Here is a 126,235-nt window from a genome sequence, read left to right on the forward strand (position 1 = left end):
TGCAGAATCAAAAATTATTTCTCACCTTAAACATTGCAAGATAGGGCTCTTTTATCTATGGGCTCTCTATCGGCTTTGGTACTGGATGAGGCTCGACTGATTTAAGGGGCACTGATGGGAGTAGGCAGAGGTGTGCGCTCTACTATGTTGACTCAAATGATAGACCCTCCTAGAGAGCTGCACCTATTAGCTGCTTAATCAATTAATCTATTGCATGAAACATTTGCTGGTTCCAGCCTCTTAAATGTGAGTATTTGCTGCTTTTTGTTCTCGTTTATGGCAGTAAATGAAGAATCATTGGGTTTTCGACTGTTGGTTGAACAAAAGAGGCAAACTGAAGATAACAATTTGAGCCCTGGGAAATTATTTGGACATATTACGCTGATGAATCATAATGAAAATAAACGGGTCGCAGCCCTGCCCCCTCTGACTCCCGGCGGTGTGCACCTACTCGGTCTTGTTGCGGGTCCTGTCCTCGCTGAGCTGCAGCAGGTTGATGACAGCCTGTCCCAGCAGCTTGTCTGGACCCACCAGGGCCCGGTGCAGGACTTGGACATGGAGCGTGGATCGCTCCGTGCCTCCTCCTCCACCTCGCTGCTGCTGCGGCAGGTCGAAAGTGGCCTCCTCCTTCCAGACCGGGGCCACGCTCTTCTCCGCCACCGAGGTCTGGTACTTCTCCTTGCCCACCTGCATGACCGCGTACGCATCGTTGGTGCCGCCTTTCCCCTTTATCCTGAGGCCTCTGGCTTGGAGCACCGTTACCTGGGCGCTCGCGGGACACCACAGCTGATCCGACAGGGACATGCTGACGCCACTTGTTGCTGGATTAACCCCGCGCACAAACTGAAAATCCAAAAGACAAACACAGCGGCGGTGCCTACCACCATGGGTCCACCGTGACACTGACCGGAGGGAGGGAAAAAGTTTTCCCGTGAGCTCGGTTCAAGTTGAGGAAACAGCTGATTGGGCGTGGTCACACCGACAGGGGGGGCCTCGGTGAGGACAAGACACTCCCCCAGATTACAAGAACGCTGGAACACGCTTGACACTCAGTTTGGCAGTCGCATTCACACCCCAACAGTTGTTAAGTGGAGACAAAAGGCCACACCTGACGCTTGTTGACACCTGTCAGAGCGCATCAAGTCAGCAGCATTCAAGTTCGGACAAGCCTGACTGATTTTTACTGAAGATGACAGTTTTCAATCATCTGACCCCTTGATTTAGTCTGTGTAGATGCAAATGTCACTGTGTCCTATTATAATTTATCGTCCCTGTGACAGCCTCCTCCTTCCTTTGTCTACTATCTGTCTGATCTAGGTCTGCAAACATGAGAGCAACGCTGTAATGATTGTCTTGGAGGGAGGACAGGAAACCTGACAGGCCCAGATAAGGTTCATATGGTTGGATTTAGTTTCAAGTGTAGCTCCAGTTCGAATCTTAATCAGGCTGCATGGATCAGGTGGACTGAATGAACCTCGGATGCGTTTTATTTGTCTATTTTAGACAATTCGTGTACTGTGAAATAGCTGAATCCCTGTGTTTGCCTCAATGTAAACTGAGAAAAACCCTCAAGTCCCATGAACCTGACTAGATTTAGGTGCTTATGGTGTTGATTTGTATGTGTATAGTAGAGTAAAATGTCCTGAGTGGTTCCTGATTGAACACTGACTCCTGCTGTTAAAGAAAGGGAATGAAATTAACACAATCTCTGTTCCTTTGCATCGCTCTAAATCTCAAATGTTTAAAAGACTTTCCTAACAACCTGAGATAAACAAACATCTTCCATAGGCAGCGTGAAAGATTTGATCTCAATTGCTCTTCTCCCCTTGTGCCCAGCAAAGATTAAAGGTGGAGACGTATATAGCGCTTTGAGCCAATTAGCTCGGTGACGCACAAGTGTTGGCACTGTCAGACTGTCTGACTGTGATGTAACCGTTGTAGTAGTAGGGCCTTAAAATAGTCTGTGAAGGTAAATGGCAGTGTTTTTTGAAAGACACTTTTAATCAGACATACAACAGGCTCACATGGCAATAAGGAAGAGGCAGACAAAAAAAGATCACAGAGGGACTTTTGTATATAAACTGTTCATTTGGTCTACGAAGTTTGTTTTCAGAAGACTGAGATTGTCACGATTTCAATTATACACTGAAACTCGGTTAAAATGAGCATTCAGTTGCAATCAAAAGCACGATTGCGGATTCTTCCGTGATTGTTTTTTCACCTGCTTGTGTCTGAAGAAAAACAAAAACAACACTTTCAGCTACAAGAATCAGACATTTTTGCAGGTAAGGAAATAGAAGAATCATTCTGCCCTCTACAGACTCTTCTTGTCATCTTGTGAGTTTGTTTCAATAGACCGGTTTAACAGAGTTAAAACAGAGTGTTTCAGACAGAGGGGGGATACAGAGCCGCAGCTCTGGACAATATGAGGAAACTGATGTGTTTTTTGTGCATTGAAGCATGTTAACATATTCTATTAGTAACCCCAAATAAAGTTATGAACCTAAAAATGAGCATAATGTGGCTCCTTTAAATAAATGATTGAAATGTGATCAATCATACAGCCTTAGTGTGGTACATTTACATAATTTGGCAGTTATGTCACACCACAGCCTACTTTTTTAAAGAGGAATTAAAAAATCTAAATGACAGTTATCAGGGCATGAATCCAATGATCTGCTGATCTTTACAAACTCAATAGTCAAACGATGGCACAGCCATTTTTGACATTTTTTTCTAATTTCACATTATACAAACAATGTTAATACATGTAGATTTTACAGTACAAAAACATAAATATCACAACATAAAATGCAAATGACATAGTTACAGTAATTATCAACATCCCATCTATGAAGATTCACATTCATCGTTATGTTAGCTGTCGCTGCATGAGATGTAAACACCGCACATTCACCGTGTTGTCATTGTCCATTTGCTGAACCATGATAGCTTTTATCCTCCTCTGGATTTTCCTCTGAACTTTTGTTGTCCCCCTGTTCCTGCTCACCTACAAGAACTTTACTGTAAAGTTTCTGCTGCTCTTCCTTAAAGGCATCTTTCACTTTTGCTCGTTTCAGCCCTCCATCCCTGAGAGCACACAGGCAAGAAAATAGTGTTAAAAACTGACTCAACACAGTGTTACACAGAGCTACTTCTTACACAAAAATAAACAGGAAATATCCACAATTGCATCTCCGGGGTGTAATACTGTACAGTTTTTGTCAAAGATACTTTCGCTGAGGAGGGAAACTTGATGATCGATTGAAGAAAAATGGGATAAAGTGTAAAGGAAACAGAATAAAAATGGCAGCGTACAAAATCATGAGATCTGTGCGGAGGATATTGTAACTTTCCTCAAATTACCCACATGAAACAAACATATATGCAATATTTTCATCTCAAATTTCTTGCCTCTATTTGAGGTTTGAATAGTGCTCTTTTAGCTCTGGTATGTTGTGCTTGTTGTGCCCACTTCTTCTGCAATAATGGAGCCTAACTGCAGAATTATAACACCTACTGTTTATCTCGATGAACCAACTATAATTATTTGTACAACAGATGGAAACATGGATAAATTTGCATTCTCTAACAAATTTTTTTGCACTTCATTTGGATAGAAACCTACTACTGACTCACCAGATGAGATCCACTAATCCTCCTTGTGCAGCTATGGCTGCTTTTACTCTGTTGGCAAACTGCACTGCATCCTCTCCTTCCTACACACGGACAATAAAAGAGAACAGGCTGAGAAAAGGCGGAAAAACTACTCCAGTAGATATAATAAACAACCTGAAAATGTGATTGCTTTGATAAGACACTGAACATTTCTTTGTCTGGATTTGAGTTTCACCTCTCTGTTCATTGGCGGCAGGTACCAAACGCTGCAGACGATAGCCCAGCTGCTCATCATCCTCAGCAGATAATTCACCATGCCAAACTTGCTGCTGTTCCAGAAAGCATCGCCAAACAGAGGATCATACTGCAAGACAGAATTACTGACTTATCAGGCGTAGGTAGGAGCAAAATGAGCAGAACGGGGAAAATAAAGACAGAGTGAAGTTCACACCTTAATGGCAACTGGATAGACGGTGCAACCAATTTCAAAGCTGCCCTTTTTGAACATCATCACTGATGTGTTGTTGATGCAAGTACCTGTAGGAGACACAGTGGGAAGCTTTCATCAGCACTAAACAAATGGGCTCTACATCTGTGTTTTGAGGAATTGTAGCATCATACACACCCTCAGGGAAGATCAGGATTGGCTGCTTGGTCTTGTCAGCAACATGATCACTGAGCCTAAAAATTACAAAGCAGAAGTGATCAAATTATATAAAATCACTTCACTTCACGAGATTAAGTCCAATGACATTCAGACCCAGTCAGGATAGCGGCTATTATAGAAACACTGATTATGATTGTGATTATATACTCACATTCACGGTCTATGGTTAAGTTCACTATAGTGCTTATACATGAAAAGAAATGTAGTATATACTGCTTTCTTAAATGCCTTTAAACACCACACTGCCAAGGTTGACAGAAGTATGCAAGCTGCTTCATGCTTTCTTGTTCTACATTTTGTTATGAAAATGCTCACGGTAAAGTTCATTGTTTAATGGAAGACAGACTGAATGCTGTTGTGTTAAATATTTAGAAAACATTGTTGTAACACATTCTTAGAGCAAGGATACAAAATGTGCCGTATAAAGCAACAGTGGTGCTCATGGCAAATGCAGAGAAGTTGCAGTGTTACCTTTTTGCCACTAGATGTCTGTCTTTGACTTCTGATCTATCAAACCAGATGTGAGGAGAGGACTTGACCATGGCTCGCTGGACCATTCCCAGCAACCCTCGATGAGCCTGGCCTATCTGAGAGACAGGTTCAACTCAACTTCAGCTGAAAGACACAATCTCTACTCATCTCTAATACTCGAAAAGCCGAGTGATTAATCATTCATAGAGAAACACAATCTTTTGTACCAGAGAGTAGCAGCCATCGTTGGCCAAGATGATGACATCAATGGGTGTTGTGTGATTGGCCACGCAGATACCGCCATTCTTCGGTTTGTTCTCTCTGAAATCAAAACAAGTTTGTTTAAAACACACATACAACTTTGTGACAGGCTAACAAATATCCAATCCTGAATGAGGCATCTTTACATCACAAGGTTCCGTGCTTGTCTTTATATTTAATGAAATAGAGACATTTAGGAAACTGTCAAAGTGTGAATATCACCCTTCTGGTATTCATAACGTATTCAATAAATATGTCACAGAGGAAGCTGCAGAATATTAAATATGTTGTACCTGTTATGATAGGTGATCATTGCTGTGAGAGATCTGACACAGATGCGGTAACACATCACATGAACCTTCTCAGTCAGGAAGAACCTTAACCTGTAGACATACAGCATAACGCAGATAGACTGAAAGAAAATTGGTTTCTATGATAGTATTAACTTTGATATCACATAATTATTTCAGTCATTTTTAAAGTTCATTCCATTTTCAAAACATTTGCTGGTTCCAACTTCTTAAATGAAATAATCTCTCGTACGGACTGTCAATCAACTACTTCATGTTTCAAAGAATAAGAACAATCCCTTAAAATAAAAACAAAAGCAAAAAATAAAAGCACAAAATAAAAACATGGTTGCTTGTAGCTTTTGATCATCTGTCTATTCTTGTTACAGGGACCTAACGTGAACTGCTTGAACTGTGATGAAAATCAGGGGAAACTTACTCTCTACTTGGTAGAAAGCCCACCAGAGTAGTCAGGACTAGAATCAGACTAATGCCAGTGGCTGCCAGAGTAACCCTGCAGAAAAAAGGACATATGGTTGACACAACATTAACCAGTTTTTCACCCAATCACAGCTTTTGCAGTATGAGATGAATAGCACATAAACCTGCCTGTGTGCTGCTCTGACCTGAGTGGCAGCAGGATACCGTAGCGGATGAGGACTCCCAGGCCCCAGAGGACAGTGAGCCTCAGACTTATATGACGGAAGTTGTAGTGGCTTCGAGTCAGTAAGTTCCAGGTCTCCAGTTCCTGGGCAGAAAAGCGCTTAGTCACCTCATCATCCACGATGCTCTCCACACCTCTGCGGCAGAAGTAGAAGATGTCAGCCATCTCAAACTCGGGCTCTGAGTGCAGACAGCTGGCAGATCCCCGGAGCTCCTGGATCCCCTGCTGCAGAGAGAGAGGTGGTTCTTTGACTATGATTCCTACAATGAGAACACAAGGAAGAAAGACAAGTTAATGGTAAGAATAATACAGGAATAATGAGCATTAATGACTGATAACATTTTAACATATTACCACTGCTATATGGTTTATAGAGTTGCTGATTCTTTTCCTTTGCTTCCATCTCCATCCGTAACGTTGCCCACTAGTATAAGAGAAGAAACATTGAGTCAACTACATTAGAAAACAAACTTTAAAGTTGGACAAGCAACAATAAGCTACACAGTCTCTGGAAACTCGACTTAAAACACCAGTGTGGATGCCAGAAAAACTATTCACTATTTGTGCACACGCACACGCACACACACACACACACACACACACACACACACAGCCTGCCGCTTCTCCTGCCCTCCTTGTAAAAGCCAGCAGAAAGGCAGTCTTCAGATTCGGATTGACCAGTTCCAAGGGCTCAAACAGGCCTCATCCAGGGCCCAAAGAACACAATTTAAAGGGACTTCATCCCAGGAGTGTAAGTTCTCCCTGCAGTATCTTCACCACTTCAGATGTTAGTCCCATGGCTAAAAGTCTGATCTCCCAGGGGCTTGTCCCAAAATCCAGTTCTCTGAGGAAAGGGAGGCATCAAATTGCCCTAACAGTCCCTCTGAGATGGGAGAGCCCAGGGGTCCCATCCAACGGGGAATGCATTTTGTTCTAAAATCAGTGAGATTAACACTGCAACAAAACTATTTTGGGCTAATCTCAAAAGGCTTCATATTACTGCAGTAGTTTTGAGGTAAGATGTTTCTCTCATGTTGTACAATATGTAATCAAGACAGTGCATTTTCACTTTACCGACAACATACAGCATGAATACAAAGGACCTTGATTTTGTACCGTTCTTTTAATATTGCACATTAAACAGACACAAAGCTCACCTCAAATATCTTGAGAAGTGTCGTCAAGTAGAGTCTGCGAATACCAATAGACACTCCAAGTACAGCCGGCACAATTGTGAAGACGAACAGAAGGGTCAACCACACAGTGATGGAGACGCTAAGAAAATGTAACCAAGTCATGCTGCTCAGCAGAGGAAGAGACGGCAAAGAGACTGCACGCCACAACGAAACCAGTAGTCTTCTGATCCGTCTGAAGTCGCCGTCTCTGAAGCTGACGGTGAAATTTACATCAGGAGAGACTCATTGTCTGTGCCTGAAAAAGACAGCACAAAATATCAGGATCAGTCAAGAAAAGTACAAAGTCCCTGTGCTCACTTTCAGGTGCTGTGTATTGTGACTGACTTTTAATAACCCTTCAAGCAACATCATACTTTGCTGATGGTCTACATACAAGGTTGGTTTTTGGACACACAGTCTCATGTATGAATTATTATTATTTGATTGAAATAGTAGTGAGATATTCAAGCACCCCCGGCCACAGTTTAATAATAATATTACAGTATAATTTCCATGGTATCAGAGCTGAGTGGTCTACTGTTGAGGGAGACATCTGCTATTGAAAGAGACAGTGATAGTAAGGCACTTCCCCATAGTACAAGTGCATGTTTTGAAAGACTCAAAATTACTCAGATATGTGAATCCTTTCTGAAATCCCCCTAGTTTTTTCTGACAGCATACTTAAGAGCGACTCCAGCCTGAAGTAATAGCTGTTGCTCACAGTTGTAAATTCACAGCCATTCGGAGTAGCCTAACTCTTGTGTGAAATCATAGCTGGTAAATGCATAGAGGAGATGCCTTCAGTTCACCTGTTAGCTGGCTAGTGTTTAATGTAGAATTTTCTGAGTTACCAATTAAGTAATTGATTGAAAAAAAAAAGCTGAGTAATGCTAAAAATGCAGCTGTTACTCAAAATGTTCAACAATGTTGGCTTGTTCTGGAATAATGACGAATTCAAAGTAGTACCTTCGTTTACTGGGATATAACATGTCCACAATTAAATTACAGTAGTTATAACTGAAGGCAAAGGGACACCAATATATAACACAGGATTATAGCTAATGTGCAGTTGGAGGTCGTTATGTAGTTTCACTTAACGTTGACTATATTTAAACCTAACTTGAGAACAACGCAGGTAAGCTAGTTTATTTCTATTTAAATGAATTGAATTAACAGCAAAGACTTATACATGCATTTAAATAGTCGTCTACTTACCTCAAATGAATTATTGTTTATTGGGAAGTTTAGCTAGGCATTGAATAAGTTTATTTCCTAACATGCTAGCTTAGAAGAAGTGAGCTGCTAGGTCAGAAATATGCTCCCGCTGACCCCCGGCTAACGGCTAATAACGTGTTAGCTGCTCTTACCGTCCTACTCCTGTGTCGGAGGAGGATTGAGGTGACAGGCGGTGAGGGAGTTCCTCCATCTGGACGGTCCGGGACGAAGCACGGGGATCTCTGACTCTGTGCTGCTGGATTTACAGGGTTTTAGCAGCGTGCTAAGGCCACAGACAGAGTTGTTAGGAGTCGTCATGGCAACAGGTGGCCAATGAGGGCCGTCACTGCACTGTTGGCTGGACGAGAGCAGTAATCTGATTACAGTGGGGTGGTCCAATCAGAAAGTAGGTGAAGTCAATCTGTTGTATGAAGTGTAAAATAGGCACAAATAATAGTGTAGCCTATTATGAGGAATCATACTAAGTATGCCATTATTAGACTCTAGTGTCAATACCAATGGTTGAAATTCTACTACAGATGCTACTTGCACAGATTTTTTTTGTAAATGTCAGAAATGCATTTGTTGTCTTCCAAATGTGTTCATATGAGACTCAGTATGATACATTATTCATTGTCAATAAACCACACTGAAATGTTTGATGATGCTCACACTGCCTTTTGGCAGAACATCACAGACTTGAATCTGTCTTGTCTGCAGATCTAGCTGGATTTGAGGCTCTTAATTTTCTCCATCAATCCAAATAATGTCATAGCAAGTTCCAAGTTTTGCTCAAAATGCCTCCTGTGATAAGTCCATATAGTCTAATTGTCATAACTTCTAATTTATTTACAATCTTATTTTTAAAGATATGTCAACACCTTCTCCTTTGAGTGTTTTGTTTGTTTATTATGTATGCATTATTAATCATGAAAATACATAAAAGTATACAAAAAACCCTATATACTGTATGGGTACTGTATGCACGTTCGACTCTCAAGAAATGATAAAGATCTAAATCATGAAAGTCACGTGCAATGGCTATTGCAGTCACCGTCTTAATGCAATTGAACAGCTATAGGCGAAGTTGTGCAGATGTTAATTTAGGCCAGCAGATAGTGACTAGCCTCTGGGAAGGAGGAGTAATGTGGAGTAACTCTATAATATTCTCAATTACTGTACATACTGTATCTTCTTAGGGAGCTGAGTGCAGTCACTGGCTCAAATGTAGCTATCGGTCAGTAAATACCACCAGACTATAGCCTGACTGGTTGTTAAACCACAACACCTTGTTGTGTCTCTTTCTTTTCCTACATGTGTTGAAGGCAGAAGAAGCAGGATGTGAGTGTTAAAGCGTTGGCATTGTTGGAGGCGAGGCCCCTTTGATGGAGCTCGGTTGACTAATAGAAAATACTTTCAGGGAGTAATGTAATTAATCACTCTTTTGTTGAGTGATTAGTAATGAAATTAAATTTAAAGGTAGTTTCATAAAATATACAGGAGCAGCATATCAGCAGAGAAATGAACCACTGCTGCTGGATACTCTGAGTTAAGTGGCTCACATGGCTCTGTGACCCTAGACTTTGTCTGGACCAGAATCACAGGGGGAGATACCACAGGGGACCTGAGAGTGAACGCGGCTGGACACTGAGCTGGGACTGAATACAGCCTCCAGGTCAGTTTGAACACAGAAGATACAGCACGGAGGTGATAGAGCGGCTTTGGCCAAGACTATGTCTTCAGGGACGACAAGGCACGGCAGGCGGGGATGGGAGAGGCAACAAAGAGTCAGACATCAGTAGAGGGTGAAAATTGAGTGTAGAGCTGGAATATTTTCATATCTTACTCAATAAATTGAGGATTTTTTTAAACAATCCAAAGATTATTGTGCAGGGGAAACTTACTCTCGTGAGTTTTATTGAGTGTAAGTGGAGTTTGATTTGTTTTCTGTATGATAGATTTACAAGGCAATTAAGTAATTAAGTAACTTGCCTAATACTGCTCATCACTAGATACTAATGTACACCTGTCATCCAATCAGAGTTTAGAATTCTGTGGCGTTTGGTTTTCATTGTGGGGGACCAGGTTTTTTTCACCTAAGTCCGCATAATGTGGCTGTCAAACTCATGTCCTCATGAGTTACCTCAAACAAGAGGTCACACTCCCAACACACATATGCTAGAGATATCACTTCTGTGCTCAAGTTCAGATAAAAACCTTTATTTTTATATATTCTGCTACAAATTTAAGTTGTTTCTTGCATGCATAGTTTCACACAGTTAAGACAAGTAAAATGACAAAGTAAGATTTCCCTTTAGAAGAACATCTTGACTTTAAAGCATGCATACTGAATACCCCCATGTCCATTTTGAAACAGTCAACCTATTGATTTAGCTGCCCCGGGAACCAACCAGCATTTCAAAGCAGCCATTTTGAAAATATAACCCTACGGATCGTATTTTCAAAAACATACCGCGTACACTTACGACACTGAAGACTGAAGACTCAAATAAATTTTTGTAAACTTTCTTTGGCTTTTTGCATAAAGAAGCTAATTCTACTTCTTTACAAATATAGATCATGAAGGTAAGAGGGTAAAGAAATTGGTCTTAGAGATTTATACTATAGGGGCAGTTTGTGGATGAGGTTGATTGTTCAATTCATTTTGAGGTATTAAAGTTAAAAGTGTAAATGTTGTACCAAAGTGAAAATCACTTCAGGACTGTTCAGTAGACTCAGTAGACTCACAAAAGCCCGTTAGACAAGAACATTTATCAAAGCTCTCCGATAGAAATTAAAGCATGAACAGAACCTCTCTTTCATGTATAGTTCTGATGCTCCGTCGATCATCTACCTAAGGATGATCCGTCAAACTCTGCCTGTATTTGTGCAGAGCAATGTTCAGATTTAAGTAAAACACACATGTAATTTAAAAAAAGGCCGATCACAGTAGTCAACTCACTGTACCTAGAGAGGATTTCCTTCAAGTATTGTTGCAGTTGAAGGAGTCTTATGCACACTGAAAATTACATATATGTATATATATCACAGTAAGATAGGCATAATGTTATTAAAGTCAGAAGAACGGCATCAGTGCTACATTACACATAATTACAAAACAAATATTGGCTTGCTTTAACCATTGTCGGACAGTAGCTTTGAGAGACATAATAAATCTACAGTGTACGGTTGAGAGAAACGACAGTGTGCACGAAACACAAACACACAGCTTTGACAAGATCACATGAAAAAACATCTCCATATTGCCATTTTGGATTTGTGCTTAATATGTCCTCTGCGTTATAAAAACAAATGTTCTGTATTGGTTCGGTTGTTTGCTGGCATACTGCTGTAGTCGAAAATATGTCTGCTTTGTTGCTACATTTATTAACATGATATAGGCTTTGTGCTAAATACCCATTTCCCAGTGAGACAACAGCCATACCAGCATTAGAAATGTTGTTATTACTTAAGGAAAATATGCTTCTCAAAATATACTTTGTAAAAGTCAGAAATGCAGCTGTTGGTTTTGTTTATGCTCTAAGAAACAGCAGCAGCATATAATCAACAGTGTTGCTCCCGGCTGGAATCGTCAGCCTTTGTGCTTCAGCGTGGCAGTTTCAGGGCAGGGTTGATATGTTTTTGTTTTCTCGTTCACTGACAGTTCAGAAGTTCAAGAGCCATCAGTAGTCCATGCTGGTCCTTCTCCTCGTCCTCCCACACCGACAAAGAGTCCACGTCGCGTTTTAATACGTCAGCTCTGATACTCTGAACTCACCGAGACATCATCCGCACAAATTCTGTTAGGTAAATAAAAAAGGACAGACAGATGTTGTACAGAGCTTTAGTTTAACGAAATTTTCTACAAAATGATACGATGCTGCAAAAAAATGGGCAGAACTGCTCTGAGATATAAATGCAAGGATATACGTTGTGGTAGTTGAGAGTTTGTGACTCTGCTTTTAGGTTTCTGATGGGTGGAAAGCTGTTGGTTTGAGAACTGAACAGCAGCAATTTGTCAAAACAGGAGTTGCCAATTTACTTGCCAAGTGCAAAATACTGGCTGAGCATGACTTCAGTTCATTCAACTGAAGATCTATATAAGAATTCTGCATTTAAATGTCACATCAGATGGGTGGTTGCAAAATGGTGTGCTCCCCAATGGCGACGCAAGTTTGACCACAGGATCATTTTTGTTCATTACCAATGCCTGTTGCATTGTTTATGGGCCCAATAGGGCCCGCTGACTTTACTGTGCATTAGCTGTAAGTTAGCTAGCAGCAGAATGCACCAATGCTGTCTGTGTGACTGTGTTTTTAATTCAGGTAAAGCTCTCACTGAAGTCAGCGCTTACCAGAGTCTCTGGTTCTCTCTGTTCCTACCAATCTTCTTCTCCTCTTTCTACATTTTCTCTCCAGCTCCAGTCAGCAGTCAACATTACAGTACATGCACACCCGACAATGACGGTCACCTTTGTGAATCACTGCTGCAGTCAGGTTGATAAACGGGAGTGAAGATAAATCCACTTTTTAATCTCAAATGTTAGAAAGTAAATTCTGAACTTCCCTTCGGTCGCACTCATAGTAACTGGCACAGATAGACACAGTTAGCGACTAGCTGGGGAAGATAGTGGAGCATGTAGCAGCTTAAGAGTCAGATATTCCCTTCAGGTGTTGGTAGGGACCAAAAACAGAGCAAAAAGAAAGTGAATGTTGGATTTACAGTTCAGATGGACACAAATTAATGTTAATTTGTTTCTAATGAAAGAATTAAATGAGCAGACCTTCATTGTATTATATACAGTACATGAAATATCCTGTATACTAAGTTTACTTCATGTAAATTTTGTGATTGCAGCTTGTTGCCTCTAAGATGCCAAAATATCAACTGATGCAAGATTAATGTTATTTAATGATAATTATTGTAGTATGCTGCACTGCTGTCACATTTTGTCACTAGCACAGATCAGTCCTCAAGTGTTTATTAATGTTTATTAATCACATGTGATATTTGCTCTTTGGTTTGCAGCACTGTGTTTCAACACACAGTGGGACTTTTAAAAACTTAAAACACACTGATTGGTAGGTTTTGATGAAAGAAATTAAACAACTGATTAATTTCAAACTTCCATTTAGAATGGAGCGAAAAATGAAAATTATTGTGCCGCTGAAAACAGCAGTACTTTCTGATATTTTTTTCCCTGACAGCATGTATGCATCTTTTTCTCTGTGGGTAATCTATGAGGTGCCATAATCCCTTGGTATAGAGATAATCTGACAGACAGACCTACTGCCTTCATCCCCTCACCTCACTATCAGCAGGGTGGGGATATCAGACACACACATGTTGGGATTTTGCTTATACTTGAAAATGTGTGTGCAAGTATGTGCGTGTTTAAGAGAGAGGGAGCGAGAGAAGGTTGAAAATAAATACCCACCAACAGAGAAAGGTATTAGTTAGGCATGGCTGATTTCCAGGCTCTGCATGCAGTGAAAAATTCTGTTATGACGTTTGAAAACGCAAAGTATTCTGTCACATTCTTTACCTTCAAAGTCCACATGCCCGTCTCCGTTTAGGTCAATGTCTCGTAGGATGTCCTCCAGATCTCTGTGTCCGACCTGAAAAAGTCAGGATGTGGGGAGAGGTGTGAATGTCCGTGGCACAAATTCTGGCAGATTACACGAGTAAAGGAGTAAACAGACAAGATTCAGACTGACACCGAGATTGATGGAGAGCTACAAAGAGTGGGACAGACTCTCCCGTCAGCTCTGTACCTGTTGTCCTAAAAGTTTTTTCATTGCTTCTCTGAGTTCTGCTGTGCTGATCTGGCCGTCACCGTTTGTGTCAAACTGAGGAGAGAAAGCATATATCTTACCACTGTTGGCATTCTTTAGTTATTAAAATAGGGGAGAGAAGCCTTAAAGAGACAGGCACTAACTAAACTAACTAACACTAATAATAATGAACAATTGAACTCTATCAACATTTTCTAGTAGACAACCAAAATAAAAGTATTTTCAGTTCCTGTAATCCCCTCTGAAGACTCTCTTTCAGCCCACTGAGAAATTTGTTTGACCATACAGCTGTTGTACAACGCTCGATTTGCTATTTCTCGCGCGTCTGTCTTTCCTCACCTCCTTGAACGCATCCCTCAGCTCTTTCACCCCAATCATGTCGGCAGTTTCAGCCAAAAGTTTGGGCCCCATGAGTTCAACGAAGTCCTCAAAGTCAACATGTCCTCCCACTGTTGGACAAATTGAGAAGCGAAGGCCGGGTCAACCTTCAGGGTATTCTCCGAGACAGAGAGACTTAGCTATATTTAAACCCTGTCTGATGAATAGTGACGGTGAAGCCTAAACAGTTTTTTAAAAATGGCTGTAAAAGTATTGAAATCATGAATACATTTTTTTGAAATAATTCACAGACATGTACTAACAGCACAGTTTTACTTACGATTCATGTTGATCTGCTGGCTCAGCTCGATCAGCTCCATCTCTGTTGGCATGTAGCCCATTGTTCTCATGCAGTTCCCCAAGTCTTTACAGCCGATGAACCCGTCTTTGTCTTTGTCAAACTCCTTGAATGCTTCACGAAGCTCTGAGAGAGAGAGAGAGAGAGAGAGAGAGAGAGAGAGAGAGAGAGAGACAGGTATAAATGTGAGAGAGATGAGAAAATGTCTTGACAGTTTTGTCAACAATTATGTTTGTATGTATTTACCATCCATTTCTTCGGGCCTCAACTCTCGGTCCTGTGAAGGATCAGAGTGTATGGTTAGAAAGCAAAAAACTGTGGATGTTTTCAAATCATGCCAAAACGCAGCATTCCTTGCGCAATACGATGCCGTGAAATAAATAAATAGGCGACTGCAGGCGCGTGCTGCAGACTGCCAAGGGTCTGCAGGTTTCCTTCCATGCAGGGAGGAAGAGCTCATCGGTGAGGTCACCTGCTGAGGAAAACATGCAGCCTCTTGGCAGTCTGTCGAAAGATGACACAGTAGGTGCTGGGATAGAAGTAGCAGAAATGAGACAAAGTATAAGATCTTGTAGTTGTGTGTGGATGCAGAGACAATGGAAAGTATGCAACAGTTCCCTTATTTGCAAGTCCACTGAATTTTAAATAGCTCAATCTCAAGCCCTGCATCCTCTACGAACAGTCGTGTGAGCCCGTCATCAGAGGCATCAGTCACACATCGTTCCTCTACTCTGAGGATTTCAGCGTCTCTGTTTTCTTCATTGTGTCGCTGCTGGAAATACAATGAACAATAACCGTCGTGTAAGGCGCATTTCTGCCATCAGCATAACCCCACTCTAATAATCCTCCAACCTCCAGCCTCATGCATAAACATACACACAGACACACACACTCTCTCTTGCATTCAGCATTCTAGCTTTCAAGGAGACTTCATCCTTATAATGATTTAACATTCTAAAAATACCATCTACCCAGTTCCACCACGCTCGTTCACATGCTGTAAGTGCAGATGTTACAGTGAGAGGCGACACGCATTCACCACACGTTCCTGTTATTGTGCTTGTTTTTGTGTCGTGTGCTAATCGCTCGGCATGCATGCACATGACATTGTCTGGACTTACGTACAGCCTGCCGGCTCTCAGCGAAGCCCTTGCGTAGAAAGATGCATGCAGGCCCCAGTACGTTGTGCATGTTGGCTCCGTTCTGGGCCAGGGCCACTAGCGGCTCAAGATAGGCCCCCCCAGAGCCCCCCTCCTCACAGGACTGCACTGCTTTGTAGTTCTTCTTCTGGTCCTGGAGCAGCATCCAGGGCAGGGGGGCCAGACATGGGAGCATGGGGCAAAGACAGGGGTAGAGACCGTGACTCAGATTTGTGGCGGCATGGAGTCAACAGGGAGGAGGGAGGTGGGATGGTGGTAACAGACATATGCCTGTCAGTCACAGAGAGGTGTGGAGTCAGGTCAGTCATGACGGAGGAAAAGCACCTCAGTCAGAGGTAGGAGGTTGTAATTTGTTTTGACAAGAGCAACTGATGCCATCCATGAATGTGTCCTGCACAACAGAACACTAACCAAGCCTTCATTTCATGTGTTATAGACACAGCTTTTTTACATTTGAAGCTTCTACTGAGGTTTTATAAATGAAGCTTCAAATGTCTGTCTTCATTCGTTATGACGTCATCACCCTAAAAAAATACAAAAAACATAAAAAGCCAAGAAGAAAAAAAAACCTTAATTTGAATAAAGTGACTCATCGTAGGAAATGAGATTGTCTTATTTTATTAAATCAGCCTTCCTTAATAGAGGTGCATGCCTCCGTTTGCGTGCAGATAGCTGGAGAGCAAAATTTTAATGACCAAAAGAAAATAGCAACAAACATGGACTGAACATGTGGTGAATTTTAGAAAAGGTTAACATCTATCTCTTGTCTATAAATTTGGATGTTTCCATAGTTATGTGAGATGTTTGGATCACGTGAGTTGGAAACATTCCCATGTGCAACCACCAAAATAAATTTCTAGAAACAGGATAATACTAGCTGTTGATTCCATTCAAGTTCACTTTTAGCACTGACAGCTGTGCTATTGTTCAACTGAGTCTTTTATCTCCTAACCACTGTCATTTCTTTAAAAGATTGTGGTATTTTTCAACAACAGCTTTACTTTATCCTGGTCGTCGATACTGCATACAAATTCAGTTGTTGAAATGTAATGCTCATTTTGATCAGTTAGATATCTTAATCATGACTACCCTACATAATACTAATAATATTAGAGGAATCTGATCTGTATCGCCAATTGTGCTGTAATACCAGAACAGAATAAATAGAAATGCAAAAGAGAGAAAAAGCTTTGCAGAATTCAAATGTCAAATTAGAGTGTGAACGTCAACCTAATGGGGAAGCTTCACAGCTTTAAACTATTTGGTAGAGCCCTGTTATAGATAAGGTCAGTTGGCCAAAGAGTCATTGGTCACAAATTAGAGACCAACTTAACAGTTCAAATTTAATGTTGTTTCTATATTAATGCGTACAGTTTTCCTAGCTGCCAAGATATAATGATAACATTTAACGTTTCTGCAGACGGCAGATGTTGACGTCCAAAGTTGACATTTGTAGCAAATGCTATTAGTCAACAAGGCTGCCAAACAGCCGAGAACAGTTTGGGTACCACCAGTGGATACATGTAAGGACACCTGTATGTGTTTTATTTCAAGCCATCTCGATCTGTGACTGTTCTCCTAAGCCTAAACTAGTGTTCTTTGTGCCCAAACCAGAGCAGATCACGAGCATTGCATTTCAACAAAAGAGACATTTAAACTCAATGAACATTAAGCAGCGACATAAAGAAAAGCCCAGTTTCAACTCATCTGTGGCATAAACTTACTTAGCTAATATTTATTCTGATGATTGGGTTGATTATTTCAACATTTCGGTCTGGTTTCTAAATAAAGTGGTCAATTCAATTAAATATATATATTTCATGGCCAGAACTGCAAAAACAAGACACAGGTTGAAATATACAGGAATGATCCTCTAATACCCAATTTGTTGTCAGTGAGGAACAACAGGCTCCACATGAGTAAACTTTTAACTGACAGCTTCGTGACTCGAACTAATGATTCAATCTGTACATGTTAGTAGTATTAGTGTACACACAGGATGCATGCTCCTATAGTATCTTGCATTTCTGCGACAATTTTTTCTTTGGTGCACATTGCAAAATAATTGTCCAGAGGATGAGGGTAAAGTTCAGCCAGGCATTTAATTATAATCACCAATTAGCCAATCAACCAGGGGGCAGAAGTTGCTTTCACAGCCAGTGATCCCAATTAGGCAGAGAGCTACAGGTTAATTAAAAACGGGGCGATCACTGCCAGTCAGTATTTAGAGCTCCCTCTAAATAAAGGCAGATAAGGTCCAACCATTGCGCCGACTGATATCTCGCAGAATACAAGAGATGGAAATGGACTTGTGCGACTATCTATTGCACATTTTTTAACATCTCTTCATGCTTACAAAAAGTGAAAGCGTCGGTCAAGTCTTCAATTACCGCGGTGTGACATCCAACTCAGTGGAGGAAAATCCAGCAAAAAGCGGGTGGACTCGACTGTCACAGCGAATTACCAAGGGACTGTTTTGCTTTAAATCTCTCAGACAGCAGCTATTTCCTGTCCTTGGATGCTTTTTTTTTACATGCAAACATAATGAAAAATTAATATGCCTACATACACTACATTAAAATGCACATGGTGTTATATGCTCTACGCATGACCTTCACACTCCATCTGTTAGCACGCCAGCCCTAATGCCAGTTCATGCATTCCTACAGTCCCCACCACAGGAACGGATGCCCACTGGGTAATCTGACCAAGTGATGCATGGAGCAGGGCTGTCTGTGGGTATATCGTGCCAGAAAAGTACTATGAAGCCACGCGCTGGCAGTTATATAACCAACAAGAACAAAAAAACAACAGCGTTGGAGAAAAAGCTGAAGTGAAGAAAGAACTTCTCCAACCCAGTTTTTTTTTTTTTTTTTTGCACAGATGGCATCAACAGTTGCTTGTCATATTGTGCTTCCTCAAGGATGTGCAGCTGCTGATATGGAGGAAAAAGTCTATTTGTGGGAATGTCTGCGAGTCAGTTCAAGCGCGCGGTTACACGATGGGGACAGCAGATGTAAGAGACGGAGGTTGTCTTCTTGAGCCTTTTCATAAATGCTTCTGAGCGTTCCTCCTTTGCGTTCCTCGATTGTGCACTTACTGCGGGTCGTCGCGTTCCTCTCAACGCGAGTGGTACGTTTGAGCTGATGGAGTGAGACAGCACACCTGTTCGCCACATTTCCACTGACTGATCGCGTCCAGCAGGTGCAGGTGCAACAGCTGGCTCGTAAGCGAGATTTTACAGACTCTAAAGTTTGGTGCCATGATCCAAATTCACGGGTCAGGAAGCAGCAGCGACAACCAACTCCCCTGTCCTCGGTCTAAAGGCTGAAATGGTTTTTTTTTAGGGAGAGCGAACATGCACTATGAGCACAGAAGGAACTCGTACCTACAAAGACATACATTATGATGCAAGTGTCATATAAGTGCTGCGCTCCGCTTAGCGCGTTTCATAAATTTCATGCAGAATGAGTTTGAGAGGAGATCACAAAAGTCCCAAACAGTAATCAAGACTGTAAGCTGCAGCGTTGGCGAACACCGGCTGAAACTGCAACAAGAGACACGAGCTTTATCTCCAAATCCCCTCCCATGTCAGTGCCACACAGAACACACAAGGCAACAGTTCAAGACAGCTTGTTAGTGAACACCCAGTCGGTACAGACGGCGCACAGGGTTCAGTCAGCACAGGTCCAGTCAAGAAGCTCTCGGTCAGGTCGGGGAGACAAACATGCAGCAACATTCAGGGGATTCAAAGAGTGAAAAGCCTCCGAGCGGACCTTACCTTCTTGGTGAAAATTTTAAGCGACTTTACAGAGTTGCCCATTGCAAAAAAAATAAAAAATAAAAATCCTCCTTGTTTTATGTTTTCTCTCTAACTGTGTCAGTGTTGGTGTGGCTGTTTGTAGGTGTACACGTGTGCATGTGTGTTGGCATGTGTTTCCGGGCATGCATGGGAATAGGAGTGATTAGAAAAGGGAGAGGGGGTTCAGTGGGTCACTGGCTAACGTGAGAGGACATTTGGGAAAAGGCAGGGAGAGGAGCAGGGATACCACGGGAGGTTAGAGGAGGGAGAGGACGAAGAAGTGTTACGGGGGGAGGACCTGGAGGCAAGGACGCCGGAGGAGGGGGGGGGGAGGCACAAGGCGAGGGGGAGGGACAGTGAGACAAAGGAGGAAATATGTAAACAAGAACAAAAAGGACAGATTGGAACGACACGGAGATAAGCAAGGGAGAAAGGAAGGAAGCATGCATGTGATCTGAGCGAGATGCAAGCGCCAGGAGTAGAAAAGGCAAGATTGCTTATTCATTCCATCCTCTCTCCTACAGTGTCTCTCCTCCCTCCCTCCCTCCCCTCTACTCTCTCTCTCTCTCTCTCTCTCACCCTCTCTCTCTCTCTCTGTCCGTCCGTCTGTCTCTTGCTCTTTTTCCCTCACTCTCGCTCGCTCCACAGTTTCAAAACATCCATGCCAATGTGACAGAAGAAGCCCGTTCGGACAAGCACATTACCTTCCCCTGAGCGAGACGCTGGAGACACTAATCCAAACGTGCCAGCGCGTGCACACACACACACACACACACACACACACACACACACTTGATTAAACACACACGGATGTGGGGCTGTGTAGCTAAAAATATAACACACGCTCTCTCTATTTTACCCCCGATTCTACCACATCTCTCCCCCCACTCTTCCCCACAGCATCCATGCATCCATCCCCCTCTCTCTCACGCTCTCTCACGCACACACACACACACGTACACAACACACATGTAGAGATGCACAAAGTCATGGTAAGCTTGAAGGGCATGGATTCAGATCAAAGGCGAAATGTGCAAGAAATGACAGCACGTGCGAGTGCAAACACACTCAGCGGGCATGTAAATGCTCGTTCTCAGCCTCTCTCGTCCACACACACACACTCACATACACACACTTATTGTAAAGCGTTCTGACTGAAAAAGTGAGAAACAGGCAGTGAAAAGTAACAATGTACAGATACTTCCAGGTGATTGTGCTCTACTGGAGTATTTGCATTTTATGCTTCTTCACATTTCTGCTCCACTACATCTGAGAACTGTTTTTATAGGGATATATTTAAAAGCAAACTGGGATTTTACAGACATAGAATATGATACATTGTAATATCTCAATGTGCCAAATGGTGTATATATGTGTATTTTCTTGGTGTTTATATGGTTTTAATCATCTGTTCTTTTTAGGGTTTTTTTTTCTTTATTTCCTACGCCATCAAAATAGGGGTGTCGTAATATACTGATATCGATGAATGAATTACTGGCATCATGTTAATAATAGACATGTGATAATATAGTATAGGTATCTCTTCTATTAAATAATTTCCGTTTCTTTCCATTCTTGCTTTGTCATCGTCGATGATAGTTATGCATCTTATCGCTGGTTGCCGTGAAAATGGATAGTTAACAAGTTGTGGTTACAGACTCTTCTCTACCTGCTTTGACTCATATTTTGAGTGTCATTAATTTGCCAAAAAGGAGACAAAACACATGATAAACAAAGTTAAAGTTTAATTTGACTTTGATTTCTTTGGAGGTCGCGATGTATCGTTATCGTGAATTCTTGTTCATTTGCTTTCGTTGTAAAGCACCTTTCACGCTGGCCTCTAATAAGCACTGCACAAACAAACGAATTATTGTTATAATTCAAATGTTGTCCATGAAGTAAATAACAATACAACTCAATTCAAATGTAATCTACTATCTTAATTATGCTACTTCTAATGTGTATGCATCTAGTTAATCTAAAGTGCATGTTTGACGCCGTCATATCTTATCAATAACAAAACTTTCACAAATGTTACGTTAGCAATTTAGTCTACGTGTCAGGTCACAGATGAAAGAACATGAACAGCTTCACCCCAAACTAGTGAAATGATCCAGAAATAAACAAGCTTGCTGATTTCATGTTTGAAATGGAAACTGCAGGTTTTCCCTGAAAGTAACTGTCATGGTGAATCAGTCATACTTGTGCATTCCATGCATGTGATGAAGTACTTTACTTTACACATTACAACTTTTACATAAGCTAAAGATCCCCTGCAGACATAAAAGTGTAAATTCTGGTCCTTCTCCCTCATTAACATAGATATACGTATATAGTTATTTTTATATACTGGACGCAGTGAAAAGTCGTTAATTAGTCTATGTGCGTTGGATGTTTCAAGTTCCCACATCACGCTTGTGTATGATGTGTATTGAACCATAGCTGACTTCCAAACTCTTGTACGTGCATGTTTTAAGGTTTGAGGTGAGCCCTTCAGTGGCTGAATTCAAAAACAGCCCTCTGGTGTCAAACTCTGCCAACATCATTCTGCACAGTGAAGGTCAAACATCCAAGTGAAGCAACAATAAGCACAACACACACAAACACGGCCATTTCAGGTCTCCACTCCAGCAGCCGAGGTAACTTCAGCGGCGGCAATTGCAGCGCTAATGCACATCCCTCAATTGTCTCTCCTGTTCGACCTTGTCTATTCTCTGCTATTTTAATAAACACATTCACGCCGGAGTCGTTTCGCATCTCGCTCCCATTCAACATCTCTGCGGCTCCTCTGTGTGTTGCTCTGCGGATGATTCACCCAGCCTCTCACCGGAGGCTCATTGTGAACTTCAGAACACATCAGACGTCAGACACAGGAGCCGTCAGCTCTCATAATGTCAGACCGGAGTGTGCACGGGCATGAGATCCATTCCTCCCCACCCTACTCTCTCTCTCTCTCTCTTTTGCTCTCTCACTCACTCACACACAGAACACACACACTTTACCAACGAGGAGAAGATTCGTCTGAAAATCCTCTGAATCCTAGGCTGCCACTTTTCAGGTGGTCACACACAGATTTACCGGTGTAACTTCAAATGATGTGAAATTGGCAAAATATTCATTGGAAATAAATCTGCATGCATCAACAAGTCATTCAAAGAGAAAATATTAATAACTGCTTCCTTTTTAATGAAGATATTGAGGCCACAGCCATCCAGTGTGTTGAAGGAGAGGTGTAGGTGGTGGGGGAAGGAGGGCATCTGAGTGTTGTTCTTTTGCAGCTATGGGGCGACGCTCTGTATCTTTTCTTTTCACTGCGAATGGAGTGAAATGTGATCACGTCGTGGTGAAGATTGCTCTGAAAATGCAGCGTTTACATCACGGTGTGCTCAAAGGGAACAAAGAGGATTTTTTTGCGCATACATTTTCTGTCGTCATCAGAGCACTACCAGGCTGTGTAAGAAAAAAAAACACACAGCGCACACTTGCGTCATCTTCTTGTGCTCGCGCTCAGACGTCACAGTTACATTAATTCAGTCAAATCAGAAGACGCTCGTGGAGATTATTCTGGTGTGTCGGTGTTATTTCAGATACATGTTAGTTTGGTTAAGCCCCATGCAGGCGGGGGGTGGGACTATTGGCATGTCTCATTTCAGTCAATTTAACCTCTGCTGTCTTTCCTCTGACTCATTTATCTTCTGTCCTCTGTCTCACAGTGTCTCTTACTGATTTCCCCTCTCAGCCTCAGGTCCCCATGAATATTTAGCATCGTCACACGCACGCAGTGCGCGCTACGCCCTTACATTTCGCTGCCTAATCCTCGTTTCAAAAAAGGGATTTAACCAAAAAGTGAATTTTCTACCTCCTTCTTCGCCGCGCACGGGTACAAAAATATCCATCGTAGTCTAAAAATAGCCCTGTTCTACTCTAGACACACTGGAGGCATATGCTGTGGCGAGGATGCTGCTCTCTTTCCCTCTCTTTTCCAGCCGGATCTCTCTCCCTGCTTTACTCTTTTTCTTTTTTTTTTTTCCTCTTTCTCTCCTCTCTCTTTTCACCCACTCAAGGTCAGCGTGACCCCGGCAGAGGAGGAGAGATTTTGTGAGAGAAAGAGAGACGGGGAGAAAAAAAAGGAAAAAGACAGACAGGAAGCGTCAGTGGGTGCGAGTGCCGAGATGAGTAACAGGAAAAACCAGGCGAGGAAGTGATGGGCTAATCTGTGTTTCAAGACCTTTCCTCACATTGTCTCCAGAGCTGTCAGGTGGGAGCAGGGAAGTGAGAGTTGATGAGCATTTTTTTTTTTTTATCTTACATAACAATCATCAGGTCCGCCAGCAGACTCACTCTCTTCCTATTTTCTCCTTTTGTCCTCTTCCCGATTTATCCAATTGCCTCGCTTCCATCACTTTCTTCCCCTGCCCTTTCACTTCTCCTGTCTCACTGATGTGACACAGACACTCGACCGTTAATCTTTTCCTCTCTGTCACACACACACACACACACACAAACACACACGCACACACTCTCACTCTCTTTGAGTTCAGACCTATTAGTGCGAACGGTACTTGCTCCCTCTGCTGGTTAGCGCACATATCCTTTCATCTAAATTTAATTTGAAGGGAAAATTGTCATCGCCGCAGTAGATATCAGACATCTTTAAATAACAGGCCAGTGCCGATATCTCCGGATTTTCTAGTGGAGAGTTTGCAGAAGGTCAGTGAAGCTGTCGAAAAACCTAAGGATGTGCTGATTGTTCAGAATCTCTTAAAATAGAATCTAAATTTGTTCTGGGACAAAAAAAACTGCCCGTGCTCCGTCCTTGATCAAGGTCTAACCCGGATAGTTTCAAGGCCTGAATGTGCAGAAATAGTGAGAGTTTCTTTATCTTTATCTAATGAATCATTACATCACAATCAGTCTCTATCCAGCCACAGTCAGAAAGCCAACCACCTTTCACATCTGTCCTTATTCTAACCCCCACACTAGCCTTCATGGTAACCACGATTCATCTTATGAATATGAGAGCGTAGCTTCAAGAAACATGTCACCACACGCTGGAAACCAGCTCTTTTATTTCACAAATCTGTTCTGTCAGGTAACATGTTTTCCAAAAGACTGGAGTATTTTTTTTCCAAGACAATAAAACCCCACTCTACTCTTCCCTCCTCCAGTCTCTCATAATCAGGTCTTGATGGGCTGGGACTATTTATAGCTTGTTCCACTGGCAGTGAACGAGTCCTGTTGGGATTGTATGCAGATCTTGATGTTACGTAAGAAAAAAAAAACGAAATGAAAGAATTTGGAGTGTGTTATATCTCGCCCTGCATTCGGCTGCCACGTTTATTCACGGAGCATTAAAAGGCATCTTATTGTGACTGCGTGGTCACTAAAAGGAAACCGCTTGGTTAAAGATGCTGAGCAGGTGCGAAACACATGCATGCACGAAAATCACTCAAACGTCAGTCGGCCTTTCTTGCTCTCTCAGAAGTCTTTTGACTATTAACATCTGCGTCTGATGTGACTTAACTTCCCAGAAAACCTTCGAATAGCCAAACTTTTGATTAGATGTTTTGATAACTGAGAAATCCTGTTATTTGTTCATATTCCTCTTCGTGAAAAAACACTAAAAACTGCCGTAAAATGTGCCGACGTGGCCATTCAAATACACAGCAAACACAACACTTCCCTCACTGGAGAATATCATAATATATAGATCTGATGGAGCTGCCAAAATATCTGCTATTTCCACACACGTCAGCAGCAGCCGCCGCAGCAGCAGCTCCACAGACTTTATATAGCACACCGCTGCATGGATTTCTGCCGTGCTGGAACCCCTAAGACTGATTGAAGCTCTGGCCTGGATTGAGAGGAGTTATTTCTGGAACACATTAGCGTTCGGGGAGGTAATTGTCTCCTCTTGAGCTTTTTATCACCGAGAGAAGGATTTCAACGAAACAAGAAAAGAAAAAAAGATGGGAGGGAGCAGACGTCCTACTGTACCGTGCAGGTACACCGAGTCACAGGAGCACAGACGTGCGGTACCTCGCAGAAACACCGATGCGTTAGTGGGTGAACAGGTGATGCAGGGAAGACGTGATGAAGACACCCTTGACTTGCCGCTCATTACAGTATTAGTACAAGTTTAGATTTCACCTCAAAGTGTGTCTATATAAAAATGGTTACTTACCTGTGTATATGTGTGTGTGCAGTGTGTGTGTGTGTGTGTGTGTGTGTGTGTGTGTGTGTGTGTGTGTGTGTGTGTGTGTGTGTGCGTGCGTGCTTGTTTCTGTCTGAGTGACAGGCTCTCATCACTGAAAAGTTTTCCACGCAGCGGGAAAGTCGATCCCCCTGCCGTCGCTCAGGTGACAGCCACAATGAAAGCGGCTGTATTTATATCGGGACACATGACAGACTGCAGCCCCTCCGTCATGAAGCTGATGGATACAGGAGCCAGATTTGGACTGAATGCACGCATCCATTTTTAATCTGCTCAACCGGGGTCACACACACACACACACACAGAGCACGGCCTTAACAGGTTCCAGCTTCACCTGCGTCTCACCTGTGAACCTCCACCAGCTACAAAACACTTTATACACACATCGGCTGGTGTGGTGACTCTGTGGTGCCCTTTGTTTACCCTTGCCCCTCAAACATCCTGAGGTCCACACCTGGACATAATGTGAGCTGGGAGTGAGACACTCCTCCTATTCTGGGATTGATGCGATTGATGCTTTTCCTCACCATTGGCTCCGATTGCATCCCGAGCTGTCTATAGCGGGGGATCTGTCTTCGATTTCCACTCGTGTTTAAGGAGTTTTGTCAAGGCCCCCTTGAGACGGTGTATGGGAAGTAAAATGCAACTGGACTAAAACATATTGATGACTGCATTTGTGTATAAAAAAATTCAAAATCTTAACAAGTATATTCGGAACTTCAGATAATTTTTTTACACTGCTTGCACTGGTGCACCTAAAAGTTAGGGGGCACCAGCACAAAATGTAGGCACACCGATAATATATTTTTTAATTTAGTGAATATTTTAAACGTGAATGAATTGGCTCACATGCACCCAGCCGGTGCTTGTTAAAAATATTTTTACAAGCTAAATTTTTTTAAGCCAACCTGCTGAATTTCAGGCGCACTGGTGCCACCGATGAAAATAGTGGCACCCTGGAGCCCTGAAATGTGTCTAATTTCTAGTCAAAACATCTTATTAGTCTTAATATAAGAGACAAACATAGGAAAAGTAACATTTCAGCGAGATATATGACTTCTTTTTTTACCATTTTCACTTGTTCCATTGGTAGATAGTTGTTTTAAAATGGTATTTTTCCCAGTGCATTAGCATCATTTTGCTGAAACATGTTTTATCATCATAGGCTCTTATGTGTAAACTTTTGTTTTCTTCAATAAATGAGCCTCTGTGTAATATAAAACGTGTTCTTGTTTGTATTCCTGAACAACAAAACAATTAAAGTCAGCTTAAATCAAGCCATACTGACATCTGGATAGTCTGGATACATGATGCTTCTCTCATGAAAAAACACCCACTTTTAACAGCAAACAATAAGCAATAAACACTGTTCAGATCTACTTCTATGTTTCACTTAATTGCAAAGGTGTGAGGAAACGGCTCTGATGCTTTAATTTGGTGAACTAAAAGCTTATGAAACAATCTTACAGCGTGCTCTTGTGCTTTTTGCAAAGTTCAATGTGCAGACTTACGTGCCCGAAGACTGACTTCACTATGGGATGGAGACTAGAGTCGTACTCGGACGCGGTTGCGCTCAGCCTCTTGGATTTGTGGCTGGCTGCGGGCTGCGCCGGGGCGCTGGTCGCGGGCGGGTCGGAGCTGAGGCTGGAGAACGACCCGCTGATGACTCTCTCCCTGGGCTCGAAGAAGAAATCCGCGTCGTCCGCCTGTTTGGGATAAGATGGGGTTGGAGAGGTCCTCCTGTCCTGCCGGGAGCCGCCCTGGTGATGCGCTGCAGGAGGCGGCTCACCTCGAGAGGAGTCGTGGTGGTGATGGGAGTGCTTGGTCCTGGTGGGCTTGCTGCGCTCCTTCTGATGCCGGCTTGTCCTGTGCCTCACGTCCTCCTGGGCGTCATCCAGGTGACTCGCCTGCCGGTGAGAGTGGTGGCTCCTCTGCGCGCGGTGCTCACCTTGATTCCGAGAGTCCGCGTGTCTCGGCTGGCAGAGGGGTCTCCGCGCGCTCGTCTCGCACTCCTCCGTCCAGCCTGCATCCTCGCTGCCTCCAGCTCCGGCGGGCTGATGCTGAGGAAGCTGAGTGCGGTGGCTCCGGTGGTCTCGTGGAGCGCTATTGGAGTGTGCGGACCTGCGGTTGAGCCCCGATGATCTCAGCAGAGAGGTGGTGGACTCGCTTTTGGGCAGAGAGGAGCTCATCGTCCTCCTTCTCTCGCTTGACGGGCGAAGTGATGAAGCTGCTGGAGGCTGGAGGTCGAGTAGAGGAAAAGGAGGCAGTCCTCCGCCACATGCAGGTGTTGAGCATCAGTGGGACCCCGCGCTCTTTAATCCACGCGCGCACACTCCAGCATCACCGTGATGGAGCAGCAGCCACCTGACTGATGTGAGGTGCAGCCTGATGTGGCAGCCGGGCGGTAACTTTGGATGGCGGCACTGTGTTGCGCTGCAGCGTGCCACGCGCAGTACACGCGCAAAGTTCAATGAGACCCACGTCACGGATCCATCTGTGGCGTAATGAGCCGCCTTGATTAATCTTCCCTCTCTGTGTTACCACTGCAGAGCTCCTGCTTGAGCGTCTCTGCTATATGTTTACACCTTTAAAGGAACACTTCGCACAAATATGAACATCCAGTCATCATCTACCCTAAACATGGGGACTTGTTTTAAAATGTAAAACACAAAAACATGAAAATGGCTCCATATAGCTAGCTTGGTGTATTGAAAGTCTCTGGAAGCGCAGAGATCCCAAAATGATTTTGAAATTAGTTATTTACACCCAGGACACACAGTTGACCTTATGCACTGACTTCAGATGGGGTGCATGCTAACAGTTTTAGCTTAGCAGCTGCAGTGAAGAATTCAGAGTATAAAAGGTTGTAATAACGTCTCTTCAAATCATTTCAGGTCTTTGGGGTCTTCTGGGTCTCAGATTACGCCAAACAAGCTGTATGAAGCCATTTAATATATTGTGTTGGTTCTCTTTCCCCTCCTAAGTCTTTATCTACTTCAGTTGTTTAGGAACACGCTGTTTTGCTGTGAAGCCCTGGAAATGTTTTGTGGGCTACGAAACATCACCCCACTTTCAACTGGCATCAGAATGAGTAGATACCTTTAATTTTTGGGTGAACTCATCCTTTAACGTCTGTGGACGGAGTCCTCTTCGAACACGTCAGAGAGTAGCCCGTCTGTCTCCAACAGATTTGAAGCACAACTGTACGTTTTCTTAAACTAGACACAATTTGAAGGCTCAGAATCAATGCGGGATACACACACAATAACGTAAGATTCATGCAAATGTGACAATATAAGAGCCCCCAAAAATGTTCAAGGATGACACAAAAAGGATGACAGAGTGAAACCACGCCACACTCACTAGGCCATTTGAGCTATGAATAGTAACATAACCTTGTTGTTGTTAACAGTGAGGCGTTTGTTCATTAGTCAGCTGCAGAATAAACAAACGGGGGGAATGGGATTCACAGAATAGAGAGTAAAATCTTCAAGATTGAAATAAAACAACAAGATTAATTCATTCTAGACGCCAAGCTGCTGAAGGACAGTTGAAATCATAAAGAAAGCAACTAGGTAATTTCTCTTATAACCAGAAATTCATCTGATGTTGGTCAAAGAGGTCTTTTTTGTTGTTCATATTTACATCTTCCCCCTGGCTTTTGTTTTATTTGGATTTGTTAAACTTCAAAAATGCTGTAAATATTCCAGGTAATGTACAGGCAATTATCTGTCTCCCTGCTTATATAAGTTTATTTTATTTTATTGGCGCAAACACAGGAATTCACACTCTGTCAGTGTTCTAACTTTTGCCTGCATGAGTCAAGAACATTTTAACCTACCCGTATAAACAACACAGTTGCATAATCTGGGTATAGCAACGGTGCCAAGGCATGAACGTAATGGAGCATTTGACTGTGATTTTATTCAAAATAATAACAGCAAAGGTTGGAAGGAAAAGGAAAAAGAAAACGAAAAAAACCCAGCTGAAAATAAAAGTGTGCCAGTCTTTCAGTCTCATCCCATCTGCACACCCTGGGTCATAATTCTCACAGCAGATGTCCGGGGATGCAGGGCAAAAAAAGTATGTAATGATGTTAATATACGAGGCCAATTAGACACTCGGGCTCTCACGAACTGTGTTTCGCAGTGCAAAGCTGAGATATGAGCAGATTTTTGCCCTCCTCTCTCTGGGGAATTTTTGTTCTCTGACATCTGTGTCTCTGCCTCCTCTGCTCCAGGGAGAGGCAAAGTATCTTCACTCCACCGCTCCCGAACCCCTCCCACGTCAACATCAGCCTGCTGTAACTCCTCTGCTACCTTTGCCACCAATGCTGAGCCAGTGCTAGTCTGAAAGTCATTATCAGGTGTGACATTACTGACCTCATCGTCCTGGAAACATCCTCTTTTTTCCTGATGTTTTTCAGTTCTACTTTGTGTCATTATATGATGCTCCTCAGAAGCCCCTCCCTCTCTATTTTGCTCTCCCCCTCTGTAGACACTGGGCTGCAGCAGGGGATCACGAGCCTCAGGGTGCAATATGGCCTATTTAATGTCCACAGAGACAGAGAGAGTAAAAAAACAACAGGGGATGTGGTGTGTAAGAATAAACAATATTTAAAAACAGAATCAGAGCAACAACAACAACAAAAAAAACAACACTGGAAATGTTGTTTCCTTCCCTCTCTTTGGGGCCACGTCTCTTTCTATTTTTCTATCCATCCCCCTGATCCCCACCGCCCCGACGTCACCCAGTCCAACACTCAGCGGGGTCAGATGGTCAAACTAACTTTCATGACAAGAGCCGCGGCGCTCACAGCTGCTGCTCCGCGCTCGCAAAACAGCACAGTCGTTGGGAATGAATGTAAAACAGTATTTCTGGATACAGTTCGTGCCCCGAAGGATGGATTAAAAAATCCATGTGCTCACTTATTCTGGAGCACTGTGGAGAAAGAACGCGTCATGCGGAATAAACGTTCTGGGTCCAGCAGAGACAAGGACCCAGACTGCCAACAACAAAATAGATAGATAGATGCAAATGCAGGGGCTGCCATTCAAAGCCAATCACAGCACAGGAGGGAGGAAAGAGTCAAAACAGTCTTTTGGAGGAAAAAAGCTTCCGATGTCCTCCATCCTCATTTTTAATTGTGGTGCATTTAATGGAATAACTATCTAATCTATGTACAAAGTCATTTCATTATTTTTAAATTTTGGCAGATTCAGCCCTCCATGGTAATTGGTTATCACATCAAACAGTGTAATATGGTTATATTTGCTGCTACAAAAGATGATGCCTGCCAGCCTTAGGCTCACCATTAGTCTCACTTTCACTCCCGTTGTTGCCAGTAAATATCAGGATTCTGATGAAATTACAGCCAGGAAATGTAAGATTTTATTACCCTCTCGTATGCTGAGTAAGTTGGTGAGAAAAGATTTGTTTGTTAGTTTTGCAAACATTTTTTCTCTTTTCTTCCCAAGCACTGGCTGCATTCAGGGAAACGTACCAGTCTGTCTGTCAGAATGAGTGTACATTATTATTTTGTCAGTCCAGTCAAATACAACAACTGCAATCCTTGTGTCGAACACACTGAACAGATTTTACTTTATGTGCACTTGATTGTGTTCTTGATATGAAATTTAATCCGTACATTTGAATTGTGTTCATATTTCATCCTAATCAACCAAGAAATTCACAAACAAAGCTAACTCATTCATTCTGTACTCTAATTTTCATTGTGATATTCAGCAGTTTTGTTCAGTTTTTAATCCTAACCGCTCCCTTGTCCCTGACTCTTACTGTATCTATGATCACATCTTGCATCCCCATTAACCTCGTCCCACGGTACAGTTTGGTATCGCTGAAAGATTAATCAGGGGGGTAAATAATTAACCACACAGCAGCTTGGGGAGCACTGGGTGAAGAAAGAGCTCCCTCATCTGAATCATCGCAACATTTTGCCCACTCATCTGATGAGCGTTTTGTGTAGGATGTATCATCGACACTAAAATATGAACCTTGAAATCGATACCTTGATAAAACTCAAGTTTCAGCTTCAGATGAAAGCTCTGCTGTCATCAAAAGGCTGATATGATAATTAACTGGATGCTCCAGTGAACCAAGGCACAGCTCCTTTAAATTAATAATCACATATTTATTGATTAAGTCCGCCATTCCCCCTTAAATGCACAGTATGTTATTTCTGCAGCTCGGGGGTCTGTCTGTCAGAAATGGGAAAATAAAGGATGTAGTTTGGTGACTTCTTGAAGTAGCATGGGATCTTGGGAGTTGTTGCCTTCATTGTTAAACAGCCACCATTGCCAATGAAAATCGATGTGACAATGATTCAGAAACAGTCAGACTTCCTGACTTCCTTCCTTTTACCGTCCGATGTACGATCTGATGTTTCCCCAGAAGTTATAAAGAAAGATGACCAATTAGACGCATCATTACCTTGAAATTGTGTTTAAAGGCAGGAACACACCGGCCCAACCGTTGGACGTCTGAAGCGTTTGGAGAGGGTCGGGAACAAATATGTTTGGTGTGTTCAGCTGCGTCGAAAGCTTTCGGGGCCACGCAGATGTTGTCGGATCCGACTGAGCATGCAAAGTCTGACCCCCAATTTCCACTGGATACGTGTCCGCTGCGTTGCAGCTCCGATCTGGTTTTGCTCCGCCGTCCGCCGTCCGGCAATCTCCACCGGATTTGAGTCCGCTGCGGCGCAGTACGGTAGACAGCTGGCTCACAAGGCAGAGGAGTTCCCGCGATAATCACATGATCACTCACGACCGCAGTTATAGGTCTGTGTTATTAAAATCAAGAACACGAAGTGTTCCCGACCGAGGGATTAGCAGAAAAGCTTGTGTTTGTCTCTTTTTTTGAGATTTATGTACTGGTGTCAACACCGAGTGTTTTATTTTGAAAGGTAACCGGATGCTGTTTGTTATTTTAGCGCTTGACTTCCTGTCTGCTCGGTGCTAAATTCAGCTGAATTGCTGCGTCGCACTCCGGAATCCGCCAGATATAGGAGTCCTGCGTATCTGTGCCGGAGGGCGCCGGACTGCCGGAGCTGGGACGGAGCAGATACGCAGCGCAGCGGACCTGGTGGAGATTGACACATTGACTAAAGTGAAACGTATTTGTTCCGCTGGCGTGGCGGAGACGCAACGCAGCGGAGACGTATCCAGTGGAAATTGGGGGTGAGGAGGAGGGCCGTCGGACGTCTGAGCCATTGGATTCTCTGATTGGTTGTGTGCCAGCTGAATGGCCGTTCTGATTGGCGTTGTGCTAGCGAATCAGCGCGATGTGTGGGAGGGGCGGAATACTGTGTGCGCATTGTTTTTCTATGCACTCCGTTCCGTCATTCCCCGTTTTCATGTTTTGCAGTACTGGCACCAGACTAGTTGTTATGTCCGTTCAGGACGAATTAATTTGTGTTCGTTTGGTAATGCCTCGCTGCATGTTTAGTATGCAGCTGTTTTTAGCGGAAATAGTTAAGTTTCGTTTTGATCGAAAGTAAAGAGAGTTGCGTGCACAAGGCTCTCGTTTACAACTCACAACACAAGCGCCATCCGCTTATTGCATCTCGCGCAAGCGCAGAACGTACACGCTACTGTGGAGTAGGCTGCACGTCGAAGCGGTGTGTTCAATGCCGCTTTTCTGCCGAACGGGTCAGACAAGAGGCAACGGAGTGGTCGGAGAGTGGTCGGATAAGGCAGTTGGACGTCTGGGCGGTGTGTGGGGGCCTTAAGATTTACGATTGCGCAAAATAATCATGGTTTTAGCTCAGTTTGGATTCATTTTTTTTGTCAGATGTAATTCTCTTGAAATTAATTCAAGTAACTTGTAAAACATTATTAACGGTAAAAAAAAAAAAAAAAAGAAGAGGATAAATAAACTAAGATGGTAAAATGGATGGATTACACATAAGGGATGGATGTTTGTAAGTGTGTGTGTATGTTTGTGATGATGTCTTGTCATTCCTCGGATCTCAAGTCTGAAGGTCTGCTGGAATCATTTTTGACACTTCCCTTTACAGTTCAGTGCAGCAGCTGTCAGTATTTCGGAGTCAGATTTTCACAATACTGTAAAAAAACAAAAAAAACAAAAAAAAAAAGTTCATTAAAGGTTTGCTTCCCGTGCCAATTCACTCTCAAAAATGACTAATAATTTTGTTTTTTGTGTTTGCTGTCCTCACTCTCATTACCATCTGTTATCAGGCTGACACGCTGGTGTTATCAGCATATTTTATCATTATGTTATTTTAGCATTGGGCAACTTGGCGATTGATGAAGGCAGTGGCAGCAAAAACAAGGCTCTTGCGGACTCACAGCCTGCAGTCGTGTGTTAGAAAATTACATAAACAGTTACAGATCTTGTTGTTACGGTTGTATTGAATCCCAAAGTCAATAAACAACATTCTGTTTACCATTTCTAAGGTGTCCTTGAGCAGTTCATCACCTCGGAATATAAACTTGTCATCAAACTGTGGCCTGCTGATGGATGAGCGTGTTGAATTTTATGGATACCAAAGCACTGCTTAGATAAACTTTATAAAAGCAGTTCAGAGACAGATGGCAGTAATCACATGGCCATGTGATGTCTTCTCGGTTGTTTTATCAATTTTTTGCGGTCTCTTAGAGGTTAGAAGTGAGTGAGCAGTAGGACAGTCTTATAGTAGTGCATGTGTTACTCTTCTCTCTGGTTTACTTTTACCATTTGCTTTTTTAATCTTTCTGGGAAGAGGATGCTTTTGTTTATCAAGGCACTTATTCATTTCCAAGTAACATTGTTATGGGTTTTAACAACTTTGTATAGTTATCATTCCACTGGAATTTTAGTGATCTTGTTTTTTACAAAGAAGTTTTAACAAATACAACCCACAAGGCAGCAAAAGAATTCTTGATAACATTGAGCTACTAAATGTAACATTTCATCTCCCCCCTACCATTGCATTCACATTACGACACCGCTGTTGTTCGAGTCATCTGTGTCAGTTTGTGCACGAGCTAACGTTGCTAATGGTGCTTTCAGCCGGAATGCAACAATGGCACCGCTGCGCTCTTGAACCCATTATTTCTAATGGCTTGTGCCGCACCATGGCAGGTTTTCGCTTTGCTGAGCAAAGCGGCGGGCAGCACCCACCCACCGGCCAGCACTGTGCTGAACCCCGCGGCAAGCACAGCTCAAACTGCATCCTGTCTGAAGGACCAAGAACTCGCGCTAACGTTAACATTGCTAAAGCTAGCTAGCTAACGTTAGGGCCAGACAGTTTGCTGGAAACACACTGTTGAACTCAGCCGTTCTTGTGTTTTTTCTCTACAAACTGGCAACTACCAAGACTGTTGATCGCTGACAAAACACAGATACTACTTGATACAAACAACGTTAAACTACTGACTCACAAACCTCGTCAGAAGCTGGAACCACCCGTCAGAATTCTTACACGGACAGAAACAAAACAATCATTTTGGACCTGACAGACATTTTAGAATGCAGGTTGTGATTAATAACCTTAATCACATTCTTAACAAATTCTCCAGGTCCAGATTTCTCCTGGTAGAAACCATGAAACTCTCATAAACTCATTTATGTAGATATTATTTTGGTATCTGTATCAAATAACGTGGCACGGGAATCACTGGATTTGATTCCTTTTGAATCTTTGTATCCCGGCACCAGTCGTGTCTGGTCACAGTTTTCCACCCGACATCGGCGCTGAGGTGTGTGGCGCCACAACCTCGCTCATTGTGTGTGACGGGGAAGGAAATCACAGAACAAAGTGCCAGCAGTTGTTTTTTTTTTATTTCAACTGGACAGACTAAACTACTGTGTGTGTTCATTTCTCCAGTTTGTTGTTGTTATTTCCTTTTAGAAATGACAGTACAAGTAATGTTTAAATGTCTGAATACAAAAAAGCTGAGGTCGAACAAAGTGCCACTTTGCTATATATCTACAGGCTTGCGATCCTATAAACTCCATTACCTAACCCTAATCCCACTTAAAGTCCCCGCAGGTGTTTTCAATTATTCTGTCTGATTAGACCTCTGCTCAGTTCGATGGTGGGCACAGCTCTTCTGGGGTTTTAAACATCGTCAGTCAGAGCCCATATTTAGCCGAATGTGGTCCACATGCTCATGAGTGTCCTGCCCTTTTCATTGAGGATGACCTGGCAGCTAAAATCTTCTCAGGAGAGGAATAAAAAAATTTGATTTCAAATACGTTTTCTGAGATATGATGCCAGTCATCTCTGCAGCAGGGGGTTTCGTGTGATGACAAGCTGGGCCAGGTTTATTGACATTTTGGAGAGAACAGCCTGACCCCTGCAAGCCTTTTGGCAATTTACATGTAGTGTAGCACTGACGTCGCAGTGGCATTTTAAACATAAGAGTCAAATTATGCTGTAACATAACGGGTGTGTGGGGTACTTTATAGTTTATTAGGCCCATCGCACTGACGTACTGTCAAAAAACCAAAAACAAAGCATCCATTTTCTTGAGATGACTGTCTGAATGGGTGGATATAAGTGCATGGTGCTCATGTGCTTATTTCCAATCAGCCACAGCTGTATGAGGGAGGTGTTAATTCCTCAGGGCTTAAACTGCTTAATTTCCACCCACTCCAATAATGGCTTCATCCCAGCAAATGGAGGGCTGGTGCAGTTCACTCAGCGTGACTGTTACCAGTCACAGCAAGTGAGTTTCACTTTGAATGAGGTGGATAAAAGGAGTGAAATAAAGATTGCTGCAACTCACTTCTGATTTTTTTTATCATCTTATTTTACTATTGAAGAAATAATGCAGCTATAAAAGGGGGAAATCAGTTTAAATGTTTATTTATGTACCAGTCATAAATAAAACCAGCAATTTTTCAGCTAGATTTCATTCTTTTTCTGTTTTTTTCCTTTCCTTCAGTAAGTTATATTCTTCTTGTGCATGTAAAGGATTTTAGCAGTTAAAAAGGCCAAAGTCCACACCAACAGAAGCTCCTCTTTCCCACAGAAAACACTGCTTGTGAAATGCCTTGTCAGTAGTCTCACCTTAAATTCCGTGACTATATGACATCACAATACAATCACCATGTCACACATTTACATAACCTATGCCGAGCCACTAGTCTGGCATGTAGGAACTCAGTTAGCACAGCTGCTCTGTTGTTAAGGGCGCTGGCTCAGGCGTGCCTGAGCTGACCAATCTGAACGTTCAGGCTTAAAAATGTTATCGTATTTCAAGTTTATGCTTTTTTGCAATGTTTACACTTCTTTAATTTATTAGCAAAAGTGGCAATCAGTGATAGCAGACAATATATACATGTCAGTAATTTACATGAAAATGTAGTCCATAATATTGTTTGTATAATAATGTATTCTGTCTTGTTTTTTTAAGCATTAGTTTAGACAAAACATAGCTGCACAAATCTCCTGCAGTGACTTGGTTTGAGTCTACTTTTGGGATGATGTATTACCCAAGAAATCTATGTGTAATCCAAATCATCTTGAACTTCCATTTTTGCCCAAATGTTACATCTCGCTCTGTCTTTTGGTTCATCGGGGGGGGTGACTCAGCCAGACGAAAACAGTTTTAGAATTATTTACGCCTCAGAGGAAAACAGCAATATTTTGGTCACTCGTCTGTCACTCATGAGCCTCAGAGTGCACAGTAACAAAGACGAGACATGTGACTGTTGGGGGCCGTTAATCACCCTCTCTCGAGCAACGTAAGGTGTAAAGGTGACACATTGCGACAAGAAAAAAAAGAAACATCTGTGATTGAATGATGCACTAAAGGTGCAGTGCACACATGCTGTAGGATGGCGGATTTGAGTCAACAGGGGCTGGCACGGGTGGGCGGGGGGTTTTGGTTTGACGCAGGGAGGGCAGAATAATAACTGTGCACTATTTATAGGAACACGACCTACAGTATGGTACCCTTGCAAAATATGCTGCTGCACCATTTCATGAGCCGAGCAACTGTGTAGATATACATTATGTATTGGCCTGTTTATTACTAAGATTAATTAGCTTCAGAATTCAAAATAAATGATTCAACTTCTTGTGATGCGGTCCTGTAGGCATGCCCACGCTACTATGTTCAGAGGAATAGGTCTGTGACACTAAGTAAATGCAACAATAATCAACATTAATATGCATGTGTTTTCTGGCTATGTTTTCTATTTACAGGTCATCGTAAAGGTCATTGGTGACTCTTTAACATTTCTGCTGTGTGCATATTCAGCAACAACAGATGCAATGGCAGATATTTGTCCCATAGAGTAAGAGATATGAGTACTTTTGTCTTTCATATAACATGTTTGACATTTTGCAAACATTTAGATGAGTATTACTATAAAAGTCCAATATTCATGTTTACTGAATCCTACCCTCGGCCAAAGAACAGAGACAGCAGAGACGTGACTGGCCATATCGTATCCATATAGGCCAACAACAATACTTATCACCCATCTACAAGGCAGTACTGAGCTCCCTCCCCAGACAGCTAACGCCTATTCACACCTGGGCTCACCTAGTCCGAGCAACCCACATGAAGGCTGCTTGGGTCAACGACCAACAAGTGGCCCTAACAACTCTGAATCTCACTCAGAGCTCACGCGTGTCCTTAACGAGTCTGTAAGGACACTCCCACACAGAGTTTAAAAGTTTGCTACTCCCCTCTTGTTAGTTAAGTCAAGAAACTGAGACACGTTCAGCTGCCTATGATACGGCAATTAGAGTTAGTGTGACCTGGATGACTGAGAACCTTCATCAACATCGAAGATGTTGCATTTACCGCCTTCTTCAAGATTTGGAAATATGCCTCAGTACTCTGATCTACTCCTGATTCCAAGAAGAGAACTTCCACCCAGCCCTCATTACATTGTTAAATAAATCTACCCTGCTTGATTCTATGCTCTGAGAGAGCCTGAAGGCCTCTCTCAACAGTCTCTGCACACTACGCTTCTGATTCTTTCTGATTTTCTTCCGGCCTCTACAGCACAGTTAATCACCATGGCCAGAAGAGCTAGAATCTAATCTTGCCCTTGCAAAAACACTGCTCATGTGCTTCCAAATATCTCTGTTTTTTCCTCCCTTACATCTTTCCTCCACTGCCTGCTTTCCTGGAATGACTTTATCTCGGCTCTGATTCTAATTACTTCAACCTCTTTTTGGACAGCCTGTTCACCGTGCTGTGTGACTCTCCCCACGCCGATAACATTGGGGTTCTTTCTCACAGTCACTTCACTTCACATCTCATCTATACATTTACCACGTACTCGAAAACTATGCCTACTCGGAGGTGAACTCTGAACGAATGACCAGACTGAGAATCCAACAATCTAACAATAAGTCCACTTTTTTTTAACGTCCACCAGTTTTACATCACCATGTTTGTTCTCAAACCACCTTGCATCTTTGTATCTACTATCTGCGGTGCCTTTCACCGAGGCATTAGCCCAGAGCTGGATTTGGCCCCTGGATGCTGCACGGTGGCTGCCCAGTGCTCCTCAGGGTAGGTTAAATGCAGACCAAGTGTCATACTAAAGAATCATCTTTGTCTTCTTTTACTACTTGTAAGAGAACTGTTTTCCCACATCTAGGCTACTCTCATTTTCCCATCCCTCCATATCTCGAGTTGCCCTGCACCGTTGTTGTGTATGTAACTGTTCATCCTCACGCCACAAACAAACAAAGTGCTGTCTTTTTGTTTTCTCTTATGTACTTACTGTCAGTGGGAGCTGATGGACACTTCAGCATATCTCCAGTTGTATCACCCTTAAGAAAAGCTTAATTTACATCCTGACAGGATGTAAAACCGAACACAAAGGACGTATCAGGTCCTTGCCAGTAAATTTACGGTTTTAAGGACACAAAAGCACATCATAAAATGCTCCTAACATGAGTGTAATCCTGCCAGCTTCCACTCCCCGTACTTCCCCCCAGCTACGTTTCCTGTTTTCCTCTCTTTCCCAACTCATTATCTGGAGAGACTGATCTCTCACATCTAGCGGTATCCTCTCGCCTCTGAATCTCCTCTACAACCAGTTCCCTCCTGCTGTTACTTTGCTCCATGTAGGTCGTCACTGCCGGTGCTGTCGTCCTTGGTCCTTCATCCTTCGAGCATCTCATTGCATGTTTAAATATACAACATTTCCTGGCCACTTACAAATCTAAGAGCTAATCATTCTCTACCTTCGAATTAGGAACTTCATTCAGTCTCAGGGACAGTAACAATACTGTCAGGAGAGCGAACTGCAGAAGGTCTGGTGTCTTTGTACTCTCCTTGTCATCCACTATCTGCTTTCTCAGCTCCAGAATATGGTCCTTATAAACACTGGTGGACTCATGGGTGGGTACAGGGGTAGGCAGTTGATCCCTTGGTGGCCCCCTGTCCAAAGAAATGCTGCGAAAGTGCCATATTAGATGCCCCCTATGGTGGATAAAACATAATTAACCTGCATCCTCGCCCTCTTTATTGAGCTGTCAATCTCACTTAACTTACTCACACCGCTTCTGAGATAGAACTTGTCTACACCAAAACCTATACATTGGTGATGATGTTTCAGAGATGTATGCAACTGTAAATATATACACTATCTCCCCCTTGTGTTGAAGCTCTAACTGGCCACTATACCAGCAAAGGACAGAATGCATTTAAATCATATCAATGTGCTCTCCTTCAACTTTGAAATGAAGTCTGACAGTCGGGTGTCTGGCCAGTCACTGTACCTTATTCGTTTACAATTTTGATAAGCTAATGATATTAAACATAAAGGAAGAAGGATCCAGACAATATAGATCAAGTAAATTGGTGTTGTCCTTTAAAGACAGATTGTTAATTCAGTTTATTCAGTCATTAAACAATCAAGATTTTTTTTTTCTCTTCTGATTAACTTGCTGTAAACTAAGACTTGATTCACGGTTACTATAAATAGTAATGCCAGGGACAAAAGAGCTCACCCATGGTTTCCCTGAGGGTCAGCACCCTGGAAAGTGACACTCGATGCCACCTTTGCCAGAGCGTATTCAGCACCTTGTTCAGCACTCGACCACGGGGGACAGGGGACCATACCTGCAAGCTAAAGGCACTGAGAATCTCTGGTGTGACGGCCCTGTGGCTCTGCCAAGGCTGATGCTTGTGTTTGTGTTTTGCGTTGCCCTTCAGATCCGGATAGGTCGATATCATATGAGTGCAGCCGAGTGCGCATGGCCAGTCCGTTCAGTGTGCGTTTAGAATCAGCTGGCCCCGTTCCTCACCTCTCTTTCTCCTTTCTCACACCTTTTCTTTAGCTTAGTGACACTACACATTCACACATCCAGGCAGCAACACTACTGGATTTATCCTTTAAAGCTTTTAGTTCATTTATTTTTCTCAAATCTATTGACATTAAAGGTGCAACATAAAAAAATGTTTTCAAAGAATAAAAGATGTCTGTGTATTGTGTTGCAGAGATATTTACATAAATTAGCATGCTAACCAGCTAGCCGCAGCCTGTCTGACCGACCTCCGAACAGTCCAAAGCTCCTGTGCCACCGGTGTAAATACCAACTTGCCAACTACATGGCCACCTGGGCTAACTAGCAAATGACAACCACAGTCATAGATATATAAGGAAAATGCAGTTAGTATTTACTGAGGTAATATGCTGCTCCTTAGTTGTTTTGAGTATGACTTCCCGTCCTTTGTCATGGCTTAAGAGCCGGGTCGTCACAGTAGCTAAAGCCCACCAGGGGCTATAAAAAGGAGCATGAAGAGTAAACAATGATATAATAGATATTGCAGCACCTGTAACACATAATTCAAATATATTACGATCCATTTCCCATTTCCCCGACGGGCAAACCATGTGCAATTAGCCGATGGATTATCAAATTGGCTTTCCTCCATGCTGGCTGGCAGCTTTGGCAATCTAGCGGCCCCCATGCTCAGTCATGTTGCCCACTGCTCTTGTTACCTGTGTGGCTGAAACTGAAAGTGTCGAACTTTGCGGGCCTTCTAAGCTTGGATCAAGAAGTTAAAATAAGTCAAGTTGGAGACTAAGGTATTGGCAGCCATGCTGACTTCATGAAACCAATGTTTTTCAGTCTGGGCTTCCGCCACTTTACACAGCTTAAGGGTAGACCGGCCATCTGGAGATTCTGGGTGAGATTTGGGCTCAATGTGCTACAACATCAGAAACACAGTAAAACCTCACCTTCTGTGTGGTAGACCTGCTCTATAGTAGTGCGGTCGACCAGCTCAGTACAGGTGTGTGAGAGGTGCTCGGTGACAACATCTCATAGACTTCCAAGACGTTTTTGGAGGTAGACAGAAGTATTTCATCGATAAGACACATGTGTACCTGTATACGACCACAGGGCCTTCAAAGCTTGTCAAAAAGTGTTAGTAAAAGGAATTGTTTTATTATATTTTCAATTTAAACACTCAAGTGCAGGTTCTCCGACCCATTTGCTTCCACAGTTGACCAAGTTCAATTTTACTCTTCAACAGATGGTTGTGAAGTTTCAGTTCAAATGATGCAAACATCACAACATAACAACAAATCAATTTAATCGACTCTTTAATGAACAGCAGCATTTCCAAGAGCGCCTGCAGTTATTGTCAAACAGATAATAAAAGAAGTTAATCTATTTTTGTAAACAGAAATGTAATTTTTTATTACAAACGAGTATTAAACTCTCAGATTGTGTCTAAATCTAAATTGTTTTGTGGTTTCTTTCCTCCCCTTTATTTAGAGTCACAAAATGCACAGGTGCATTTGCACAGGTGCATTTTGGGTTTTGTTTTTTTGTTTTACTGCTCCTGGCACTTTTTTCACACTTCACATACTTAACATCATCCTTCACTTGTAACCCAAATGCTGCTGTCTTGTTCAGAAAACATGTCTGATGTCTTTGTTTAAGCATCTCCGTCATACATGATTGTTTCTTACAGGATTATTTTGGGTGCATGTTATCCCTCTGCAGAACTCTGTGGCTTCAACTCTTTCAGTCCAGTTTGATGGATTTTTAAAGGTTTTCTAATGTGTGATGAACTTGTCCTAAGCAGGGTTGGGAGGGTAACTTTAAAAATGCATTTCGACTAAATACCTGTATAAAAAAATTATATTCATTGACCACAATGTTAAAAAAGACGTCATTGAGATATTTGCTTTCACATGTCTAAATGTATCTTTTTTTTCCGTAACTTTACCAGGACAGAGGGTTTTTGTTAATCGTTACATAATCAGTGACATGTGTTCTGTTGAATTGGAAACAGGAAAACATATGAGAAAAGGAAAATGACTCACTTTACAGTTTAATAGTTTCTGTGTCATCATTACTGAAAAGATTGCTTTCATGTGTCCATGTCAGTGATTGAGCTCAGTGGAAATGCACACAGCAGTCGTTATCATACGTCCTACTCACAGCTCCATCCTGTGTAGAAAAGAAGAATTTTCAAGTTGAAAATTGTAAAATGATCAGAGCAGATATTTAGTGTTTGGGGTTGATCACAATCTCCTACTTCTGCGTGACTGAAAATCCTAAATCCAGTTTGTGTGTACAGATTTCTCTCTGGCTCAAGGTACCCTGAACTACAGGCATTTTTAACAACCTTCTACTGACATTAATGACAAAGATATTGTAAAAAAAAAACAACAGCGAGAAACAACACTGTAAAAAAAATTCTGTAGAATTTACGGTAAAATGCTGGCAGCTGTGGTTGCCAGAACTTTACCGTAGAAAATACGGTCACAATATAACTGTAAATTTCACATTAGAGAACTGTTATTTGTTTACGGTAATTTGCTGTAAAAATAACAGTTATCATATAAACCTGTTTACGGTAAATTCTTTTAAAAATAACATATATACTGTAAACCTAATTACAGTCCATCAGTGAAAAAACAGGGTAAAACTGTAAGATATATTACGGTATTTTATTGCAAAGTTCAACTACGGTAAAATACTGGCAGCTGTGGTTGCCAGAATTTCACCGTAAAAAATATGGTACAACACACATGGAATTACAGTTTGTTGGCGTAGATTTTACAGTCAGCAAATGCAAATGGTAAATTATAAAGGAAATAACCAATTAAGCCCATTGTAAACCAAAGTACAGACTATAATTGATAAACTTTAAGAACATCTCTTTGCATATACACATTCTCTTTGAAAAACAGAACTTGTCTAGTATACTCACAAGGCAGTGTTGACATCTTCAAAAGACAGTGTGTGTCCATACATATGAAGGATAGTCCATGGTAGAAGAAATAAACATCATGAAAAAAGGAGCCACTTGCCCTGTGTTGATCAACACTAATGAGTCACTGAGTCCAGACTTGGCTGAAGAGGGCTCTTAACATGGACATGGTGTTCAAGAAACTGGAACTTAAAGCATTCAGCAGTCACCAGTTCTGCTTGAAGACTCATGTGTTGTCCATCTGGTGTCCACTGTAGACTGGCACGATCCTCTCTGCAGCCAGAAAAAAGAAACAAAGCAAAGGTTAGATTGATGCAGTGCCTGAGCATGATGCCTACAGAGATAAATTCAGCCTTCTGCTGTTAAACTGAGCTCCAATGAGCTATACATAGAATGAAACCAGTACTCTGGTATATAGTTTTTCAGGTCATCAGGAGTATTTCATTTATTTTATTGTATTAGTGTGAAAAGTAGAAACAGTCACTTTTCAGGACTAAGTGATCATCACTATTTGTTTCACCCTTGTCGAATTGCAGCCTAAATCCTGAATCCTGTCCATAATACTGATTTTTTTTTTTCTACTGTATGTTTGTATGAAGCTGTTGGCACTGTTCACTTGAGGGAGATCGATTGAGTGTAGTTTGAGTGCTTGCATCTACTCATTTGCTACACTGACATAAACCATAGCTTACCTCTAATTAGCCTTGACAAGACTGGTGTTTGAGTCATTGGGTCCAGACTTGACTGAAGACAGGTGGGACAGAGTCTTATACAGACATGTTACAATGTTAAGGAAACTGGAACTTTGGGCAGGTGTTGTCATCATTCCTGCTTGAAAATTCACCAGCAATCTTCAATCAGGTGTTTACTGTGGACTGGCATGAATCTCACTGCAACCAGACAAAGAAAGACAACAAAGAAAAAATTGTTAATGATAATAATGATAATTATTATTATATAGCACTTACACTGTTGCAAAGTGCTTCCCGCAACAACAACAACAAAAAACAAAACATTAATTAAAGAAGTTGGAACAGAAAAAAAATTAAATGGTGAATGAAGAGTAGGTTTAAAAAATCTCATAAAAAGGCCATCCTATAAATATGATTTCAGGAGGCGCTTAAAACAGTTAACAGATTTAGCAGATCTAATAGATTGAGAGAGACTGAGGGAGAAACTGTGGAGAGTGACTACAGCTGAAAACACACAATCCTTTGGATTTGACATCGAATCAGTGATTTTGATTTTTTTAAGGATAGTTCCGAGGATTTACCCTTAAGGAACTCCAGATAACAGGGTAGTAGACATATATGGGGGACATAATTATTGATGTGGCCATGTAAGTATTTGACAGGTATGAAGAAACAAAAAAATTTAATGGCAGCACCAGTTCAGAAGCTAATCTATTTAAATGTACTCACTGAAGATGAGTGCTGATAACGATGACGACGAATCAGAGTACTGGCCATACCGCATTCCTGCAAAGTTGATTGCCTTACATTATCCAGCTGCACCGTGCTGTGGAGAAGGTGAAATTATTTGTTAAAAAATTGTATGGCTAAGGTGTTAAAGGGATCATTCTCACTTGTTATGTTATCTTTGAATTCGCCTAGATCAAGTGTCAATAAATGTTTCCTTCGTAATACATCCAAGTCTCCTTGTATCATCTTTTATTAAGAGTAAACCAGTTTCTCCATTATCAAAGTCTTAACCGACTTGCTACAGAAGTTACAGCTAAACATTTTTCTAGCATTAGCAACGTTAGCTGTAGCTAACGTTAGCGACTTCTCAGAGCCCTTAAGTGACTCTTTTATTCGGCAAAAAGCAGATAATGACATGTCCAGCAACTTTTAAGATATAGCTACCTTAACTCCTCTGCTTGAAAGTCAACGAATAAGAGCTAACGTGGCTCTGCGGCTAGCTAACGTTAATCAGACAGTCTCAATGAGCTGTGAATGTGCTTACCTGAAGAAGAGACTCTGCTCCTGTGGGCGCGAAGAAATGGCGGTGACCTGAAATTTCAAGCTTCCGTTAACTGGCGGTCCTCTCTCTCTCTCTCTCTCTTCTCTGTCTTGTCTGTCTGTATCTATCTATCTATCTAGCTATCTAGCTGTGTGTCTGTCTCTCTGTCACAACAACAAACACTGCTCCTGTGGGCGCGAAGCAATGGCGGTGAACTGAAATTCAAAATTTCTAGCTTCCGTTAACTCCGTGGTCATCTCTCTCTCTCTCTTTCTCTCTCTCTCTCTGTCTCTCTCCTCAATTCAATAAAGCTTTATTGACACGAACAACTACAAACACAACAACGTTTTCATTGTCATGTTTTACATATAATAAAAAAGGACATGTACAAGAATAAAATAAAAATAGAAATTGTGTTTTCACTATCCAAAAGAAAGATATAAAATAAAATATACTATTATTTTATGGAAGCCCATTTCCGCCACTTGACAAAAATTATGAGATACTTTGACTATCTCATAATTATGACTTAGCTATCTCATAATTTTGACTTGGTATCTCATAATTTTTTTTCATCAAGTGGCGGAAATGGACTTCCATATTATTCAAAAAGGATGTGTTAACAATGTTGCAATAAAACTCTATATGATAAACTCTAATGATTGTTGTAGGCCTATGTTTTCCTGTGGGACAATAAAGTTAATCTTATCTTAATTCACTGTGTTTTGACAATAATACAACATTTATAGTTTTCTATTGCATTAAGTGCTTTGTGTCAGCCCGAACAATGCCCCTTAACTGTGATATAATAAGCACATACCACGGCCTGTCATGATGTATTGCTTAAATATACCATACTTTTTAACATTCTACTTTCTATACAAATGATGGTATGATTTAATGGTTGTGTACCGTAAATGTAAACGTAAACATCAGCAAAATCTGTCATTCAGACAGAATGATACAATGTCAATTTTAGGGTAATTACACGCTTGTGACATTACGGTATTTTACTGTGAATTTAGCAAACTTTTTATAACATTCACAGTAAATTCCATATTTTCTACTTAGTAAGGCCGTAAAATTTAAGTTATTTACTGTTTCTTGATTTACGGTAATTCTTTGTGTAAATACATTTCTTTAATGTATTTACTACAGTGATATACAATTTTTTATTTTACGGTATTTTACTGTTGCTATTGACAGTTTTTTTACCGTAATTTCTACAGACATTTTTTACAGTGAATACATTCCTTGATTGACACTGTTTGCAGGCTAAAGTTCTTTGGGTACAGAGAATCGTTTGAAATGTTTAGTTAAAGGTGTTCAAAGTGACCTTATCTATAATAATAAAGTGTATTTAATGCTGAACAGGTGGGATGATTATAACCATTCAAGCTGTACGTTTCTTTCAAAACTGAATGTTATGTGTGGGATGTTTCATGACGGCCATATCGCTGTGTGTAAAGCAACAGCTCACACAAAATATAATGATAATGAAATGACAAGAAAATACATAAAATGGCTCCGTACAGCATGTCCACCATAATCAGTGTGTCCAGAAGCACCGAGGTCCTGAATTGATTTGAAAAGATGCCACTTATACTTGTCTAAGTGGAAATCTTCAATGCAGCCGTTGAGCTAAAAGCGTTGGCGCCCCTCGTTCGCTCGACTGTGTGTTGAAAAGAAATAACATGTTTTGAAATCGATTTCAAAAAGATGTTATAGGTGACTTTTATTATTAATCAATTACTTTTTTAGTTGTTTTTTAATGTTTTTAAACAAGTCCCCACCTACTTCAGTAGTTCCGGAGAGTGCTCCAACCCCTACAAAACCATACGCTGTGGACTACAAAACGTCTTCCGCCTTTCTTTTGGCCTGGTGGCGAGTTAATAATGACTGAATTGCTCTTTTTTGGGGGGTGAACGTGTTAACATCCATAAGCCCATCAACAGTTCAGATGGCACGGCTGAAACACAGATACAGCACTTCACAGGCTTCACTTATGGGCATAACCAACACCCCCACCCGTGTTCGGAGGAATTCCGAACTTGGCCTCAGTTTAAAGACTCCCGTCCCCTCTCGGTCACTGACACAGAGGTCACATCCAGCATAATGGTATGACTGGGAGCGGGATGTGTTTCCTGATACTGCGGGTCAGAGTAGTGGGAAGTGGAGGGGCTGCAGGAAAAGCAGAGAAGAGGAGGAGGAGGGGGTTTTATGGATGTTGCGCAAGAATGAAACAGATGTGTAAAATGTGGTTGAATTCAAAGAAAGAGCTCTGCAAAGATCCCCGGAAGTGAGGGGAAGTTGAAAGCCCAATATAAAAAAAAAGAAGTTCATAAGAGTTTCATTTTTTTTTTTTTTTTTTTTTTTTTTTTAGCTGACAAGCGGGAATACTGGTTACATCATGGTTATTTCCCGCATTCTTTGGGGATTAAAAACGAGCTGTCAATGACTTATTTACACGCTATGGTCACTCTCATAGTTACGTCCTTTCTTCAGCTCCACACTTTCGCTTCTAGTCTTGATGGACAGGCAGGAGGCAGGATGGAGGCAGGAGGGAGGGAGGGGTGAACCCGAGCTCGGGATTAAAGCAGTGCGCACTTGAGCGTGTGTGTGCGCACTGAGCTGCAAGCGGCAACAGTTCCTCCTGCACAAAGTTTCCGACGCAGAAAAGTTTTGTTCTGATGGCTAAATACAGGCCGTGGGTGGTGTGCTGCTTCACCTTGGCCGGTTTGATCAGTGCGGTCGCCATCATCTGCCTGTGCATCTCCTCGCTGGTGGACAGAGGATGTCCCGGCGGCAGCTTCAGGCGCGCCGCCGTGTCTGCAGACTCGAAGCTCTGCTCCGACATCGGCAGGTAAGACAAAGGGAAAAAAAAAAAAAAAAAAAGTTTCATTGAGTGCAGAGTTTGACCTGCTTTTTGCTTGTCGCGTTGCAGCAAAAAACACATAAAACCCTGGACGTGACAGGATTTGAAACGTTCATTCGTGCGTTACCTGAAATGTGTTATTTTAAAGTTAATTCGTGTGTTACTGAAGTGTTCCGAGCGTGTTGCATTATTCACAGAATGACTTTAGTTATTATTCTGTAGACCGTGAGGCTGCCCTCCCCTGCTCCTGTGGGTTAGATAAAAAAGCTGAACTGAGCAATGGGATAAGCAGTTTAAGAGATTTGATAGGCTCTGTTTGAGGAGTGAGACTTAATGCCTGCAGACAGTGTGTGCAGACAGATTCTCCTCACCACCCTGTTGGATGTGACTGTAAAAGGTTGGGGACAGGTTTAAACAAATACTGACTGATGTTAATGTTTGTAATATGGAGTGAACAGACTTGGCTCTCTCACTCTCTCTCTCTCTGATGAACCAAATCCTTGATGCTGCTCAGTCAGTCTGTCATCATAGTAAGAGTAAATATAGAGCAATAGGTGAGTCTTTGTGCTTGTAGGTCTTCCGGCTTTTGTGTTGAGTGAATTCTTCTCTCCCCCTGCCAGGATTTGTAGGGGTTCATTTCCCAGTTCACAGCACAGACAGTGAATATGAGCTCCACGAGTGATGCACTGAGGCAACATGATCACCTGAGGACAGAAGCTTTTAAAGGGCAGCGTTTGAGTGTTTCAATGATTCAGATAAACATGCTGGATTCCCTCTGTTGAAGAAGAGAGAGGAAAAAAAGACATGGAAATGTCAGAGCACGGACTTTCATCAGGTTGATGTGAGAAAACATAAATGCAAAACAAAGAAGGGACAGCATATCACCAGAACAACCGCTTACCGCTGATAACGGTAGCTACCGTGAGCTCGTTAGCTCTGTTAGCCGTGCAGCTAGTGGTCCGGGCTGGCATGCTAACTTTAGGAAATATCTCTGCAACACAATGCAGAGACGTCATAACGTCAAAACTGATATTTCTTTTGATGTTATGACGTTTGACTGTTTAAATTCCAGGAGAAGTGAAGAGTGTGTGGAAGGTTTTTTGTTCTGATTTTGCCGACACTTGGTCCTCCACGCACCTGTCCGCCCACAGGTGTGCAAAAGTTTTGCTCTGAGGAACGATTTCAGTAAATTCTATTAGTTTTAATCCACATTCAAAGTTGCACTAAAAAAATTTCATTTCATCAAAATTAATTCAAAGAAAACACAATTTCATACTGTTTTACTTTGTTTATATGTGGCGGACCCTGCCACCCTTCTAGCTTCAAACAGTGTTCTGGGGACCTTATTTTCCTCTGAGAACAGCTTGTTTATTCAGTTATGGAAACAATAAACACGTCTGGGTTTGTATAATCGCCTCATTAATATTGTAAATATCAAAATTCTGAGTTTTAATTACTTCTCCAAAACTACACAGCAAACCTTTAAAGATGTACTCATTAGTCAAGACGGGAAAAAAATGATCAATGTTGTACAACCAAATTGTTTTATCTCAATAATAAAACCTGATTAGGCATAATTACAACCAAATCCAAATGACCCAATTCTTTTGTCAAACTCTCTTTTGTTTTTGTTTTTTTTGTTGACAAAAGCTTCTTGATAGTCACAACACTTCATGTTGTTGGACCAAACTGCTGCATCTCTGGCTTCTTTCTCTCTCATAACCCTCAACATTTGGGAGCTGGTTTCCTGTCTTTACTTTTTCCAAAATTACCTGTATACCATGTTAGGTATAAACAAAAACCAAACAAACCCACAGTACATACAAATGAAATGACCTGATGAATGTTGCTAAGGATTTATACAGAAAATACCAAACCTGGACTCGATTGTGTCCCTCTAGAGAGCAAATCCCATTCACAATCACATTAATCACTTCATAATATCTACTATTATGTCTTGCTGTTTGACCAGAACGGACAACTGTGTTTGTTGTTCTGTCTGTTCACATGCGACTCATTTAATTAGATTCTACTGATTCAATTTGACTTTTTCAATCTTCCCCTTTAGACCTTTTCTTCTGTGAAACCCTGCAACCCTAACTACAAGGCACTAAGGTGGCATGACCTCAACAGAGCCAAAACATTCCCATAACTACCGTCTTGTTGCTCAGTGAACATGACTGACACAATGCCAACCTTTCAGTGAAAAGACTCATTCAGAGCTTTCAGATGCGATCTAGAATTAAACTTTCAGCCTTTGTCGTGCAGTATAATCCAGTTGGATACACCTAATTATGACAAATCAATTGTAATTTCTAAGGAAGGCAATTTACCTCAAGATGAAATCTAGTTTAAAAGGAAAAACCATGGCCAGCAACTTCCTGGTATATTGCTCAAGCACCAGCACATGGTTTAAACTTGTCTCTTGGCAGCGCTTCCAGACCCTGACACCCTGAACAAAAAATGAACCGCCGTGGTCCACACTGATGCATCTATTAAAAGTGTGTACACATGTGCAGTTGTGCAAATGGTGAGTGTGTTCATAAACTTCCCATAAATCCTGTCATGATGACTATTTCCAGGACCATGCTCCAGCAGGGGGGTTCAGCAGTAGATGGCGCCATTGCAGCTCTTCTGTGCACAGCGCTGGTCAACCCTCAGAGCATGGGGATTGGAGGAGGGTCTATAATCACCATAAGAAATAAAACAGGTCTGTCTTCTCATTTGTTTCGCTTCTCCCCAAATGATATCGACTGAGGCCAATAATTCTAACTTCTGATCTTTCTCCAGGCAGTGTTAAAGTCTACAACTTCAGGGAAACGGTCCCGAAGTCATTCAAACCTAACCTTTTAAACGACTGTCCCACCACATTCAGACTGAGCACAGGTAGGCACGATTGTCCCACGATGTGTTGTAGCTTGATATAGATTTCTTACTCATGCCTCCTTATGTAGTCATCACAATATTCCAGTAACAGTAGCATCATTCACAGCATCTTAGGTGTCCTCTCACAGAGCAGTAATTTATAAGTACTATATAAACTATTTAAAGGAGCAGTTCAACTACAAATTAAAGATCAATCATTATCTAATCGAGTTTTTGTAATCCACAAAACATTTCTGGAGCACCTGAACACCTGAAATACATGGGGGGGAAAAACAACCAAAGAATTAACATAAAATGGCTCCATACAGCTCTCTCACTTTAATCCAAGTCTCAGTATGCCCTGAGGTTGATTTGAAAAAACTTTATTTACACCTTAACACTGTATTGCTGAGCACCTCCAGAAAAGTTTTGTTGACCAAAGCTTCACCGGACTTTCAATCATTATGGGAGTAAGTTGATATGATACTGAATTTTTGTTTTTGGGTGAACTGTACCTTTAATAAATTGTGCACAAAGTAGCTGTGAGCAGATATAAGAACACAATTAAGTTAAGAGTCACTTAATCGCCGCCTGTCAAAACTCTGATTGGAGTTCTTGTTTCGTTTGAGGTTCGATGTTGTTTTGTAGCATTAAACATTTCAATCAATTGTTGGTCTGAACAAATAATATCACTCTATCGCTCAATCATTTGTTTACTGCAGCTGCCCTGTTGCCCACCTGTCCATTGCAGGTGCCCAGTGGATCGGCGTTCCCGGTGAGCTGCGGGGCTATGAGGCAGTTCACAAGCAGTATGGGAAGCTGCCTTGGGCCAAGCTGTTCGAGCCAACAATTAAACTGGCAAGGGAGGGCATCGATATGCCGCCATATCTGGCAAGACTCATGAGCATCCCCATTGGGAGAAGTCATGTGGAAAAGTCCTCTCTCTGGTACATCATCTCCCTAACTTCCTGCTTTACCGACTGAGAGCTTTAAAAGGTCTCAAATGATAATTGTTTGTTACTTCAAGAATATCCCATTTGTAACCAGACTGATGATGGCAATTTGAGGGCACTAATGATCTAAAAGGGATTGTTTCACTGTTGAGGTCCTGGAGATAACGCTCCTATAAATCCCTGCTCTAACTCATTTCATGCTATTTTTATGTGACCGCTGGGTTAACAATTGACTATGTTGAGGATGTCACATTATGTCACAGTTTTTCACCAAGCTGACCCCCCTGATTTGAACACAGATTAGTGAAAATGACTGCACACTGTCATTCTTATAATGGAACTACACAGATGCAGAGACAAGTTTCTACTGAATGACTTGATTAAGTTCAGAAGGTGCATGTCATATGCTATAAATTGCATTAAATTAATGTGATTTGTAGCCCAGAGAGGTCACACATCAGTCAAATGATTATGCAGCACCAGTCTCTCTCAGTGTTTTCTGTGTATAGTTCCTGTCTTCACTATGTTCTTTCTCATGCATACTTTCTTTTCCAGTAAGCTTCTCTGCAACAAGAACAAAACGGTCCTGGGCACAGGAGACATCCTGAAATTTACTAAACTCGCAGAAAGTTTGGAAACAATTGCAAAGCAAGGGGCAGACGCCTTCTACACTGGCAAGATAGGACAAGACTTAATCAAAGACATTAAAGATGCAGGTTGGTGCAAATTTCAACATGGTTTGACAAGTTGGGGATTTGTACTTGAATAGAATGAAATAGTGATGTTAAAAAAAGAGAAGTCAGCAAAGCAAACAGAGCTAAAGTTAAACAAACTGTTTCTTACATGTTTCTCTCAGGTGGAACGTTGGAATTGGAGGACCTGCAGTCATTCAAGGTGCAGGTGGTTGATGCATGGAAAGTTCCTCTGGGAGATACTAAGATGCACATCCCTCCACCGCCTGCTGGGGGCGCCCTGCTTGCCTTCATTCTTGGACTGATGAAAGGTTTCATGTACTGTCTGATGTCTCTCCTGTTATTCCTGAACGGACCTATTGTAGCAGTTGAATTGAATTAGTCCTTTAATCTGAACAATGGAGAGGTACGAACAAAACAGATTGTCGTGTCTTAAAGTTGGTTGTTGTTCCCCTTTTTCTGCAGGGTACCACTTGACTCGAAGCTCCCTGCAGGGACACCAAAAGATTCAGATGTACCATCATTATATAGAGGCAGCTAAATTTGCTAATGGACTAAAGAAGAGCATCTCTGATCCTGGCTTTAGTGACGGAAAGGTTTGGAACTTCATTATTATTACAACATAAGATATTACAAAGAAACCAAAGATATGTTCTGGTTTTCCCTCTGATGTCCTCACACTGATCTGCCACAACTGTGATTGACAAACTTTCCTGATGGACAGCTTTATTTATTGCTAAAGTTGCCACTGCTTAGCTAACTGCTGCCATCTGTTGCTGCTGTGAGCTTGTTAGCTCAGTTAGCAATGCAGCTAGCATGTGGTATTATATGGCACCTCTGTGATTTGCAGAGTTTGCTAATGGACAGATATCTTTACATATTTCTAAAGTAACCACTAACTGCTGCTATCTGTAGCTGTCGTTAGTTGGTTAGCTCAGTTAGCCATGCAGCCAGCATGTGGTATTATATGGCACCTCTGTGATTTACAGTTTACTAATGTTCAGAAAGTTGTTGCCAAAGTAACTTCTAACTGCTGCTATCTGTAGCTGCTGTGACATTTTGAGCTCCCTCAGCCAAGCAGCTAGCATGTGGTGTCACATGGTGCCTCTGTGGTTTACAGAGTTTCCTAAAGGACAGATAACTTTTCTAGTTGCTAAAGTTACTGCTAACTGCTGCTATCTGTAGCTGCCATGATCTTGTTAGCTCAGTTAGCCATGCAGCTAGCATGTAGTATTATATGGAACTAAATTGCTAAAGCTAAATTGACCGCAAACTGCTGCCATAGCTGTCTTTAGCTAATTAGCTCAGTTAGCCACATCTAGCTTTCATATTAGCTGACTCTGTCCGGACTGAAGGCTCAGAAGATAATTACATTAATACTTTAATTTGGGGGGCCAGAAGGAGGATATTTCCAGACCCAGGGAAGGGTCTTGAGGGACACAGTGGGAATGCTAACAAAGAGGAGAGTGGCAGGGAGAGTCAGTGAATAGAACCGCTAACTGCATGTCCCTGCTGAAAAAAACAGCATAGACCAGCACGATTTCCATGCTGGTCTATGCTGGTTAGTGCTGGTTTGGTGCTGGTTTAGCTGGGTCCCATTAATTATGAGGGCCTACCAGCATAGTCTTGCTGGTGATGTTGCTGAGGAAGTTGGTCACCAGCATCCCATGCTCTTGCTGGTATGCTGGTCACCAGCATCCCATGCTCGTGCTGGTATGCTGGTCACCAGCATCTCATGCTCGTGCTGGTATGCTGGTCACCAGCATCCCATGCACCAGCAATGGGAAGTTCCCTGCCCATGCTGGCAGGGAACACCTGTGCCTGAGTCCTGTTCAATCAGCATCTTGATTTGCCACACCTGTCAGCTGGATGGCTTATTTTAATGGATTTTAACAAATGTGTGCTCAACATCGGAAAGAAGAAATTATTCTTTGAAAGAAAAACTTTATAAAATTGTTAACTTAAACTTGTGAGAGAAATGGAAGCAACAAACAAAGTGTTGCATTTATAGTGCAGTTTGTTTCGGGTGCCCTCAAATGAGCCCAAAATCTTGCAGGTTTGAAGCTTTTATTCAATAAACTTGGTGTTCTGTGACAACCTCACTGAATCTGTGCCCTGTATTGGATTTTCACAGCCAAATTCACTCCTCCTCATACTCTGCAATGTGAAATAAGTTGTTGACATATCCCATGCTGGTGACCAGCACCAAAACACAATATATGCTGGTCTATGCTGGTTTTTCCAGCAGGGGTCACAGTCCTGGATCCATCCTGTTATCCAGATTACATTACACTACATTAAAAGTTAATGGGGTCTCTTCTGGGTAGAGACCCATCCTCCATCCAAATTTAATCAATCCATTCACTACTTTTCTGTGTTATCCTTCTGACAAACTAACACACGGACACAGGTAGGAGCACCAAGTTTCCAAAATGTTAAATTAAATTCATTTGAATTAAAATTAAAGAGAAAAGAAGAAAAAAAATCTGAGATATAGTCGAGTTACTTCACACCCCAGCATCTTTAAAATCCTTTTCCAGTCTAATTATGATATTCTTCTTTCAGACCGCAGATCATTTGATTGATCCCTCCTTCATTAATCGAATCAGGGAGAGGATTTTTTCAAACCGCACCCATATCAACTCCTACTATGACAACGTTCGGCCCTCCTCCGATCACATGGGGACGACACATGTGTCTGTCCTGGATGAAGAGGGACTGGCTGTCTCCGCCACCAGCACTATAAACCAATTGTGAGCAGGAAGCCTCTTCAAACAGAAGTATCTACTTTATATTGTATCAGATCTATAACGTGATGTTATCCACTCATATTGTGTTTTGTTTTTGTAGATTTGGAGGAGCCATTTACTCCCCACGAACAGGAATCATCCTCAACAATGAGCTGGCTGACTTCTGTGGGAGAGCAGACAAAGTGAGGGCAGGTAAAGTCGCGCAGCCTTTTAAATCTAATCATGATAACATAGTCATTTAGTCTTTCCCCAGTCTGATATGGAGTGTGATTGCTGTCATAGGTGAACAGCCTCCTTCCTCAATGACTCCAGTAATACTGGAGTCAAAGTCTGGAGGGCTCCTTGTGATTGGTGGATCCGGAGGAAGCATGATTACCTCAGCAGTGGCCTTGGTAACTCAGTTGAACTCAGTTTGCATTCATGTTTTTCGGCTTCCATATTTGTTTCGCTCACATGATTCTCCTTTATTCTGGCAGTCATTAATGAATCGCCTGTGGCTGGGGATGAGTCTGAAAGAAGCCATCGCTGCACCCATAGTGTTTGTTGATTCCAGGAACAATGTGAATTTTGAGGATGGTTTTGACAAGGTGAGGTTCTGTCCATTAATCCCATTCTGCTTCACTAGACCGTGACCATCTATCTAATAACTGAACAACATTTCTATTTATGTTAATGGATTCTGATGGAGATTACCACGACATAATCTTACAAAATCAGATTTAATCTACCTGAAATCAGTTTTAAAAATCTGAAGTGGGCTGGATAAGTGGTATTAAATCCGTGTGTGTTTTGTGTGCCCTCAGTCTGTGATAGAGGGCATCAAAGCTCTTGGACACAAAGTTGGGGACTGGAAATATTTCCTTAATGTTGTTAACGGCGTGGAAAAGGAGGACGGATGCATCACGGCCATAGCGGACACCAGGAAGTTGGGGGTGTCAGCTGGATACTGACCGTACAGACCATGAGGAAGCACCAGCTTCACACTAAAATCTGCCCTGAAGACTGACCAACTAAATCTTTAGCCTTAAGAACAATGAATGTGCCGAAACTGTGATAACAAAATGTGAGCTATTTGGTGCTCGAGCTCTTCGCTGATGGAACTGATGAGCAGCACAATCAGTCAGGCAACTACTAAGTTAAAAGGATTATCCTTTTAATTTATTATAACTTGGGTCTTATTTTGTAGTTTTGGCTGTTAAAGAAAACTGTCTTCGCCATAGTGAGTGCAGAGATCTTGAGAATCTGCTGAAAAGAAGTCAGATGGGACAAGAACAGAAAGTGGTCATGTGAGCAAATTATCTGAATCTTCTTAGGTGGAGGTTAACTGGAAGGAAAGAAGGTTTCTTTGTCTTATTTTGCCCCTTTTTTTTTCTAATGTCCGATGTATCCACTCAGTTGTTTTTATCGGCAAATTGAAGATGCACATAAAAACAGTTGAATGGAAATGCACTTATCGAGGAACATCTGTGATAATGGTCTAGCAAGTACATTGGGTTATAGTTGAAGGTGTATCTGATATCTGATATCTGACATTAGAACATCATATTTAATCTTGTTCCAGGATCATCAATAAAACTTGAAAGTCCACTTTCAATCACTACCCTCACTCAAGATACGGGCAATTTTTATCTTGTTTGAAATAATTTGTTTTATTAATACTGTTCATATTTATCAATATCAGATCGTGCCATAGTTTAAACATACAGTATGGAAACAATCAGAGACTTTAAAAAACTTGCAGTGCTAGATACAAGTAGTAGTTAACTTAGTGTGATTGACAGAAAAAAATGGTCAAAACTCTGAAAATCAGAACCAAGTTGTAATATACCAGATGTTTCTTTCGTGCTGATCGGGCCACTCTGTATATACTCATTTACATTCCAGCCGGTTGTCACAAACGCACCTCTAAAGGATAAGTTAATGACAATTCAGTCACCTGCTCATTCCTGTACCGTTGAAAAATCGAGTGAAAATTCACAGTCTGCAAAACATTTCTGAGCTTAACAGCAAAACTCTGAAACAATTGAAGTAGATGGGGATGTAAAAAACATCCAAACCCGCCCCCATCAAATGGCCTCATACAGCTTGTCCTGTGCAATCCAAGTCACCAGAGGCCCCCAGATTCAATACTGATTTGAAATAACACCCTTATGCTTGAGCTCCCACTTCAGATGGGCTTGCATTAACACTTTTAACTTAGCAGCATTTTGCTCGATAAAGGGTGTAAATAATCTTTTCAAATCAATTTTGGATCTCAGGGAGACTTGGACTACGCTGGACAAGCTGCTTGGAGCCCTTTTGGGTTTTTGGGGGGGTTGTTTTCTTTTACATTTTGAAAAAAGTCCCCATCTGCTTCCGTTGTTAAGGAGAATGCTGTTTTGCTTAGAAGGTCCAGAAAAGTTTTGTTGACCATGAAACTTTAACCAACTTTCCATCGACACAGGGGTAAGTAGATGATGATTGAGTTTGAATTTATAGGTGATCTGTTCCTTTAATTTCATACGACGTAGATGATGTGGATTAACGCACCAGGAGGTTGCTGCTCTTACTGCTGAGATCTGCTTTTATGAGGATTACACACTTCTGACCAAAGTGCAATGTGTTTGCAGCAGGAGCCTTAACAGCAAATTTGCTCTCGTCCAACAAAACATCAACAACCGCGGTGTCATGATTACTTATTGATAGCAATGAATGTTTGACTGAATGTATAAGAACTGTATTCTGTTTATGAGCCATGTAACCCTTCCAAAGGGACGTCCTGAATGACATTTGAGCTGAAGGCTGTTGTAGGATGTCAGCTGCCCAAACCAGGAACTCTAACTGTGACCACAAATAATTTACTGTATGTGAAACAACCGTATTCTGGTCCCTGAGCATGCTGTCATCTTGATTTAAAGATTGAGAAATGCTATCAATTTCAACAATAGATTCACAATGAACAAAATTATGTCATAAATGTAAGTGTATTTTCACACAACCATCATGTCATTTTGTATTTTCTCTGTGTTTTGATACATCAACATTTTTTGTAAAATAATAATACTTTTTTTTTTACAAATATTAACTGTGAATATCCGTTTTGTCACCATAAAACATTAAAAATCTAAACAAAGACAATTAATCGCTGAGTCCCTGAACTCTGTATTACCTTTAACACACATATTCCCTCTAAATACACGTACTTGTATTCTGTATGTAGAATGTATTCTGTATTCTTTGGTGTTAGTATAGCATGATCAGCAATAACCTGCTGCATGTTTTCCTGTTTGCCTTGTTCAACAGCAGCACTTTTGCACTGAGACAAAGGAAGCCGTAATGAGATGCATTTCAGCAGAAAGACTTATGAATTAGTAATGATTTCTTAAGTGGATTCTGCTCCATTTTCCCTTTGAGGCGCTAGATGTGAATTGTGAGAACATGCAAATGTTCTAGTCTGTGTGAAGCCCCACTGTCTTTGTTGTATGACAAATGAGTTAATCTGGATAAGTTGTGACTTCATAGCTTTTAATGTCACGACATTAACCGCCATTTAAAGTAAGCATCGTTCTACATTATACCAAAAAACGTCTCCCCGCTAATAGTCTCTCACTCAAGGCAGAGGCAGTTAAATAATCCTGTGATGACTCTCTGACTTCCAGTGTTAGCACACATTCAGTCACAAAGTCCCCTGATGAGGCAAATTATCTCAACAGCAGTTATTTGATGTTATTATACAGGCTTTCTGTTTGTGTGTGTCATTATTTGTAGCTGTCATATTGCCGTGCAAAGCAGTGGCACTGATATACGTACGGGGAGTTGAGATTTTTTTCCACGCCTAAAGGGTAAGTAAATTTGCATTTCTGAGTTGCATAACTCCATGGTTCATTAAAACTGTGTGGAAGTCAGATTGCGCTTGATTGGGCCTTGAAGGAACATTTCCAGCGTGACTTGCTTGTTTTTTTTTTGCGTTCGCCATCTCCTAGGAAAATAATTGTATCCACACCGAGTAACGCTACTGAATATCTTATATATTTTTATGTTACTTTCGTAGGGCGTCCTGGTAGAGCAAGGTGCTAAGACACATACCCATGCAATATTGATGTATTGATGTAGTCTCTCACCCCACATTTCCCGTCACAATCTGCCAGCACCTGTCAATCAAGGCAAAAATACCAAAACAACAAAAGTTCATCCAGCCATTTAAAGTTTTAACTCTTGATGTTAGTTTTGACATACAATCGGGTCAAAAAGTCTGAGAACACTCAATCATCTTCTATTTTGCATTTGTTTCAAATGTAATACACATTTATTTCATAACAAATGACTCTATCAGGTTAACAGTTTGAGTGAAATGTTGGAAGTTTTAAAAGAAATGGTCATGAATTCCAGAATACTTTTTTTGTTTTTTGGTATGCCCCCATTTTTCATTAATGACAGCATGCACTCAACTCGCATGGACTCCACAAGTCCTGATAACTGATCTTGTGGTGTCCCTGAATATTTCTTAATAGGTTTTTCTCAGTCCTCAAATGCCCCCATAAAAGTTGGTGCTGAGGTCAGGTGATTGTGGAGCAAAGTCCATGACAGTCAGGACTCCTCGGTGTATTTTTGTCTTGCAAAGCTTTAAGATGTGTTTGGGCTCCTTATCCTGCTGCGGTATGACGTCAATTTAAAACATTGCATCCAGTCCACGCACCTGTACATTTTCTTGACTGCATGGTTGGGACACTGTCAGTCCATTGACACACATAAACACCCGGCACTCAAAATTACTGTTTTAACAGGAGTTCAACCAAACCAACGGTAATCCATCACTATAAATGAAGTCAGCAAACACGTTGTGCAAATCGAGGTCAAACTTGAAGTCCAGCCAGCAACATTTACTGACCTGTTATAGCAAACAGTTGTATAAGGGACCTCTACAAGAATCTGAGAAGCAACCAGGATTCTGCTGGGACAACTGATCTCCCCTTAATAAACACGTCAATGTAATCTTTCCACCTGGATGGATACTATTTTAGCCATCCAAGTGATGTCGCCCTAGGGATGGCAGTGCAGGTTAATCTGTCAGCCATCATATTTTGTTCTGGCAATTGTTTTCTAAGGCTTTGTTGACTTCATCACCCCCTGCCTTCTGATCACCATCAGGTCAAAATGTTAATTTTGTCCCATATCTGACATTCCAGTCAGTCTCAGTTCCACTATGTTTAATGCTAATAAGAAAAAAATAATCAAACTAATACAAAAACATTGTACTGTAGACTTCAAGCATGTTAAAATGATCTTTGTGAGTTTGTTAGCAGGCCGGCGTTAGCATTAACCAGGCTGTCCTCATCAGAGAAACAACCATATCAGTTAGACCGTGAGAGTAGTTTATAACCAACTATGTTTATGTCTCTTTTGAGGCAGTAGTTTGGTTGGTCATAGTTATTATTACAGCAGCAAAGAGGGAGGTGGCATGAAAAATAACAAGTCCACATGAGGAGGAGGCTAGGGTGGATGGTTTTGTCAAACAAGCACAGGACTTTCACCCAGGAGATCGCTTTTTGTAAGGAGTGTGAAACCAAAAGACTGAGTTATATGAAATTGCATAGTGAACTAAAGTTATTTTAAGCCAAACCACAAAGATTTCCTAAACCAAACCCAGGAGTTGTCTTGCCTGAACCTAACCAAACTGTGAGCATATGACGAAATCCGGTAGTCCATTTGGTGCCAAAGCACAACTGTGCCTACACACACAGAGTTGATAGCATGGCTGAAGACTCTCATTCTTGTCGACCATCAGCGTTAAGTCTGTCAATCAAACCACAGTTGGGCAAACAGACGGTAAGTAGCCAATAAAGCTTCTGTTCTGTTCAGGTTAAAGCTCCAGACCTCAGACAAAGAGCATGTATACAGTGTGTTCTTAATATTATCTCCAAATGTTTATTTCAAGTGTTTATTTTGAAAACCTAAAAATCTACAACATCTACATTATAAATTTCATAAAAGCAATAAAAAAAACATTTCTATTTGAAATGAACAAATAAGAGATCCATTCACACTGAGATTGTCCTTCATTTACTTTAAAATAAATATATGTGGTATACAATAACACAAGTGCTCTGAATGTAAATCACGTCCATCATAACACTGTTACAATCATGTACAAATCAGTGCAGCAGTGTAAGGCCTTATAAATGTACACTTTTATACATCTTGCTAATCATGTAACACATTTACATTCCAGCTGAGAAAATAAGAGCCCTGAATCCCAGTGGTGACAGCCAGCAGCAACAGCTGTAATGTTGTTATAGGGTCATTATAGGCCATTGCACTCTGGGTTGTGGGAAATTACGGTAAGTTATTAAGTTTGACCCTGAGGTGTTATAAACCTTTAATTTAACAGCGGCATGTTCCTGCTCTGTCAGTGAGTTTGCTGTCACCTCATAAAAACAAAATGTTTTTATGTTAATCTAAGAATAACTGAGAGTTGAAGCTTGAGGTCTCTCTGTTAGTTTTGGTTGATTTCTTTCAGTGGATGTGTCCTTAATTTAGAGTTAAATTGTTAGATTGTACTGTAGACATCATATCATATTTTCATTGAACAACAGCAGACAGCTCTACACTGCTAATGATTTACAAAAGTGCTTCATAAATAGTTAGGCTTTGTACACGTTTATGACATACGACAATGTGAACAACATGCTGTGCCTCTGCAGTGAAAATGATGATTCCAGCGTTCACATGTACCCCTGTCTGACATAAAATGTGATATATAAATGTGTTCCCCATGAGAGTCAATATTCAGAATTAATTTCTTTCTGAGGCGCTTTGTTTTCGAGGTCATAACGGACAATAAGTCAGCGCTCTGCTATCTGAGTTCCGTGTTGTGAAGCAAATTAATATTATTCTCACCTAATGAGGAAACAATTGGCGGCCAGGACAGTTCCTGGTACTTTATCAAGTCTCTAATCGCTCAGCTTGTTCCGCTGGTGTCAAGGTTTACACAGCTACAGACTCCGTGCCTAATCAGTGGTGTGTTTATGAACTCAGTACCCAGCGGCGTACCCCCACTTGCGAGGGTCTGACTGAGCGTGGAGTCCGTCATCATGTCGAACCACCGCCTGTACCACAGCTCCTGTTGATGTGAGGAACTCCGTCTCATGGTTCTTAGATGCCAAACCATCCAGGATGTTCTGTAAATAGGAACATAAGAACATGTCGATTCTGTGCAGCAGTGATGAAATGTCACTAAGTAGGCTTACATTTACTCTGTTACTGTAATTGTGAGCTGCTTGTTGAGTATTTCCATTTTCTGCTACTTGCATACTTTCATACTTCCACTCTGTGTATATGGTCTATTTGGTCAAAAGAAGAAAAGAAACCTGATTCTGATCATCACAAAAATGTTGAATACCAGATCCAATTATCTACCAGGCCGTTAAGTATACAGTACATACATGCATGTAATTATATGTAAACTTTTACTTGTACTTTTGATACTGAGTACATTTGTTTCCAGACAATGTACTTTAGTCGTATGGGTGACTCACTTTTTCTGAATTAATATTTTAAAGGAGAATTATTCTGCTAATTTTCAGGCTCATAAGTTAAATTTGGGTAATTAATAGAATATGTTTACATGCTCTATTGCTCAAAAAGCACATCAGTTCTCTTATACTGTCCAGTGCTGCGGCTCTGTATTCCTCCTCTGTCTGAAACTCTCTGGTATGGCTCCTGTCTCTTTAAGGCACCCCCTCCTGAATACCCCGTCTCGTCTGATTGGTCAGCTCAGACACGCCTGAGCCAACTCTGCTAAAAAACAATAACACAGCGGCTGTGTTGGTTAAATCAAATTTGACGTGCCAAACTAGTCACTAGGCATGAATAATGCAATGTATGACATGGTGACGTAGTGTGATGTGGGTTAGAGTCACAGAATTAAAGGCGGGACTACTGACAAGGTGTTTCAGGAGCAGTGTTTTCTGTGGGAGAGAGGAGCTTCTGTAGGTGGGGACTCTGTAACTGTAACTTTAAAGATCTTTTATATGCACTAGAGCATATATTAAACACTGAAGGAAAAAGAAAAAAGCATAATAGGTCTACTTTAAGATAATATCTTAATATCTTATCTAAAACGCTACCATCCAAGGAAAACTGAACAGGTGTGACATGCCGAACATCTTTTGATCACGCGGCATGGATCAATGATGCCATGTTTACTTTAAAACAAAACTTGTTTATCAGCTAGTTGCTGTGCGGAAAAAGTCGAATGACGCCCATTTTTAGAATTTATATTGTGTTGAACTGTGAGAACATCTCCCTCAATACGCAAGAAAACACCTAACTTGTGATGTGCTGCTTAAAGTGCAATCAATCGGATGCCAAATCCATGCTTCATTGAGTGAAAACATCAAAAACAAGTTTATACTGAAGCATCACTAACAAGTACAAACAGGAGTTCAAACCGAGTATGCCAGAAAACAAAGTAAAGATCATGTTTATTGCCTTTGGAGCAGCAAATTATTTTACATCTCAATCTATTATGATCAAATCAAGGGTTGGTTCTCCAGTGTCTCAGTTCAGGAAACAGTATATGTATGTGTAGCCTGCAGGAATGTGTATGTGGTTTTCTCTTCTATTTTTTCCCCTTGACCATTTATTTATAACATCTGCAGAGAGGGAACCTTACAAACAGTTTTATTCACAAAATAAGCCATTACTTGCTTTCATTGTTTGATCAGTGGCTCCCACATACTGTATACTTTGATACGCCCATTTCTAGCCAGACCATAAATTAGACCATTACCACACTGGTGCTGGAATATTTTTCTCTTTGTTACTTTGGACACACCCCTGAAGGTGAATATAATGAGCAGTCTCCCTGGTGCCAGTTATGACAGAGGTATGTAAGCTTCAGTGTTGGCTGGACTTTTGGTTGACTGATTGTCTCCCTACACGCTGCACCGAACCTGCTATTAGTCACATATATCAGTATTGTTTGCTGCTTGTGACACTCACTCTGTCAAAGTCAGGCTCTGCTACAGTGGTGTTGGGACTCAGCTGGTTGTGGAGCCTTGCGTCTGACACGGATTTCTTTAAGTCGTAGTCGAAGAACAGCGCATTCAGAATCACCTGAGAAACAGCAAACATGATAATTCAGCAGCCAAGAAGAAACTAACCAGGTACCACTCTTAACAATAGCACATTCCATGATATTTTACAATACTTGAAATGGTTACACCTTCTGACTGCAGCTGGGTCTTACCTGAGCGACGGAAGTGGTGATCTTCGTTCCTCCCGAGCCTCCGACCACCATCTTAATTTTGTGATTTTTATCAAAGATGATCGCTGGACACATGGAAGACATCGGCCTTTTTCCTTTAAGCGAAAATAGTGGTAGCTTATGTTAACACAGTCTAATAAAACAAGCGTATGTCATTAAAGTAGCCCAAGTTTTTAATGTTACGTTATCTCACAAGATTAAAACAAAGTAGATTCAACTTTTACATGTGTGGTAACATGTAGATCTAGCTAAACTATTATTGCCTTTTGCTGTGTTGGTGTCATTCAAAAACCCTTGTGTGGGGGGAAAAAAAGCCTTCTCTTCGCATCAAGTGTGCAGTTCATTACTTGTCTTTCCCTGGTACAATTTGGAGGACATAGGCCTGTAGGTACTGCACTGGCATTTTATTTTGTCTGCAACACATTTGCAAGATCAGTTTGATCTATTCTCTACAAGTGTTAGTTGTTTTTATGTTGAATTGTTGCATGCAATCAAGCTAATTAAGCTTTGTGCAGGTCTGTTTTCACTTTGACAGCAAATGGTTTGTTTTCTGTCAGAAAATGTAACCTTATCTCTTGTCTGATTCAGTGTTGTAACGCTAAGGATGAAACCTTTCAGGGAGGTGAAGACATTTCAAGTATGAATGCACAAAAAAACATTATTTAAAAGCTGGTGCACAGTGTCAGGAAGGACAGGTTGACATCAGCTTGACCTTCAATCAGCCTCCCATTGAACAGCCAATTTATACTACAAATGTACCACTTTTGAGAAACTCTTATGCGCATGTGAGTGTGTGTGCTGGTCTCAATCTCACCAGGCCTGATGAAATTGTTCGGCGAAGGAGGCACTCCAAAGCTGTTTGTGATGAGCGGGGAGCTGAAGTCGTCCATCTCGTTGTTGAGAATTATCCCTGTTGATCCCGACATGACTTTGGAGCCAAAACTGCGGGACAAAAATGACCGTTGAGATATGTAGGGCATCACTGGTAAAGTAGGGTTAACTAACATTGGTAAGAGTCTTTGTCTTGGTCAAGAGGGAGGCCCGTACAATCGGTTGATGGTGCTGGTGGCGGATACGGCGCTTCCATCTTCTGCTACGACTGAGATGTGTGAGGTGCCGTAGTTTTCAGGCAGGTAGAACTCTGGCTCGTAGTAGTTCATGTGATGTGTGGTGTCATCTGTGATCTTTCCACGGAGGGTATCAGCATAGAAATGGGATGTCATGTTCTGGATGAGCTTTGGAAGAGAAATGGGGACGTGAAATTAAGTTATGTGCCAAATATTTTAGGTTAGTTTTATACATTATGTTTAGATTGACAAATGGTGAATTTTACTATTGTTCCTATTTATCTGTTCCTATTAAAGTGTGCTTGCTTTTAATAGTGTCTTTGTGTTGTCTGAGGGTGACCTAGCTCATGACTATGGAGACAAGTGGAAGAGGATGAATGATTTGTCAACTTTATTACATGTTATAATTGAGGGTTACTACGGAGCCCCTTAAGGGACATGGAGGAAAAAAAAAATGATGGGTGAAAAAAAAAAAAGATGTCATTTTTGCGGGATCTCGCAAAGGTTTTGCGAGATCTCGCAAACGTTTTGCAGGATCTCGCAAAGGTTTTGCAAGATCTCGCAAAGGTTTTGCGAGATCTTGCAAAACCTTTGCGAGATCTCGCAAAGACAATTCTCATCTTTAGCTGACAGGAACTCAAAATAATGACTATATTTCCAGCTAGAAAATGCGCATCTCTCTCCTCCCTTCATTGTTGTTTGTGTTTGTATCGCTGCGTGGTGTTACACGTGAGTTGTGCTCATGCTGAAAACGTGAATTGTGGCACACGTGACATCACTCCCCGAGTCAGGAAGAAAGCAGAACTATATATTTTTACTAAGGAAAATGACAGAAATAATGATAAGTAACTTTAATCTGATTACTAGTTTGTAAATGTTGACGTGTTAGATTACTCGTTAATGAAAAAAGTGGTCAGATACCGGCATCACTGCGCAGAGAGTCTTTTTTTAAGGGGTCCGGGGAAATTTCGAAAATTTTGAAAACTGGGCTGTTTAATGATGCAATTTCAACATAGTTTGAGAAGGAAAGGAAGGCCAATCGTTGGGTCCTCATCGTCATATTTTAATCACAAATAAAGCTAATTTTCCCTCACTATAGGCCTACTGAGTATTTTTTATATATTACAGCCTATAATAAGACCTGTGCTGTGTGCATAGGCTATAAGAGCAGGTAGAACATTCCTTATTATAATTTCTTGGCTTCATTGACTATCTGCATCAGGCCTGCAGGAGGCTTTGTAGGTAATAAGAGACAAATATCGTCATTTAACATCGTCAATAAACCCACAAACGTAATAAAAATCTGCAGCATTTAATGTTATAAACCCACAAATGTAATACATTTTCCACAAACGTAAGAGCCGCCGCCTACTGTATATAGGCTATAGCGGATCCCCTGTGACCAAAGTGTCAGCTGGACTTCAGAAGGGCCAGAATTCAAAACTACTAGAGCGGCCGTAAGCTGTCATTTGGACCGCTAGATTTAAACTCTATAATCTGTCATGTAAATACCCAACTGAGTGATGAATGCATTCATGTGTCATGATATTTAAAAAAACAAAAAAACAAAAACGAAATAACTCCAAAATTAACACGTTAAGAAGTTTAATTATACATTTATCAATATTCACATCATCGCACATAGTAAACTGTAATCATTGCATATTTACACAAGATTTTAATAGAGAAACACATAGAAAATTAACAACTAAAAGTAACTTACTTGACTATGAAACATTTTATTTTAACACTTAATATATAATAAAACAATAATAGTAAAATAATTATCGAAAAAGCTGGAAACGAGCTGATCTAAAACAAACAAAGAGCCGTAGTGATCACTGGTCACATCTCCGCACATTACCTCCCCTCTCGTACAGTTACACACGGGCTTGTGGCATTTCAAGTGTCCGGTGTTTGGTTCCGTTTGCAGCGGACCGGCACTGCCTCCGTGTCCGTGTCAGCGAAGATGGCCAGTTGCGATCTTCTATAACATCCTCCTCGACCTTGCTGGGATCAATGCCCGCATCTTGTTCAAGGAGTGCTCAAAGTGATCGAAACGGCTCTTTTTTTTTGTTTTTGTTTTAGATCAGCTCGTTTCCAGCTTTTTCGATTATCATTATTTATTTTATTATATATTAAGTGTTAAAATAAAATGCTTCATAATCAAATAATTACTTTTAATTGTTTTTTCTTGTTCTGGGTTTTCTCTATTAAAGCCTTGTGCAATAATTACGGTTTACTATGATATCGATTAATGTATAATTAAACTAGTTAAAATGTACACTTTGGTGTTATTTCGTTTTTTTTAAAAATATCATGACACAATGCATGCATTCATCACTCAGTTGGGTATTTATATGAGACATTATAGGGTGTAAATCCAGCGGTCCAAATGACCGCTTACGGCCGTTCCCTGCGCACTCGCCCGGCTGCCGGCTGCGCATAGAGATCGGTGTTGTCCGTCGAGCTCGGAGGACGGCTTATTTTAGTACAAAATCTGGGTTTTGGTCCTTGTAGCTCATAGTCTATGCTATTATGGTGGGACAGAGGCATCATTTGTGTTTGAAAAACGTTTCACTTCAGATTTATTGATCATCCATTGAAGTTCGAATCTGTGAATATCTTTCCAACTTTACCGAACGACCAGCAGTGTTGCAGCTTTTGCGGGATCTCGCAAAGGTTTTGCGAGATCCCGCAAAAACTCTTTGCGAGATCTCGCAAAACTCTTTGCGAGATCTCGCAAAACCTTTGCGAGATCTCGCAAAACTTTTTGCGAGATCTCGCAAAACCTTTGCGAGATCTCGCAAAAATGACATCTTTTTTTTTTTTTCACCCATCATTTTTTTTTTTTCCCCATGTCCCTTAAGGGGCTCCGTAGTTTACTGATTTCCCTAAGAAGAAAAAGTTAATTATCACCATAATCTGTTAATTCCAAATCTGCCAAATTGGAAAATGTTGGCAGTAAATGTATCTGCATAATGTTCACTGACACTTTTTTGATATCTAACTAACTCTAATCGTCCATTAACCTTACAGACTATCTTAACATCCACTCTGTGTGCTAAAAGGTACAACTGATCGATTTTCTGACCGATAAGCAACATTAAATGACTTTTTTTACTTACAATAACAGCTTCAAAATCATTTTTAGTGGAATACCGACTTGTAATAGAAAGAATGGGGCCTCTGTCAGTCATGTGTTGGGCTTTAGGTTTAGTTACTCCCTGTTTTATTTTGTATAGCTCTACTCATGTTTCATGTTTTGCTTATCTGTCCCTCTCTTTGTCCTTCATGGTTTGTCCTCCGTTTCTGGGTTACGGAACATTTTTTGTTCTTTACCTCCTCGTCTCTGTGTTACTTGCACTTGGGTCCCTTTTCGTATTAATCATATCACTGTCATTCCAAATATGTAATCTGAATGCCTGTTCTTAATGCGTAAACTGAGCTGATTAGGTCATTGTGCACAGTGTGTTACAGCACAACATCACACACCACTATGTCAGTGAACCTGAATCATACTTTATGCCCTCCGCGTCTTCTGTCTCAACTCCCAGCTAGCCACTACAACCGCTAACTGATGCTAACTGTGGCTGGCTTTAACGAGTTAGCTCAGTTAGCCAAAGCTCTACTGGGAGCGTTGGCGTTAACGCAGCCACCACAGGAGCTTTGCACGCAGGATGAACCTTTGAACCAGAGGCAGCTGCAAAACACTGGTGTTCAGTTACATTTTCACTGAAGGGTTGTGTGTATACTTAAAACATTTACTTAAAATGTGCATGTTCAATTTGAGAAAGAAAATAAATGGAGTTTCAACCCTAAAGCTAGGTACATTTGATTTCCCTACTTACAAGAGGATCTGCTGTTTTTGCCTCAGGGTAGGTAGCACAAAAATAGTGTGATTCTCCAGATATTAAAGACTTTCAAAAGTGCTTTCACTGTTTGTTTTGGGCAGAGACCATGACCTTACATCTGTGATGTTGAGAAACTTTGGGTCTCCGAGTAAGGTCCTCTTTGCATAAGCAAAACGATAAGCCTCCACGATGCGATGGTAGGTCAGGATCTTTTTCTCCGTGCTCGCCATGCTGTCTGAGTTGAACTTGTAGCCTGTAGGAAACACAACAACGATCAGCAACTTTGTTTAAATAGCAGGCCTCGCTCATCCGTTTACTTTCAGATTGCTGTTCAGGTAGAAGACAGTTAAAGTAAACCTGACCCAGCCAGTTCCTGTTTTTCTTAAAGCTGCCGTGACCAGACCATGGGTAATAAGCCTGACAGCCACAGAGGGAATCAAGAGGAAGGGTGAGAGAACTGGAGAGTTCTGGTTTGATGGGTTTCAGCTGTTGGACAGAGGCAGGAGTCACAGTAAATCAGCGGGGATAAAAGTTTTGGACAGTCGCTGAAATGTCTGCATGAAGTCTCCACCACTCAACTGTGTCCAATTAGAGGTAAATTGGTGAGATTAATGTTAGTGTGTGAGGCAGGGAGGGAGGGAGGGGGCACAGTGAGTGGGTGGCCAGTCAGAGGAAAGGAAAGGAAAGGTTCAGAGAGATAAATTAATTTGGAAGGAAGTTCCTCATGTAATCCTCAGAGGCTGACACTGTGACTGTCCTGGAAAGTAGCAGAGAGACATTGTCTTCACTGTGCACGGTTTGGATTTCCTCCAGTGAGAGTTAAATCAGGAATGATGGATGGTCACATTATGAAAATGATGACAGACGAGGTTGCATTGATTTGATTAGCAACATGTTCATGACCTTTGCTGTTCAGACTGTGACTGCGTACTTTCTTTTCAATTTTCTTTGGGTCTTAATTACTTCAAACAAAAGCACAGGTGTTCCACTCAGTGGGTTTAACTTAATCTCTAAACTGGAGTGAGTTACATGCCAACTTTCAATTTTTTACATGATTTGTTACTTTATGAATTTATGACTTTATAAGGCACCATCTGGAAATGTTACCAGCAAAAAAGAATAGATCTGAGCTAGTACTTGGATGAAATGAGTTCCCAGAACAGACGAGCTAGATTCACCAGGTTTCCTCTGCCGAAGCCTGATAACAACCCATTCATTTGATTCAGGTGTGTCGGATCAGGGAAACATCTAAAACAGGCAGGGGTGGAGGGCCTGGGGACCTGGAGTGACAAGCACTGGGTAAAGGCAAGTGAGGTTTACTATATCAAACTGGGAACGTCAGTATTCTGCACTTATTTCATCATATACCAAAGTATGGGATGGCGATGGGCCCACTTGAATGAATCACATTTCATAGTAATCCTTTCAATGTGGCAATCAATGTATTAAATGTGGAGCTATTTAAATCTGGACAGAAGTGGTGGATGAAACAACCTCCCACCAACAAACCGACTGACTTATAATCAATGACACTGCTACACCGCTCAACATACAACCAAACAACTACTTGGTTAACTGTTCATTTAATGCTGTTTTTAGTTGAGGATTGCCCAACAATGTAAACAGTACTGGTATTGTTCTAAAAAAGTGTGTGTCTGTGTATATTCTATTTATTTATATGTCAACATTACAAATGTGGAGCAGTGTTTCGGAAAGTTGTTCAAGAAAGTCTTAGGTAACTTCAACTCAGCCAAGCTTTTTTTATTTTAAGAGCAGATTTACTGTCGAGAAGATCAGCATGCTGCTCACAGTGGAGAGGGACTGGCAAAGTGAAGGCAGCTCACATTAAAGCACATTCTCTCCCACTCAGGCTGTTTTTTGGACAAAGCATCAAGGCTTACCATTCAAGATGTTTAATATCAGCGAGAGCACAGGGCCGCTAGCGGGGGCATTGGGAACAGCCATGGTGTACTCCCCCACATTCACCCTTAAAGGGTTCTCATCCAAGACGGGCACATAATCCTTCAGATCCTCCATTGTGATGATACCGCCTAAACACGGATTGACACACACTGTGAATGCACACTTGGGCAGAAATACAAATCCTCCCTATCATGAAAATTAGATGTGCAGAGAGAGGTGCATGTTGGTATATAATATGATATGTCCTCAAGTCTTTTTAGCAAATGACTTTAAATGGTAGTGGTGATAACGATAATAATGGTAATGTGCTTCATTACTGTGACATAAAATCGTGGGTACAGAAAACACAATCTAATCTGCTTAGATATTAAAATAAAGTCTAGAATAAAAAGATGGATCTATTTGCAACTAAAGAACGACAAAAGTAGAAACTTGTTGAAGCACTTATTTACAGTAGGAGTCCATTTAATTCAACACAGAGAAAAGCAGCTTTTCTATAAATAATAAAAAGGTACTTACCTGCCTCTTGAATATCTGCCACAAGTTTCTGAGCTAGCTCTCCCTGGTAGAAAGCATCAGCACCCTCTTCGGCTATTTTCCTATAAGTTTGTGCAAGCTTGGTATATGTGACGGTGTCATTTTCTTTTAGGACGTCACCATTTCCCCCACAATACACTTCACTGAAAAAGAGGGGAAAACATACATTATAGAATGATAGTTATGATCATGACGAGACTTCAGGATGATTTGCAGCTGAAACAGGGATTTTTAAGAACACATCAGGACATTTTCAGCTGTGTTAGTGGCAACAAAACCTACTATTTTTGACCTGCGATTGTGACAATTTGCAGCCCAAATTCATTCAGATATTTTTAACAGGACATCAGACCTTTTCCAGCCTTGTTAGTGGCAACAAATCCAGCTAGTTTTAACAATACTTCAGGACAACCTTCCAGCTGTTGTAGTGGCATCAAAACAGGTATTTCTTGGCGAGACGTGGGAACACTTTGGGGCCCCGAACAGGTAGTTTTAAAGATACATTTGGACATTTTCCAGCTGTTAGTGGCAACAAAACATTATTTTTGCCAAACCCGAAAAAAGGTGGTTTTCTGCCTGGACCTAACCAGTCTGGCTAGGTTCAGGCGGAAAACCAAAGGCTTTCTTTAAGGACAAAGTTGTCACAACATGAAACTGAAAATTCAACATAAAGAAACCTAGAGTTTCAACATTTACTAATAGGTTGATTCTTGTTGGGGTGAGACCTCTTACCATAAGGCTTGGTCCTTGATGATGGTGTTCTTGTTGCTGGACAGAGCCTTGGCGAGTGCCCTGCCCACAGGGAAACCTTTTTCTGCAAGTTCAATGTTCGGCTGGAACAAGTCTTTCCAAGGCAGCTTGCCGTGTCGTCTGTGTGCCATCCCATAGCCTCTGATCTCCCCTGGTACAGCGATAGCTAACCCCCCTACCAGCCATGAAACCAAGGAAACAAAGACTTAAATTACAGACATCATTTGAAGTTTTTGTTGTTTTTTAATTCCTGGGCGTAGATTCTGTCGCAGCTCTCGGAAAATACACAATCTAATCTGGCTTTTGTCTGTCGCTATCACAAGGTCAGTCTCTTTCATAAGATTGTTAACTACAGCTTCCCTCCACTCATTTCCATGTCTGAGAGATAGCGCTGGTTAAACATTACCTTTCTGGGATAATTCTGTGCTGTTCCCGAACATGTTCTCTGTCGCATTGCGTGGTGCCGTCTCCCTGGCATCAATGGTTTCAACCAGCCCTGTGTGTGAATCACAGATGAAGAAATTTATGTAGTATACAGGGTTTGTTGTGTCAGTGGGGAAACAATAGAAGTCTTTGGTGGTGGTGGTGATGTTTGTTTGAGTCAAGGTGTACCTGTTTCTGCGTTATAGATGGTGAAGAAAAGCCCCCCTCCGATGCCCGCACTGTGAGCATTCATAAGTCCAACACACAGTAAAGCAGCTATGGAGGCATCCACTGCAGACCCCCCTTTCTTCAGTATGTCTCTGTGGTAAAAATGTATTAAAGCACACCAAGGGCGGGGAGAGGTGGAGGATTAGTCTTTACACTGAAGATCTTAAGACCCTGCACTGGCAAAGACAAATAAATCAAACAACGCAGGTTCACAGGGATCTTTATGTGTGATAAAGTCAAGCGTGTGCAAGTCCGTTTACAGTCTGTGATTGAAGCTCTCACCTGCCGACCTCTGAACACGGCCCAGCATCTGCTGCCACAGCTGCCTTCAGGTTCACATGCTGACTTGGCTCCGTCTTTCTCCCCACACCGAAGAAGACGCCCACAAAAGTGCCGACAGCTGCCAACAGCAGTACCGCCAGACCCACCAATATTGTCTTCTTTGCCATTTATGTAGCTCGGGAATAATAAATACTTTAATGCCTGTCAAGACAAAAAGCATTGTTTGTATTTAAATGCAAAGGGAGGTAATCTGTTAAATCAGAAGCAAACAAAGACAAGTTTAAAACCCATTACACATCACATCAATCAAAAGTCACACAATACAGTGTTGCACAATGTTGTATTAATATTGCATCGTCAGTAGAGTCAATTCATTTTGAGCAATATAATGCGTCACATGACAGGTCAAACTTACACTTGAGATGTCAAAGTACATAAAAAGCTCTTACAAATTAAATCCATCAAGCCAACTGATGTCCAGAAAGTCCTCCAGACAGCAGGACTACAAAATTAGTTGAGGATGAAGTGAGTATGAGTGAGCTGAGTCCAAGACACCCTGCTGTCTGAAGACTTTCAATTTAGGAGCAGGAAGTTGCACAAGATTTTGTAGTTTTGCTGACAGGTGAGAAACATTAAATGGAAGTAAGTAAGTAAAAACAACGGTCAAAAGACCAAAGGAGGTAAAGGTTAGCTAGTGACTCATTGACTCTTACATAAAGCTGTTGCAATTCCTTTTGTTAATGGTCAGTGCATGCGTTTTCATTTACCAAAACAGGGAAATTAGACATGATGATTTAAAAAATTAGATCAAATGATTAAAAGAGTTCTCCACCAATTTAGCACTCCACTAATTTTAAAATACATAAAAATTGATACAGCACAGCCAGAGATATACACAATGCAGCTCCACAACTGGCATTTCAACAGAGGTTCTGCCTTGTTATTCTAGTTGTGGACGATGTAGCCTCAAGCAGAAATGAGAGCAGAGAATAGAGGTCTGTTAACTGCTTATTTATTACTCAACACCATCAGATTTCTTTTTCTTTCTCGGGATCCAATCAACACAGACTCAAGTGACATCACTTGAAGTTTATCAGATTTCACTCAGCTTCCTCTGGAGCCGCAAAAAGGCTTTATACAATATTTTTTTTCACAGAAGCATTAGCATTTATATCGATGGAGTACTCCTTAAAAAATAAATCAAGAAATCCATGTAGCTGTTATAAAACAGGGTGTAAAAACACATTAGATTTCATCACAATGTTCAGTGTAGTACTGTTGTTTTACAACAGAAATACATTTCTGATCTGCTGCCATATTATGAACCATCCAGACCTCTGAGGTCGTCAGGCACAGGTCTGCTGTCAGTCCCTAGAGTCAGAGCTAAACACAGAGAAGCAGCGTTCAGTTATTATGCGCCACATATCTGGAACAAACTTCCCAAAAACTGCAGATCTGATCCAAATCTCACCTCTTTTAAATCAAGACTGATGACCTTTCTGTTTGACACTGCTTTTCACTGAAGCAGTTTTAAGGCTTTGAACTGCACTGTGACTTTTATTCTTTAGTCTCGTCTCTTTTAAAACTTTTCTATTTTAGCCTACTTCACTATTTCTTAACTTGTTTTAATGTTTTGCTCCTTGACATCTTTTTAAATGTATTTTAGATGCAGTTTTTTATGTATTTTAATGTTATTTACATTCAGGTCCCTCAGGGCATACAAAGGGGTGGCTAGGGGGACCATTGCCACATTTCTGCCCGAAAAACAGCATCTGTCACCGGCAAAAAACTTTAACTGACCGAGTGTTTGTGATGAAAATAAATCACTGCGACCGTCAGCCCTCGTGACGGAGACTTTGGTGAACTTTCCCCCGGAAAATGGCCTCTGTCCCCGCGAGTGACAGAGTCAGACAGCATCCAGTTTACTGATGCCAATTATGTAAATATGTAATTAAGCGCAAAAAACGTAACTCTGTCACTTTCCAGGATTTTTGGTGGGTCAGGATCTCAATTACAACACATTATAACAGCATCCATGTGATTATAAAGTGGTTTAGATTGACAGAGGGACACCAGGGAAACACCTTGAAAACACACAGAAGTCATCATCGTGGCGTGTGGCGTCACGCCTCTTTAGGAGCCGCAGCGCCGGGTTTCTGTGTGAATTAGACAGTGGTTCGTCTTTAAGGCAGAGATGCTTCACTCTGTGTGAATGACCAAAGGCGGAGAATTGGCGAACCGCTGCTGCGGCGTTAATGCGGCTTCTCTGTATGAATGGGGATAATAACTGACTGAGGTGCTAAATCTCCACCTGTGGGGGCGGTAATGTGCCGAAAGGCGTGCAGCCTGCCGGAAAATCAGCGCAAGAAGCAGAGGAAGAAACAGTGCAGCTTGGGCGCGCAAGTTTAATTAATTGAAAAGAAGCCACATTCTGTAAACTTTAATCACAACTTAGTCGCCCCACACATTTTGACTCTTCCACTTCTCTGTTGCCAGAATCTTCACTATGCCCCGGTACACGGATACGGCCGGCATCAAGCTAACGCTGGCAGTAACCGGTAAGTACGTTAATGCTGTACGGTTCGTTGCTAAGCAGCGTCAGTCTGAGCCTCGGCGTTGTCATGGCTTTCTGTGACGGTTTTCATACAGCTGAGAGAGAGTGACGTTAGCGGACGTTGGCCCAGTCTATGAGCAACGTTAGTCAACGTGTGTGCTGCTGATTGTGATGCTCCTGGCTGCCATGTTAATCTGCAGACAATAAGAGAACGTACGTCGCACCACCAACTTCCTCTCTATTTTCGAATAAGAAAGTAAGCACAGAAAGGACTCAGTCGACAGTGGAGGAACTGCAGACGCAGTTTCCTGACAGCAGTGAGGAGGTGGTTGACCCTGTAGCCGAGACAGTGTGAAGGAGACTCAGAGACAGATCATTTACCTGAAAGTTTGGAACAGGGAGCAAGTTCAGCCACGGAGAGCAGTGAAGTTTCAGCCACTCCTGCCTGGAGCAACAGGTGAATTTATCTGTGTGTGCCCATGATAATGAAATGGATGGCTACAGCGTAAAATCATTTTAATAAATCTATGTTTATAGTATGTTTCGAGTGAGTGAGGAAATTTCATGGTAATTATATAAAACCTTTATGATTCACCTCTATCAGTAGTTGAGGCTAAGAATATTCCGAATAGAAACATTTACAGGCCAGTATTTTAAAATCAGACTAATAGTTTTTTCCTCTTGTATCCTTGATCTATCTCAGATGGGAGCCGGGGACTTACACCAGGATTTTCCCCAGGACTCTTCGGGGAGACAGAAGACAGTTCCCTTATAAAAAGTGGTACTCTTTACACAAATGGCTTGAACACTCTCAGTACAAGGACTGTGCTTACTGCTACAACTGCCGGCATTTTAGTCTTCCCTTTTGATGATGTATGTTTTGTGACAGCCAAATAAAGCTGTATTGGAAATTATTTGAAACATTTGTGTGTTTTCCGAAATGTTTGCGTGTTTCTCAAACTTGAGGTAAATGATCTGGATTCATATTGTCTTTGTAATGAAAAAGAGTCAAGGGGCATGAAATACACAGCCACAGACAGGAACTGAATCTGAGTTGCCACAAGGAGGACCAATTTGGTGTGCCACCCTAAGATCTGGCCACCACTATGAAAATGTCCTGGGGGCGCCACTGTGCCCCTGTAAAGCACTTTGAGTTGCCTTGTGTTTGAACTGTGCTATACAAATAAACTTGCCTTACAGGCTGCAAGTTCACACAATCAGTTTGAAGACAGCTTAAGCCAAATCAAGATCTTAGTCACTCAAACACTAAGCTCCACTGCCAGCTACATTCCTGAGTGATGCATTCACAATGACCAAGGCAAGTAAAGCTGAGGCTGATGGGAGTTTTGTCTTTAGTTTTATTGTCTTAAACCAAATATGTGTTGCATATTACCACTGTCACCTCAAAATGTTTGGTCTCTGTAAATGAGTCGGCGAGTGTGGTTGAGACGTGTTTCAAATGAAAGGCGTCATGAGATAACAAATGAAAGTTGACTTGACAAAGACCTGTTGGTAAGAGGTCACATTGAATATGGAGCCCCATTGGCAGCATTACAACGCTAATCCCAGTTTACATTGATTAATTCCCTGGTTTTAAGAATGAAATCCACCTTTACTGACATCCTTAAAACCTCACTGCTTAACAGTCTAAAGTTTAAGAAGGTGTGTTTTTCAATACTTGCCAACACACAGGGCTCCAGGCTACTTACTTATCAAACACTATAGTTAACTTTGTGAAAGTCCCTGCCAGGAAGTTTGATTTGTAGTCAGTAGTTAGAAAATTAACTACTGCTGTCAATTAAATTAATACCTACTGATGAGATGCATATTTCTGAAGTGTGTATTAAGTTGTGTTGAAGTGAAGTTGTCTGAACACTGAATAGTTTTGTGTGTCTGATATGATCTGACTGTGAGTTAGTGTGCTTTACGCAGCCAGACAGAAGAATCAAAACATTTTAAAAAAGCCCTCAGTTATTTTTGCTTAATAAACCTCCAGTTTGCTGCATACCCCAAAGCCGACTGTCATGCAGATTCTTTGGGTCTGTTGAAGGAATGAAGCCAGATTACATAACCGGCAAATGAATTGATTCGGCTGCACAGCACAAGAGCTGCTGTTGAGTATTACAGTACACAAACTATTTAAACATTTTTGACTAACCCACCTTGAAAGTTACTTCAAGAATTTAAAGCAAAAGTTTGTGAGGTGAAGTGACATAGGGAAATTTAAATCCAAATCCTCGTCTTAGATTTGAATGAAACATTTCACCACCTGGATGATCTAGATGAGCCCTCCTAGATACATTTAAAAAAAAATGTCTTGTCTTACCTTGATTCTTCTCGGTGGGCCTCGGCGACGGGTTGCTCACTGTATGTGTTCGCCTCGATCTGCAGCAGTTGATAGGTTATAGGCTTACTGCGGTTCTCAATGTTTAACTATGAGAAAGTCATTAAACCTTAACCCACCCCATCATAAAGCACCTATCTTGTTTTACTGAGGGAAGAAAAAAAAGTCAGAGACAGGAGAAACAACCTGAGACGACATTCACGTCAGCCATCTGTAGTCAATCTTCACATTACACATTACCACGGAGCAATTGCGTGGCCCTGAAACTGAGAGGAAACTACAATTCACCAGATGAATAGCTCTTTATCTGCAGTGGCACTCAAAGCTTAAAAGTTCACTAAATGAATAGTTCTTCTTCTTCTGCAGGGATACTCACTGATCTGCAACAAAGATGAACTAACAGTAGCCTCAGTTTTCTGGTGGTTCATTTCAAATGGCTGACATCCAGGTAGTCAACACTTTTACAAACTGATCTAAGGAGGGACCTGCTTCAAAGTTCTGTTGCAGCGAGATATTTTTTGGCCGCGATGGCATTAAAAAAAAACCTCTGATTTCAAAGTTTTAAACCAAAGTGCCTCCTCACCAGGAAAACGAAGGCTTTCGGGGCTGCGTGGGCGAAGATCACATCTGCCATGAGGGGAGGAAGGAGCACTGAGAGCGAGCTGCAGGGGAACAGTGTGAAGAGTCCGATCAGAGGGGTCTGTTAAGTAAGCAGCCAGAGACGGGACGGAGGCCCCAGGCTAACTGTCAGGTAATACCGCTTATCGCAGGTAACCACCATTTAAACAGAGGAAACAGGGAATCAAACAGAGCGCTAAAAACATCTGATTTGTTTCAGTTCCAGATGGCATGAAGGTGCTGAAGGAGGAGCGGTCGGAGTGCAATTAGACACGAAGCTGAAAAATGATTTTTGATTTTCAGTTATACTCAGATGGTTATGTTTGGCTTAAAGGTTATTCAGGTTAACAGAGCCTTTTCTTTAAAAATTAAGCAACATCACATGGTTTTGGTGTACAAAAAAACTCCTTGTCACTCTTGTATTTGAAAGTGTTAGCACCGTCCAAGCACTCTTCTTAAATGCAGTGTATTTTTTCCATCATCTGGTTACAGCTGTGATAACACCAGCACTTCATGTTTGTGTTTTCACAGCTGGAGGCCATCATCTATACTACATATCCATAGTTTGTTTCATGGACATGGTATGTAGGAAAACATTGCACTCATCTGGGCCGCTACAACCCGACACAACCACCATCATACTGTTAGATTTAAAGACACCTTGAATGGCTTATTAATCAGAATATGACACAGAGAGTTGCTTTAAACTTCTCAAGTGTCCATTTGTGTGTTTCTTTCTGCTGGACCAGATCTGAAGCATCCCTCTGAGTACGATCAGAAAGGACTTTTTAAGCGCTCCTTTCAAAAGCTGCTTTCTCGTGAAGCATCTCACATCGCTTTTTGGCAGCAGGTCAATAGCTATAGTACGTCTGCAGTTTTGTTTCTAAAATCCTCCCTCTGACACAAAACTTTTGATCCATGTTTATCCTCAAATTATGCATAATGCATTGTTTCGCATTGTCCCTTTCAAAACCAATAGTGAACGTCGATTTGTCGTTGATCTTATTCATATTCCTAAACCTAAGTAGGTCTTTTTGTTGCCTAAACGAAAAACAGAGCGCAACTGAAAACAGAAAACATCATTTTAAATACCTGAAAACAATACATACACTCATTGGCTTTTTCCTGCGCTCTTGGTCACACCTCACCTGACTGGATTAAGTTCACCTGAGCCAAGACTGTACACACCCACTCACCCTCTGTAGCTTCTCATCTGGCAGCAGATTAACAGGAGTCTCCTACTCTTGGTTCTTTTCAAACAAAAGTTCTATTTTAACTGGGAACTTTATTTAACCTTATTTAACAGACCTGAGATTCATTTGATTCATCACATGGACCTCTAATCTCTTATTTGTTTTCTTTCAGATGCAGCAGTCCACATGTGTTTCAATTTCCTCTTTTCCAATTTTTGTTTTATTTGTATTAATTCATTCTGTGTTTTTGGGAGAAGTAAACCTTTGAATGAAGATCAACATATTGGTTGTAAGGGAACAAAAACTAAGCAATTCTCAGATTCAGGTCGTTGTACACCAATGAAAACATAAATATAGTATCATGTTTAATTTCCTGCTTCTAACTTGGTAAAGGTTGGGGTGTGACCACGATCATGAGAGAAACTAAAAGAGGATTTTTTGACTCTTAAACAGCTTCACACAATTTCAGTTTTTTGATTTAGACCAATACGAGCCATATCTCCGTCATCCAGCTAGGTGCTTTCTCACTAAAACAAACATTGTGTGCTGTAGTGGACGGTCTTTGCAGAAGTGTGTTCCACAGAAGAGGGTACAAAATACTGCGTATGAGGTTTTCTGACAAGTCAAACAAAACTTTGTAATGCAGAGGATTTTTTTCTTTTTTTTTTTTTGCCTTCGACTGTGGTAAAATTGGTGGTAAAAAGTGTCAAGAAAAACGTATAGCCCAGACATTTCTGGAGATCAATAACCCTGTGGTGGGCAGTTAAATCCCACCACAGACATCCAGACAGAGCCAATGAGAGCCATTACACTTTAATACCAGCATGGTGGGGATGCACCAGGCGCTCGGGAAATTACTCTATTCTCCAGCATACAGTTCATCACTGTTTCCATGGCTTTTGCATTTAGTCTGAGAGTGGAGACAACTTATTACGGTCAATCACACTGCAAGCTGTCGGTGATGTAAAAGGGTGGTTACATTATAAATGGCCGACAGTGGGTTAGGATTTGCAAGATCGGGGCCCTGACTCATCCCACATCCTCACTGACCAGACAGGCACAGATTCACCACATGCATTTAGCTGATGCGTCAATAACAGGGAATGTAGTTTAGAGACGCAGCAAAAGCAGCAAGAGGCCATTTTGTGATGGGATCAAAGCCGCGACGCCCGTCAACAAGTTCACATTATTACTGCATTATAACATGAGTATTCAGGAATCGTTGGTTTATTTTTGTGTGTATTTGTTTGTAGTCTACCAGGGGCAACATAAAATTGTATTCATTAAGTGTAACTTACTGCCAGGCGGAAAGCTTGAACTTACACATCACCTCAGTATGGTAAGAAGCTGAGTACAGGTCAGGAAAAGCAAGATTTATTTGTGTCTATTTGTGTATTTGTCTATGAGGGAAAAAACATTTAAACCAAGATTGAGAAATTTACATCAGCAAACCCCTCCAGCCACTGAGAGAAAATAAAAACTTTTAATATATTAATAATTTTGACTACAAAAGCAATGACTATGTGATTTCACTTGGAAATTTAAAAGAGTAAAATTAAGAAAAGCAGTAGTGACCTCTGGTTGCAGGTTCAAGTGTGTTGCTCCTGTAACAACACCCACCAGTGATGTGGTAGACCAGTTAAACCAGCTGAGGCTGCTGTTTAGTTGTTTTTTTGGATCAATACTATTCCTGATTTAATGCGCACCCAAACCTTGAGCTCATGCAGTCGGCATCACTGATGGATGTACTTTAGTTAGAGACTATTTTGCAATTTAAACAGGAGAGCTTTAATGTTATTACTCAGCCTCAGCAGGCGGCCTCTCCTGCGGCTACTTGCCATCATCATTAAAGGTCCCATATTATGCTCATTTTAAGGTTTACACTATTTTGAGCATCTTTTAAAATGTTTACATCCTTTAATATTCAAGAAACACTTTATTTTTCTCATTCTACTGTATGACTGCTCCATTTTACTGCCGGTCTCTTCAGTGCCCCCCCCCCCCCCCCCCCCCAAAAAAAAAATAAAGCCCAGTCTGCTATGATTGGTCAGCACTCACAAGCCTGAGCCAGCATCTCCCACTGTGGTTAAGCACAGTGTCTGCTGGTGTTTTTGCAACCACAGCTATACTGCGGGTTGTGTGGAGGGCTGTGACTGTACACAGTAGTTATGATATCACAACTTTACAGATATCCTGATGGATCATTTCAATCAAATATGAACATCTTTAAAATGTAATGCAATCCAATGCAACACCTTTGCAATAAATACTTTTATCTATCTATCTATCTATCTATCTATCTATCACATTTTCATATTACTGGATTATGAAACGGTTACATAAGAGCCTGAAATAACGCAGGAGGATTAAACGGGTCTACTTTCCCTGATTGACTCGGTGTCACATAAACAACCTGCGCGCTGTGATGCGGGGGTCAAAGTGAGATATCCAGGCAGCCGACAGTGTTTTTTTTTTGTTTGTTTGTTTTTTTCTTTTCCCTCCCTGACTCTCACTCTCGGGGCTGTGCGGGGAGCCACGATCTGATTGGCTGAGGGAAGCGCACCAAGCTCCGAGTGAAGCGAGGAGGATGCCAGAGTGCTCAGCTCAGGCAGTGCGCGTGGACGGATGCGAGCAGGGGGGAACCGACGGCAGCCGAGCCCGGACACGCGTTGTTGTTGTGATGATGATGATGAAGATGAAAATGATGCTGTGTTGAAACTTTTTTTTTTTCAAGACACTGTTTTGAACTGAAGGGGCAGGAGTGTCTCGGCTCATCTGGCTGCAAGTTAAGTGTGATGTTTTGGCTGCATGTTGTGAAATCTCTCTCACCACCACCACCTCCTCCACTACTACTATTACTACTATAACCGACGCACCCTCTCAGGAGTGATGGGCTCTAAGTTGACCAGACAGAGGAGTCTCGATTTCGACAGCAAGTTGTCCAAGAGGAGACGCAAGAGGGATGACAGCCCGGGGGAGGGCGAGAGAAGTGGCGGCGGAGACTTCTTGTTTACCTCCTTGATGCTCAAGTCCGACAAGCTGCCAGGGATGCTGCGGAAAACCAACCACAGCCCATATGTGAGGCGGGTGGCGTGGATCCGGGAGATCCAGAGGCTTCTCCGGGAGCAGAAGACGGAGCAGGCGGCTGAAGTGCTCAAACTGCTGAGGAAGGTGAGGAGGGGGAGACTGGTGGGATCCCTGAAAGGAACTTTTATTTTGAAACGCTGTTATTAAAAAGGGATTTAATGAGGCTGTGGGTGAGTTTCTGTTGATGAGCACGTGGGCAGAAAAAAGTTTCCTATGATTATTTTTTTTTTTTATTGCAATTCATTTATAGATTTTTATTTTTAGTGAGAAACTACAAGTTTTTGTGTTAATCTCCAGACGATTGAACATATAGATAATGCAGCAGCAGTTTATTCTGTTGCGTTTAATTGTTAAATTCTTCGTCTTCTTATTCCAGCTTGTAAAATGTCAGTATTGTCTGTTTGTCACGCATCTATGACAGTAAACTGCATATGTTTAAGTTGGTGGACAAAACAAGACACATGAGGAGGATGATGATCAACATTTTCCATCATTTTATGAGCAACCAAACAACTGATCAATAAGTTGATTAAACTTGTTAGTTGCAGCCCTGTTTTGTTTTGTTTTTTATAAACCTGACACATATGGGTTATTATAACTCATTGTTACTGTAAACACAGTAGAACATTAATCGAATGATTTACCCTGATGGCACTCATAGGAAACCCCACTCCTCATGGAGCAGCACGTGTATCAGCAGGTGTCAGTGTGTTCATCATTTTCAAAAGTTTTTAAGTTATTAAATCATCTACTTTTTTTCCTCATCAGTGTTTCACAGTAAGGAAACCTGGCAGGACCTCTTTTTTCTTTTACTACTGAGAAAATACTGAGAAATAAGAAGTACTTACTGTATAATGAGGTTGATGCCTCATTGGGTGAGACGCTTGGTCTGAATCAACCACCTGTTTTGTCTGAAAGGGAACGGCCAGGAAGCCAGCTAGTTCATGATCTGAATATTCAATCAGCTCCAAACACTGGACACAGAAGCCTGTTGTGTTTTATATGTTAGCCCCTTTGAAATACAGCTGAGGAAGACTTGGCCAAATTAACTCACAGTGCTTTGATTTTAAGGCTCTATAATAAGAGTACAAATTATAATCTGTAGTTAAGTAGTGCTTAACTAATGTGTTGATTTGATTTGATGCATGGATAAATGCAGGACGTATTAGGAATTCCTGTTGCCCACCATTAACAAACAACAACGTTACAATGACTTTATGTGTTTAATCAAACTGCAAACATTTACATTTTAAACATGAATACAAAACGTACTGTGACATAAATGAACATTTATGGAACTGAAGCCCAGAAAACTTTTAATGTATGAACTGTGAATTAAAGAGGTAATATGTGACGTTTTAGTATTGAAATGTCTGAAAACAACCAGACCTTTGTTGTATGTTTTGGTGAGTTGTTTTATATTATCTCAAATGTTCAAGAATGTTCAAGCGCAAAAAAATCGCAATTTTGTTCAAGGTAACGGTGCGTTTCATTCGGTCACCCTTCACTATAAGAGTCAGAGTGAGGTGGGAAGAAGCTGAATGCGCCTGAACGTTATGTAAATAAGACTTAAACATTGTCAATGATGAACAATGATCACAGCAATTCCCATGATCCCATGCTACTTATGTCCTTTGTTTGTTTTGATTGAGAGATCTCTATCGACAGAAACCACATATAGTGTGGTTAACCTTCTTAAAGTCATCACATCACCAGACTGACTGTTCACACTGGTTGCACTGGTGCGCCAAACTTTTTCATTTAGGTGCACCGGCACATAATTCAGGTGCACCCAACGGTACATTTAAAGTTAACTTCTTACATGTAAAGGTGCAGATAAATGTTTGTTTTCATTTAAATCACAGCACCTGCAGATGAGACCCGCTACATTTTAGACGCACCAGTGCGATTGAGGAAAATTTGTAGTTGCCCCCTGCAGCCTGTGCATGAAGCCATAGTTTCCCTGATCTTTTGTTAATGGTGAGCAACTGGAATCCACACTACGTCCTGCGTTAATTCGTGCATCAAATCATTATGAGTCATGCATTAGTTTAGTATTACTGAATATCCCTTCTCAAATACGACATATTTTGTGATTCCAAGTGAATGACTTGTTCAAAGAGATGATAAACTGTATCGCCTATAGACTCTTGGTTAAGACGGTTTTCTGATTTCTGATGCCTTCTCTCTTTTTCTGCCATTGTTCACCGCCTCCCATGATGAAGCAGGTGTTGAAATACATAGGAGAAGATGTTAAATACATAAATCCGCGTACGTAGAAGCAGTTTATACAAACTTGAATGCCTCTCGAATGTGGTGTGTGGTTAAATAGCTCTAATCTGTCCCCAGTGCGCAGCGTTGTGCAAACATTTCTTTGTCATCAGCGTCATAGCTCCCAACCATATGTAAGGTATGGTTTTCTATCTGTTACACTAACACCTTTATAACATCTTTCCTAGTCCAATCCTCACTTTCTGCAGTTTTATTCAGACAAGAGAGAGAAGAGGATGAAAAAAAGAAATAGTTTTTAGAGCTCAGCTTGAGCTTTCCTCTGCCTTCTGTTAGCTGTGGATTGATCAAAGGAGAGCAGTTTTGAAGTTCAGACAAAAGCAGTTCTGATCAAGAGGGGCCCCCTGTCACGAAAACTCCCTGCCCATCTGTACGGTGCTGTTGAATAAATTATACAGATGTGTGCACATTAAAGCACGAAACAATGCTGAGGAGAAGCCACGGGTGTCTGAACCGAGGACTGATTCGCAGGTATCTCTTCAGAAACCATTAACTGAGGATGAACTAGATGCGGGGTGAATTTAAACTTAAGCTTCATATTTTGTGTGAAGCAGAAGGGATGTGACTCATGCGTAGCTATTCCTCTAACGTCCCTGTCCCTGTTCATTAAAGCAGTCGCAGATATCTTATGAGAAAAAGGGATTTAAAAGATCATCGTGTACATTTGTTGGTCGTGAGCAGGGGCAGCTTTCCCCGCAGCTCGGCATTTAAAATGCTCACGAAGCACCAGCACTCCCTCCGTCTCTCTCCCAGCGAGGTGAAGCCAGAGCCCTGCTACTCTTGAATGTTGTTGGGGCTGAAGCCAAGTGCCTGACTAACAATACTTCCAACCCTGAAAAAAAACAACCACTGGCAGTAGATCTCCTCGCCATAGCTCTCCGGCAGCAGAGGAGCTTTTCCCTCTCAGAGACGGATGGATTTGGAGATAATCGACTTCAGATGATGGATGCTGGAACACGTTTCTTGTTCACGTTGAGGAAGTCATTACAAAGAGGAACCAATAACACCGGCCCCTGCACTGTTATCTCCATCGCGGATCTGCCTTCTGGGCCATTGAGTTAATTAGTTTGGGGTCTTCTAGATATTCATTAGTAAACAAAGAATCAGCAAACAGTCATATCAATTATGCTCGACAACCTGCACACCGAGTAACCAATGTACAGCGACGGCGGAGACACTTATGAAGGTGCTCTCAGTGGTGTGTGAAGACCTTTCTGAAGTCTTAGGCTAGCTGTCACAACACATAATTATTCATTTTTTTCGACTGTAAATACCTCGATTCAGAACTGCAGCAGATTTTGGTGCCTTTGCGATCGTATTATCTCGTCTGCCTCTCTGTTCATCAGATAAAGACAAAAAGTCCCCAAAATGAGCAAATATGAAAAAAAAAAAAAAGTAGAGACAGGAGAGGTTTGAGATTTTGGGAATCACACTTAGAGTTAGACTAGATGATACACTCCACTCTCATGTCCGTGCGGTAACTATGAAGCTGTGCATATACAGAAAATATACATTTGTTGCATGTAACCGCAAGCACATCTAAAGCTCACAAATTAATACTGTGTGTTCTGTGTGTGTGACAAACAGGGACAAAAGGAAGTTGTTTTAACAGGTCGGTTTTTGGATGAATTGAACAAAGAAGGTATCACGTGTTAATGAGATGGATGTTTTTTCCCTTTGGACGGAGCCAGGCTCACTGTTTCCATCTGTTTTCCAGTATTTATGCTAAGATAATTTAACCTCCCCCCTGGCTGTAACTTAATTACTTTAGAGACACAAGAGTGGCATCAGACATCGCAGGAAAGTGAATAAACATAGTTCATTTTTTTAATAAGGTTATGTTCAGGGATGTTTTCTTACAAAAATAAGATTATTTGAAAATATGAGAACATATTCAAAAGGTCAAGGTCTCGCCATTTGGTTCGTTTGGCCTGTAGCTACGGCATAAATATCAGCAAAATATGAAATCCATTTTTGGAAGTAAAAAGACTTGACACTGTAGACTCACTTTGCAGATAGTGAATGATATTTAAGAAAAAATGTAATTAATTTACATCACAAAGTTGGATAAAAGAACAATTTGAGTTCCACTTTACATGAGGGACAGGTTGACGGCAGCAAATCAAAAACGTTCCTGTACTAGAGATGTGCGACCTTTCAAGGACGTGAAGAGTACGCAAGTTGGAGCTATTCCTCATCTGTCCTGTCACATATGACTAAGTTGACATATTGACCCATCCTACTTGCCCATGCATTGTTGCTGCTGGCCGTTTATGTCTTGGAATCATCAGGAAATGGCTCTTCCGTATTTTTTCATATGATAACCAGGCAGTTCTGACCTTACACCTTGGATCTCAAGATGACGGCGCAAAAGGTCAATCCTGTATGTATATTTTTAAAGGAAAGTAAGTAAACAGAAGTTGGAAGGTCCATCACCTGACAGCTATGACACGTGTCTCACACTGAATCAGAAAACTGTGGGACTGGATTTGCCACCGCGTGCAGTGTATCTAATTGGATTCTAATGAACTGCATGTGTGGGACGATGTTCTGCTCATCGCTTTATTCAGACTTTTTGTGATGAAGCAGACGTCAGATTAGATATGCAGCTTTTTCTCGAGGCCATTTGTAGCAGGATCTGAAGGCACGCAGGCATCCCGTCAGAGACAAACAGGAAAACATTTCATGCTTTTATGATTAAGAATCAGTCAGAGTAAACCGCAGGATCAGATCTATGTGTGTGTATGTTGAAAAACGCAGTTTTAAATCAGCTCCACAAAGTGGCTCAAGAACAATCTGATGCGGCAGCTGCTTAACACAACATCCTCATCATCATAAAATTATCTCTCCGTGCTTTCATTTATGGACACAGGCGGTACCCTCAGTCTGCACTTAATAAGGTTTATTGAAGGGAGAGCTGGCCTGGAGGACAGTCCAGCGTCAGGGAATCCCAAAGAGCTTTGCTGTAATAAATCAACCCAAAAGCTGGAGGAGGAGAAAATGCTGATGGGAGTTTTCCTCTTTGCTTCAGCTGTGCCCTGAAGTGTTCGGGCTGTCAGAGCGTATAGAGCATGTTTAACTCTCGCCTGCTATTTTAAAAGCTCTTCACTTCATGTGGAGCTGACAGTATTTCACACTGATCACTATAAACAACAGCACGCTGGTCCCAATATGTTTGTTCAGTTGTTTTCATGCAGCAGCTGCAAGTGTAATATGTTTGAGTAGAGGAAAACATCTTTTAACAGTTGTCATGGATTAAGAGACAGGCAGCTTTATGCCTAAAAAGAGGAGATTTTCTTTGACTTTCTTCCTTCTTACTCCCAGCCTTTCATGACTTTGTTTCATCTGTTCACTTGCGCGTCTTCCCCGCTGTTTGTTGTCTGCATTTGATGCATCTGAGAACGTTATTTCCCAAACACAGGCTGCTAATGACGCATCAGCGCTCAAAGTATCACCCTGAAGATGCAGCTCCAATATATTTACATTGTCACTGCAAACAAGAAAAATATCATTATGTGTGCTGGCTCCTGCACATAGAAGCAATCTTTGACCAGAAAGCAGAAGTGCATTTAAGTGGAATCTAAACATATTTCCCTCAGCTAGTTAGGAGTTGTGTTTTTAGAGAAGGGATTTCCCTTCAGGCAAAACTACAACTGAAACCTGCACATGAGATAAGAGGAACAGAAGTAGTTTTATACTTTTCGCTGGAGAGTTTAACGTCATATTATCTGGAAAAAGGCTGTACTTTATCTTAGCTCACTTAATCTTTACTCCCAACGCACTCCCCTAATTGACTGCACATGTGTTAACACATGACTCGGATGGCAAACCATTATCAGCTTGCCGAGATAAGAGGGCAAGATGAAAGGGGAACAAAGCCTCTAAACATGGAGAGTGTATTTTCATTAAAACTATCCAAGAAATGTCACTTGAATATTAACCCAAATGTGTCTCAGCCTTTTTAAAATGTCTCTAAACTACATGTGAATTTTAGTTTATATTTTATTTTGAATTACTATTAGAATAGGTTTACATGCTTTAGTGCTGCAAAAACACATCAGTTTTCTCAAACGACAGTGCCGCAGCTCTGTATTCCTCCTCCATCTGAAACGCTCTGGTCTAGCTCCTGTCTCTTTAAGGGATAGAGACGGGAATCCCCAGTCTGCTCTGATTGGTCAGCTCACAGATACCTGAGCCAGCAACATGGCAGCTGTGCTAAATCAATTCTAACATGGCAAACTAGCTGCTAGATTTAAATTATACAAATGTATGTGTGACATGGTGATGTGGTGTGATGTCACAAAGTCACAGAATTGAAGGCGGGACTACTGACGAGGCCTTTCAAGTGCAGTGTTTTCGGTGGGAGAGAGGAGCTTCTCTTGGTGCAGACTTTGACCTTACAACTTTCGAGATATTTTACATGAAATCATATAAAACACTGAAGTAAAGGAAAAAACAGAGAGTCCTTTAAGAGTTAACTGAAGCACTCTCCTCTCTCTTTTCTTTTCTCACAGGATTTGGGACTCCAGGGAACGTCGCTCAATGACATTTTGTACAAGAATGCAGCTTTTCTCAACCTGGTGGACCCCATCTCTCATGAGCTGCTGCTCAGCCTGGCGCGGGACCTGCAGTGTCCAAAAAGGGTATGAAGTCAAAAATAATATGGTTTTTAACTTTCCTGAATTATGAAACAACAGCTCTTTGTTTTAGAGACTTGATGTCAATTAACAAGAACTAAAGCGGCAACATGTCCACGTTTATTATCCATGCCTCAGTGCAGGTGTCATTCTTAGTGTCATGCTACTGTGACAACAATGAACGGTCAGTTTGTGTCACAGCAAATGCAGAAGCTAGGGAGCAAGGGCAATTATATTGTAGGTGTTTAAATATTAGCACAATGGGTCACTTATGTACTTCAGAATGTGTTTAAAATGTGTTCAGTATCAGGTGACATATTAACTTTTATTATGTGAGAATCCTGCATACGATGCACAGGTTCTGACTGGCTCATGTTTTACAGGGGAAAGGGGATCGGCTGAGCACATAATAACATAAATCTTGCCTTTGTAGAGCATAATTCTAAAGCTGTGAGGGTCATTGAAGACTAATTAAAGAAATAGTTTAGTATGATGGGAAATGCCAACGTGGATGAGAAGATTTACTCTGCTTCTCATCTCATTTATCTCCTTTACGATGAATATAAACCTACAGTCAGCAGCCGGTTAGCCTAGCTTATTACAAAGGCTGGAAACAGGCTCCCTCTGAAACCAAAAAAACTCTAATGCTCACTAAGTGACAAATTATAGCTTGTTTGGTATAGAGAATAAAAGCTGTAATAATACAAAAGGTGTGGTGCTACAGGAGCTTACTGTATGTGCAAAACAATTTTTTGCATGGTCATATTGACATTTGTGTTCTTATCTAAATGGCAATGGTAAATCTCTGCTCGTCTGTCTGACTGTTATTCACACATCTCAAGAACCGTTCATCCGATCAACTTCACACCTGGTAGGTGTGGTGCTTAGTACCCGTAAAAGTGCAGTGTTGAATGTGGTGCAATTTGGACACACAACTTATCCAATATTAATTTGGAATAAACAACCAACATGGTTGTACGCCACAGCGGGATCAAGCTTTATTGCTCTAACTCCACGGCTTGGAAAGTACTGATGTAATCATCTAGATTCTAAATCGCATGTATGAAGCATCATTGCTATCATCGGGTTGGCCGTGACGAGTCTTGGGCATTGCAAGAGGCCTAAGACTGGACCTGTGAACCTCTCGGAACTCTTGAAAATGTAAATACTGTAAGTTGCATTTTATCATATTGCATCCAAGAAATGGGATTTACTACTTTATGTCAACAGAAGCAGTAGCAACAGAAACACTTTGATAATGTAAAACTTATTTCACTATTTTTTGTATCACATACATTTTGCACATTCTGGGAAATCTCTTCTACAGCTCATTTTACATGTGGAAAAGCTCCTATCAGTGGACAATGTGGAGCATTAAATGAGAACTAACCCTCAATCCCAGCTGCAAAGGGAACACCTGCTTGTTAGAGAGGTCAGGGATGAATGGTACGTCCGGTAGGAGGCACTGTGTCAGGGTGCGACTCTGCAGCGGGGACCATGTGGTCGGCCTTCCCTGCTGCTCCTCTGCTCTTTCAGCACAGTGGCATTCCTGCAGGGGTAATGTACCTTGGTTGCATAACACTGGAAAGCGTGGGCAGGTGCCCAGCGGTCATCCTGCTGAGGTCAGCGGAGCCGCTGGCCACGGCCAATGGCACCGAGGCTTGTGGGGCAGTGTGGCCTTGGCACTAACAATGAAAGCACTTTGAGGGCTCTGACAGGTGGCAGGTGGGATCAAACGGGAGAAACTGGTGCTGCCGGAGTCCACTGAGTGCTGTGAAGTCTGTTGTGTCCCACCTTTCACTGTTTGTAAGGAACTGTATGAAATCCATTAAGTGGGTAAAGGGAGTCAGAAAAGTCAGTCTCACATTGATTGACGGGTTAAACATTAGATGATTTAAAGTAGATTATTAATAGATGTTGAAGGAGGTTGGTTCATATCAGCAATATATTGTAAACACAGCAGTATGAAAGGCCGACCCAAAGTGGCTGACATAAACGCTCATAATGTTGATCTCTCATCATTGGGACAACCTTGTCAATTATGCACATGAATTACATCCAGATTTATGTGATCAATAAAATATTGGACGAATCCTTCAAGATTTACATCATGATTTATCCAGACAGGCTGCCAGCTCATCTGCTCGTAGCGTGGCATACAAATCAGAGATATTAAAATTCAAATTACATCTCAAACTCGGGTATGTGAGTGTGAAGAAGACACTACAGAGGCTGCTCAGAGTGGCTGTAAAGCACAGACCCAGCAGCCATTACAGCTATCTAAAGTCTGCAGTTACCTCCTCTTGGAAGGGGATGGGTTGCCTCAAGATAAAATGACTGTGGTCTGTTTTTTTTTTTACTTAGCCGGTCCAGATGATAATCACCTGTAAGAAAAGTCTAATCTTATCGCTGTTTACTTTGGTGAGGAAAGCCCAGGAGGCAGGAAAGGAGAGTGAGGAGCTGGCAGCAATGTTCTCCTGACTGGCTGGCGACCCGTGGCAGGATACTGTGTCAGACGTGACGAGGATGTAGAGAGGCAGTGTGCTGGAATAAGGCCCGGCAGCTGCCTCTGTGGCCAGTGTTCTCCACCACTCTGTGATTTATTTACATTATATATTCAAGGACACATTAGAGCCTAAGAGATAAGTAACGTGTGTGTTTTGAAGCTCATCGTCGTACGCTACAGACAGCTGATTTAATGTACGTTGTGTTTTGATGCATGATTGATGTCTCAGGATTCTTATAGGGGGGTCACGGCTGTGCACAATTATCAACTCTGGTGATTCTTCCAGATCACGGATTCACATTTTTCTAAGAATACATTCACGTTGCGAATCAGTATGCACCGCTCCGATGTCGTGTTCAGTCATCCGGGTGGCTGAAACAGCAGCACAGGATGTTTTGAAAGTATGAGGCATGTTTGTTTGTCGCCCAAGAAAAGAAGTGGCAGCGGGAATGGTTAATCGCCTTAAGGTAAATTGCCCCTGTCTTTTTTTTTCTCCCTCTCTCTCTCTCACCACATTGCCTCTCTCTTGTTGTCGTGTTGTACCATTAATTAGATTTAGCCTGCTCAGCACAGCCCATTCCATTTAAAGTCTTTGACGGAGGAGGAAGAGAGAAAAGAGAAGGCGAGGAGGGGGGGGGGCGAGGAGCATGAAGGAGGCAGAGTAAATTAATGTTTCTATGTAGAAACTGTGTGATGCAGCTGTGTTCAAAGGAAGAGAAAGGAAAACACTTTGTGATTGTGTGGAAATCAGCACATCTGTAGTTTGACGGGAGAAGGAAAGAACGATCAGAGCATCCAGCATTCATTAATGACTTTTATCTCGTCCACATCTAACCTTTTGTAAACAGCTCCTTGTCGACTTTTTCACATTAGAAATTAACAAGCTTGTTTTGCTCCCAGTGGATCCTCAAACGCATGGTTTTCTCTGCCTATAAAAGACTGAGACTCATTCCCAGCCTGTCAATAACTGACGCTGTGGGATGGTGGCTAACCCGACATACAATCCCAAAGCGCCGGTTTCTGAAGAGTTTTGAGTGAGACTAAAAAAAAAACAACTTTCCTGCAAATAGGAGTTCTTACAGGACTAAATAGGACAGAATATCCAACCTCAGTGATGTTAGCCTGCTAGCCTACCTGAAAAATCAGCTTGGAGAGCAGATTCACCGTGCTGAAGGCAGTTCTGAGTTGGATATTCAAAAGATGTTGAAGAAATCTAGTGGCCTCTTCTTCCACAGTTTTACCAAACGTTAAAGTGACAAGGATAACCTTTTGTTAAAGAAAAAATCTGCATCTGAGTTTTTTTTATGTTGATTCCTGTGCTTAAAAAGGCACTTTCTGTATATTTATACTTGTTGTCCAGCATTCGTCCTCTGTGTTTGCTGCAGGAGACCGACACGTTCAAGTCCACCAACAAGATCTGCCGCCAGCTGATTTACCACCTGACCCCTCACTCAAAGTGGACGAGACAGAGCGTGCCCAGGAGGAAGTCTCAGGCCTGGTGAGTGCGTCCTGTCTGATACCGCCATGGCGAACACATCCTCCCAAACCCCCGAAATACCGGTCTGACTTAAAGTTGGTTTGGGAGAAGTCCTCTGCCAAGATTTTCCTGCAGACTCTCAAGGTTACATCCGTGATAGAGTGTTAATTAGGACTGGAGGTTAATATTATTACTTTCTGGGACTATATCACATTTTTTGGAGGATTCCCCGGATTTATGGCCATAATTAAAATGGGAGTTTGAAAACCAGAATTTTGGATAGTGACTCATAAAATTTCTGCAGTCATTCTTTCATAATTGTCAGATCGTGACACTTTTAGCGTCACGACTCCTCTCAAATGTCCTCTGAGGTTGAAAAGAAGACACTGACAAGCATACAGAGTATTGAACATCTGTTTGACAGAATATCCTTATGTATGAGTGGTTATAATGGAAAGTCTCGCCACCGCTACACTGGCACAGAGAGGTGGAATATCCATTACATGCAGACGTTTGGGTGTACTGTTTCAGCAGAGGAACCAGAGGATGTTCGTGGACAGTAGGAACGATGGTGAACGATGATGATCCACCTGTCGAACACAACCACTCTGCGATCAATGCTCCAGCTCTGATTTGTGTCAGAGGTCTGCTCATTAAATCACACGTAGTTTACAGTCGTTGCACTCAACTATGTTGATTTAATATGAATAATGTTTTTGTGTCAAAGCTGAACTGTAATCTGCCATTTTAATCAGCTGGAAAAGAAATGGGAAAAAAGCCATTGGGGATGAATCTATTTATGATCAACTTATATTACTGTAAAAGCACTAATTTAAGTTTGAGCTATGATTGTTGCATGGGAGAATTCATGAGGTTTGATGAAAACTTCCCTGCTTGTATAACAGTGTTCAGTCTCTGCACACATATCAGGCAGGTATTTGTCCTGGGGGGAAAAAAGCAGATTTCAGTGAGAATATCCTGAAAATACAAATTATTATTACACATTATCAACATATTATAGGTCTCAGCCAAATTCAAACACACCCTAACTTGTTAATAAAAAAAAACACCCTCAAGTCCTTCTGAAAGAAATTTTGTTTTGTTTTATTTAATGCATTCAATAGATTTATGTTTATTTGTACTTTTTTTTAAAAGGGGCTCTGTTGAACTTCTGCGCTGTGCTGGAAGCCGGTCGTTACTTTATGTCAGTGGACTCCATTTTTCTAAAATAGCGTTAGCTACCATTGCTCTCTGTTAGCGAAGCAGAGAGAGGCACCGAGACAAGAAACTCGAGAACATAGGTAAAGTCACATCCTTTGGACCATCCTGGAAAATCCGACCTGCAGCAAATTGTTACAAAGAGCCCCTTTAAACACATGTATAAACTTTACTTTTCTCTATTTTACAAATGTTGCTGATTTTGAATGTTTGTTTCTTAACACATCAAGTAAAGATGTCATTGTCAGTTCCAGCTTCTTAAATGTGAGGATTTCCTGCTATTCTCTGTCATTTATGACAGTAAATGAAGAATCTGGGGGTTTTGTACTGTCGACTGGACAAAAAAAAAAGCAATTTAAAAAAGTCACGTTGGGCTCTGAGAAATTGTGATGAGCATTTTTCAGGGTTACTTTTAATAGATATATTTTTTGCTTTTTATACATTTAGTAGATTTATTAATAATTCATCGTAGCTTCATACTACCCTAACCCAACAGTAAAAAAAACAAACAACAGCTTCTTCCTGTTACTGCTGTGACAAAAGCAGCATCACACCAACTACAACAAGTATGATTTTAACAATCTGGAGTGTAATTGTGGGCCACAGAACCCAAGCAGAAATTAAGATGACCTGGACGGGCGGAGCCAGATCTGAACTTGCCACCAAATTGCATTCTGATGATCATCGCCTCAGTGAAATACAAAAAGTGTGCGAAGAAATAAAAATCCCCTTCATCTCAAATTACAACAGGTACATATGTGGAGACGTTGAAACAAAAAAAACCCATCTCTAATGATGATCACTAGGCTCCCTCTCCCTGAGCAATTAACCCAGATTGAAAGATTTTTTCTGACAGCTTGAGTTAACTTCCCGCCCCGGTCTCTTGGTTGCAATATTTTTCAAAATAGCACTCAACAGAACAACAAGGCAGACTCTCCCAGTGTGCTCATTAGCAAGCTCCGTCTCTCTCGCTCGCAACCCACCCAGACAGCAGTGCTCACTGTGGGGCTCGAACTGGCAACAGAAACGAGCGCCTTTGGATCAAATGAAGCATTAGGACGCTGTGTACATGCCTTCAAATGCTTTTTTTTTTTTTCTGTTATCGATCTGTTCATTAGCTCAATCCTCTCTTCCTCTATTTCCCTCTCCTTGTCAGTCCGTCTCCTCTCCCCATCACCTTTCTCCGATTTCTTCCTATTTTAAAACCCCCTCCTCGCATTGATTTTTTTCCGCCCTCCCCTCTCTTCTCTTTTCCTGTGGGATTTTTTTCTCTCCTGCATGTGAGAGTCCATTTTGTTCAACAGTTGCCACACAGAACGGTTCTGCAGTTTGAGCCGAGACTCTGGGGGAAAGGCTCTGTCAGACGGAGGAGAAACAAAAAAAGGGTTGGGGGGGGGAGGCGGAATCACTGCAAGGTTGCTGATTAGAAAGTCATGCATTTCCCCTCTTTCTAACCAGCCGCGCTCGGAATCGATTTTGAATTTGATCTTTGGAAAAAGCATTAGCTATCACGTAGAACTGACACTGCATTCGTACTATTTTATTTTCTTCAAGTGACGCTTGATCAATCTAAAAAACTGCAATGAGACGATGACCTAAATTAGATTGTTTGTAAATGAAACATATGCCCTCGGTTGCACATAAGTCATGATTCAAGCTTTATTACTTCTGGCCTGCTTCGCTTTTATAACTCTCTTACTGTGTGTCACACTTTATATACTGTCAAGAAAATTTCTTTTTTTTTCTTCTCTGCTGCTGCATGTGCCAGGTTTCTGAGAAGTACACTGCTGTCGAGTCCCCGGAGGAGTTTTTAATGTTATTGTAATTGGTATTGAATTTCAGATTAATCAAACTCATATCTTTTATTGCATTGGAATTGCCCTTCCAGCACATTTCCAGAAAGATTGGACTCGGGTTGCAGATGCTTTCTCATTGCTTGTCTTAACTGCGAGGAAGTAATTGATGCGAGGCTCTTACAGCAGCTATTACAGACATCTTCGGTACATTTAAGAAGACGATTGAGTTCTTGTTTCCATTGTTGTTATTCCTGGAAATGTCTGTGAAAATATCTGAAATGCCTATCCCAGTATAACCCAGAGTAAATACAGAACTGTTGTTGAACCATTTGGAGTACAGCCGTGGTTGTGGGTTTTTTTGAAAGGTTACATGTCCTACAATCCCAAAGTGTCATACTAACTCTTAAATAAACTCTTCTTAATCTATTATTTAATTATTTTTCTCTCCTACATGCAAAAATAAGCTTGGAGATGACCTGTAACTGCCCCTATGAGCTAGAAAACACAATGGGTCCACATCATGTTGTCAGAGTTGAATTTAGGTAACAATCTCACTGAAAATGGACACCTAACACTTGTTTTTAAAAGGAAATATCCAGGCGCCTCGCAAAAAAAAATTACATTTTACGACCTCAAAGCACCCCTGCCTGAGAGTAACAGGGACAAAAGTTCACTATAGTTCTTTATTTTCTTAGATACACTAGCTTTATGCATATAAAATAGTCAAAAACAAGTGCTAAGGTGGAAAAACTAAACTATATATTCCTGAATTTGAAATCTCAGTGGCATGGTGCATTAGTCATGCAGAGGCTGGCGTGTAAGTGGCTCAGGAGATAAGAAAAGGAAGAGAAAGTGGGTAACTTGTCTACATGATCTCTAGTTGACTGTTGTAGGCTCCAGGGTGGGCATAGGAGCTCCTGTCCGCTCAAATGAGCTGTCAGTCGATGATTCACATCCATTTACCATTTTTTTATTAATTTAATCATTGAATTTTGTGTTTTGGACTAAATATGTTACATGGATCTGGTGGACATCTGGGTATGAGAGAAGACAGTTTTTGCTGGTGTTTCATACACTACTGAAACACTGAGACACATTTTTAATGATCTGGCAAAACTCACAAAAATCATGAGAATATAAAAACTTTACACATAAATAGAGCCATTTGCCTAGTTACTTAGCTGTGTTTATAAAATGCATTTAGCTTTTTTCTGCTATATTTAAGTCACCATAGAATATCCTGTTCAGCAGAAGTACTGAGCGGATTAAAGTCCGAATAAAAACAGGCGTGCAGGTTGTGCCGACTGATGATAAGAGTGAACGGAGTCGTGGCAATGACAGCTGTTTGGGCAGGTGTAATCAGCTGTGGGTGAGCTGCCTGAAGCCTGATATTTGACCCCGACGTCACACTGTTCAGACTAAAGTGCCTTTTCCTCCCACAGCTCACAGCGCAAAGGCTTCGCCAAACTCAGCCCATTGCTTTTATTTATCCTCATATAAAGCTTGACAAACAAACAGTATGGCGCCAGCTTTTCTCCTGGTCGTGACTTCCACAGATCTGTGAATCTGTGTTTATAAGAATTTAGAGTGAAGAAATAACAAATACTTCATCCAGATAACAGTCTGTAATCACATGGCTCATTGCTGTGCTTATTTCACTGTAAATATCAACATCTGGTTGCACTTAGCATCATTAACAAATTGTTAACTTGTTAGCTGGTTTTGCGTGATTCCCCTGAACTCCAGCTTGATTTCTCATTAGACCACCCTTCAAACTCAGTCTATTGCCTTCTACGTCTCCTTTATATCAGCATTGACAGTGGTACAATTCCCTTCCTTGCACTGCTAAAACCATCCTTATGCTTCAAACGTGCTTGCTGGACTGTCAAACGGCATCATCACCCCACATGGCTGCTGGCAAGAAAACCATCACACGAAAATGGCCACAGTCAAACCCGTCAACAAAGGACGACCGGACCGCAATTGTCAACACAAAAAGATCGTCCTGCTTAACATTCTTCTTACAATCCTTTTTATGTGCACAGCTGAGTGCAACACCACGAGATGTCTTGCCCCTCTCTTTGACAACAGGAATTTTTGTGCCCATTCGAAGCAGCTGCAAACCTGTTGACTATCTATGAGCTAGTTTGACAGAAGCCTCAAGAATCCAGATATGAAACCAGACAATGTTGCCCAGGGTTTATTTTGCAGCTGCAGCCAAAACCTGCAGGTTTGCATTCAATAACCAGCAGCAACCACTTGAGGCTGGCTCCAAAACGGGTCAATCCTCATAAGAGCCCATGTTAAAAAGCCCGGCTGTACAGCAGAGATAAACATGTTTACGGCCTGATGCAACAAAACAATTTGGGTTTGTACAGCTAATTTCCCTCCTCATGACATGTGCGGGTGGTGAATTTTTGAATTTTAAGACTTAAAACTCGGAATTTTGATAATCACAATATTAATGAGGCGATACTTCAAACTCAGACATATATTTTTTTTTTCTATAACTGAATAAACAAGCTGTTCTCAGAAGAAAATAAGGTCTCCAGAACACTGAAGCTAGAAAGGTGGCAGGGTCCGCCACATATAAACACGGTAAAACAGTGTCTCTGCCATGTTTATGGTGTTGGTGACGAGTACCACAATTTGGACACTATACTGTTTGTGTTTGTCTCGCCACTGTACGGTTATGAAACAGATTTAAAAGCCCAGGGAAAATGTGTTTACTTGGTTATTTTCACATTCCTGCATCTAAATGTAAAATGGGTTGCATCATCTCCTGTCTCAACTATCCTCCACCCTCCTCGCTCTCAAAATACACACTTCAGCCCCTGTGGCTGGTCCAAACCTTTGCTGTCTAACTTGTCCTCAACCTCAACAATACTCCTTCATCAAGTCATCCTCAGCTGCCTCCAGCAGTTTTTTCTCTTTCAGACTCCATGAGGCTGACTAAAGTAGCCACAACTTACCACCTACAGGCCCCCGTCCTGCACACCGACCTGTGACTTGCATCATCACGCTTACAAATTTGTCTCTCACCAGACTTGGAATGTCCTTCACTTCAACAAGATAATCCCCTTTGCTCATAGGCTAAAAAAACTAATTTCCTCAAGTGGCACATCACGTCATCCTCTCACTTCTGAATCATACCCAGGAAAGCATTAGCCGGTAAAAAGCCGTCGAGGCATCTTGGCTCTAACTTTGTTTGGTTGAGCAGTGAAAGTTTCTTAGACATCGTGTTATAGTCTGGATGCTTATGGCCAATTTTGTCAACTGCATTTCGACGTCTGCGTTCCAGATTCTTCGGCTTCTTTTCACCAGCTAATCACCAGAGAAGTGCTCACTGGGACTCGCTCTCCAGTTTCTCCGTGCTCTGCTCAGACTAATTTGCTCTAATCTTTGAAGAAATCCCCTCTACCTCTCTTTCTCGCTGTTATTCTGAGCCCCTTCTCCCTTACACGATCCTTCCCGGGCCACAGAAATGCTGTTAACACCTTCCAGCTTTGCAGTGCTCACTGTTGTTCGTGATGCCGACCTATAATTATAAACCAAGCTTCATTCAGGGCCATGTCTTCGTTGTTGTGATTTAACATCTTTTGTTTTTCTTTGTTTTGGCCTTTAGTCAAAAAAAAAAAGCTGGAACACTCTAATAGACGGATGCTGACCACAATATCATACAAATATGAACAATTAGGAACTAAGTTTAAGTTGGCCTACATAGTGGATGAACGAGAGAAAGGAAATCTGTTTTAATTATGTGAGAGAGAACTGTTCAATGGATCCTGGACCATGTATCTGACAGTTCTGATCCCCTGATTTCACCTCTAGAGTGAAATGTCTCAACATCTATTGAATTATTAGGTGCAGACATTTATATACTCTTTAGGATTAACTATAATAACTTTTTAGATTTGTTTGATATGTGGAATACTTTGGTGTTTCCATCAGCCTCAGCTATACTTGGTGACAACACGCCAACTCTCCCGATTTTCCCGATTTGATACAAAATAAGTCTGTTTTCATAAAAAAAATACTGATATGTGGTGCTAATGTATATATGATATCACATCACAAGAAGAAGTGACACATATTGCTGTAATATTTTGTCCCACCCCTAATAAACACTGACTTTGATCCGACCAGTCTGAACTCTAAACACACCAAAACCTCTATATTGAGACAAAGCAGTGGGTTAACGTCATCCGATTAGTTGTATTGACTCACTGCTAGTATTATTTGTTTACTACTCCTGCGTCATAGGATCAAAAAAACTCCTCGTTTGGGTGGTTTTCTAACCCGATAATGTGTCGCCCTGGATCAGTTTCTTTCCTGTGGCTTGAGGTCTCGCCCTGAGGCGATGCCCCCGTCGTAATAATAACCTGTCACCTATAATCTGATTACACCTGGTCTCTTGTCGCACGGCTGCTGCACCGTGTCAAGAAAATATTAACTCGATAATTCTTCCTTAATGCATTTACTGTACATGGGGCATCTGTACACCGAGCCATGTGTCATCTGCATCTAACAAGTGCATGACCTATTTTTTGAAGCCAAGACAGCCCCCTGAGGTGTGCAGTGGAAGGCTGAACAGCCTCCAACTCAGCAGGCCTGACCTCTGACTACCCGACCCTCCTCGGGCGAGGGCAAAAATCTGACAACACAGGGGAAGGAATATGTGAGAAATATGAATGTGTGGCTTTGACTGCACAATAGCAGATGTCTGGTTTGTGGAAGGTTTTGCATCCTCACGCTCATAGCCGGGATGGAGTGTCCCACTTGACTGCATGCTGCACTCAGTCTCCTCAATCCGCTTTCTGTTTGACCTCCACTTTTAATAGAGACTTAAAGATCCAGCCACCATCCTCACGCATGAATAATTGAGGGCTTCCCGCGGTAGACCGAGATGCTGGAGGATGAGGGGGAGGAAGAAGAGACACACAGTATCCATCCCTCTAATCTTCGGGGCATGGGGGGCCGTAATGAAATAATTAGAAAGATTAAACGTGTTGATCGGCAAACACAAGGCCGCAGGTGTTTTTAACCCGACAGAAATGTTTTAGATTGAGCCAAGCTGCTTTAAATAACGGCACTGAAAGGCTTCCTTGGTTTCTATCCGAGGATTGAACCTCTGTTAACCTCTCATCGATTGGATTTTAACTGTTAATCTGCAATAAGGCTGCAGCTACCTGAGAATAACAGAAACAATGATTGTTGTGCTTCTGATGATCTGTGGCTCTCGTTCTCGTTCTCTTTTGAGGCTGAAATGGATCGCTCCTGACGTTGAAGCCCCTCGGTCTGCATTTGGAGCCCTGCATTTTAATGCCGCTTTCATAACCGTGCCTTGACATAGTACGGCAGACACAGGCGTACTCCTCCATGATATACAGTTATGTAATGCATACTGTTTTCTATGTGTTCTGTCGCAGTATCCCTTTCTCCTGAGTGTCTAGTTTGTCACATTGAATCAAATCATGGGTGAATTTATAGCTCAGCTGAAGATTACATTTTGCATTTTACACGCTGCAGAGGTACATTATGGTACATTCTGTACCGAGGGGTTTTATAGTCATTGGCACAGCACAAATACGCTTTTATCTTTGGTCGGAAGTCATTATTTGAGGTAATCCATGTTGCATCCATGTAGGTGTTATTTTTGGTGTAAACTAAGCTTGAGAGAGAAATAAGGATATTTTTGTTTTTCTTCTTCTCTTCTCACTTGTTGTTGTTGAATGTTGTGTTTCACTCTGAGAAGAAATGTCACCAGCCCATGAGAGTTGTATGTAAGAGTTGGTGCACCCAGCAGTCCTGTGTCCTTTTATGTCCTTCTGTGCTAATTAAAGCTCCACCTTCACACCTGGACACAAGACTGAGGAGATTATTGGTGCTACATCTTCAAGGATTTGACTGTTTTTTAACAACTTGATTCCCATTATTTTTATTTTTAGAATGGCACATGTGCTGTACCTATTACTCCACGTTGACATCAACACTACTGCTTCCCTCAAACAAATTCAAAAGTTTCCAAGAAACAAGTGAGCGATCTGAGGTGTCAAAACAGCACTTAGCCCGAAGCTGCTCCATTGACGACGCACAATAGAGGAAGCCCTAATCAGCCCATTCGCTAAGTGTTTCACTGAAATTTAATCCAAATCCAAATGAGCTCCGGGGCTATTTTTTCCTTCGCAGAAAATGTGCCATTATCCTCGTGAAACTGGAGGACGCTGGATGGTGCATGCACTCACCGCTTTCATGTTTCCCAGCACAATTTCTGCAGAAGCGTAGTATCAGTGTGACAGTCGCATTGTGGCGGATTTAACTACATTTTGTGCTCAGAGTGACTCTAAAGGATTCTCATTAACGTGGGCCAAACTGTCCCAAGGCACAAGAATCACATATTTGATGCTAAAACTGAGTTGAGTTGAGCAAACTGGTTGAGGACATGTTTGGCACTGTAGCCCACGGTCACACGTCTGGAGGCACATACAGATAAAACAAGGGGGGGGGGGGAATAGAAATAAAAGAGCAGTCTTTTACCAGCTGCTCACTTTTCAAGGATGAGTTTGTAAATTAGACCCTTGTAGGCTCTCCCACGGCTGAGCTCGACTACCGCCCATGTATTATACAGATGCCTGGAGGCAAAACATCTTAGATCGATCCGAGGAGTAAACAGGTCAAGACCAAAGCATTGATGAAGCAGGCATTGATCTGTCCGATCCCACGGGCCTGTGGAACGGCGTCCAACTCCAATGTTTCTCAAGTGCTTTTATTTCATTCCCCTGAAAAGAGTCAAGTGTCTCTCTGCAAGCTCAGCAGGAAATATATTTAAATTTGTATTGCAGAGTTTGTCCTCCTGGCTGAAATACTGTTGGATATATTACAGAGGTTTTACAACCACACCAGCAAGAAAAATACTAGTACTAAGTTAGAAAATATTAAAATATTAAGCATTTCTTTTAATACCGATTACTACCAAGCTGTCTGCGAGACCCTTACTGGTAACACTTTCAGAAAAGGCCTGATTTAAAAAGTTTATAAGTTGTGAATGAATTATTGATGATTAAAAATGCAACTTCTTAAGTATCAGTAACATAAGCCATGTAAATGTGTGCCTACGAAATCATATGATTCTGTGAATTTACAAATCCGTCATGCCAGGCTTGAAGGGATGCACTTGTGGCTCAGCATCCTGCGAGGAACTTGTGGCAGCTACGTCTGTGTTTTAGATGTGAAAAGTGAGAGAAGGGATCGTTGGTTTGAAAGCAACAATGGTGGCTCCTTGAGAGGGTAGCATAGCTGCTGCTAGCCTCAGAACTGGAGAGTATTTTTAATTGACAGTGCAAAGAACACCACTGAAGGCTTTTTGTGTTTAAAAAAAAAATGTTTTCTCTCTTCTCTCCTTGCTCTGCTGGTGGTAGCGCTCCCCTGCTGTTGGTCTGATTGGTTAAAGTTAGCCTGTGATAGACGGTGACAGACAGATGGTTCGTCAAATCACCTGCCAAGTATCTTTTTGAATCGCTGCCCGTTTTGTTTCTTGCAGCGCCTTCCCAGATGGTTCATCTGACGCATCGGGTTAACTTATCGCATGCACATGGGATTTAAATGGAAACTTTATTAAGTGTGTCATATTGAAAATGTGGACCACATCATCTAACTGCAACCCCAGTCGCTCCAGTGAAAGCTCTGTGTTTACACGGCATTGCTGAAAAGAGTGACTGCTCAGGCAAAAGAAAGAGGTCAAACTGTTAAATATATTTATTTGACCAAAGCAGACAGTTTTATAACATTCATTGTTATATTAAATCCCATAGTAAATGCACACAAGAAAAAAAATTAACCTTAAGAACTCCCTCTGTCTCTCAATGTATTACTGATTCATGAGAGTAAATGAAGGGGAACGTGTATTTTATGTGGGCGGACAAATTACAAGTTTCTCCTGCCATTTGCTTTTAACTCTCTCACCCTGGTGGCAGCATGTTGAAGGATCGTGCGATCCTCCTTGTAAAGATGTGACTGTATTTGAATCTGGGAGAATGAACACGTTGCCTCGACCCTTTCAGCCCTTTTTTTAAAATGTTCACTTCTCCAGCCCTCCATCTCTTTCAGGTCAAGTGTAGAGGGAGTGTTATGTTGCATTCAAGCGGAAATTGATTTGCAGAATGGAGAAGTAGGAAAGATGCAGACTAACTCAGATGATGAGCACTTAACTTTTGTAACATCAGAAGAAACAACAAGACTGAGTGGAGACTAACCTCATGCTGAGTGGCACCAGACATGGTTACAAAATGAATGAATACAAAAATCAATTGACCTGCAAGGACCTAATGGAGAGGCTTTCATCTTGTCTGGGGATGTATAGCTCAATAGAACAATACAATAATAAGATAATCATAATTATGAAAGTCTAACCTTTATTTTGTATATCACTTTTCTTTCAGCAGAAAAAAGTGAAGAAAAGCAATTATACAGCTGTGACAGCACAACTACAGTTTTCTTTAGTTTTGCATCAGGGGACTTCTAGAAGACTTGTGTTGCAGGATTGAAGGTTGCTTTCAGTTTAAAGGTGCAATATGTAAGAATTTTAGTTGAAAACATTAAAACATAGAAGAAATAATGGTTTTCACGTTATGACATATGTGTATTGTGACGCAGAAATGCCTACTGAAGTTAGCATGTTAACCAGTGAACACAGACACTCCCCCGGTTCTCAGATCTCCTAGTCTGGACCACTGGCTGCACAGCTAACTGAGCTAACTGCTTCAGCAACTACAGTTAGCAGCAGTTAGCAATTCTGCTCCATAATTCTATGAATTTGATTTAAAAAATGTATTTTTAAAATGAATTGGAAGCCAACACTAATGGGCTAAAATGGATGTAATGTGATTTCCTTTGTTCCTGTTGTCTGGCTGCAGCAAAAAAAAGACTTTTCAGGGAACGATAAAATTATCCCCTTTTTCAATAGCACAGAAGTTGGCGACAAAAGGTCAAAGGGATTAAAACAGGATTGTTTCTCGATTAAGATGGAGGACGTCAGTCGTACTGTTCTTTACAGATACATAGAGTTGCATGTCATCAGCATAGCAGTGTAAAGAAGTGTCAAGTTTATGCATTACTCTGCCAAGTTGCAAAATAGAAGGGGACCAATGATAGAGCCTTGAGGAATGCCACAGTTCAAAGGTCTGTTTTCAGTGTCTGCAAGTCCTACAACATCTCTGAGATTAGCAACAATTTAGCCTGCAACTCCCCTCCAGTAAGTTAGAGCCAAAGAAGCCTCTTAAATGAGAGATGAAACGTCTTCAAGAAATTGAAACAAGTACAGTTGTCTACGATATAGGCTACCACTTAGAATCTCTGAGATTACAAACTAAAATACTATGAGCTACTGTATCATAAACTCATCTTAACTCAAGTAAAATCAGTGCAGAAGTGCCAGCATCAGCAGCAAGGAGAAGATCATTGATTACCCTAAGTAGAGCAGTCTAAGTGCTATTGACTCATGTGAGCAGTAAATTATAAACCTTTTCTAAGATCTTTGACAGAAAAGGAAATCTGGGATTTGGTCTATATGCAATATACTAATGTATATTCCATAAACCATACATAAGATATACATATTTGATGTGTGCAAACAGCCATAGTTGACATATCATCAGAAATCAAAGGGGTGAATTGAAACCTAATATCAATTCTTGTTGTGGAAACAGCCAGATATGATATGTTTTGTATGCAGTTGTTACAGTAATCAAAGAGTAGCCGAGACTGTCTGACTAAATCTCTGTATCAACACTGGCACCCTGTGAGACAGATCAAGCCACTGTGGGTTTCTTATCCAGCATGAACCCAAATCCGCTGCAGATAAAATAGATTGAGTCACTGATTTTTCAGCACTGTATCTCTCAAAACGCAGTTTCTAGAATGAACAATTAAAAATACACATTCTCTTGTTTTGTTATGACCTTTCCTGCAAGCTTGATCTGTTTGCCTGCACTCCATTTCAACATCACAAACCCCAGATGTTTTGGCTGTACCTCTGGGGCTTACATAACTATAAAACAGCTAGGACTCTCGTTCTGTGCCTCAAAGTTAACAACATCCCTGAGGAAAGACATGCTATGAAAAGCAATTAGACAGTCTGCCTGAACCCGAATATAAGCAGCCAATAGTTTGACACATGAGAGTCAGCTCTTATTAGATTCCTGCACTGTTGTATCAGTTGCTCCTGAGGATGTCAATAAATGGATTTCCCTCACTTGTTTGCTTTTAAATGAGTCCCGATGCAGGGACGCTCTTGTTTCAGATCATGTTTATGCGCGTAGACTGTCCTTTGATGTTGTTTGTGTCTGAGCTGGTCCAAGAGGATGTGCACCACTGCCTACGAGCATGGCAGCCACATCAGAGGGAGAGAGATGGGACATTTTGTTGTTTATGTTGCTATCATTTCATGCTGATGGACTATAGTGTATACTGTGGCTTTAGAAAATGCTAGCTGTGCCCCTGGGCCTACAGCCAACCAAGCAGCCTGTGGGTGGAACTGTACCCGTGGACTTGGGAGGCAGCGGCTTTCGAAGGGAGTATGAAGTCGCCTTTACTCTGCCTCATTAAAGCCACATTAGAGCCCACCATCCTCTCCCTGCGCAAACCCTCTCAGCTCCCGCCTGACTTTGTTTCTTCCTACGCAAACATAGGCAGACAGGTGAGGGGAGAGGGCTCCAGCAGAGGCAGGAATACCCTCCTGTACACAAATACAAGGAAACAAAGTCGATGCTCGTGATCAGTTTCATTACAGTGAAGTGCAGAAGCTGCACAGTGGTACAGTAAACCGTCCAACGTCACAGATGTGGTCGAGCGTGCCAAGAAGCTGCAGATGAAGTCAGACTTTCCTGGCATTTTCAAAGCAACAGTCATAGTCAATAACATTTGAGTGCTGAAACAATTAATCATCTCACAGCCTCTCAGATGCAACACCTCCGGGCTTCCTAGATTGGGAACCACTGGAATAAACGATTAAACCATTGGACTAAGAAAATCATTATTTGCAGCCTGTGGATGTTATTTCTCCACAAGATGTTTATTGTCATTTCTTAAATTATAACATTGCGTCCAGGAAACAGTGACAATACAAAAGTTACATAGACATGCACGGCCACATACACACACACTTAACTTGCACAACTATTGGTCCAGATACCAGTAAAACAAGATTTTCCCCTACATTGTTTACAATATATTTTCAAGTAAAGCCTACATTTTCATTTTTTATGACATTCATGTGTGCTTGCCCATAGCAATCTTTTTCATTCAGAAAACTCGTATTCACTTGGCGGCCATTTTACGTACCCTGAAGGTGGGAAGCTTGAATGTTGGGATGATGCTCATACAACAACCAGTTAGCTAACATTAGCAATCAGTCCCTCCATAGCTTACATTACTGCTCGATTAAATCCAGTGTGTTTCACTTCGAGGCATAGATAAATCTGTCCGAGATGTGTTTGTTGATATTCTACATGTAAATGATGCCTTTCCTGTAGTATAGTGTGACATCAAACAGTAATGTCAGCTAAGTGGCTGAATGATTACACTGTTGAATGAATGCCAAATGTGTTGTTTTATCTTGAAATTTGGTCCAATGTCGCTCAAAAGTCAATTGTCTTTTCAGCTGATCATTCAAACGTTTTATCGGACTTGCAACCTGTAACACAGCAGTGTGACACTTGAGCTTCCCGCCCTGAGTGTGACGTCAGAGGATGGAGCATCCATAGTCTTCAAACATTCTCATTAACCACATTTGAACCCTGTATTTACTGTTTTTGCGCTTTTTAAACAAGCATCATTCAAATCTATCTTGTCAGTCACTCCTAGTACAGTGTATCCATTTTCCAATCATCAAATATATCTAGTGTTCATTCTGTACCATGTTCGACCAATATGCTGCAATATCTAGATAGGAAACAATAAAGGGGAACACATACGAGCAGCATTTTCGCATGAGAAATGATGGTGACATTTTACTCCATAAAGAATCAGTTTGTATTCAGGTGGCTAGATGAAAATTTAATAAATGCAGAAATACTGTAAGGCATTGCAGAAGGAAAAATGAAAGCACGAACACAGGTGCTTCAGCCGATCTAATTCAGAGCAACAAGGAGGGAGTGGGATTATAGGAGTGAAACGAAAGAAGGAGGCCAAGTAATAGAGAGAGCAAGAAAGTGAGAGGCAATGAGCAACAGTGAGGAAATGAAGGAGGGAGAGATGAATTATAGCCTTCTGTGGGAATCAATAATCATTCGAATCGCAGCCCTGGTGTGCTACAGATCTTATTCTTTCCCTTAACCGAGCAGAGAGGGTGACAGATGTAAAAGGTGCAGCCTGCTAATTTATAACGCTCCCAGACAGACCAGAGAGCAGAGAGAGATGCGAGGATAATCCTCACTGTGCCTGAGGAGGGAGAGGGACGAGTAAAAAGGCAGACAAGACAAAGACAAAGAGAGGATAAACCTTAGGCCAGTTAAATAGAACAATTTTCTCCTGCTTGTCGGATTTTTTAAACAAAGTCTCCCACGCTTCCACCTCATTATCATTTGTTTGGCAGATGTCTCTCCTCCGACTTCTTCCAAGTCTACATGCCAGTAAAAACAAAGGGACTCTAATGCACTGCAGCAGGCTCTGTCTTAACTTCCCAGTTCCACCATGACATGCATGCAGCTGCCTTATAGCTCTCCTATGCATATTTAACCACATTCTGGTATAGAGAGAACATTTGTGTTTCAAAGTATCAGAGGCAGTGAGGGATGCAATGATCCAACCAGACAGGTATGATACTTTAAGTATTTATTTTTTATTTTTTTAGATGGATTCACCTCAGCTCGCAGACAACAGGTGGAAATAGATTATCACTTGCCTTTTATCACCCTTGTTTCTCGCCGTTTTCGTCACCTCACAGTGTGTTTGTCCATCCATCACATATGAATGTACAATCCTCCTGTCTGATCTGCACAATGTATAAGAAGATATTCATAAAATTCTGACAAAAGTTTAATCACAAGTTTGGCGTTTTAGGAAAGGTAGAATTAACTCTTGTGTGTGTTGAATATAAAGCTACTGCCAGCCGCTAGCTAACTTAGCTTAGTGTAAACACTAGAATCAGGGGGCTATCCTGGCTGTTAATTAGTGGAGGTGCTGGTTGGCCATTTTTGGTCCATTTGGACGGAGCCAGGCTCGCTGTTTCCTCTTGCTTCCCGTATAAATGCTAAGTTAGTCGGATGCTCGCTGTTGCTTAAGGGGAACTCCACTGATTTTACACATCAAAGTCTGTTTGCAGTTCTTGGAAAATGCCACGGTGTATGTGAGGTGAAGTCCTTAAAGGCTCCAGAGTAAGCTACAGAAACTTCTACAGCCTGCTCCTCATTTCTGCTTGAGGCTAGTGAGGCTACATAAGCTGCTACAAACATAAGTGTGCGTTTGCATGCACCTCAAATGGTCTCATTTTCCTAGTTGCAATGTCATTCATTCAACTTCAATGAGTTTATGGGTTTAAAAGTTTTAATTTGGAAGCAACATTTATGTTACAAAGAAAGGTGTATTGTATTTATTCAGGTGAGGGTGCTAACAAATAACTTTTCTGACTGATCTAGGTCTCTTTATGTGGATACTAGTTGTTACAACCCTTATACTATATTACTTAGCTTGTGAGTTAATTTTTCCAATTATTCCGACTAGGCTGGGCAGACAGAAATAATCTAAAACCTGTTTATTAAGAGGCAAATAATACCAAATTTCACCGCTAGATGTTGCCCATGAGCACTACAGTCCATCAGGGCAACTGCGACACATAATGTGTACCATTTCAATTAAACTTAACTTGTCTCTCCTAAAGTTAAACCTCAAAATAATAAATGAATAAAGAAACTGCAGAAAATATGGCAGCACATACGTGAACCTTGCCACACAATAAAAGCCCTGTTAAGAAATGATGTGATGATGTCTATTGAAACACTAGAGGGCTTTTAATTTGAAATGGATACAGGCAGTATTGAGTTTGTATTTACAGCGTGGTGGAAGGGAAAACACCTGAAACATGCAGGGCAGGGTCGCCCAGGACCGAGAATGAAAAACACTAATCTTATTCAACAAGAAAGTGAATAAACACTTGTTTATTTAACATCTGTTCCTTCAAGGCTTTCACTGTCTCTGATTTTCACGAGGCCTTTAAAGGAATGATGCACATCATTGCTACTGTTTAAACATTTTTAATCGACAGTGATGTGGTGACGGACTGGTTGTAGCATGAGAGAAGGGGATCACAACAGGGAGTTCTCATGTTTTTCAAATTTGCCGATCAGCTCAAGAGGCTTATTCATGTGTCACTCACAACGCTTCAGACACATGTGACCTGATTTGTACAAATCCAGAGAGAAACATGCATGAGTCACTTGTCCCAGGGTTTAAACTGCAGTCCCATCTCAAAATAAGGTCACATATTTGTTTCTGATTGGCCCTGACAGAAGGAGCACAATTTTCTGTTTTTGCCTTGTTTGGTCTGTTTGCCAATTGTTAATTTATTTATTTATTGTCTTTGATGTTTGTTTTGCACCAACAGACTTAGAGAGCTGGCTAAGAGATGGCTTTACAGAAAAGAAGTGACACGCGTAACTGAGAACAGCTGGTGCTTTTCAGCGGGTAACATTCAGCCCAGGAGGCAGAATTTGTTGCTCGAGGGACTCGGACCGAGACACATTTAAATGCAAATTCTCGTCTTTACATTATCGATCAGTGCACTTTTTATACTCCATTGGTGGATGCCGTTTCTTTTTTGCATACTGTGCAGTTCCCCTGTACATGCGGGACAGTGTGGCACCCCGCTACAGAGCTTTTTAGATCAATAACCTCAGTATGATGAAGTAAAGCTCGTTTGTGTTTACACACTTTTGGAAAGCTGTAGCCGGTGCTTGTCCCAACACATGGTTATTCTGTGATCTAAGTTGTAAACAAGGTTTGTTTTGTCTCTTCTTTCAAACAGTCTGAAGACCACCCTGAAGAAGAAACTGTCTGGTGACGTCGTCAACCTGTCGGGCATCCCACTGTCGGGCCGAGACGTGCACCGCGTGGCCTTCTACCTCCAGAGCAGCAGCGACGCAGTGTCGGCCGTGGACCTGAGCTTCACTGAGCTGCAGGACGAGAGCTTGCGGCTGCTGCTGCCCTGCCTCGGCGGCCTGCCAAAACTGACCATACTGGCCGTCAACGGCAACCGCCTGACACTGGCCATCCTAAAGGACCTGACGGACGCGGTGAAGGATCCCAAGAAGTTCCCCTGCCTGGCCTGGGTCGACATGGGCAACAATGTGGATATCTTCACTGTGCCGCAGCCGCTGCTCGTGGCCCTGCGTCGCCGCTTCGGTTTACGCAGCAGCCTCCCCACCATTTATGAATACAGAGAGGCGCAGGGATTCAGTGGCTACAACCCAAACATGGAGACCTCTGTGGAGGAGCCCAGTCTATACGAGGAGGGGGATGCAGAGGAAGATGATAAAGAGGAGGAGGAGGACAGGCTGGAGCTTCGAGCCTGGGGCTTCGGAGAAGAAAACACGTCAAAAAATGTGCCAGTGCACTTCTGTGGGAGGTGATCGCTCAGAGCGACTTTCTTTGAGAACTGGCTGCCCCGTCTATCCATCAGTATCACCCCAGCCTAAGTTTAGCCTCCTGTGTTAGCAGGTGTCATTGTGGCAGATGTTTACAGTGACCCACATGTGTCTGAAAATAACTTTGAAATAAGTAGCTGTGTTGTGTGTCCCTCCGGATGCTCTGACTACTGAAACAATGCAGTGCAGGCAGCTGTGCGGTTGTACAGACTCGAAGACTTTATTTATGGATTGATGCAACCGTCTTTCTATCCCAGAGAAGTTCAAGCGAACATGTTTGCTGTTTTCCAGCGCTTTGTTTTTCCTGGAGTTTTCGTGCCCTCACACATTGACACTTCCCGTTTCTTGCCATTTTTTCCCCACCGGAGCAGCTGGGGTTTAAGTGCCTTGCACAAGGGCACCTCAAGAGTAGTGGCTGAGGAAAAAGGGGAGCGTTACTAATTCACATTCCCAGGGCACGTTTACCCAGCTGCTTCGGCCTCTCCGGCAACTTTGCCCCCACTGCCCCTTTTCTGTGCAAAGTCCGAATAAGTCAAAGTGACTAAATGTCCTACTTCGGAAATACATGGGTTCAATTTTGACATTTATTTTGCTATGATAAGTCAGTTATTAGTATCAGAACTCAAAGTCAGTGAGATTATTTTCGCATTCATCAGGCAGACTGATGCTGCAGCTGTACGGCGAAAAGCCTCGGCCTGACACACACATGCAGACATGCAGACGGCACACACAGACGCAGCGTTGGAGCTGCTGATGAACTGATTACCGCTTCTATCAGGCCTCGTTAGGCCCCTTCAGGCGCACATGGTGAGCAGGGGATCTATTTTTTCTCAGCAAATCGGGACTAGCCCCAGATAATTTGGTCCACTGGTGGTTTACGAATGTTTCTATTTATGAATCAGACCATAAGTAACGAGAAGAGGATGCCCACTCTGTTTTAAAAGGCGTACAAAGAAATCACAATGTCACAGCTCAGCTTTTACATCCTGTGGTGCTGCAGCGCGCACATAAATCTTTGTTGTGGCATGAAAGACCTGCAACACTCTCTTATTTGTCTTTTTTAGACGTGTAGTTCTCATCCTCTTGTATTGTTTTTTTTGTTTGTTTTTTTTAAAGAAATGGGCATGATTGTTTACTGTAGTGCAACATCAAATCCCACAGAGAGCATGTTTACATGTACATTATTGTTCCACTTTATTTCAGATTGTTTTTTGGGGCATTTGGTAAAAAAAAAACTCGCCGCATGTGAACCCAGCTGTACGAGCCCACATTTTGCCCTGCCTACAGATGTTAATGTGGTCTGTTCTCTTTCCATGCTATTATTCAGGAAAAAAAATCTGTTTATTTGTGTCTACAGGGATATTAATGAACAGGATGCTTGGTTTGTGTGCGTACGTGTGTGCGTGTGTGTCTACGAGAGCATAATTAGAGTGTGTGCCTGCGCGTGTTGTGGACATCCAGAGTAAATTACTACCTTTGATCGTCGAAATGAAATGTTTACTCATTTGCACTTTAAGGACGACTCCGTCCCTGAATGCACAAGCTTTGTTTTTATTGGGTTGTTGTTGACATAAAAACAACTCACCAAGTCGCCTACACCCGAATATAAATGTTTAATTGCAATTTATTTTTATTTTTTTTTTTTTTTGATTTAACAGATAAACCATCGACGTTGATGCTCATGTCACACTCTGTCATGATGAAAATCAGTCGTACATGTAATTAATTGATTTGGGCTTTTAAAAAATCGTGGCCCGCTTTTAAAGTAAAAGTGATGTTTGCTTGCCGTTGCTTCAAAAATAAACATGATTTGAATAACATTTGCCTTTTTGTGGACTATTCGTTGTTTTTAGTCTGAAGTAACACTCGTTTGTGAAAACAGTGTGTTGTGCAATCAGTCACATAGAAGTGAAATGGTGGTCGAGACAATAGATGGAGATCTAATGAAAAGAAAGCACAATCGTGTATTTTTATTGTTGCAGATGATAAAACTTTCCAGTCACTCGGGGGCGGTGCAGCGAGCTATGAGGGGGATGCGGCTAACAGCGGCTTACTTACTCATCCAGCAGATACAGATTAACATTCATTTGTAATCATGTGTCTTCCTACCAGAAGAACGTAAATCCAGTTTGATCTCCTTTTTGTTCTCCGCCACCTCCTGAGAGAAATGACTGTCTCGTTAGCTGCAGAAATGCTATATTACACTCACAAGCTTGAAGCCCAGGACACATGTTAGCCAACAGGTGGATTGAATGAAGCCTGGTTACTGACAGCTAGCCAGGCAGCGAGCAGCTAGCTGTGACTCTAAGAAACCGTGCCTTAACTTGGGCAATATAATGTGTTGTAATGAAGTTAGACACTTTAATATTTGGGTCTGTGGGTTTGGAGCCAACTGTCAATTAAATAATCTGCAGTTTTTACTCTTCTACTTCTGCTTAATTTTCTATTGAAGCCCAGTAATAACTTCAAAATAATAATAAAAAATGCTTATCATTAGTTAAAAGTTCAAGTTATGAGATAAATCAGGTCTTTTATCTCACAATGTCTTACCATGGGAATCTTTTTATTTTCTAACTGGCATAAAAAGGTTTCCATATTTTTCATCCTCAATGACTGCTGATTTGTTTTTAGAGCTGTTCCACAACCTGAACAGGCTCAAGGGACAGAAAACCACAACAATGATCTGAGAGAGCTTCAAAGCTCCGTGGAGCCGAGGGGAACCGGAAGGTCGGCTCGTGGCCAGGTGTTTGATTTTGAGCGACTCCTCTTTACAAGTGTTTATTTGATGAATAGTTCATATTAAAATATTGATCAGTGCAGCTTTAAAAATGATGTCTACAGAAATCATAAAAATGAATTCAAATATGTGAACTTCCGTTTAATCCTCCTTTTTTTAAAAAAGGTTTTTAGTTGCACAAAGGGTTTGCATTTTAAAACAACCACCATGACTAAACAGACTAATCTGTCATTACATATAAAACAAGTTCATATTCTGTTATATTTCATTTTCTTTAGAGTTAGGACTTGCTCTTATATTTTATAATGAAAAACAAGCCTCATTTTGGTTCACTTCTGCCTCCAAGCACACTTACACATAAAACTCCTGAAGTTAATAATGGCTCTAATACCTCAGGGACACATTAGGAAAAAGTCTGATGACTCTGGGGTTTATTTCAGCAGCTGGTTTCCATGTCAGCATTTAAAGCCGTGCGTGGATGAGTGCTGCGCCGTGTATGGACCTGTCAGGGATAGAATAATATCAACATCCTGCTGACTTGTAGCCGCTCTGCTAGCGAGGCATTTTCATGTTCAGCACAGGGGGAGAGCCCGAGGCCATCCATCTTCGATCCCTGCCCGTCCCTCTGTAAAAGAAACGGAGGAGTGTCAGATAGCAGAGGATCCTGTTCTGGTTTGTTGCCGGCGCTGAAACAGCCTGCAGACATTTAGCAGTTCAAGCCCTTCTTGTCTGTGCAGCTTATCAGACATAAACAATGAGCAGTGAGTACGGCTCTGAGGTACTTTGTTCACACAGTACTGCTCTATTTTTCAACATTTTAGAGGTATATATACTCTTTTTATATGGAACTATCAGCTTCTTTGCATATTCTAAGCAGACATGTGTCCACTCAGTTGTTGGTAGGTACCTGTACATATGAAACTAATGCAGTCTGAGACAATAGTCCTCTAACTGTTTTAAAGAGGCGTTGATTCAGCTGGACAGTCATTGTGACGGCAGCTGTTTGATAAGCGTTCCTCACATTTATTCTCCCCTCAGGTATCTGTGGGTTGGATGATTTATCAGAAACACTTCTGAGCGCTCACAACAGTGAAACAGCACCAGAGAACCTCCTAAATGAACAGGAAGTTCGTCCAACACCTAATTAAAAAATTTGATGTTCCTCTCCTTGGAAACAGGGGTTGAGAGATCAGTGTCAGCCGAAGGCCCCGCTGTTCTGCAGCTTTAATTCATACAGGTATCAGATCATTTTCCTCATCAGCAGATGTGGGAGTTCGTCAACATAATAATCTCTTTTTATATAGCGCCTTTCTTAACAAGGGTACCAGGTGCCTGTACGCATAAAATAAAAAATGCATAGAATGAAATGAAATATAACAAACTCGAATTGCATCCAGACTTTGAATACAAGTGCAACAAGCCGCTTCCTGAAGAGATTTAAAGGAGCAATTTGTCAGATATGGCCAGAATGAAATTAACAAACATTATCAACACCGTGTGAAGAATCATGTTATGTCAAAGGACTTCTATGTACTGTGTTGCAGAGATGTCTATAAAATGTCAAGAGTTTAAATAATCTCACTTCTGTTTCCTCACCAGTCCACTCTCTGTGGCCTGCTGCCCCCTGTTTGTTTGAGCTACCTTAGAAAACTGGCCATATTCTACAAATTATACATTTAAAGGTGCTCAGTGAGCCAACCTGAGGCCCCCGTGTAGGTTATTACCGAGTCTGAATGAGTTACCAAACCATATACAGCAGTACCATATCAGAGGATCTCATGTAACGACCTGGCAAATGCTGGATCGGGAGCTCACTTTTAAACCTCAAAATCAATTCTAAAGTCGACTGAGAGTCAGTCGTTCTGCACAAGCTGCAGTGAGCTTCAACTGAGACTGGAGAAAAGGACGTTCCAGTTCCAATCTTTCAAAATACAATACAAAACCCTGCTATAAGTATAAATTCGATAAAAATACCTCTATGCTTACTTTACATGTCCTATTAATTCTGAATCACTCTGATTTTGCATCAAACACAAATCGTTTCAGTGGTTAAAATGATTTCAGACATATTTTCAACATATCTCATATCTTAGTAATGATAACCAATAATCCTTTGTTAAGGCAGTCGACTATTTGCATTTGCATCCCCTGCGCTGTAGTATGTGTTATTGTGACATTGCTAAACAGGGGCCACAGGCTTCATCATCAAACTGTGCACAGATTTAGTATTTCACTCCATGTTCACTAAAGCAACAGTCCAGCCGAATCGTTATCCATCGACCTGGTTATTCTTAGACGCGGGCTGTGTGCAGTAACAGGCCACAGGTTATTACACACTGTGCTTCAGTGATGTGGGAGGCACAGGGAATGTTTTCATTTATTCACCCTTCTGTTTCTAACTTCCTGCGGTGTGACCCCGATACAGACCCACATCTTCCCTTCAAGGACAGCAGCTCACTTAATAGCTAATAAGGCCGTAATGCAGCGTGAGCCGGCTCATCATAACGGTGGAATAAGAACTCTGATCAGTCACTGACATAAAAGTACCAGCATTTGCAATCTTGAAATACTCATTCACAAATAAAAGTCAGAAAGTAAGTGCTCCAGAGAGAATTAAGTATTTTGATTCCCCACTCTGGTGTCAGGTCCCTTTTGTGTCAGGGTCACCAGATAATTCGAAGGGGTTGTGAGACGATTCGCGGGAGAGGAAGGGAAGAAAAAACGAAGTTCTGCTGCTGAGTTTTAATTTTTTAAGACATTCTTGTCGTCTCTGCTTTCTGTCAAAATTGTGTTTATTTGACCCCTTTGAGCCACAAAACATGTGAGAAGTTGAGACAGGAAATAGTGGCTCAAATAAATGTGACAAAGGGCCAAAACTAGACACCGTCTGAAGAGAGACGAGCCAAACAGGCTGAGAACACTGGTTTAATATCTGGAAATGTCTTGCTTTTCACATGATTGTTTTATGTTGGTGTGTTTGTGTAATCTTAACCAGGAAAATACCTCAAAGTATCAGAGTCCAGTAATATAAGTACAGTTTCAAATACACAAAAGTCATACTTGATTAAAGGTTAAGATATGTTACTAAAAACATTTTTCAGATCAGCAGCATAAATGTTTATTTTAACCTAATTGCCAATTAAGAATAAATAAATGTAGTGTGCTGCTTTGGCTCTGATGCAGCAGTAACTACTAAATAGAGTTATGTTATCAAATAAATGTAGTGGAGTAAAAAGTACAATAATTGCCTCCGAAACAAAGCTGAGTGGAAGTTTAAAATAACAGAAAATGGAAATACTCTAAACTCTAGTAAAGGACAAGTAACTCAGCGTTGTACATAATCAACGTACTTGAGTAAATGTACTCAGTTGCACTCAGTCACTGTACAGTGAATTAAATCTGTCTTTTTGTAATCTTTTAGATGTGAATTCAGATTTTTAGGTGTGTTATTTTGTTCTCCAGTCTGTTTTGTCATCCGTTTACAGTACTTACAAATATAGCTGTGCCAACTACATAAACTTGTTTGAATGTTATACAGTGGTCTAAGTACAAGTATTCTATTACTCTTTTGAGGTAGTTGTACTGACAGTACTTACTTATGCTACATTTCTACTCCACAACAGTTCAGAGGGGAATATTGTAAGTGTTACTGCACTATTTGATGACTTTAGTTTACAGATTCAAGAAATTAAATCAACAATATAACAAAATTCTAATAAAAATTAACAATTACGATGTTGTTATCCTTCACAGACGAGCCAGCAATATATAGATAAATTAAAATGAGCCCCACCTTTACCTGCTGCATCCTTTAAATGATGTATAATTGAACATTACTGGCTTTATTTAATAAAACACTCGATGTTTTCAGATTTGCCAGTCATGACGAACATCTCCGATCAAACAAACCCCACAAGCAGCAGATTGTCGTCTCTTTGGAAGCGAGCATGCTCCATCTAGTGGCACTTGTCAGCAGCGCCTCAGCTGTGGGCCTCAGCTCCGAGCGAGGCTTGTCAGGACAAGAAGCAGCTGAATGTTTGAATCAAGTCCCTCATTCATGTGCACTGACTGAACAACTCAGATCTCAGCAGGAGAACAGGAGGGAATGTGATATCTGGGTTCGCTGGCATCATGACAGACACCCCCTCCATGCTGCATTTAACATGATGCATTAAACTGAACACACCAACTGAGACTTCCCAGGAAGACTGTGTTTGATGTGTGTGTGTTGGCGAGGGGGAGTTAGCTGTGAGGTAAAGTGGGGGTGATGTTTCATGTTTCACAATCCTGCACATAGATGGGTGTTGGACTCCCTCCCAGACTTGTAGAAGACAACCATCCTTACATGAACTCCGAAGAGTTGTTTGTTCTCATCCAAAGTCGGTTAGTCAAGTGGCCTTGAGCCACGGAGGGTCCCAAAACACCTCCTACAAGGTGTTGGGTCTTGGTTTTTTATTCTTTCTTGTTTATAGCAGAATTAAACAAATTCCCACAGGAAAACATGTTTTCCAGTAAATAGTTTTTTTTTTGTTTGTTTTTTGTTATTTCCATGACGTGGTCAAAAAGTGAAAAAGTAGAAGCAGAGCGAAGGAGTAGATTAGTGAGATCAGATTCAAGATGCGTTGTGCAACAGGGCCAACATGGGAGGCAGCTGTGGGACCAAGCCACAGACACTGACGAGAAAAAGTGTGGGAAGAAAGTGAACGTGTGTAACATCTTGAGTCAAAGTGGCAAAATGTCTGTGAGGGGAATTTCCCTGATAACCATGTGGTTTTTTTACAATATGATTATGATTTTACTGGAATAGCTGGGACAGTGAATCCTCCGTGGGATGAGTCGTACCTCGATTGATGGAGTGTGCCCTCATGTACAGATGCTGAATCTCATCCCCCTTTAAATCCACTGTGGTATTACAATGATTAAGACGTTGGGAAATCACTCCACTCCGGGAAGTTGCGACGTTACAACTTCCAATCCATGTGAAAAATTGACATTTTGTCCAAACACCACATCATTACAATAACTGGTCACATTTGCAGATAAGCTGCAGTGATTAGACAAAAAAACTCAAGACACTGTGTGAACCATAAATGAAAGCTGAATGCAATCTCTCCATCTGTGTTCAATTGACGACCCCAAGAGGGGGTTAGCAAGTTATGATACTCGTGCTTTACACAGCTTCCCAACTTTTTGGAATCTCAGAAGCTTATTTATGGGAGTAGAGCCCAAGTGGGGGTTGAAACCTCTTCCTGTGTGGTATGGGAATGTTAATAATATCCATAATGTGTGTGCAAAACAATGAGATGTAGAAGAGTCTCAGGAGTAAGTGCTGGTGGTGGATACTTACGATGTTTGTTTGTCACGTTTAAAGGATGAGAGGAGAACAAGATGTCATGACCAAGTAGAGCAAGCCAGAACGGAGTCATGTGATACCTGTTGTTAACGACAATCGATTTGGGGTTTTGCAGAATGCTGTAAGAACCGAGCAGAGGCGCTCACATCGGTCCTGATGATGGCTCTTGCTTGGATGTAATAAAAGATCTGCTGACAATCTAAATACAGTGTCGAGTGGTGTTTGACATCTCATTTCATTACTTTATTCGAGTAAATCCATTTTAAGCAGCTTTATATTTCTACTCTACATTTCGGAGACAAATGTTTTACTTTTTTCCTCCATTTGTCTCTCTTTTATTAAAGTTCAACAGCAAATCTCAGGGGTGTTTGGACCAGATATGCTTTGTTGGTCATCAGAAAATTAATCAATAACAATGTTAATAATTAAGTGAATTCATAATTGGTTGATCTCTGTTTCATGCCTTTTAAATGTAAAAAGTTGCAGCTTTTCACTGTTTTATGGTGCATTGATCATCTCTGGGAAGTCATACTTAAAACCCCCTCCACCGAAAAAGCTGTGCTGACACTAGATCTTCTGTCGAACTGGAACATTTTCTCTGTTTTCAAAGTAAATTTGAGTTTAAGTCAGATATGTACAGCCATACATGATTTTGTGACATTGCACAACTGGTTTGATGTGGAAACTTGAAGTTTCCAGGTCACAAACTATAACAGAAAATGGACTTCATTGTGATATTAGTTTTGTGTGTGTGTGTGTGTGGGGGGGGGGGATCATAAAGCCTGTAAAAGATATCTGGAGGGGATCTTTAATAGAGTCATTAAACATGTTAACAAAGCCAATGATGCAGACGGAGGTTAATTTTTCTTTCTTTTTTTTTCTCTGAAGCCTGACAGGAAACTGAAACTGTGTATGCACGGCTGAAAAAACAAACTAACGTGCAGAAAAACGAAAGGAAAAGACGTAACAAGTGCTGACACAGATAAAACCCCCCAAGTGGGCTGAAGGTCAAGAGCCGACAACAAACAAGAACGTGAGGAGACATCAACAGGACCAGTGCTGTTTAGTCTGACAGATGTTTAGTTTCCCTGTTCAGATAATGTCTCATTTTCAAGTGTCCTTTTTACCTTTTCTGCTCACTTAGACTTCATCACCGGTCAGCACTTCCCTTCCAATCTCCCCCTCTGTGTGGATCTACTGACATCTAGTGGTGCAGCTGCAGATTGCAACCAATTAAACACCCCCTGTCTTGGCTGGGTGCCAAAAACATAAAAGTTGTCTGGTTCGTTCGTTCTGGGTTACTTTAAAAACATGGCCGTGCAGCATCACATCATCACCCTTTGGAGGACCCGAGCGCACACTGGTCCTTTAATTCAAAGGGGGCTGACGTTGATTCTCAGCCTTCAGGAGCTTTAAAGATGTAAATGACAGAAGATCAACATGCTGAAACATTTTCATCTCTGAGCTGTGTGTGTACTTGATACATTGATCTGCAGTGGTGGAGAGTACGTAATTGCTCAAGTCCTGTACTTGATTACAAACACTTGTACTTTATTTGAGTGAATCCATTTTTATGCAACTTTGTACTTCTACTCCACATTTCAGAGACACAGAGATACTTTTTGCTTTAATTAGTTTTCAGATTACAGGTGTTCATTTTCTTTTCATAACCTAACAATCACTGAAAACTCTACAACTCTGGTGGTTCTGAATGTGAATGTTTCATATACATATATGTATATATATATATATATATATATATATATATATATATATATATATATATATATACATAATAAACTAAAGGATGAAGTGTTCCTAAAGTGTTCAGAAAATTACCCTACTTTATTTTTATTTATTTATTTTTACTTTATTACCTCTATCTCAGCCATTACATGATGCATTGCTGTAGATTAAACTACCCAACAGTATATAAAGTAGTTCAAATGAGCCTACCCTTACACGTCTACATCGGTAAAATGCATTGGCACATGAATGCAGCAGAAATATAAAACGTAAACTTTAAAACTTCAGATGTTGTAGTAAAACACCATTTGTCTGCAGTCATTTCACCTCTGATACTCCCACTTTTGTTGATAATACTCACATCATTTTACACATTGTGAGAACTTCACAAAAAGCTTTTTCCCACAAAATTAGCTCTTCAATTTTGCAGTTTGGTTGAAGCAAGAACATGGTCGGTCTGAACCACTACAGAATGAGTAGGAGTCCCTGCAGCGTCCACCAACGAGTCAGTACCACAGGCCCACACTTTACTGGCCAACAAACTACTGGTGCTGAAGAGGACAAAGTATTTATCCGTGGCAGTTGTAGCTCAGGTGTTAGAGTGGGTTGTCTAGTAATTGGAAGGTTGCTGGTTTGATTCTAGGCTCCCCCTAGCTGCATGTCAAAGTGTCCTAGAGCAAGAAACTGAACCTCACATTGGTCATGATGAGCATGGGACTTTGCATTGCAGCCTCTGCCGTGTGTGTGTGTGTGTGTGTGTGTGTGTGTGTGTGTGTGTGTGTGTGTGTGTGTGTGTGTGTGTGTGTGTGACAAATGTTGTAAAGCACTTTGAGTGGTCAGTACACTGGACAAGAGCAATAGAATTGTGTTTCTACGTTTGTCAGTTTGAGGGAAAAACATTGGATATAAAAGACTTGAGTCATTGAAAGTGCTTGAATTCATATATTTTGAATAAATAAAAAATGAACAGAAATGTGTGTCATCACGCAGCACAATTAAGAAGAGTTCTATTGCATGCATCTTTACATGCTCCACTTTCCACAGGCACATCGAGCACTTTCTTTTACTACTCTTCATTCATCTGACAAGGTGTAGTCACTTTACTGTACAGATTCCAAATCTTCTTCGCCTTACAACCAGTGAAAACTCCAAATCTGGTTAGTAAATAAGCTTCGTTCCGCTGTCTGCATGTGTGTCGGTTTCCTGCAGCTGCCGTACCAAAGTAGTGCAATTGGGAGGCGTTCACCCATTCAAGCTTCACTCTCTTATTTTTAGTTGTTGTCTGTGAGCCTCTGCGAAGCCTGATAGTGCTCGTTACATTTCTCAGCGCTCTCAACAGTAATTAACCTCGATCCATGTCTCAAAATATGCCATGTCGGGTCTGTGAGTTTGAAGGGAATTAGGCCAGGAGAAGGTGTGGCGTAGGAACCACCTTGTTGAAGTGAATAAGTAAGTAAACTTTATTTTATTCACCCCAACTCGCAACCAGGGTCCTAAATTGCAGCCCAATATAGATATTGAGAAAAAATGGTATACAAACAAAACTACAATCTCTTTTTTTAAGAATAGGGGGAGATGGTTCCAGAGGGCTGGAGCCACAACGGCAAAATGTCGGTCAGCAGGACAGCCGAAAAGGCCTCGTTCAGTAGACATCAGGGGACTCACCATGGACAGAGGACACAGTAATTCAGCTTGGTTAAGTGGAAGGAAAGTTAAAGGGTCAGTTCACCCAAATCATGAAAAAGAATAAATTTGATGTGCCACTCACGGCCTCAAAATCACTTAACGAAATAAGCAGCAAAACGTCTTTTGAGAAAAACAGTGTCCCAGTTACTTCAGATAATCCGCTGACCGTTTTCTTCTTTGGATCGACTTTTCTGCTGAAGAAATAGTGCCCGTGAAAACTGTTGACAATGAGCTCTGTGGATTATCCACAGAAATGGGGACACTGTTTCTGAAAAGTAGACATAGTTGTTTAAAAATAAGAAATAAAAAAAAAAAACAGTTGGCACCACAAACACGATTTCATTCACCATCACTGTATTGAGGCAATGGCATAAATCTCAAAAGTAGAGCAAAGAAACCCAAAGTAGCAGCACATCCCTCACTGCTAAAAGTAGGTGAGAGCATACGTTGGATTTTGGGAAGCTGTGACTTCACCCTTCGAGGCAAAGCCACAGCTACGATTACCCCCTACTCCTAATTTGTCTGCGTTTTACAAATGTGAGAAAGAGTTTGCACGTTTCCTTCCACCAACACGACTGATGTTTGAACACACAGCGGGAGGATATTCGGGCTGCATGTGAGGCTCTCAAAGTGTGTCACTGGTGGCCCAGAGGCCTGCGCAGATCTTTTTAATGTGCTTGTGTGAAATAAAATCAACATAGTAGTGTCACTGTTTGATGTGCTGTGAAGTGGCAGAGAGTTTAAAGGAGCGACTCAGGCGGCAGAATAAA

The 126,235-nt window shown here is 41.4% G+C and overlaps 6 protein-coding genes and 2 long non-coding RNA genes across 13 annotated transcripts in view; 4 read left to right on the forward strand and 4 right to left on the reverse strand.

Moving 5' to 3' along the window:
- Window positions 1-951, reverse strand: part of rab11fip1b (RAB11 family interacting protein 1 (class I) b) — a 15,745-nt gene extending 14,794 nt beyond the window's left edge. The window contains exon 1 of the mRNA XM_030436493.1: window positions 452-951. Coding sequence (XP_030292353.1) covers window positions 452-804 — 353 coding nt within the window. The 5' untranslated portion in view covers window positions 805-951. The remainder of the gene's footprint in view (window positions 1-451) is intronic.
- Window positions 952-1,980: 1,029 nt separating this feature from the next.
- On the reverse strand, window positions 1,981-8,701 carry gpat4 (glycerol-3-phosphate acyltransferase 4). Its single transcript, XM_030436045.1, has 13 exons — window positions 8,514-8,701; window positions 7,129-7,402; window positions 6,326-6,395; window positions 5,934-6,231; window positions 5,747-5,821; window positions 5,311-5,400; window positions 4,984-5,077; window positions 4,757-4,872; window positions 4,244-4,299; window positions 4,070-4,155; window positions 3,854-3,982; window positions 3,640-3,719; window positions 1,981-3,090 (listed from the first exon to the last, which is right to left on the reverse strand). Exons 2-13 carry the CDS (start codon window positions 7,267-7,269, stop codon window positions 2,925-2,927), a joined length of 1,401 nt encoding a protein of 466 aa, XP_030291905.1. The 5' UTR covers window positions 7,270-7,402; window positions 8,514-8,701; the 3' UTR covers window positions 1,981-2,924.
- A 1,859-nt stretch (window positions 8,702-10,560) lies between these two features.
- On the reverse strand, window positions 10,561-28,554 carry cabp1b (calcium binding protein 1b). 4 transcript variants are annotated; one of them, XM_030436047.1, is made up of 8 exons: window positions 27,520-28,554; window positions 15,958-16,125; window positions 15,079-15,109; window positions 14,815-14,958; window positions 14,496-14,605; window positions 14,136-14,210; window positions 13,907-13,979; window positions 10,561-12,161 (listed from the first exon to the last, which is right to left on the reverse strand). In XM_030436047.1, exons 1-8 carry the CDS (start codon window positions 28,195-28,197, stop codon window positions 12,136-12,138), a joined length of 1,305 nt encoding a protein of 434 aa, XP_030291907.1. In that variant the 5' UTR covers window positions 28,198-28,554; the 3' UTR covers window positions 10,561-12,135. The 4 variants fall into 4 exon arrangements, with proteins under 4 accessions (XP_030291907.1, XP_030291909.1, XP_030291910.1 ...); XM_030436049.1 differs by lacking the exon at window positions 27,520-28,554 and adding an exon at window positions 19,774-26,007; XM_030436050.1 differs by lacking the exon at window positions 27,520-28,554 and adding an exon at window positions 20,499-25,999.
- Window positions 28,555-48,715: 20,161 nt separating this feature from the next.
- On the forward strand, window positions 48,716-59,399 carry ggt5b (gamma-glutamyltransferase 5b). The gene is made up of 12 exons (XM_030436852.1): window positions 48,716-49,006; window positions 51,601-51,728; window positions 51,809-51,904; window positions 52,635-52,830; window positions 53,392-53,552; window positions 53,693-53,839; window positions 53,994-54,124; window positions 56,094-56,281; window positions 56,379-56,470; window positions 56,561-56,670; window positions 56,755-56,865; window positions 57,082-59,399. Exons 1-12 carry the CDS (start codon window positions 48,834-48,836, stop codon window positions 57,226-57,228), a joined length of 1,680 nt encoding a protein of 559 aa, XP_030292712.1. The 5' UTR covers window positions 48,716-48,833; the 3' UTR covers window positions 57,229-59,399.
- A 2,899-nt stretch (window positions 59,400-62,298) lies between these two features.
- On the reverse strand, window positions 62,299-80,149 carry ggt1b (gamma-glutamyltransferase 1b). Of its 3 annotated transcripts, XM_030436085.1 has the most exons (14): window positions 80,071-80,149; window positions 79,470-79,528; window positions 74,590-74,790; window positions 74,269-74,399; window positions 74,063-74,152; window positions 73,639-73,831; window positions 72,889-73,049; window positions 72,348-72,497; window positions 70,563-70,699; window positions 66,573-66,760; window positions 66,340-66,467; window positions 65,508-65,620; window positions 65,261-65,374; window positions 62,299-63,435 (listed from the first exon to the last, which is right to left on the reverse strand). In XM_030436085.1, the coding sequence occupies exons 3-14, from the start codon at window positions 74,754-74,756 to the stop codon at window positions 63,289-63,291; spliced, it is 1,719 nt and encodes a 572-aa protein (XP_030291945.1). In that variant the 5' UTR covers window positions 74,757-74,790; window positions 79,470-79,528; window positions 80,071-80,149; the 3' UTR covers window positions 62,299-63,288. The 3 variants fall into 3 exon arrangements, with proteins under 3 accessions (XP_030291945.1, XP_030291946.1, XP_030291947.1); XM_030436086.1 differs by lacking the exons at window positions 79,470-79,528; window positions 80,071-80,149 and adding an exon at window positions 75,039-75,116; XM_030436087.1 differs by lacking the exons at window positions 79,470-79,528; window positions 80,071-80,149 and adding an exon at window positions 75,005-75,024.
- On the forward strand, window positions 76,952-80,574 carry LOC115592879 (uncharacterized). Its single transcript, XR_003986234.1, has 3 exons — window positions 76,952-77,147; window positions 80,074-80,238; window positions 80,326-80,574. It is a non-coding gene; the product is annotated as an uncharacterized LOC115592879 (long non-coding RNA).
- Window positions 77,191-78,064, forward strand: LOC115592878 (uncharacterized). The gene is made up of 2 exons (XR_003986233.1): window positions 77,191-77,600; window positions 77,847-78,064. It is a non-coding gene; the product is annotated as an uncharacterized LOC115592878 (long non-coding RNA).
- Window positions 80,575-83,661: 3,087 nt separating the features above from the next.
- lrrc75bb (leucine rich repeat containing 75Bb) lies at window positions 83,662-115,763 on the forward strand. The gene is made up of 4 exons (XM_030436088.1): window positions 83,662-84,469; window positions 91,189-91,317; window positions 95,203-95,315; window positions 113,325-115,763. The coding sequence occupies exons 1-4, from the start codon at window positions 84,188-84,190 to the stop codon at window positions 113,926-113,928; spliced, it is 1,128 nt and encodes a 375-aa protein (XP_030291948.1). The 5' UTR covers window positions 83,662-84,187; the 3' UTR covers window positions 113,929-115,763.
- Window positions 115,764-126,235: the final 10,472 nt, after the last annotated feature.

Source organism: Sparus aurata, chromosome 12, assembly GCF_900880675.1.
Source record: "Sparus aurata chromosome 12, fSpaAur1.1, whole genome shotgun sequence".
NCBI lineage: Eukaryota > Metazoa > Chordata > Actinopteri > Spariformes > Sparidae > Sparus > Sparus aurata.

Bases quoted from the DNA above. Each gene is read 5' to 3' on its own strand.
- gpat4 (XM_030436045.1), bottom strand. From the start codon at position 7,269: ATGACTTGGTTACATTTTCTTAGCGTCTCCATCACTGTGTGGTTGACC. The intron at 6,232-6,325 runs GTAATATGTTAA...TTCTCATTGTAG, and splicing joins CTATAAACCATATAGCAGTG to GAATCATAGTCAAAGAACCA. The intron at 4,156-4,243 runs GTGTGTATGATG...TGTCTCCTACAG, and splicing joins AATCCTGATCTTCCCTGAGG to GTACTTGCATCAACAACACA.
- cabp1b (XM_030436047.1), bottom strand. From the start codon at position 28,197: ATGAGCTCCTCTCTGCCCAAAAGCGAGTCCACCACCTCTCTGCTGAGA. The intron at 16,126-27,519 runs GTAAGTCTGCAC...ATGCTGCTCCAG, and splicing joins TGAAGTCAGTCTTCGGGCAC to GACCAGAAGAAGAACTACAA. The intron at 14,606-14,814 runs GTAAGTAAAACT...TTTGTCCAACAG, and splicing joins CCAGCAGATCAACATGAATC to TGGGAGGACATGTTGACTTT.
- ggt5b (XM_030436852.1), top strand. From the start codon at position 48,834: ATGGCTAAATACAGGCCGTGGGTGGTGTGCTGCTTCACCTTGGCCGGT. The intron at 49,007-51,600 runs GTAAGACAAAGG...GACTATTTCCAG, and splicing joins CTCTGCTCCGACATCGGCAG to GACCATGCTCCAGCAGGGGG. The intron at 54,125-56,093 runs GTTTGGAACTTC...TTCTTCTTTCAG, and splicing joins CTGGCTTTAGTGACGGAAAG to ACCGCAGATCATTTGATTGA.
- ggt1b (XM_030436085.1), bottom strand. From the start codon at position 74,756: ATGGCAAAGAAGACAATATTGGTGGGTCTGGCGGTACTGCTGTTGGCA. The intron at 74,153-74,268 runs GTACACCTTGAC...ATTCACACACAG, and splicing joins CATCTATAACGCAGAAACAG to GGCTGGTTGAAACCATTGAT. The intron at 72,498-72,888 runs GTAAGTACCTTT...ATCCGTGTTTAG, and splicing joins GGCAGATATTCAAGAGGCAG to GCGGTATCATCACAATGGAG.
- lrrc75bb (XM_030436088.1), top strand. From the start codon at position 84,188: ATGGGCTCTAAGTTGACCAGACAGAGGAGTCTCGATTTCGACAGCAAG. The intron at 91,318-95,202 runs GTATGAAGTCAA...TGTTTGCTGCAG, and splicing joins ACCTGCAGTGTCCAAAAAGG to GAGACCGACACGTTCAAGTC. The intron at 95,316-113,324 runs GTGAGTGCGTCC...TCTTTCAAACAG, and splicing joins AGGAGGAAGTCTCAGGCCTG to TCTGAAGACCACCCTGAAGA.